This window comes from Seriola dumerili, unplaced genomic scaffold (genome assembly GCF_002260705.1).
Source record: "Seriola dumerili isolate Sdu_G_001 unplaced genomic scaffold, Sdu_1.0 BDQW01000362.1, whole genome shotgun sequence".
Classification (NCBI taxonomy): Eukaryota; Metazoa; Chordata; class Actinopteri; order Carangiformes; family Carangidae; genus Seriola; species Seriola dumerili.
The window spans coordinates 365,138-502,828 of NW_019174617.1; the positions used below are offsets into that span (position 1 = coordinate 365,138).

Sequence of the window (137,691 nt, forward strand, 5' to 3'; positions counted from 1 at the left end):
CAAAAAGTTACTATCATGTTAAAAAATGCATATATTGTACTTTTTTAAAATATACTAACACTGCAACTACTGCAACTTTGCCCTTTTCAAGAACTATTAATATACATTTAATACATTTGAGACGCCTGTTTTATAGATTACAAACCTAAACATGTGCATATTAAATACAAAAAAATGTATTTAAAAACAATTCATTAGAACTTAATGGTGTGTCAAAAAGGTGTAGTCACATGCAGTCAGATTTCGCTGTCTAGCAGAGAGTTAGATGAGAGAATCGATACCGCTCTCACACAGGTATGGTTAATATGAAGGTTTCCCAGCTAGCAGTGGATCAGCTTTGCTAGCTAGGAAACCACTGCACCCAGCCAAAAAATAGTGCTGCACAAAATGCCACATAAAACCCCAATTTAGGGATTAACCAAACAATATTTAATTAGTGATCTTTAGAGGTGGGTGTTACCTTTGGAGAGACTACCGGCTAGCTGTTTCCCCAAATTAAGCTAACTAACTGTAGCTTCATATTATTGTACAGGCATGAGAATCATATAAGTTTGTCATCTAACTCTCAGAAAGAACACAAATAAGTGTGTTTCCCAACTTATATATTTTAATACACTAAGTAAATACGCATCATTTTTTAATGACATCTGAAAATGTGATTTTAGTAAACTTGTGCCAACACAAATTACACCGGCATCCACTTAACTTATCTAAACCTGATGCTGATATTAATCCTAAACTGGAGCCCAAACTGTAAACTAACCCTTGCCGAAGTGAGGGCCAACAAATAGTCCTCATTTTGGAGGATTCTCCTCAAGTTTACATCTTCAGGAGGACATTAGGTCCTGTATTGCAATAAGAGAACGCAGCCACACACCCAGGCAGAGGCCCCTAATCATGCCTGTCCCTGATAAAGGAGGTAATCAGTGCAGCCTATCTGGCCTCTGCCCCTGCTGACATGCTGCCAGCCTTGCCTTGGTTTATTTATACATGCCTGATCTATCAGCACTGGCTCTATGTTTGGTAAGCCTCAGCATCCCAAAATAGAAATAATTAGGACAGGGCGGGAAAAGAGGAAAAGTGAAAACGTGTCTGAACGGGCATATGCTGAGTGGATCCCCCCACTCCCCAGGCCCCGTCCTCTGCCAATCTCTCCATCCATCCCTGCTACACTGTCTCCTCTCTGTTTTGTTTTCTGAGGGGTGGAGAGAGTTGTGTGTGGTCTGAATTGGGTGGCTATCCGCCGGTGAAGTCAGGCGAAGCAGAGTGATCAAGTCCTCCAGTTTGCCACACACACTGGGGGCCTGATACAATCTCTGATCTCTCTGTACTTTCCTTTGTGTCTTTTAAACCCAGACACATTGAATAAATGCAGATATGAATACACGAGTCATTGATTGGTTAATCATCTCTAGTTGTCAATTACCTGTTTAAGTTTAGTAACCAAATAGTTGTTTGGTTTCCTTATTTCCTGGTTTTTATAGTTGCTGTTAAGTAGTTTAAATATGTCACTTTGGACTCTGATATTTTTTGTTGGAACTTGTCATTATTTCGGGCATTTTATAGATTAGCGACTACTTAAAAACAAAATACAACTAACTTATAGAGTTGGGCAATAATTCCAAAATCACTGTATATACTGTATATCACTGTTTTTTATATGGACTTGCAATGGATTTCTAATGTGTCAAGTAACATTTGGTTATTACTGAGCCCTTCAAGTCTTGTTTCTTGAGACAAGCTTTAAAAAATATGTGTGTGTGTGTGCTAATGTGTGTACTGCTTCCAATTTTAAACAAAATTAAATTTGTCTCAACAATTGATTGTCAGCATCTTACGCGGAGCCAGAGTAAAGTAATTCACTGCATGGAATAATGAAAAATGACATGAAAATTGAATTATCAAACAGCATTGAATGATTAAGTTCCTTGTTTTGATGCAACTGACTTTGAGGACTTATTAATAGACAAAAATTACTTGATAAGATATGTCATCTACTTTTAGTAGTCTGTTTTACAAAATTTAATTGTCTAAAGTAGCAAACAATTCCAAGCAAAATGTAATTAAAAACAAACAAAATGGGTTAAGGTTTTTGTTTCAAATGTATTCTCAGGCTTTGATGTAATGCATAACAGTGGAACAGAATCCGTTGAACTGAACAAAGATCTGATGATTAATGAGTAATTTTGGAGTTTGATCATATCATACAAAAAGTTTTAGCTTGTATTTATTTATTTGTTTCACATGCATCTAGAATTAGGCCCGGTGCAATTGTGGAACTGCAATAGACATAAATTGAGTATTTTTGCACATATTTACCATCTGGACATGTATCAGCATTAGGAAAAATTTTCTATTATCATAATATTGGTTTCAGCCATATCATCCAGATCAAATTACAGACCAATTGCTTCAATAACTCATATGACGGGATATTAAAGACCTGTTCAGGTGGTTGCGAAAATACAGGGAAACTAGCTGTCGCCAGCCTGAGGGTATAATGTATTACCCCAAGGCAAGTCAACATCCTCAACAATGGCCTTATCCTGCTCCAATCTCTCCTCATTTGGCTCCAAGGAAAGTGGACGAGGGCGTGGGCGTGGGACGGTGTGTATGTGCATATGTATGTTCGTGTGTCAAGGCATGTTGTCAGCACTTGAGATCTCTTCAGAGTGACTTTAGAGGTTTGAAAATAATGATGACAATAAATGCCAGGCAGCAAGGCGGCAGATGTAATTGGCATTTCTGAACTCACACAAACACACACACAGACACACACACACTTAGCCTAAACAGCTCTTGGTGCCAGTCCCATAATATAAACCCACCCTAGTAGCATGGCTACAAATACCCTCCAAACTGGTCAGCAGCTCAGAAGACGCAGCGCTGCAACCAAGAGCTTTTGAGGACAGAACTCCACAGAGAAATCAGAAGATTTAAGGTAAGCATACAGTCGCCTCTGTGTTACTGTTTCCCTCACAGGAATGACAGACATGACATTGACTGTTTGACTCTGCTCAGATGCTTTGCTGCAGGTGTTTCCTACCTATCCTGGCTCTTTACCTGTTGCTGGAGGAGCTATCTGCTGCTGTCTTGCCAAGCAGACTCAGAAACAAAAGGGTAAGCTTTTACACACAGAAACAAATCAAATAACTGCAGGGAAATAATCCTATTTTTCTTTTAATGATATGATTATTGTCTGCAGGAACTCAGCTGGCTAGACCAAGAGATCTTTTCCCGCCTGCCTGATCGCTCGGACCTCTCTGTGGGTGATGCAGGGGAGACGGGCAGGGATGTGGACGGTCGCCCTTTTCATTCAGAGACTTTCCTCGCCCCGACAGAGCACCTCTCTCTCCAACACCAGCGCCAAAACCAGTACCAGTACCAACGTAAAGCCAACGAAAAGAGGTGAGGACGAATGAAAGTGTGGAGTGACGGAAACCTTGTATCATACGGTTAGAAAGGGTTCAGACTTTGGGAGGAAGTTTTTTAGTCACACATAATGAAATTAACACATTAAAAAATGTGTATTGTATCTGTTGAATATGCCAGGGTAACTGGAAATGTAATTAACTCACAACTTAAGTCATGTAAATAACTCCACCTTTTTAATATTAACTATCATCTAAATCAATGTGATAGAATTGGATCTCAAATCTAAAATTCCTCTAATTTGTGACAAATCTTAGATTCTGTTTCCTGTAATACATTTCTTTTTTCTTCATTTAATGTAGGTAAGTACACAAAACTAAGATGATATAACTTTAAGATGCTTTGGCTGTTCTTCCTTTTCTGGGTTTTTCTTTTAAATAAAATAAGTATTTTTGTGTGGTAGAAAGTGAATGTTAGTTATACATTTTCAGTCACACAATACTTACATCACAGAAGTTCAGAGTTTTGGACTGAGTTTCTTTTTTCTGTCTTTGTTTGCTCTACAGGAGGAAGGTTGCTCCTCTGGACTCAATTGGCAGCTTTCAGATGTCCAGTTTCCGAAAACGGAAGGTGAGTACAGAGAGAAAAATGCACTGCAAACTCTCAATAAAGCCACTACACTAGAGGCTACGTTGAGACGAAGAGGCACCCAGACAAGTCGTCTAACATTGTGTTCAGTGCTATAAGGACACTTATGTCACTTGTTTCCAAAGCAAATAAGCTTGAGTTATAATGTCATTTAAATGCTGCATTGTCTATAAACACGTAGTCTGTATAAATAAAGGGCTGAAGCAGAAAAGAAGTTGGCACAGTTTTAATGAACACCGAATCTTTATCAGTATTCAAATCCTAGTTTCAATAGCAGACTTGAATGTCCGGGTCTATTTTCCTCTTCATTTCTTAGATGACTTCTATTTCACATCATTTGCATAAACAATTTTCAACTTGTACTGCCTGTCCATGATTTTCCATGACACTAGGAACCACTCATAAGGAGTACAACAATGGTTAATCATTAATAATTCATTAAGACCTTGTTCTTGTCTAATACTGTATGAAGAACTGAGCATAGTGATATTCTGTTACAGGATGAGCCCGACCTCGACTGGGAAGACTACCAGGACTGAGATGAAAATCCAACAGCTGGGCTCTTTCTCACACTTTCTCTCCATGCCAATTCATGTGTGATCTCTGTCATTTGTGCCATATTTATTCATTAACTCCTATTTAACTCACTGCCATGCTATCTAGTGAGATGCCTGTTGACCATCTCCCTCTACTGGTAGAAGACACAAACATGACAAACACTATGCTGTGTGCCAACATCTGAGAAAATACCTGTTTCATGTGTTATTGTTTTTTATGTTCTTTCAATAAAAATTATTAAAAATTCCACATCTATGTTCCCAAAGACTTTTATTTTTCAAGCTACAATTAAAGAAAACAATATCAGACTGCAGAAAATATAGATTTTGCTTGGGTATTTTCTCTCTTCACTTTCACATATGTACAGTTGTCAAAGAACAGGATATGTACACAGAATTGAAGTTGTAGAGAGAGTGCAACTGCTACTGGAGACTTACCAAGACTCTCCCACCAACGAAAGAAAAGCACATGGTAAAACCAAACAACATAAACAAATGCCACAACCTACGCGGCGTCAACTTATTTTCTGTACAACTACAACTTTGTTCTCGATGTGAGACAATCTTATGTCCATTCTCTGATGCGGGTGCATCTCTAAACCCGCTCCTCAGAAAGCTAAGAAATAAACAATTATGTGAAATAGAAAAACAAATATTTTACAACCATTCATAAACAAGCCTCGGAGCCACTTTGACATTGTAAAGCACTGCCAAACCATTCATCTTACAGCAACATTACCCCCTCAGACGATGAGTTTTTAAACAAGAAAAACAATAACCACACATGAAACAAAAACATCAAAATTTAACAGCTTTCAATGTAAATGTTGTTCATGGTAAATGGCTATCAACGATTGATTAACAGCCAGACAGGGAGAAACATTAAGCGCTCAATCATGAATGTACACAGCTACATGCCAAGTACAGATTTAATCAGCTGTAGCTCATCATGTTCCCAGTACCATCCACATACGCAGTGGAAATGGTAGCTGGGTCTATATTTAAAAAGTGCACTGCTGAAAGAATTGTCCGTGTGCAATTTGAAATTTAGCAATTTAGACGCAATTGCAGATGAAAAATAATACGTTAGCTGATTCTATAAATTCAAAGATCACTTATTCTAGAGTGAGATCTCTACGTTTTATCGTTCAGTGGTTGCCACTGACTACCAGAAAAAAAAAAAAAAAGCAAACTCAAAAATAAACTGCCAAAATACGATGGAAAATAAAATGAGCTGCCCACCTAGAATTGACATACCTCTAAACAAATAACAGGAGTGACATTTCCATTTCTTAAGCTATACATTTTGCCAATGCGTAAAACTTTCATTGATTTAAAGCCGAGAGGAAAAGGCTTTCAAACTGAAAATGGTACTCCTTGAGAGACTAAAGGAAATTTTCACTGATTTGTCAATATCATCAAGAAATAACTTACAAGTCAAAATGCACCTTCAGTGAATTTTAAAACAAATGTAAAAGTATATGTGCAGATCACCAGCACAGTATAACAATAAAGCCAATTAATGTAGGGATTAATTAGTAAAAAATAAATGATTCTCCACTGTCACTGTCGCCTTCTGTCCAGTTCTTCACAATAGCCAAAGAATAAAGACTAAGAGGGGGGGGAGTAAAAAAAAAAAAAAAAAAAAAAAAAAAAAAAAAACGGTGAGGGATAAATAAGAATGGTTGTGATTGTCAAAAGAAATCCTACAAACCGACAATACAGTTGCCATCCAGGTGATAATTTAGGCTGTTTTGGCTGTAGGCATCAAAGAAAATAAGTGTCAGAGGACAGCAAAAACAGGGAGGGTGCTCCTCGTCCCTCCCATCCTCTTCATCTCTAGGTGTCTTTTTTGTGTCCTGACCGCCGCAAGTCCCTGCACTTGTGGCAGTAAAAGATGTCGGGAACGTTGGACTTCTTGATCTTTGCGCATGACAAGTGCACCCATATGCCACACTGGTTGCACTCGATCATTGGCCGTCCTGCGAATGGCTTCCCACAGTAACAGGTGATCAAGTCCCATGAATCGTCTCCTGTGATGACACAGAGAACACAGTTAATATATCATCATAGCTGACAAAAGGCGATAATATGCATATATTAACTACTGAGAAAAAATGTTACCAGAGATTACACTCAAAGGTTTTGGAATTAAAGATTTCCTTATAAGATACAAAAAAAAAGAAAAAAAAGAAAGAAGACAATATTAAAAAAGATTAAGATAATTTCATAGAACAAAATCACAATTACATACCTGACTCCACCATGATGTCTTCATCTGCGATCCAAGTCTCACCCTCACTGGAGCTCATCTCTGCTTCCCTGATGGACTCGTCAGGCTGCATCTTTCCCAGGCCCTGCATGCTCGGGGTGGAGCTCCCATGCACTGTCAGCTCCTCTCTGATGGGTCGTACCTCTGTATGCGTGTGCCGTGCTTCTGAGTCTGTCTCACTTTGAGCAGCTGAACTCTTGAGCTTCTTCGCTTTTGGCTGTTTTGAGTTTTTGCTGCGTTTGATTCGTGCTCTTTTCTCACCTTCACTACTGCCACTATCTGCTGCCGTCATGGCAGAACCCAGTGACAGCTTTTTCAGTTTTTTGTCCTTCTTGCGCTCTGCCTTAGTGCTGGCCTGGCTCTCATACAGGGAGTCTTTAAGGCGCATCTTGTCCAGCAGAGTGCTATCAGAGTGCATGCGGCGAATATTTTTGCCCTTATTTGCTCGAGCTTTACGGACAAATGTATGGATGGTGTGGATGTCGGAGCTTCCATCTGCCCAAGTATTGCCCATGGAGCTGCTGCTGCCTCCACCACCTCCGTCTGCTGACAACCCTGAACTGTGTGCAGAGCTGGATGATGTCGGGGACCATGAGCTCTCCTACAAGAAAACACAGGAGAAACATTTTGGTATTTTCTCAAAACTTGAGCAAGGTAGGCAGTAACTTCCACAGTGATATTCATAACAGTTTACCTCTTTTGGACTCGGGATGTAACCAGCATATGCCAGGACAAAGCTGCAGAACTTGTTGAAGTCCTCAACAGTCCTCTTTTTCCTCTCTGGGGGCTACAGAAAGCAGACCTTTGTTTAAAAAAAGTGAGGCTAATCTAGACAAGCACCAACAACAGGAAGCTACTGAATTTACAACTAAAAGTAATCTAAATAATATTGAGTACTCACCAGAGGTTCCGTTTTGCACGTCAACAGTGAATCTGATGGAGGGAAAAACAATTCTGTAAGTCACAAGTGAACCCGTCTTATTTTTACAGCCAACACACAGGGTACCTAGGGGTACGATTACACACGAGTGGGCTAACGTTAGCATTAGCGTGCTAGCACGGCTCAATAACTAAACCAAGGTTGTTAGCACAGAAATGTTGAGCTTATTAAAAGACCCGCGTTAATTCTAACTGACCTACAGACTTTACTGATAACATTTTGAGGTGAAAATAGACAAGGCTGTCATCTGATGTTAACTCTAACTAGTTGCCAATAACCGCAACCGGTGTCACTTGATCACTGCCTGAACTTTACACAAAGTCTGGATATTTCGTCATCAGCTATGAATAACTGTTGATCAATTTCAGACCAAGATAAAACAAACAATTGAATTTTTAAAAGAGTTACTACGGTGGCTACGTCTGTTGGCTGCCAAGCTTTTAACTTGACATTTTCTGCTGTCTGGATGCTACCTGCTAACGTTAGCTGACATTTCAAGTGGAAGCTAACAACACGTTATCCCGTCTGCAGCGACGAGGGCAAATATGGTTCGGACTGGTTTAATGGTTTCCTCAATTATCTATACATTTAACGAATTGCATCCAAGCACGACAATGATAATTGTGCATTGCTAACTGCTAATTTCGATTCTTAAGAGAGTTAACGTATGATAACCTAGCTTATCACGCTGGCTTTCTTGAAATGGAAGTGGGAGGCTCGGTAGCTATGCTAGTTTGGTGCTAGCAAGGTGTAACGTTTAACCAGCCGTGTTGTTTCAGCTAATGTTAAAAAATATTTTTTTTCGTGTCTGACAAGAAAGCTACGTTAACTTAAAACGGATAAACTAGGGAGTGTTTCAGAGAGGTGGTTGGGTAACGTTAGCTATCCAGCTATTAACGTTAAGCTAGGTGGATCGGCGCCTTAACTAACTAGCAAGCTAATTTAACTGTGCAGTAAAGATTAACATTAGGTTAGCCAACTACCACCAATCTTAACAAAACACTACAGAATCAACATTGACTTTAACGCAACTTTCATGGAATTTTGACGACAAAACATAAGTTGGTCAAGAGCAATGCATGTTATTAATACAGCATACGCAACCGAACGCAACATTAACGTTAGCCATAACTTACATTAGGTAATCAGTTTTAATGTCCGTAAAAATATGACAGACAGATTTCAACAGTGAACAGATTAACACCACAAGCAAACAGTTCGTTTAATGTCTCGGTCCTCATACTGGTAAAACATACCTTGGTGCTCAGACATTATGTCAAGCATTGTCGCCTCACCGACAAGGCCTCGATCCAACAAACAGAAGCAGCAGGCGAGCTAGCCGGAGAATAGCGGCCGTCGCTCTGTGCTTTCCCCCCGGCGTGGCTGCACCTTACCGCCGGCCAACTTTAGCAGCAGCAAGCCAAGGGCGCGTAAGACTAAAGATACCCTTCTTCAAAAAGCCGTCCACTGTGGGGTAGAAGTTGTTGTACCCCTTCGCTGGGGATCCGTTACAACAGCTACCGTTAACGTATCAAAAGCAAACCGCCTCTGGCCACACTAACGTTATTAGCCCGACAAAATACTAATTCCTCTGTCGTTTAACGTGCTGTACTTAAAGCTCCGTTTTCTTCGTCACTGCATTTATATAACCATCGGCACTGAAATATGGCAGAACTGTAAAATGCCCTGAATAAACGCGAGTACTAGCTAATGTAGGTCCATAATGGGAACTTCTCGGATGAAGTTTTTTGTATCTTCGCTGTCCGCATACAAAACGACTGGAGTTTTGACTTTATTCCGCACGGTCTTCTCCGTGCGCGGCAGAAGCCTCTTGGTGCTGCCAGCGTTGTGTTTCTTGTGAGGTATATTGGGTAACGTAGTTTCTTGCGCTATTCGCCCCAACCCAACCGTGGCTTGTGGATGTTGCCGAACTGCATTTCCCATATGTGATCACTACTACGTTTACAGGAATTCTGGGATGTGAAGTTTTTGAGTCTTTCTTCGTCAAACATGCTACCCAGCGAAAAATGTTGGACTCGTGAAAGCTATATTTCCTGTGAAATATAACTTGCTGCGACTTTCAGTGCTTGTCATCCTAAACTTTGAGAGATGCCGTTTTTCTGACGTTAAATTACAGTGTTCTCCGATTTTTGTTAAGGTACTCACGTTTCAATGGGCGGTGAATCAACAGCATGCTAACTAGCTAAAGCTACCTGGACTTTATATAGTTTATTTATACAGTACCATGTTGCCCGAATTATTGCTAGGCACTGATGCTGGAGGGTTTCTCATAATACGAGGTAAATGCCGTTGTAAAATGAAGAATTTAAGTCTAAATTGTGAACAATAACTGTTACCTATGTGAATCGAAGGAATAGCATAAAGTCATGTAATTTATACTTGCATTGGCAGATTCTGCGAGTTATTCTGGTCGACACCTCCTGAAGAGCTTCATCAATGCTGCACTGAACAGGTATTTAAATGTTTATGGTGACAGGTTAGTTATGTCTGTCCTATTGCTTGTCAAATTAGTTCATTTCCTTAAATCAACGTTGATATGTGTTATGTATATAGGGAGGAATATGTCCATGTCCTTGGCTTTGAGGGCAGTGAGGAAGAGCTGAGAGATGGATTAAAAGGATCACCCACTCAGAGGTAACTAACATCAGTGTAGAAACGATTAATCGATCAACGGCCACCTACTCTGATATTGGTGAATAGTTCATTTACCAAGCAAAATGCAAAAGATTCACAGGTTCCAACTTCTCCAATTTGTTCCTCTCCTCTGTTTTATATCTTTGTTAAATGAATTTCTTCGGGTTTTAAAGTGTTGATCAAACAAAACAAGCAAGATATTCAAATGCATCATCTTGAATTGTTGAAACTTTTAACTTCTGTGACAATTTATAGACTAAATGATTAATCAGTTGATCAATAATAATGGAAATTATAGTTTGCTGTCCTTTTTACTTCAAGTGTATTTAACCTATAACCAAACTGACCATTAATCAGCTGTTTCTGTCTCTTCAGGCTACACTTTCACAATGCTTTTACAGACCCCCTTGGCTGGACCGATCACCCAGCTTTCACAGTTTACCAGTTCAATTTTGAGGAACTTACACATCTGGTCAAGCAAACATCACATCCCAAACCAGCTATCTTGATAATCGACTCTCTTTCGTGGATTTTGAGGCATGTTAGTCCTCCTGCTGTTTGTAAGACTCTTCAGCAACTTAAAAAAGGTGATGAATTATCGTCTAAATGTCTGTATGTCAGTGTGATGTCCAGATTTTATGTAATTTTACTGAATAAAAGAAGGTATAGCATCCAGGTTTTAAGAATGACTGTGAAGCACTTAGCTTTGATTATCTTTCAAGAAAAATTGAGCAAAATACACCTGTGCAAATATTTATTAAAAATGTTTCTAACTGTACCATCCTATTGTCAAATTATCTTGGTTGAGTGATTTTGAGTAAAGTGGAACTGTAAGACTATCCAGTAATTACACTATTGAAGTTTGTCTTTCCTGTGTTTTCATTAGGGGGAGCTGTGAGAGCTATTATTGGTCTGCTCCATGCAGATATGCATCAGAGAGGTACTGTGGGAAGTGTATGCCATTTGGCTTCTTCAATCATCACTGTGGCACCTGGAATGAAGGGAGATGAAGCAGTGGCAAAGATAACAAAGCGCTCAAAATCTGGGAAGGTTATACAAGATGTAAGCAGTGTTTCCTTTGGGATGACTATTTTGTGTTACCACACTGTTTAAAATGATCAATAACTTTATTTTTTGTGGTTAGGAGGAGATTTTCAACATCAAAGAGGATTTTACAGTCACAGTACAAAGCAAGCTCAGCCATATCGGACCCAAACAGCCAGACCCAGAGGAAAAGGAGGTGCAATATAACACTTTTCTTTGTGTCAGATCAATAGAATATAGAAAGAGTTCAGATGTGGCAGGGCTGAAAATGTTTTTATTCTTTGTGTTTTTGTAGATGGACCCAACAGCTAACTTGACCTTCAACCTTCGCTTATCTGACACAGAGCGTGAAGCCAAGGGGAAACTTGCACTTCCCTTTGTCTTCAGTAAAGAGAAGTGAGAGACTTTTCCACAATTATCGTATTTTTTTTAACAGTTTTTTCATGTTATTTTTCCAAACGATCTAAAAATACTGTCTTCTTTTCATCTTAAGGAAAACAGCTCTGCTCCACTCAGGCCCAGGTTCAGGACGAATTCTCTATGAGCCTGATGCCAACGACGACTATGACCAGGAGGATCCAGATGATGATCTCGATGTGTAGAGTTAGGGGATGAAACCTAGGCCTAAGCCTGAAGCCCTAGAAGATTGAAGTTTCATGTACTCTTTGTCATTGAAGACACTGGGTTGTTTTCAGCAGTGCAGTTTCACAGCCTTAAAGACCATCACGTACAGCTTTGAAGATATAATTTAATACCTAAAATTCCTGTATGAAATTTGTATTATGTTTATAAAATGTTTTTCCTCCAATTCTTATTGATCACCTTCATTTCAAATGTTTTTTTTCTTATTGAATAAAATTATATTATTATAATATTACTCTATATCACAGTTTGCTTTTTCATAAAATTGATTGTTGTAAATGTAATGTATGATCTCATGTCCTAACCATTGTACCCTGGTGAGTTACTTTTAACACAATCTTGTTTCATAGTATTTATTGCAGTAGTCCTCAACTTGTGGGGTTGTAAGGGGACACAACATGATTAAGGTGAAAAGAAAGAAAAACATACTTCTCTGTTACACAAAATCATTTTTGTTTTAGACTTTTCTCTTAAGGTCTTTTTCCTTTTTCAGAGCCTCTAAAAATCTTACAGTACAATTGAAACATTCTGAGAAGGATGAAATATTGCTCACAGCTGTTCATACCACGGCCATAAAATGTGATGAGGATCACAAGTAGCCATTGTCTCTTTGCCAAACATTATCACTTCAGTAAATTCCTCTTTATACTATGGATGTACTCATGAGATTAATTTGTATAGTTACAGGTATTACATAATCTTTCATTTTATTGTAAATTATGTTAAAACTTTAGTTTTCTTAATGGTTGATTTTTAACAGAGATTGATCAATGCCCTAGGTCTATTTGCACCAGTTAGTTTGTGTGATTTGCATGGCAGTGTCGAGAGATTGCTTACGAGTTTCCTAATAGTTTGAAGTAATTATTTAAGTGTGGTAAACTTTTTTGCATTACCTGGTCGCTAGCAAGCCTTTGAGTCTTCTGACAGCTGTGAAAGCTGTCCCTGCCAAATACTGTAAAATATACAGTGGCTGTAAAAAGTATTTACCCGCGCCCAGGGATTTTTTTCATGTTTTATTGTTTTACAAGTTTGAATCAGAAGGATAATGAGGTTTATTGACACCAATTAAGCCACTGAAATGAAAGCAAAACTTTAAGTAAACACATAAGTGCATACCAGAAATAAAGTTGAATTCCAGGAGGGCTGCCAGAGTAGCTCCAAATTGCGGAATGAAGTAAGAAAAAAAAAAGACAAAATAGTTGGTTGCTTTTGCAGACTTGAATGGACTGCCATCTTCGCTCGTCCACGTCTGTTTATTTTCTTTCCACGTGGGCGTGCTGCGCGCAACCACTGGGTTCCTCGCGGAAGTGACGGCAAGGCGGCGATGGCGGCTCGCAGTTTCATTCCGGATTTCTACTGGACTACAAACTGATTTTAACCGGCCCGGTTAGACTTTGGGGAACTTTTGTAGAGCTGTCTCTCATCGGACGCCGCACAGAGAGAAGTCGCGTTGAACCGGTGCTTGACAACGAGCGGCCCCACAGCTTTTTTTGGGGTATTTTTGTCCAAGGTTCAAGGTGGTCACCCTGTCGAGCTAGCGGTAGCTCGGCGGCTACTAGCTAACGTTAGTTGGTACACAGCTAGCTCCTGAGCTAGCTTGTCAACTAGCTGCGTGCTAAAGGTCCATACAGCAGCAGTCGTCGTGCAGCAGCTTCTCTTTTGACCACGTCCACGTTTGTCTTTCACAGTGACGATGCGAATGCACTCTATTTAATGCTAATTGAGCCACAAGTGTGCAGAGCGAGGTACTCACACGTTTGCTTGGCCTCTTGTTAATTTGAATCGCTAGTTTGGCGGCTGTGGCTAAAGACGGATTTTGACTCACTAGCAAGCAGGTTCCTTCAGTAATTGCCCCAACAACTTCGGGGAAAAGCGTGCTATCAACTGAGAATTGAAGTTGAGTTGCTCTGGGGTCTTTGCGTGCTCATCAACATGCTGAAGACCCGGCAGTGTTTACTTGGCATCCGCACTTTTCTCGGCGTAACGTCCAGAATATGGGGCGTCATCATGTACATCCTCAGGAAGCACCTACGAACGGTGAGAAGGTGTTTGAAGATAATTGGTAGTTGTTGTGTTTCTGTGACAAGTGAGCAAAGTCATGGCTTACGTTGCCATTACTCCCACCATAATTTTTTCAGATCACATCCATCTTTCCAGGGATGCTCAGTTGGCTCTGGGGAGAGCAAGGTTACCGGTGTTTTCTGTCTCATTTTGTGCGTCCATCATGAGGATTTTGCCATATAATCCTTTAAATTAGTACTGTCTGAGTAGTTCAAACCTCCCACTTAAGCTCAATAACATCAGTGTCAAATTTATTGCTATATAAAGAGTATATTGAGTAAGAGTATATTGAACAGTTTACACACACTGTCAACACAAGAGGTACGTAATCTGCCACATGGGAAGTACAACTGCAACTATATTACTTTCATTTTCGATTAATCTATCCATTATTTTTTATTATTAGTTGATAAACCGTTTACTCCATAAAATGAAAATGTCTGTCACGTTTTCCTAGAGCTCAAGAGGAGGTGTTTAGATAGTTCATTTTATCTCACTAATAATCCAAACCAAGAGATATTCAGTTATCAGTGACATAAAACAGAAACCCAGCAAATCTTCATATTTGTAGAGCTACAGCTGTGGCACTTTCATCACTTTTTTTCTTGATAAATTATTTAAACATTCAATTATCAAAATTGTTGGAGATAAATTTTTGGATAGTTAACTAATCGATAAATAGAGGAATATCGGTGTCTGTTTTTATGTGACAAGACAGTGTGAGTCAATGGCTCAACCAGCTACAATGCAAAGGGAAACCTCCTACATCCAGTCACTAAATTTGAGGAGCAGCCAGCACAAGCCTGCAGGTCACCTTCATTTGTTCACAAATGCCTCCACAATAAACATGGCATTTAGGGTGACAGAAGTCGCCTGTTTGTAACTTAGACACACACACAGGTGTTGTTGAGTTGTTAATAGACATGCATATGTGGTGTAATATGAGTGGACTTCAACTCTAGCTCCATATCAAGCCAACAAAGCTTGGAGGAGTGCCCTGTGTGTTGTAATCATCTTTCTGTTCGAGGTTTGTCTGCAGTTTATTGTGTGGCAGTAACACTTGCGGGTTGTCAACAGGCCCTGAGAGTGAGTAGTCCAGTCCATGTTATGGCTGAAGTGAGAGGGATTATGTCAGCACAGGGAGCGTACTGTTCTCTTTCTCTCCCTCTGTTTCTCTCATTCTCACTCACAGTTTAGCTCTGTTGTTTACAATCTGTGATGCACTGGAACAATGTCACGACCCAGGGAAGCGCTTATGTACTGGGCATTGTAATGTAGGTGATCCTATACATAGCAATCAAGTAAACCATGACAGATGATTTGATGAACAGTAGTTGTGGTCAGCATTTTATGACCGAGCCATTTCATTACTTCTTAAACAAAGGTATTAATATAGATTTTAAGTCTGTTCCTACCTCAGTTTTTTTCTATAGCTTTAATAGCCTTGTGTGCACCAGGTAGATCGCAACATGTTTTTTGTTTGAGTAAGGCCACACTGCACTAAGTGGCTTGATCCAAAAATTTGGATCAATAAAAGCTGTATTGGATTACGAATATTAGGACCAGGTCATAATCCCAAACACGCTACTATGTGTAAACGGATGACGAGAAGGTTTATTAATCTTACCAACAACAATGTTGCGTAATGGATCTGGTTATTATCTCCTGCATGATACAGTAACAGTATGTGACGCAAGTGCTGAAACAATCAGCTAATCAACACAAAACTCCCAACGTTTGTAGTTTATAGTAGAACTGAAATGAGAAGCTAGCTCAACAATTCAACAATTTCTGTAATCACTTAATAATTATAGTCTTTTTTTTTTTTTTTTTTTTTTTTTTTCCAAAAATGACAACTGTGAAAATCTGCTGGTGTTCTTGTTCTTCTATTGCAGTAAACCTAATATCTTTGTTTTGGAATATTGGTTTGAAGAAGCTGCCTCACTACATCCACTTGGGCTCTGAAATCACATGAGTAATCAAGAAAACAATTGACATGTTAATTGATAACAAAAGTTTATTTCTAGTCATGCATTAAGTGCACTTGCCAGTATCCTGGATGCAGCTGTACAAATGGAAGGGCTAACTGTTCTAGCTGCTTTTCTCAATTACACATTATTATAAATTGAATTTTTTTGGCTTTTGGTCAAGAGGGCATAAATAATTGAAATAAGAGGTGTTACTTGTAGCAGTAGTCTGGAGGCAGAGAACTCAGTTTGAGTTGCAGGCCTGAGGTCCAGATGGACGCACTTGGAGGTGCAAGGACCTCAGTTGAGGGTGAGGTACCCCTGTGGTGCCCAGCAGCTGCTGCCACCAATAGGCTTCCCCCAGGCTCACTCTGCCAGGCAGCAGTGGGAGGGGGCACAGAGGGAGGCCCTGTCCAAGGCTTAGGTACCAAGCAGCCCAGGCTCAGTCAAAGTCACCCTGCAAGTCTTCCTTTCTATGTCTGTCCCCATGCTCCGGTGACACCCACCGACAGCTGGGGGGATAAAAATAGCCCTGTGAAGAAAAGTGCAGAGCCCCTGGGCAAGAGTGGCACTGGAAAGGATCCTCTCTGTCGTCAATTTGACCAGTGCACAGCAAGGAAGTTAGAGAGGAGGAGCTGCAGGGTGGACACAAGAAAGTTAATTTCTGAATGTTGTCCTCTGCTTAATCTCTGATGGCCAAAAAAAGAGCTGCTGCCCCAGGGATGTATTGTCTTAAAACACTAAAATTAAGTTTTAAGATTTCACTATTTAAAGGTTTTTAAGACCATCATGGAAATATGAGCCTTTTGTCTGGTTCAAATCATCCATAGCACAGTTAGGTTTCTTTATTAAATTGGATTATGTTTTGCAGTAGTTACACTGATGTAAAGCCACTCTTCTTTAATGCCCCAAAGGATTCCTAAAACACTAATACTGGCCTTCTGTGTGAAATCACACAAGATGCCGTTGCCCTAGAAATGAACACAAACAGTTTGACAAACAGTAGGAAATAAAAAGATTGGAGGTTTCACTGCACTTGGTAACAAAAATGTAGCTCACATTTGTCACATATAATCAGAGTAAAAAACTAGATGAAATCTGTCAATGTAATTATGGCCCACCATGTGTGCAGTTTGTTGTTTTAACAGCGTGATTGTCTGATTGTCTGCCTCATTTACTTTGCAGATAATTCAGTATCAGACGGTGCGATATGACACTTTGCCTCTGTCACCCATCTCCAGAAACAGACTGAGTGAGTACACAATTGTTGATATGTCATGATATTACTCTATGGCAGATGCTGTTCTGGTTTAATGCATGCTTTTACCACATTTGGGTTATCTATTAGATAGTATGGAGGGAAGACACTATCCCAACGTATTTGGAAGGTAGAAATTTAATTAGGTTAAACTGGTTTGTCAAGGAAGAAGAAATCGTGCAGAAAAGAAAAATTATCAGCATCATAAAAACACACACTTGTGACCCACACAGTGTGACCCCTTTCTCAGGGCTGTCCTCACCTCACATGAGCATTACAAGCTCAGACAGACTTGACAGGACTCTTATGATGTGCCTTTTTCCATATAGGGAAACTTAGACAACCTATTGACTGTTATTTGTGTGTCATGTCTTTGGGTTATCCTGTACTTGTGTATTTATTTAAGTGGATTACATGGCTAGATGCAAACCAAAGTTAGCCTGTATTTTCTTTCTATTTTTTCTTCTCAGTTGTTTCAGTAAACCTGTTGTGCTGCATTGGTCAGTTATTGTGTGTGCTCATGATGTTTTAATAGCATACAAAAAAGAATATGGTTTTGCATTTAAGGCATTTGGGTGAAGTTTGGTTCCATAATATAACAGCGAGATGTCATTCTTGCATCATTGCAGTTGAAAACCAAACGAGTACTAAGAACAACGGGGAATTTGTAGCGAGTGTAAGTGAATTTCACTCGGACAACGTCTGCATTTTAAGTCAAATATCAGTCTGTTGGGCAGCTATAAGTGTGCAAAGGCAGATACCTCCTGAACCACAGCTAATCAATAACATTCATGTTTGATATTGATGAGGAAGTGTAAAATACTAAGAATGTAGTATATGCATTTTTATAATGTAAACAATATTAGACATTATAAATAAGATTGCATACCAAACCTTTACTCATAAAGAAGCAGCATCAAGCATAGTCTTTGTCAAGACTCATCACCAGAATGCTAAAATCCAAAGGCTGCCTAATTTGGCTATAGACAGTAAGACAGTGTGCTGGGTGAACAGACAAAGAATTACACCAGCAGATAAATGTCAGATTGAACATAATGCGGTTCATTGACCAAAAGAACAATTCGTTCCTGCCATGATACTACCAATGACAAGACATGGAAGTGGAGAGGAAATGCAAATGTTAAAGGTAGCACTTAACACTATCATGGACTGGTGTGTGCATTCTGAATGAGATTCCTTTATGTCTGTAGAGAGCTCATTCAAAAGTACACTCTTGACTTACAGGAAGGATTGTTTTTCAGTTCTACTTTACTCGCCTCTTTAAACTAACTTTAGAGACCTCAGCTGGACACTCAGGTCAGGTCTCCACTGAATGAGTGATTCCTTTTATATTCATTCATTTGTACATGGCTGTGAAACTGAAACTGACATTAAGTAGTCTCTGTTAGTCTTAAAAAGTCATTTACACACCTAAATAGTTGACTATTTATGAAATCCTGACACAGACAAGCTGAAAGAAAAAATAATTCTTTCACTACAAAGCCTTTCTTCCCCTAAATGTTGTAAAAAAGAAAATCAAAGAGCAGTGTCTTACTTATACATGAAAAATAAGCAAGCTGTGGTTTCAAAGTGAAGTCAGAGGTAAGAGAGAAATCTGGTTACTGACATTCTGTGTGTATATGCAGATTTTAAAGTAACTAAGTTATTAAAGGTAATGTAAAGGTGTTGTGTAATTTCCTGTTTAGCTTAATTTCACCTGTTAACCCAGTTTGTTGCGTGTGTGTAAGTGTTCTGAATAAAGTACATAGTATCTGTATTGTCTGATAAACAGATGCAGTAAAGAGGAAGATTCTGGTTCTGGACCTGGACGAGACGCTGATCCACTCTCACCATGACGGGGTCCTTAGACCCACAGTGAGACCTGGCACGCCGCCAGACTTTATCCTCAAAGTATGGGCTTTAACACACGCATATGTTTGTGTTTTAACACAAATCCATCCAAGTTAAAATGCTGGTTTTGTCTAAATGAACTGTTTCCTTTCCCATGCAGGTCGTCATTGATAAGCACCCAGTCAGATTCTTCGTACATAAAAGGCCACATGTTGACTTCTTTTTAGAAGTGGTGAGTGTCAGTCAGTAATCAGTGTTACTGTCTGCGATGAATCCTAGCTTAATTAGTGAATAGTAAAGCACACTGTGAACATGAAGCATCACTGCTCGAGTCTTTCCCAGGTCACCTTTTGTCCCGTCTGTCATCTTCCCCAGCACTCTCCATTGTGCTGCACTCTCTCACTACCTGATGTCATATACCTATATTTGTTCTGGATTATGATCCTTCATGACTTACTAAGCACTGACTGTAACCTGTGTACTTATACTATTGTGTGCATTATACTCTGTGTGTGTGTACACAGGTGAGCCAGTGGTATGAGCTGGTGGTTTTCACAGCCAGTATGGAGATCTACGGCTCAGCGGTGGCAGACAAGCTGGACAACAACAGGAACATTCTGAAACGCAGATACTATAGACAGGTACTGCTCAACACTGTATTTATGTAGCATATATTATAGCTGGTACTGATGAGGCTCTTTCATCCCATTGAGCTTTTGAAATCTCTTCATTCTCTCTCCTTTTTGGTGGTGTCATTGACTCTGCTTTGTGTCTTTTGCCAGCATTGTACATTGGATCTAGGTAGTTATATTAAAGACCTGTCTGTAGTACATGATGACCTGTCCAGTATTGTCATCCTGGACAACTCGCCTGGTGCTTATCGTAGCCATCCAGGTAAGACTTAAAGCCTCATGGAGTCACTTGCACCCTCTGTAATCACTCTCTGTCCCTTGATATTTTACACTCCTGTACAAGAAAAATACTGGCATTCAAATATTGGGGTGCAGTACCACTGCAGGGGGGTCGAACGTGACTTGGTGGAAAAATGTGGAGTGAAACTGAAGTTGAAAATGCTATTTTTTGAAAGAAAGTTTAAAAAAAAAAAAAAACAGGTGTCACTAATTAGCTAATTAGTTGCTGAGTTCAGTAATTGCTAGAGAAAAGCCATCGTTAATGTAATTTGTTCCACCTGTGCTTTTTCTGCTATGACAAGTCAATATGCCTGCTTTGAAAAGGTCTATGAATTTGATTAACTATAATTATAAATATAATTATGCACTTAACTAGAGTTGGTCGAGTTCTGCCTTCATTATATCTTATGTTGTCTTCAAATAAGCAACAAGAACAGCTATGCATAGTTTATTTATTTTAGTGAGTCATTTTTTGGCTGGTATCAAAAGGTTAAAGCAAGAGTTTGTGGCCAAAGTGACATTTACAGGATGGTAATAAAGGCTAACACATGGTGTTACAGGGACACACATAGAGAAGAGACGTAAAATCAGGAAACTGCGTCAGAAATGTCAGTTACACAGCAATATCTATCTTAAGTTTGCTAACATCAGCTAAAGTTAGTCACCATAAGCTGCTGGTCATACTAGACCAAGTAAGAATGTAGCAACAAAACTCCTGTTTTTAGCAAGAATGTGGTTAGTTACTTATAGGTTCAACTTTTCACAAATTTTGTAAGATGACTAGTGTGTTACATCTTTCAAAAGCTACGCAGTCTCTCTTTAAACGTTTAGTGATGTGGTTAACTTCACAACTTAATAAGAATGGGAACAGGTTGAGGTGTATATTCCATTGTGTACATTCATCTTTAACAAAGAAAATTAAATGAGGCTTCGTCCTCTTCACATCAAACTTGTGATGAGCCAGAAACAGGACAAATAACAGCCATTTTTTTCTCACTACAAGGCTTGTATTGTAAATGCTGTAACAGTGCATTAAATCTGCCGCCCCTCTAACACTCAGTGACCTCTTTAACAGAGCAGCATAAAAGCACACCCATGTCTTTTTCTCTGACACGACTGACTGGCTGTCTTCTACCCTCCAGACAATGCAATACCCATCAAGTCCTGGTTCAGCGACCCTAGTGACACAGCACTTCTTAACTTGCTGCCTATGCTGGATGCACTAAGGTAAAAGGCATAATGAAGTTGGCATGAAAGCAAATAGACAGTGAAAGTGCAAACATTTAAACTCATGGCTTACTTTGTCCACCATTCTTTGTCCATCATCTAAAGTTTTAAGCATACTACCCAAGTTCAGTTCTTTCTCTGTGGTAATTAAAGAGGTGCAAGGTAATGGCTGCAACTAAGTGCACATTACTTTTCATTTACATGTTAACAGCTGCCAAAATGTAATTTGGTTACAGATACATTGACTGCATTCAACACCTCATTGACATTATGGCATTATTCTAAAGACAGTATTTCAGTGACACTTTTGACAAAAGTCGTTGCTTTTAACTTTTTCCATTAATTTTCCCATTTATATGGCATGGTCTACAGACTGATTAATGACTAAAAATACCCCATTTACTCTACCCTGCAGTTTGTCTCCATCAATCAAACTTTTCAACCTCAAAGCTGTAACCTCAATGCTCAAACCCTGTCTTTCTGTCATGTTGTAACCACAGTATACTTTGTAATCTGTCCTGGCCCAAATTTTGCAAAAGTGCTGTGCTTCAAGACATTCTTAGGAATAGTTCAGTATTTTGGGAAATACGCTTCCTTGCACTCTTCCCAAGAGTGAGGTGAGAAGATTGATACAGAAATGGAGTCAGATGGCTTAGCATAAAGACTGAAAGCAGGAGGAACCAGCTAACTAGCTAGTCTGACTACACATTGTATCTAATTTATTCAATTCATATAGACACAGAAATGTAAAAGCAATTTGTACTTGTATAGGGAGTTATGTGGTGTAACTATTTCTTGGTGAACAGCAGTGAGGTGCATTAACTGTACCATCACAGTCAGTGACTCTATCTGGGCCACACTATGGTCTGAAACGCTGCTACTTTGTGCAGCTAGACTGATTAACCGGTGTTTATCAAGTTATAGCACTTAATTTCCCCCAAAAAGCACAATTTTATGTATTTTGTTTTATGTAAGGGTTAAGTATGTGCAAAGGAGACGCAGTGTGTTCATTAGTGACCTTTAGAGCTATTAATAGGCATAGTTTTTCACTTTAAAGAGTCAGGCTAGCTGTTCCAGCCTTTTTCCAGTCTTAATGCGAGCTCAGCTAAACACCTCTTGCTCTTGTTCTGTACTCAAAGCACAGAGATGAAACTGATTCTCTATTTTCTCATCTCACTCCCAGAAAGAAAACAAATAAGCATATCTCCTGAAATGTTGACCTGCTCCTTTCAAGGCTTAGAACATAGAGCCAACTGTTTCAAGTAGCTGAATTGTGCTTCTCCCTTAGGTTCACTGCTGATGTCCGCTCCGTCCTCAGTCGAAACCTCCATCAGCACCGGCTTTGGTGATTGGCTGAATCAAGAGGGGCGGGACTTGTTGACCAGCCTCTTCCTCTCTGCCGGCTTCCTTCCTGCCCTCCATTCCCAAACAGTCGACCCACCAGCCCTCTCTGAGCCTCTCAGACGTGTCCTGAGTAGATGAGGGTTGGGGTGACCGCCTAACACGGGATGAACAGTATGGGATCACCAGAGCCCAAAAACTACTGGGGAGGGAGGGGGAGCCAGCTTGTTTCTTTTTTTTCTTCTTGATTCTTTATTTGTATTTTTTTTTTTCCAAAACAAAATGGAGCCTCTCTGCCTTATCGCTCCTGATACTGACTGTGTGCGTATGGAGGTGAGCTTGTGTACGTGAGTCGGAGTATGCTTGCTGAGTTCGTTAGTCCTTTTTAAACTTTTTTGAAGATTTGGAGGGGGGGGAAGAGAGGGATCAGCAAAGCAACAAAGACAATTCTACATTATTAATTCTTCTTCCTCTCCATCATCACAAGACGTTGCACTTCAGCAAACAACTCATCAATTTACTGTCTTAACCTCTCGGATCTACTGAGAGGGGGAAAATAGAAAACCGCCCCTTTTTACACAACCTCATGCCCCAACGGTGATTCATTGATTCCCCCCTAACATGAATGGATCAACTTACATGATGTAATTGATGGACCTTTGCTTGGAACATACCATCCACAGGCATTTTTCTGGACAAATAGCCGAGCAGTCTGAGATTTTTTTTTTTTTTTAATTTTTCAGCCATAACCATCATTCTTTCCACAAAGCTCCTCATGGGACTCAGTGATAAAGACTTGACTGAAAAGTTGTGAGAAAAAAAGAATGGCTTGTAATGATATGTGGACTGCCGTGCCGCCTTTCCATATCTGATTGTTTCTCTGTTACCATAATATATGATAATATGACTTCTGCATACCATGACATTTCACTCTTCCCCTTCACCATTTGATGCCATCCTGATTTCATCTAATAGGAATTGCACTTAATTTTTCCCCCTTCTGTTTTTGTTGCAGTTGGTTTTGTATTTGATTCAAATTTGCAGCCTTCCCCTTTCAGTTTTTACCTGCTCCCCTTAATGTATGGGTTCAACTATTAGACCCTCCGTCTTTAAATGCCTTCTGAACAATGTCGGTCTTGTTAAGGCTCACAGCGGCTTCTTATTGGCTCTGTCTCCAGGTCTGTGTTACTAATAAAACACTTGTCAGTATCGGCCAGTTACTATCCAGCTTGTTTTGTTTTCATATAACATTTTGCAGCTTGTCAGCTGACTAACTTCACTGAGGAGAGAAATTCAATCTCTGTGCGTCAAACTTTTGCCAATAATCTGCTGCCATCATGTGGTGCAACAGGAAACTGCATTGATCCACTCAGTATTCCTACACTGCTCAAGAGACACTATTTTGATTAAGTGTTTTCAAGAAGAGAAGACCCTTCACACCAAAGTTAGAGATTAAGGTATATTACCTCCTTACTCTCACTGAAGGAGTCTGCACGGGGTGCCACACACATGAATGTATCTGAAAAAAGTTGAACTTGGGTAAAAGCAGTGAGACTTCTGTGTCTGATATGGCACTTTGCAGCACCATTACAAAGCTGCATAGCTTAGCATTTTTGTGTGTGTATGTTGATATTTACACCTTTTGTTGTAAATGTAGGACTGTCACATTTTAAGGACACCTGTTTAACTTTAGTAGTTATATTTATTCCAGATAACTATATAGCTAGCTTTTTTTTTTTTTTTTTTTTTTTTTTTTTTAAATCAGTGCTAATTTGCAAAGTGTTAATTACGTTTTTAACTTTGTTTTGCTTGGCACTCGCCATGTGTACTCTCAGTAATAGCATACAAGTACGTTTAGGAACTCATCAGTGGCTGGTCAGTCACAGCTGTGACATGCATATGCACAGACATGTAGAAGCTGTTTTTTCTTCAACATTTAAATGTTGGGACATGTTCATTAATTTTAGTCATTCTAGTGCAGGCACTATGTTGGGCTAAGAGCACACTAGTATATATTAGCTGTTGTTTCCCAACACTTCTACCTCCACCTCATGATGGTTTTAAAGTGAATCCTAAAGCTTGAAACAGCACTCACCTTTCATTGCCTAAAGTAACTTTACTCCACCTTGTTAAATTTCACAACCTGTGATTGTTAACACTTCCTATGACTGCTTTTGCTTTTTTTTTTCTCCTTCACCTTCCTTTGCAGCTAAAGTTCATTACTCTGGAAGCTAACATGGGGAATGGAGTCTCTTCTAAACAAGAATGTTTCCTGTTGACATAGTGACATATATGAGGCAAACATGAATTCAGAGTAGTATAAAAACAAATGCTACATCATCAATCAAGACTTGAAGAGTAAAAGTACCCCTCCTATCATCAATATATCAATCCAGGTTTGCTCTGCTGGAGAAATGAGACAGGGCAGTTGAGTCTTTCTTCAGTTGTGAAAAGAGGCAGGTTGTCCTGTGTGCATGAGGTTGCAGTATGGGGTAACAACAGTGCTGAATTAGATCTAACAGCTAGTTAGGTGTGAGACAGGGAGTTACATCTGTGGAGAATTTTGGAGATGCTAAAGGAAAAAAAAAATCTGCATTTTGAATGCCTTGCTGCAACTACTACTGGTCAACACACCCAGTAGTAGTTGCAGCAAGGAGTTACTTGACATGGATTTGGAGATATGTGGAGATGACTAGGATTTTCCCAGACTTTAGGATTGAGCTGTAGCTGCTGAATACAGCTTGTAGGACACTTTGTTGTTGAGGACAACGTCAGTGGTTTGTGGAGGATGAGGTAGACATTACTTTTGTAGGAGAAATAATTTGACAGGAAGAAGGGCTCAGTCTAAAGCATAATGACCAGGTCACAGTTGACAGAGGAAGCAGGACATGGACACAGCAAAGGAAACTGGAGTCCATTTTTTATACTCAGTCATCAAATATTGACATCTAACATTCATGCCAAGTGACTCAGCACATTACATCCCGTGCTAAAGCAATCAGTCCCTGAAGAGAGATTAGTCCGTATGTTGACAACTTTACAGTGATCCAAAGAGTGCAAGTTTATCAAATAAAGGATGGACTGGGTCCAGTATATTTGAAAAAACAAATACTGTTGCCGAAAATGACCAGTAAACATTCTGGTTTCTCTTTCAGGGTTGTGTACTTTGTCAAAAAGGAGTGTCAACACAGGAGGGCCTTTTTAGATTGATCTCACTGAGAGGCCAATCATGAGACTGTGAAGCACATAGAGGAGAAGATGCAGCGATGTCACATGAACAAGTAGAGTGAGTCAGAGCTGGGGGTCTTGCACAACAATACACAAGTTATCAACTTTTCTATGATTCTTATATGGAAAGCGCAACCAGTGACTTCATTTTTTTTAGTAAACATATACTATGTGTGAAATAAAATATTTATTTTATTTTCTAATCTCTGAACAGATAAGTGCTTTTAAATTGAAATTCGATAACTGATTTGGTCAGTAATGGCTCTCTAAATTCCCCCAAACTAGTACAGTAGTTACTTTTAAAAACCAGTGTTATTAGAAACCAGTGAGGAAACCAAAAGTCAGTACCCCTCTAGACAAGATGCTTGTTATAAGTTATAATGGGAGGGTTTTCTTGGATGCAATAGTATGATTTTTCCACTAAGAAAGGGAGTCCACTCAACAGTTTAGAACAGAATTGCTTTGATTTGAAATGAGGATTACCAGGAGAGGATTCCAGTTTAATGACACTTCAAGGCACCGGATTTTTATTCCTTTTTTATTTTATTACTTAAAGGGGGTGAAGGGGTCTAGGAAACAATCATTAACCAAACGGAAGTTGCGATAACTTCAAGCCAAATTAGTTATTATTACGCATTGTCCTCGGGTCAATGAGTGAATACAGTAACTTGAACTGTCTCCCATTCTGCTAAGGACCTGCTGCATGTCTCTGGACTCAGAGTGTAGCCAGCGCGCAATTGCAAAACCACGATTACGCCAGATATCGCATGTTTTTGAGTTTCCCCTCTCTCGCTGCTAACTACTGGGCCTCGGTCATATGACAAGGACAGATGCCTCCTCACTGCCCTGCCCTACGTCTTTCCGCGCAGTGGTTGATCAAAATAAAATAGTTCCACAGAAGAAAAAATACAACATAGATTTGAAACCTGTTGAAAATGAGGAAATTCACAAAGGGAATTTTACATTAATAAACACCAATTAACACTATACAAACAATGTTAATGTGGTCTAGGACAGCGATAAATACACCCTGCGAACTAGACTCTCCTCTACGTCATGTTGTTATTGTATCCCTCCGCCACAGTCGCACTAGGAAAACAGCTGTGGTGAGCTAACGCTAGTTAGCATCGTTTGTTTTTGTCGTGTGTGTGTCAGCGATTTGGGCCGTTCCTTGCGCAAACCGCTATCGTACAACCCCGGAGTGACCGACTTGTTGTCTGTCATCTCTTTTAACGATGAAGTTCCAGTACAAAGAAGAGCACCCTTTTGAGAAAAGGCGGTCCGAAGGCGAGAAAATAAGGAAGAAGTATCCGGACAGGGTACCAGTAAGTAGCTAACATTAGCTTGGTCGCGCTATCTGTGTTGTTAGCAAGTTGACGGCTAGCTCTCAAGCTTTTGTAGCACTGGTCTTATTTAGATAATTTTTCGTGAAACGTAATGTTCGTACTTAAAATGTAACTATACGTATGTGGTTCAGTTTTAGTTTTAACATATTATTTTTCTTCGTAGTAGACGGCCACGTTAGTAGACGCTAGAGGTTACTCGGCCGCACTGAAGAGGCCAGCTAGTGAAAGCTTCGTGTAATCCTTCCGTATGTTTTAATTTTAGCGAACTACTACTAAATTGCAAACAAAGACCCCAGATAACAAAGTAAAATAACCCTTCTCTAGTTATAAAGTCTGTGATAGAAAGTGAAGGTGTGTACAGACTGATTCTGGTCTGATCGGGCGGTTGGGTGTAGTTTTAGGCTGTATGCTGAGACGATAACAGCAGTGCACCTTAAAATAGTTGGTGTCAACAAACAGGACACTTGTTTACGTCGCACTGGGTCTTGTAGATGGATTATTTACTCCATAACCTTTGGCCACTTGCCATTAAAACTAACCTAACAAGACCGTCTGGGTCAAAACTGTCAGCAAATAAATGTGCTTTGTGCTTTCCGTAATGTAAGTACAACCGCAGCCTAGTTTCACTGTCTGTCATTTTACAGCTGTCATTAGTCATGGTTTGTGTAAAACGTGATGTATGGCTTTAACTAACGATCTGTTTCCATTATCGATTGATCTACCTAATTATTAATTAATTAATTTGATCAATGTAATTACGTGGAATAAAAAAAAAAATTAATGTTTTGTGTGACCGACAGTCCAAAACCCAAAGATATTCATCTTACTGTCATGATGTAAGTAAACCAGGAAACGTTCACCTTTGAGAAGCTGGAACCATTCAATGTTTGCTTAAAAATAGTTTTAAAGTTATTGTATGTCCACTGACTAATTGTTCAAGCTGTACAATGACATGTTACTGCAAGATGTGTGTGAAACTAAAAAATAGTTTCATTTTTCATAATGTAAATGTGTGTACTACATAAGTTTCGTTCTGATTGACTTACTACAAAATACTGAGGAGTTTTTCAAAATATAGGCTACATCTGGGTTAAGTATAATTCAGTGCTCGCTTGAGTGACCATTTCTCAGATACTCTTTCTAAGAAAGGTGAAACATACTACTAAAGTACATCTGACAAATGCAGCCCTTGTTGAGAGGAAAATGCGCTACATTCATCTGCTGAGGACATGTTGTGCAGTAGTTGATGTATTTTCCTTTTTTAGGTAATCGTGGAGAAAGCCCCAAAAGCCAGAATAGGAGATCTGGACAAGAAGAAATACCTTGTCCCCTCCGACCTGACAGGTAAATACTGAAAATATATACATAAAATATATTAATGTTATAGTCACATTTAAAATTTCTACAATCTTGCATCTTCTTTTTTAGTGGGCCAGTTTTACTTCCTCATCCGGAAAAGAATCCACTTGCGAGCTGAGGATGCTCTCTTCTTCTTTGTAAACAACGTCATTCCACCCACCTCAGCTACCATGGGACTGTTGTACCAGGCAAGAGTCTTACTCATTTTCTACCTCACTGTCAAGCTTTTAGACTGTGTCTTCATCTGCATGATGCATTCCTGTTTCCTACCTGCAGTAAAGTGAGCTTCCTACTACATTTTTAATATGACACCAACATCTTTTTTTCTTCTCTCTTTCTCAGGAGCATCATGAAGAGGACTTTTTCCTCTACATTGCCTACAGTGATGAGAGTGTGTATGGGAACAGCCAAAGGGAAATCTGATCCCACTACCATCCCCCTCCAACCACTACCCACCTTTCTGAGACCTCCACCATTCATTCATTTGAATATTAAATCCAGCTCGGCAGCCTAGAGTTCCCAGAGTAAATATGTCAAATGCACTTTCACCACCCATTCATTACCCTTCTCCCATCCATTTATGTCTTTATTATTCTGCAGTCTGAATTGTATTTACCTCCACTTTTCTTTTCAGTAACAACTTGGGTTAAGTGGTCTTGTGGCCAGTTATTTTCTAGTCTCATAATTGATCATATTTAACTGAAAACCTGAGAGAGATTAATAAAATAACATTAGGTATAGGCCGTAATTATAGTTACTCCAGGGTTAAGGGAAGAAAGGCTTAGTATGTGAGTTCAAATCAGCTCTTACTGGCAATGAAGATAGTTGTAGGTCTACTTCTGTTGACTTGCAGGAAGATAAAGTGTGTTTTGAGTTTAGGTTAGTGTAGTAAATTAATAGCATCCACCAGCTAAAGACAGATAATGTTGTCTCTGGCAGAGTAAAGGATAACTGTTTTGCAGCAGTTCTTCTCCTAGAAAAAAAATAAAGTGGCTAGGTTATTATTATGTTTAACTTACCAGTCACTGAAGTCTGTGAATGACAGTTTAGTGTGCTGCCCTGCATCTGACCCCAGCAAGGAGTATAATAGAATTCAGACTAAACAATCATCTTCTGCTTTCAGTGGTAAGACTATTCTGTTGACTGCTACTATGATTATTGTTGTTATTATTGTTAATTTTAGATGGCTTAATTTCTAAAGGTATTGTAAAGCTGAGTGCAATTTTCTCTTTTTTTAAGTTTGTCTTCTTTTTTTTTAAGAAAAAAAATAAGATTTGAACTCTGTATACAGCTGCATTACTGGCTCTTTCTCTCCACTCATGACCATACATGATAAAATGTGATGAAAAGCTATCCGTGTTTCTTGTCTTTATTGAATATCTTGTAGCATTGAAAAATTCTTTTTTAGTTTTTCCTAGTGAGATACGCATTCTTAATGAAAAGTGGTAGCAATTGTAAACTGTCCTGGGAGATCATATATTCTCCATTTATTTCAGAAGTTAGCGACAAGTCAGTTTTATTTACATCTCCTAAAGCATTTGTCTTAGAGAGTGAAATTGTGTACAACATACAACCCCATGAAGTGGAGATTGGTTAAACCCTCCTAGCCTTTCTGACAGTATTTGCATGAATTTCCTTATCAGCTACTGTGGCTGCTCAAATGTGTCTTTCCAAGCTATGCAAGGCCACTTGTATTTTTTGTTTCTAGTGTGGGAGGCTCAGGATCTACTTTTTTTCTGTCAACTTATTTATAGTATTAAATAAACCATGTACAAACTTGGAAGAAAGCGAGCAACAATAAAGGTAGAGAAATCAGGCCTAAGATATAAACATACACTGTTTATATATATATAAAAAAAACTGTCAGATTGAATACTAACAAAATTTGAGGGAGAAGTACAGTTTTATAAAAGTCATCTCTGGTATGATTTTTAGATTTACCCAGTGATATGATCAATTTATAAGACCCAGCAAGTGAGTATCCAGGTGATTTTTATTTATTTTTAAAGATTGTGTCAGGATATGAAAATGGTGGCACATCTTCAGCATAAGATCAACTTTCACGTGTTTTGTCTGCCAACGTGCCCGTAGTTACTATAGGCGTCGTATAAAAGGGGAATTTGGACGTTTGTATTTGTTTATTTGGACAAGTGGTGACGTATCCGTCCAAATACGATATAAACTTCAATTCCCAGAATGCAATTCAGAGAAAAACAGACGTCTTTGACACCGGAAGCGAAACCAAATCACCCGGGTTGAGAACCTCTTAGTCTGTTTATATTTTGTTGAGAAGTTTTGATTTTATGTTGTTTAACGGCCCCAGACACAGTCCAGTGGCCTCAAATTGAAAACCGCAAGACGGTTAGGTTCTTATTAAACGACTCACAAAGCGACAAAAGTAAGATTTTTGGTACTTTATCACTCCACCACGCCAAAGTAACGTTAGAATAGATGCCATAAAATACGTAATGTTGGCGCTAAGCAGCTAGCTAACTTCAGTTAACGTTTGCTCTCGGGCATGTTTAAAAATAATTAAGTTGTTGCCGCTGATATTCATGTTAAAGCTTTGTACATCTTCATATTAAATGTATACAATTCTGATTGATGAATTATACTATAGTATGCTGTCAGTTAATGGTAGCTGAAGCTAACAATGCTAACTTAGCAGTTAGCGGAACAGCAGCTAGGCCTGTAGCATGTTACACCTGTGTTATTTCTACCGGCTATACTACCAGCGAAATATAGACAATACCTTAAATGTAATTTATATATATCTTGTAACCTTACACAAGTTTTAAACTGACATTTCGTCCTACACCAGCTGGCCCCTCCACTGCCTGTCACCATGCCCGCCCTGCTGGAGAGACCAAAGCTGTCCAATGCGATGGCCAGAGCCCTCCACAAACACATCATGAGGGAGAGGGAGCGCAAGAGACAAGGTGTGTGTGTGTGTGTGTGTGTGTATGTGTGTGTGTGTGTGTGTGTGTGGGTGTGTGTGTGTGTGTGTGTGTGTATGTGTGTGTGTGTGTGTGTGTGTGGGTGTGTGTGTGTGTGTGTGTGTGTATGTGTGTGTGTGTGTGTGTGTGTGGGTGTGTGTGTGTGTGTGTGTGTGTATGTGTGTGTGTGTGTGTGTGTGTGTGTGTTAAAGACTGCTTTGCAGTGGACTAAGTTGACAAAGTCAGAGGTAGAGGTGAACAGGTTTTGTACTTTACTGAACTGTACTGGGCATATAAAATGTAAATAAGGACTCTGAACTCTGCCGCCCAACTGCAGAATATGCCTCAGCATCTATTCATTGCTCTCCAAAAGATGCAGCCATCTGTACTGACAGAAATACTATGATTGTTGTGTATTGTGTAATATGTCATGTTGTTATCTGTGTGTGCGCAGTCAAATCGAATCTTTCAGTATTTCACTGTAGTGCAATACAGTATTTAAAGGTGTAATATTTTTTCACATCGAGAATTATCTTAATAGCTTTTTTTAAGTAAGGGACTTGAATACATTTTTCCACCACTGAACAACATGAATATCATTGTTCAGAGGAGGAGGAGGTGGACAAAATGATGGAGCAGAAGATGAAGGAGGAGGAAGAGAGGAAGAGGACAAAAGAAATAGAGGAGAGGATGTCCTTGGAGGAAACCAAAGAACAGGTTGGAAAAAAGATGAAAACTATGTAGAAGTTTAATGTTTATTTGCGGTCTGTGCTTCCAATTCCACTCTATGCCATTTTACCCTGAGTTTAGACATTATATATGGTAACAATATATGACAATCCCAACCCCAATCTAAACTTCAGGTAATGAAGATGGGTGAGAAACTTCAGGGACTCCAAGAAGAGAAACACCAGCTCTTCTTACAGCTCAAGAAAGTTCTTCATGAAGAGGAAAAGAGACGCAGAAAGGAGCAGAGGTAGTGTAATTTATTTAAAATTCAGTCATTAATCTCAGGGTTTTACTGAGGTATTCCTAGTATTCAGCTTCATTTCTGTGACTCCTGTCTTCTTTAGTGATATCACAACACTGACATCGGCCAGCTACCAACCCAGTTTGCCCATGCATGCAGGGCAGCACCTCCTCAGCATTCAAGGTGAGATACATTTCAGGTTCTATGCATCGCCAGATCTTATCTGGGGTTATATGGGAAATTATCATTGTCTTCCATCATTAAGATCAGTCAGCTGATCCTTCTCTTTCCCTCTCTCAGGCAGTCCAGTCAGCCACAGTCGACCTGGTGCGCTGCTTGGTGAACGGAGCAAACAGCTGTTCCCAGCTACTGTGATTCCAGTAAGTAAAGGAGTGTTTTAGTAAAGAGAGAAATTTAGACACCAGTCATTCTTATCTCCTTGTCCTCCTCCTCTTTCAGACACGTCACTATCAGACGCCTGGCTTCAGCTCGGGCTCAGCAGAACACGGGCAGTTCAGTGGGGGCCAAGGGGTCCATGAGCCCTATGGGGTGGCCCAGGCCCAGCATCCCTCCACCTATGCCCCTGGACCATCTGTACCTGTCAGTTTTGCAAGCAGCTCTCAGATCAGAGGTAGAGGACATGTGTCTGTTTAAGCGTGAGGGATCACAAACCATCTGTAATAGTAGAAAACATGCAGTTACATGTTCACTTGTGCTTGCTGTGGTATATTTAGAGATCAAAAATTTGAACAACAGCAAAATGAGGTGTAGTGATTGTAGTGAGACTCATTTGCTCTTGTTCTCCCTCAGGTGCGTCTGCGTTTCAGGCCATGCAGTATCTCCCCCACCAGCAGCCCGGCTACCCCGTCCACAGTCACTTCACCTCTCAGCCTGGTCAGTACCCCGTGTTCCATGTGCTGTGTTGTTCTTTCTATGTATTTAATTCTCTTGCTACAAACCTCTCAGAGCTATGACTTGCAGTCTAAAATAAATTGCAGCGTATTTGTGAAGTAACCTACATGCAGGCTGTGCAGATGCTGCAGACGCTTTAGAGGATAAATAGTTACTTGTGTGTCTCCTACAGGATACATCCCTGGAGCAGGAATACCCCTTCAGAAGCAGCTGGAACATGCCAACCAACAGTCAGGCTTTACTGACGCTGTAAGACCATTTCACATTCAGATGCTTTAATGAAGTCTTGCTGAAGGTCTATAAACATTACCAAACAGAGTTTTATATTGTGGAAAATTGTTATTTGCATTCCAAAATACAGTGATTGTGTGCACATCTCTGTCTGTATCTATCCAAACATGTCACAGTCTAAATAATTGAGTTGCAGTTAGATTGAAGTACAACTTGTGCTTGAAGTTGTACGTCCTTATCTGATTACAAATGTCTTTGTTCTGTGTCTTGCCTCACAGGGTGCTTTGAGGCCTATGCATCCACCAGCCATGCATCCTTCTGCTCCCGGACTGCTGCCCACACCCTCAATGGCGGTCCAGATTCCCACTGCTAAGGTGAACTCCTAAAACACACTCAGCTGATGATGGCGAATTTTGCCGCACTTCTGTCAGTGTTGCTCGCAGCAGAATTTTGGAAATGAGTGTATTTTAAAAGTTTATCACGCAGTCCTTTCAAAGTGCAACCAATTAGATTAGAGTGAACCAAAAATCTTAAAGATATTAAAAGCATCTAAGAATTATCCATGAGATAATAGTAAAAACGTAGTGTGTTTTTGGCAGTATGTCCATGCCAGCAGTTTGTGTTGTGTTCATTATGAAAGAAAGTCTTTGCTTGGTAAACTGAATTTTTACCTAGAAATCGTTTGCTATGTTTCAAGTTCAGAGAACTTGATCTTCCAACCTTCATGTCTGCACCAATTCCCTTTTCACAATACACTGTCTATACTGCCACCATGTGTTTCTAATCACGAGGTGCGCTGCATTTACTGAAAAAAAAAAAAACCCTGCAAAAATGCTTCTCAAGGCTTCTGCCTCAGTTGTCTTGTCCTCATGTTGCTCCATGTTTCCATCTCCAGGCCCCGTTCCAGAGCTCTCCCCAGGGTGCTCCTCGCCACAGCTTCCTCCCCCACAGCCAGAGCGGGCAGAGGTTCTACCACCATGGCAAGTAACTCAGTCACGTTCACCTTCACTGTCGCCAAGGTTTCCCAGCTTCCCTCTAGACTCTGGAGAACCTGTTGGATGAGTAATGGATCGGCCTCGTCAACAGATGTCATTGGGTTGGATTATGCCATATGGTTTGATGGGTTTTTTTTTTTTTTTTTCCTGTACAGTATTTGGTTTTTAAGTTGTGTTTTGACTTTGTTCATGAGTGATCAGCAGTCCTCATGTTTCTGTGCTTCTGTTGACATCCAGTTTTGATTTTTGTATAACTTCAAATGATGTTAAGTTGTAAAATAGCTTAATATTTTACTTATACTGTAAAGCCATTCTGGAGGTGCTTTAGTGCACTAAAATGTTAATATCTTGTATAAAGCCAGACTGCATGAACCAGAGCTTATTCTTTGTATACTAACATCTCATCATGACAACATCAGTGGAGGGTTGAGTGTCACTGCAAAGACTTTGCTCACTAAAAATAGCAAAAACCAGAATAGAGGAAAAAAAATTCAGCAACACTTGAACTGTGGTTGAATTTAGAGTTTGTGGATTAAATCAACCTGTTTCTGCTAAGGTCACAAAAACACTGATGAACACTACTGTAACAGAAACACATTGGTTTAACCGAAACTCTATTTCAGTGTGTTGCTCATTTCTGGTTGATCACATTAGACCCATTAGGGTTGGTTACCAAAAATTAAATCAAGATGACCGTGGTCGTGACACAGTTATGGAGGATTTCCAGTGTTTTGCGTTGTCCTCTCAAGCATAAATCAGGTTTAAGTCAGTTCTGTTTTCAAACTTTTATGTTGCAAAATAAAACAATAAGCAAACGCCACATCCAACAGTTTGTGTCATCTTTATTTTTTTTGGCCATGGAGACATTCTGCACAGTTCGGACTTGCTGTTATGAACACAAAGTAAGGATACCAAACTGCCACAACTTGTCTGCCTCTTGAATCATTGCTCAAAGTTTGACAGCACGCCAAATAATACTCTAGTCATTTCTCCAAACAGCTCTGTGTGAAGGCCCGGTCTGAGCTCTCTGCAAAGGGGGTTTTTTAAGAAGCGAATGAAGTTAGATTGAGGTTTGGCTGTAGGACTTCAAACAAATGAGAATTTGTGTTGTCGGAGCAGGGTTTTGTTTCTCTTTGACGCTTCACACCTTGAGACAAAAAGAAACTGAACCTGGCTGTGCCATGTTGGTAACCTTTGTTTAACAGACAAGTTTGAGGTGATGAAATAAACAGCAAAAGGACAGGCTTGTTCAGATCAACTGCCAAAAGAAAAGTGCCACACAGAAAAAGACAGAACCTAGTCGCCTATTCAGTCCTGTACGGCACACACTCTGAACAAGCCTCAACAGAACAACGCAGATCTAGAGTTGAAGCCCTTGATAAAACAGGGGAACATATAAAAAAACAAAACAGACATTATCACCACTTTTCTTTCCCCTGATGGTAGGTAGCTACTGAATATTTGTAGACCTACTCAGTTATGAGTGAGAGACCTTCCTCTCGTCTTTTTACATCTGTACGCCTGGCCTTAGATGTGGTTTCATTACGTGTGAATGTACATATAGATTTTTTTCCAATTATTTATTAAAATTCATCTCTAATTGAACCCAAAAGGAAGGTCAGAAAACAGAGTGAGGGAGAGAGAGTATGAAAAACGAAGACAAAAAGAAAGAAAAAAGAGGGAGAATAGCATTGACGAGGCAATATCCCCTCCTTTTCCCCAGGTCCAGTGCATCTCGTTTTGCCCCTGAAACAGAATTACAAGGGGGGAGGAATGAGAAGAAAAAAAAGAAAGAAAAGTCAGAAACCAGAGAGGGAAGATACTTGAGAAAAACGAGAGAAACATATTTTAATGAGACAGTGAGTGTTTTAACTGTCCTCCACAGAGGACACATTGCACAAACAACAGCTTTAAGCATATTTTTTGTGGACACTTTAGTCTACAGCCCGCAGGTTGCAGGTGAGAAAGTGCAGGAAAGAAAGTGCATAAAACAGTTTGACCCAACAGTTACAACAACGCTACAAGCCGTTTCTTAGAGGGAAATACAGGAAGCAACTGGCTATATCAGGCTGTAAATTGAAGTGCAACCCACAGGAAAAAAAAAAAAAAAATACAACATAGCTCAAAAATACATTATGAACTTTAAGCTTTTGTTTATATTCGATAGTGCTACGTAAAAATGATACACATGCTCGTAATAGTGTTAACATGAAAGAAGACCGTTAAGGGGCAGGCAAATCCGGAGTACACACTGCTCAGTAACCGTCATTTCATACAAGCCTCAAATTTTCATGGAATTAGTTACATTTCCTCAATTATAAATCTTTAAATTTCCGCTGACCACTAATGTCCAGTTCAAACAAATATATACACGTAAAACATAATTATGCAATGCAAGATTATGGGAAAACATGGATATTTCCAGTATAGTCGATACACTTAATTGTAAGATTTTAAGGTGGCATGTCCTCTTTCTTCTATAATACCGAAGGTAAAATCTAAACATCACGACTCGGCAGCAGCCTTGGATCTCGCTGACTGGAGTTGCCTCCCCCTTGCTCCACTGATGAACAATAAACTATACATGACATCACACACACTTGCACTGGCATGGCACATGCTGGTGGCTTGTGGTGTAACATCCAAACACACACACACACACATACAAACATTATTTTACATCACACACACACACACACACACACACACACACACACACACACACGCGCGCGCACACACACTCTCCTCTTCAGGCAGGCTTGGGTCAGGCTGTAGTTGGGGGAGGGTGAGAGGACAGCTGCGTGTCGAAGCAGCTGTAGCTCTGTATTTACCTGCAGTGGCTTATTTACCGAAGGCTTTGATGCCAATTGCAGCTTCTTCATCCATTGCATTTAGAACGGTGATCTGAAAGAGCAGAGAGGAGTCGGGACAGAGCGGCTTTGTTAATGTGTGTGACGTTTGGTGAAGACGTTTTCCTCACACTTCCTTACACAGTTGATCACATCAGAGACAATTTCATAGCCCACAGATTGATTCCTTTTTTTGTCAGTAAATTTGTTTTATAGTAATCATTTCATTCTCTACAGCATTAAAGGGACTATTTGTAAGTTTTCTCTGCTGCCGGACATGGTTTCTTGCCGGGTGTTGGTGGTGGTGATTGTCGCTTGACAAGAGCTTCACCAATCTTTGTCTTTATAATACAAGATGGTTATAATACGCCTCCTGAGCAGCAGTGTTGCTTTCCACCGCTGGAGACAGCTGTTGGTGAGTAAAGGAATGAAGTTTGATGCTGAACTTGCAATGTTTCTTCTAGACTGGTAAGTAAACAGCTGCTAATGCTAACGTGGGCAATGTAGCAATAGTGAAACTTAAAAATATCTCCTTTCAAGTTTGTTCTTTCCTACATTTAACATTTCACATGCCACACCTAACTGCACACTGAAGACTTTAGTTATGATGAATGCTATTCTGATTGACCTGACACCAAACTGTCTCTTTGTAAACCTAAAACAATGGTTGACATGCAGGACAGACTTTTCTAGAAGGGTGAACGTTTTTTGGGGATTTTTTTTGTGGCGTTTAATGTGACTGCTTCTTACCTGTTACCTGTAGCAGGCAGCACGCTTGTTTTCATGTATTAAGAGTCCAAATATCAATATTAATCCTGGATTTTGAAATCATTTCAGCTTCAACATCCCAGATCAGAGTAAATATCAGTCTGCTGAAGTGCAAGCGTGACGATTCTTAATGTTACAAGATACCCTGTCGCTCTATGCACCAGTGCAACATAGAACCAAGAGCACAGAGCAGAGAAGAGCATCAAGGTGAGGTGACAGTACTGACCAGGATCTCCTCTCCGGCATCGTGCTTGCTCTCTATCTCTTTGCCCAGGTCTCCCTCAGGAATCTTGAGGTCCTCTCTCACCTCCCCGCTGTCCTGGAGCAGGGAGAGGTAGCCATCTTGGATCCCAATGAGCTGTACAGAACACAGGGACAGGAGCATGAGAGAGAGGAAAAGTCGAGAGGAGTCATACACCAACAATACCATTACCCAGACTATTGAAGTTAGTCTTGCTTGTTCCCCCTGTGCTGTGACTGTGTGGACTCGTAGGGGATACACTTTCTAATCTGAATGACTGCAGACATGAACTTCCTGTCATCAGGTTATGGAAGCACTGGGACTGTGTGGATTCACTTCTATTGGAAAATCCTGCACCATTTGCTTTTCATTTTGGCGAGCTGTGACAACTCCACTGCACACAACATGTTCCAATCGGTTTGATCAGTTACCTCCGCCTGAGTTGAATATCAGGTTCTCTTCATAAACAGAGTGTAATGAAGATGAGGCAGGCCTACACTGAAATTTCCAAAATCATCAAGTATCATTTTCAATGAAGCACATGATGAATTTGAGATAAGATGAAATGACAATATGAGCTTTGGTAGTTAAACTGTCATTACAGTTACAATATGTAACTTTTAATGTCTAAACGCTGAACAGCGTCGGTGAAACACAGATTTTTAACGAGACCTCTGCGGATAATTCAGCTCCTGAGTGACTGACACTGAAGGAATCCAAACCGGGGGAAGCTGACAGCAATGGTGGTGATGTCAACAACTCCCATGACCCCACACTAATTCACAATGTCACCCAACACTGTCTTTTGTTATTGTTTTGATTGAGAGAGCAGTAGCGGCAGAAGTTACATACTGTGCGTTTAACTGACTTTTTGACAACCTGGGCTTCAGTGGAAACGATCTGTAAGTAAACACACCGCTGACATATTATCACCTTTTAACTTGATTTGCACCTGACAAATGTTACGTCAGATATCCACTTTCCACCTCTCCCCTCAACAGCTGAAGGAAATATCTGGGTCTTTAGCTGCTAAATGCTCCACTGTGTTCACCAGCTAGCCGCTAACTCTGTCTGTCTGATGCTTGGTGCAGGGCAGGTGGTGCGCAGTGCACTTTTGAGCGCTCTGAAAAACAGCTGCATACTGGATCTGAAAACAACACTGATGACAGCTGTGAGACCGAACCATAAGAGTAAAGCCAGAGACCGTAAAACCAAAACAATGAGCTGAAAGACACTAACCGGCAACACAACACTGAGGAGAACTGCGGCGATGAGGGAGAATTCTCTGTCACTCTGTCACTATGAGCGACTCCTTCCGCATACGAGAGGTATTTCATTTAGACGTGGTCATTTGTGGTCAATTAAAACAGTATCATTTCCAAAAGATGACCAGCATTTTTCCCTGCACCAGTGTTAGTACCAGTTGCCAGCTGCTTCTGTTTCGCTCTTTGTGTGTTTTCACACCCGTAAAGCTCTTCTCACCAAAGAAACTCTTTGTCATCTAATAACCATGGGGCTTTTCTCAAATAAGCATCCAACTGCCAATTGTCTCCCAGCAGCCACGTAGAGTTATCTCTTGCTCTTATTAAAGACCAGATCTTATTTGTGAATATTACAGTGATAAAGGCATCACTATAATTTCCCATTTATGACAAATAACGCATTCCTCATAATTGAGTCCCACTTTTCCGTCACATGAACGCTCACATAGCACAACAAATGTGTTATTGTGGGTAATTAGTGTATTAGTTGTCTGTGGTTTGTATATCTGTTGATCTAGAGCCTCGTGTGGCTCCAGACCAAGCTTTGAGAATTGTAATGTTACATAATCTGACTTCATGCTGGAATGCTGGAATGATCTGAATGTGTAATAGTATGAAGAAAACTTATGTAACACTGTATTTTAACTATATACTAGGTAACAAGTCAGTGTAACACCAGTCAAGACCTCCAAAAGATCTCGTCTGTCCTCACGCTGTCTCACCTGGTAATCCATTCTCTTGATGTTGGGGACGTCCATGTTGTGGGTGGAGGGACAAATATCTTCATACTTCTTACCAGAGAAGATGTCGATACCAACCAAGTGCACCTGCACGAGCAAAAGACAAATATTGAGAGGATGAAGCAAATCCCAAAACAAAGTTTACACTTTAGAGAAAAAATAACATATTTGTAATTTGCTATCAACCATTTTTCCAAGTGTATCATCATGTACAATTCTATATTACATTTTTTTCAAATAGTGAATATCTTTTTAAAGAGGAAAACTGTAACCCATCAGGGACACATTAATGCTATTGCACAGACTGAGAGTGGCCATTAATGTGCATTAATATTAATGAGTGTTTATTGCAGAGATAAGTGGATAGATAGTAATCCCTCACAGGTTGATAGGTAGGTCTTTATTTTATGATAAACCATGATATAAAAAACATTTTTTTTTACATTTCAGTTATTTGTCTGAGTCAGGCCATAAAGCGCTGAAAAAAAACTGTCCATTAGCTTCATTAGTTTCAAAAAGTTTTTCAACTACAGTTTGAACTGTCTCAGCACTCCAGTAATTTACTGACCTTAGCGTGGCCGTGCTTGCCAGTCTTGGAGGTGGACATCTCAACGATCTTGCAGGGTCGACCTTTCAGCACAACAAAGCCATTTTTGCGCAGGGCCGAGCACTGCATTGGGTAGGTGGCGGATGCCCCGGCATCACCTGTCTGGAAGTCCAGCTCTGCATCTGCCATACCTGCTGTGGAGGCCAAGACACAGGGTGCAGATATTAATATATGTTCGTAACTGATTCGGGGAAATGGCACGGTTTTGGAGATGTATTGATTTAGTATAATGATAGAAGACCAATTTCTCAGTTTCTCTATGATACCAACAATACTTTTTCAATACCTTGGATAATATCTGTATTTTTTTTCTACAAAACCCCTTTTTTATTGAACAAAATAACCAACTTTGTGAAATGTTTAAGTGGTCGTCACACCATAAAACAGTATAAAACTTGCAAAATTGTGACTTAGTAAATATATGATTAAAGAATAAGAAAATGAGCCTGCAAATCTGACCAGGTGTTCATACCAGCTTTAGATACTGGACAGTTTTTGATACTTGCTCTGCTATTGTATCCACATTAATGTCTTTTTAGATGACATCTTATTAAAACCACAGATTTACATTAAATAACTAAATAGCCACAGTAAATATTGTCAAACATATTGTAATGTTTCATTTTTATCATTACCTTCTTACTCTATGAGTGGTGTTTACCAGGGCTGATATAACTTTATACTTTCAGGTCTATTGTGGTAACACACACTGGATGTGTAATAGGATTTATAGATCACAGAGTAAGTAGTATTTATGCAAGTTAGTCCATGATGAAGCAGCCAGTGCTGCCTGGTGAATATCTGTCACGTATGTAAGGAGGAGAATATGGAAATGTGAGAGTTGGCTGCTTATGTGAATTAAAGGTAAACACTTTGATCCAATGCTGCTCAGCACCGGGCAGAGGAAAAACACAGACCAGACAGGGCTAAATAAAGCAACAGAAACATGGCACCTGTTAGCCCAACAATAGTCCAACTGTAAAAGATAAACATAACAACAAATATAACTGGAGTTGAATGTGTAGCTGTGGTTTTAACTATCAGTGTTTGTGCCAAACTATGCCTCACTTAACCACCAAACTTTTGTCACGGGGATGCAGCTCAGCTACCTGCCACGAGTACAATGTAACTAACAGCAGCTAACTCACAATATCCAAAGACAAACACTAGATATAGAGGAATAGCAAAGTTATGGGCTTTACTGCTCAGTTGGGCGGATGGTCACCGGGTAAAACGTCAAACCAGGGGCCGCTAATCCACACTAAAGTCCCATAAATAAAATTTCAAACCAGGCGTGACTCCTCTCTCCACCTCTCATGTTGTTAATTGGACGAGAAACGTTAAATGTGGGAGCCAAATGTTACAGTTTAGGTGACACCCCGGGGGCAGTGTGTTGAACAGTATGTCCGCAGTGGTGAAAAGAAGGGGCAGACTGCGGCCTAGTGCGTACACTACGTGCCACGGCCCGTCGTCGGTAACGTGTACGGTCGGTGTCCCCGCATCCATGCGCACTGACTGCGCTCAGGCCGAGGCCCTGCTGATAAAGAGATTCAAGTTCACAACCCAGAATGACAACCTCTGAGGCACTGAAACCCTCCATCATGTCAACATGGACCTCCGTGTGAACGACCCTGGCTATTTTAATCCTGCGCTGGCCGATAACACGCCCACACATGATTGATATAACTATGGAAAATGACTTGAATTTTGGCCCGCTGGTGTACAGTAATGACTAAGCTAATACTCGCGATGGCTACGACGTGCACCAGCGCATTGAGGAAACAATATCAGTTAGTTTAATCATGTTTTGTGTGTTGAGGTTAGAGCCGGTGGCATGTATGTGAAAGCAATGGAAGTCGTGCTAAACGTCACATGCAGCCAGGTCTTGCAGGATTTGCAAACTTAATATAACGACAGAGGCGAACGAGTCGGCGGGTATTTTTTTTCCATTTTAGCCACCAAGTGAGAATGAAGCTCCGGTTAGGATGTGATAAGTTAGCTAGAGCTGCCAGTGGTCCTCTAGCAAAACAGACCGCTGTTGTTACTTCATGGGGGCGTTTAAAGGGGATATATCATAATACAGCTTCAGACAGACATGTGCATAGGATAACTCGTCTGCTCAGGCGCAAACACGCCCCGTCTATTGGATGTTTTGATAAGGAACTTACCCTAGTGATAATAGCTCTCTTGTCTTGTGTTACTTATCAGCCTTTCTCCCTTTAATTCCACCTCCTCCTCTGTGTCCGTGCTAACGGGTTTTCTGGCCGGGGTCTGTTTCCTCCTCTGTGGCTCGTTTGTGATGTCGCGCTCCCTTTTTCTTTTTTGTATTAGCTATCAGCTATATCTTTATTCCTCTTTCATCCCGGGCGTTTCCACTCTGCTCTCTTCTCCCCCCGGTTTGTTGTAATCCAGACTGCAGTTTACCTCGTCCAGAGGTACACTACCGTTAAAGTCAGCCGCCGGGCCGAAAAGAATCAGAGCCCTGGACCCCGCTGTGTTTGTACTGTCTGTTGCCTGCACTCCACCTTCTCGGTCTCTCCCTCATCCAGCTCCTCACCACTGTCACAACATTAAAACAATCTAAACATTGCACTTCCGTTGGATCTGTCACAATAAAATCCCATCCTTAATTGATGACGTTACTACAATGTTATTTTAGAGTCAGTACGACAGACCTCCCCGAACTTCTAGTTTATTTTAGGCCTTTATTATCATTATTATTATTTTTATTAAAAGGATAGTTTGGCAAAATGAATGAATAAATCAAGGTCAACTTACCATATTTTCATGGGCTTTCAACTGCATCTAATGGTTTTCATCGGAGTACTGTGTTGTTGCAGTTGTCATGGAGATAGCTGTTGCCATCACGTGATGTAGTTTGCAAAGTCAATTAGTAACATTCTTGAGTGTGGATGTTCAACTATATTCCAGAATGTATAATTGTATAATACTACTACTAATACTACTAATAGCCTACTGCATGTATTCTAGTGTGTAGATGTTACATTCTATTCCAGAATGTGTAATACAATGTAACTACAGTGCAATGTGTTCTAGAATGTAGAAACGAAAGTAAAAGAGTCTATACCAATATAAGAGTTTTTTTTTTTTTTAAATGTAGGCCTGTATATATGGATTAAAAGTTTTTTTAAACTTAATCACACAATATATATATATACACAATTCTTGCCATTGATCTCTTATATTAAAGCAATCTGACATATACGTGTACCTTTTCTACTTATCACAAACTGAAAGAGAGTTAAAGTATATTTTGCCTGTTACCCAGGTGTACTTATAAGTAAGTAAAGGATTTGAGTGCTTAAGAAACATAGCTGTTTATGCATGTTGTCTTTAATTCAGAAGCTATATTGCCATTTTAATTTAGATACACCCTTTTAGGCATTTGCATTCAAAAGTGGACGTGGATTGAAAGACTTTTTGAAAGAAACAATATATTTAGGAAACATTACTACAGGATAGAATGGGTGTTTTGTCATTATTCTTTCAAAAATATAAACATCTGTTCCATTAATTGTCATTATAATACTAAAATGTAAAAAATAGGCAAGGTCTTTTTTTTCCATAACTGATATAAAATTACATACTTTTACACTGAAAGTGAAGTTGCAATTTTTCCGGTCACCGTGTGGCTAACTTGAAAGATCTTGATGTTTCTTTCATCCAAATGCCAATGAAACAAACCTCGCAAATTGGTACGTTCTGCGCATGCGTAGCTGTTTCACTCTTGAGTAGCATGGATCACTGACTTATTTACGAACTGTTCATAAACGTTATGGCACGTGTGTGTTGATCTACTCAGGAACCTTTACAGATATTTTCACAGGTTTCTAATATAGCCTACAACTGTGGAAACAGTAAAAGACTTAAATTGCACATAGGCTATTCCTCACCATGACCCATGACCACTAGGCTACTATAAACAAAAAAAAAATTACATTTTCAAATTATTAAAAGCTTTAACATGTTCATGTTATTTATATTAGTTTGAAGAATAAAGAAGTGTTAAAATTAGTTTTGCTGTCATAAGTCACACATGGCACAGTTTTTGTGCACCATGTGTGGTAAATACAGACTCCAGTGCTTTACTTGCATATCATAGTAGAACATTTCTCATCCAGGTGCAGTGTACTGAAAGTATAAGGCAAGGATCAGAGTATGGACAGGACTTTCCATTCACTAAACAAAAGTTTAATAAACAAGATCGAAGTATCTCTTCTTATGATTTACCGTTTGAAAACCTTCTTAATCCACAGTGTTGGTGCTGTCATCCTGTCAGTGTGCTCCTCTGCTAGCTGTAATTCCCTCTGTTGCTGATCATTTCTACCTTCCAATTAGTCTTTTTTTCTGTCCAGAGACCTATGGCTTCCGTGCTCAGCAAATGGTTTCATTGAATTTGGCAGTTCTTAGAGCGGCAAGGTTAAATTTAGTGCTGTGAAACTGGAGTCCTATGACCTATGTGCTGAGGGCTGCAGTTAAAGCCATAGTTAACCCCAAAATGAAAATTCAGTCATCGCTTTCTTAATCTTATGTCACCTTAAACCTTCATGTAAGGCCTTCAAACCCACAGTGAGCTTGTCCCCAGAACATTATAACAGCCTTCAAAAGCTGAAGGAGCTATTTATTTGCAGGACAAAATAATCATAAAATGTCCCCAGACAGCAATCACATTCAATATGGAAGTTAATTTTAGAATGAGCTATTTCTTCACTGCATAGCAGCAGAAAACCAGAGGCTGGGGTGAGGAAATTAGTTCCTGATCAATACTGTCTGTAATTACTCAGCAAAGCAACAGAGCACTGTTATATAAACTGATTACCTTGTAAATTACATTCAGTCTGTTTCTCACCAGTATAAGTTAGCCCATCACATATTATCGTAAAATTAAATGTAGTCACATTCCCTGACTGATTTTTGTCAAAAATTAAAGTCCTACTCATAATTACTATGGATCCAGTCACCATGTGTTTTCCTCTACTGGTTGAAAACAGTATTGGTCTCATTAACCTGTTCAAAAGGAGGAGGCAAAATTACATAGATCAGTTACTTCTCTGTGATGGTCTAAACACACTGATTTAGCTAAAAGAATTAGTTATAGTATGTCAGGGGCAAAATGCTTACACCTTTGCTTGGGGTAGAAGAAACTATGTTGTTGACAGTTTTGTACTAATTTAGCCCCCAATTTATACGAATAAACTGAGTCAAATATGTAACTGAGGGAACAAAAATCTAGAGTCCCCATTAACTTGAATATTATGAAATGCTTTGACAACTAGATAACAAAAATTCATGCAACACTTCACCAGCAGAGGTAGGTGTCAAATTATTCAAGACTGTATGCTGTCATATGATTATTATGATGGGTATGTTTAAATATGTATGTTTATTATGGCATGTGCTAACTGGGATCCTCATAGTAATAAACATTAATGAACTTTAAATCTAGGATTGATTTGTTTGACAGGTTTACAGTGAAGTTACTCATCCATTTGAACCAAAGTCAAGTCATAGCATCATATTTTATCATATCATAAACAGTAATCCTGTAACACAGCACATTCACACTCATAAATGGTCCATAAACTAAGAGCAATATAAAGAAAACACCTCCCGTTATAAAATCAGGCTCCTCTCATTCTTACCTGTTCTCCACCTGTCAATTTTTCCCTCCCAATTTCCAACCGCGCCCAGCCAATCAAACTCCAGCTCGGGGTCTCGTGAAACCAATGAGGGCGCGGCTTCTGTACGACAACCCGAGGGGATGTCGGGATAAAAACTTAGCCGTGCTCGGTAGAAAAGTTTCGGGAAGAGCAGGAGGGAGGGGACAGAGGAGTAAAAGTGTAATAATCCGACAGCGAGCATGACCGACGCCGAGGCGCAGAGCGCTCCACCATCGGCACCGGTGGAAGACAAGCCACAGCCGGAGAGGAAAGTCATAGGTGGGTACAGAAGAAGGTGCTCCTGGTTCAAACTTGAGTCTTTATCCGTCAGGGAAAGTTTTAAACCACTAACTTTTGTCTGAATTCATGTGCGTCTTATCATATGAGTGAGATGAACAGATTATGCTGTCGCCGCAACAAGTTTTAGGCATTTTTGTCTCACTTATGTAAAAATGAGCTGTTTTATGTGTGAAACTTGATTATCTATTGTGTCAACAACGGCAAGGTACCGTTAAGATATGTCGACAAATAACTGTCAATCACTCCTTCCTTTGACACCATGTTGTGTTTCATTTCAGGAGGAACACGTGTCCTCAGTTTTACGCATGGGTTTTGTGTGGCGCAGCTATATCTATCAGTGAAGTAAAACCTGTGCTGTGAACATCAACATGGAAGCAATTAATCTGGCCAACTGAAAAATTAAATTGTTTGATTTGTCACTCATAAATGCGTCACTAGGACATGACTACTTTTCTTTACGTGTTTTCGTGCGTTGACGTTAAATTCTTTAAGTTAATGACAGTTTCTTCTGTAAGTGAGAAGAAGAAGAAGAAAGCCATAGCCCATTGTGCTGTAGCTGTCTGTTAACAGTGTGAACACTTGACCTAAATTTCCTCTTTATCAGCTGTCGCGCGCTCCAAGTTGCACACGCGCGCCCCCTCACAGGTGCAAATCATTATAGTGAGAAGCAAACGTGCCAATTAAATGCCTTTTTAGATGGTTTTCAAAGAGAACCGCTTGACTCAGCGATGCAGCCGTGTTGTTTTTCGGTGACTTGTTTTTGTGACCCTTTTCTTTCGAGGTGACAAACCGTGTATCTTTGATAGCAGCCCTCCCTCGTGACCTAGTGCAGACCTGGTTTCAAAGTTTTTACTGTTAATGATTGACGCACATTGCTCTCATTTCTTGTTAGCGAGGCTGCCATTGATACAAGTAAGATAACGGTATAGTCTGTGACTGGCTGTATAGCAATATGTGAAATGTTATAGGGTATCTATTTAATCATGTGCTACCTGCTGTTGCAGCCACCTTGGTCCAAGGCACAGTGAAATGGTTCAATGTGCGGAATGGATACGGCTTCATAAACAGGTACTGCCTCCTTTCAGTTACTTTAGGTTATCTACATATTTACATTACTTAAGTTTACTAATAGAATAATTAAATATTTTTAATTTAGGCCCCATGTGTCAAGCTTACTAATAATGATTTATTTCTCTTAGGAACGATACTAAAGAAGATGTATTTGTTCATCAGGTAAGATGAGAGAATTGTGTGTATTTATGTTATATAGCTGTATGCCATCCTTTTGATGTTTACTGTATCTCTGCAGACTGCTATCAAGAAGAACAACCCTAGGAAATTCCTCCGCAGTGTGGGAGACGGAGAGGTCGTAGAATTTGATGTGATTGAAGCAGCCAAGGTAAGAATCGTGGAATCCATGTGATAATATGGTGTTAATGCAACAAATTTAAATATCTGCTGATGTTAAATTTCTCCATATTTTCCCTGTCATTGATGTTCCCTCAGGGCTCAGAAGCAGCCAATGTGACCGGCCCAGGTGGTGTTCCAGTCAAAGGGAGCCGCTATGCACCCAACAAACGCCGCTTCCGTCGACGGTTCTTCCCCCGCAGCCCTCGGCCTGGTGACCAGAGCAAACCAGCAGATAGCCAAGCCACTGTTGAGGGTGAGGGATCAGGGGAGAGTGATGGAACAAGACCTCAGCAGCGCCGTCGTAGGCCCCACAGACCACGGCAGGATGCACAAGATGTAAGCAGAGGGATGTGTACAACGGAAACAACAACCTGTAGAGCTTGCTGAAGGACATGGCTGTGGGGTGGATACTTTTTTATTTTTTTATTTTATTTTATTTTTTTTTATTCTTTATCAACCTTGAAAAGAAGTGTATGGGATGGTGGGGACAGGATATGAATACAACCTTTGGTAAAAATGAGTATAAATCATGTTTTCTAATAAAGATAGTAGAATCACAGCAGAATACAATTAATGAACAACTGTGGAAAGATCGTTTAAATGTTGCAATAATTACTTTAAAGGGAGGGATACAGCTGAAATCCACTGAGGAATTGTTATGTGGCAGACCAGTCTGAGGTTTTGTTACTTGATCTCTGTCAGGGTGAGTCTGGAGAGCAAAAGAATGAAGTAGCAGAGGGTGACCAAACGCAGCGACCGCAACGGCGTAGATTCTGGCGTCCGTACCGCAGGTGACTTGACAGCACTTCCTAAACTTCTATAGGTTTTAAATCATTTCCACTTCTGGATTCCAGGAATTCAGAACCGATTGAATATTGTCTCTGTCCTGGGATTCGCAGACCGTTCCGGCCTCGCCCACATTTTGATCAGGGTGCAGATGGCGAGCAGGCAGCTGCTCCAGAGGAGAGCCAGGAGCAGGGTGAGATGAAGCAGACGGAGGCCTCTGAGGGCCCACAGACCAATGGAGAAGCAGCTGAGGGCCAGAAACAACGGCGCCAGACTAGACGCCGCAGGCAAAGGAACTCGGAGTCATCTGCCTCAAAAGTGAGTATGATTGTTAATGGATGGTAAACTGCATCCAGTGCTCTGTGATTGACGCTTGAGCTATTTGGACCCAAAAGAATCCAAGTGACAAAAATTCATGGAATAAATGAGAACTTGCCATTAGAAATAATTTTGCTGTTGTTAGGAGACAAAGTTTCCCTGCATTCAGCCTTGAAACAGAATGTGATGTCAAGGAATATTGACCAGAGGTGTTTGTGGATGAAAGTAGTTTAGCGACATGTATTTTTAGTATGGCCCAAAACGGTCAGTCATTGACAGTATAAGGTACAAACCATATATTTGTAGTGTCACTGTTTCAGTTCGGGCTGTGGAACACTTATTGCATGTTATCCCTTTTTTCTATCAATGTGTCCTGTCTCAGTACGGTCAAATACCAAAGGCAAATCTACTTTGTTCCTACACCAAATCCTAAAATACATGAAAAATTATCTCAAAACTGTTACTGTTGCATGCTTGAGACAATCTTTCTGCTTGCACACATTGCAGAATGATACAGAGAAGTCTGCATCAGAGCCTGGTACCCCCCCTCAGAATTCAAAACCAGCTGACTTGAAATCTGCATCAAAATCACCAAAGGTTTCCCCTAAAGCCTCTGCAAAAACACCCAAATCACCTGAGGTAAGGTGTTAAACCTCTGATTTTTCCCTCTTTTGTATTCTATTATAGTATTTGTGTGTTGTGATGACACAAATATCTTAACTGTCTGTCCCCACAGCAGGCAGCTGCCACAACAGTCCCAGCCCCAACAGAGTGACGTCAATGAGAGGACAGTCACGTGACCCTTGGCAAGAGGTGGGACCAACTTTAATGTGGTGCAACCCTGGGTCAGGCGGGGTGGGAGACATGAGGGTGTAGAGTTGCACTTCTTGTGCTACACGTCCCACATTGGCTATCTTTTACAGAGAGCAGGATGACGGACATTAACGGGCTGTTGAGTCAAGATAATGGATTTAAAGTGGAAAGGACTTTATGTCGAGTCTCTAAAGACTGCGTACATTTGGACTGAATCTTTAATGCAGGGAACGTTTTTGCTCAAACTCTGGAAACCTGGATTTAGATTAATATAATCCTTGTTTCAGAGTTAGACGTGTCTTTTTGTGTCTGTCTTTCTTTCAATCCCTGTGTCTCCCTTGTGTTTTTTTTTATTTTTTTTATTTTCATTTTTTGTTTTGTTTCTCATAGGTCCTAGGGTTGGAGGACTGGACCTATTTCAGAACACATGCACTGCTCTCCCCTCCCTGCACTCCCCCATCCTCCAACCCACCTCATCTCGCTGTCATCCCCTCAGGCCCCTTCCCCCCTCATCTTGTGTTGTCCTGTCTAGACGCTGTGTGGAGAGGAATGGGATAGGGAAGAAATGGGATATAGGTGGGTGGTGGGTGCATGTTTAGAAATTAAAAATACATCTTGAAAAAGAAAAATGGGAAAGAATGGACAATCTGCTTGGTAGCCCAGTTATTCCAACCCCACTTTAAAAACTATTTTCCTTTAATTGACCAGATGGGGCACATCAAGTAGTTTAGAGGAACCAGCCTTGATTTTTATTTTAACTTCTTAATTTGGTTGAAGAGGGGAAAACCAAGCAGGTGTGAGGTTGGAGGTGCATTATGGGAGTCAGTTTAGTTCTGTGACCACCTCAATCGATTCTTAAAACATACTACTCCCTTCATCCTCCTCAGTTGAGGATAGATTGAAAAGAAACTTTATTTCTCTTGTTTTACTTATTTGTGCATGCTTTTCTTTGGAGGGGATTATGTGCAATGTCAATACTTAAAATGTTAATGAATAAACCATGTTTGCAAATCTCAGGATTTAGTCCTTATTTCTTGTCTAGGTTGCAGATACAGAAACTGCTTTGCAGTTTTTGCCTTTGCATGTTTTTAAGAAAATTCGATTACTTAAAGAATATTAATGGTCACTCATTAATGGAAGTGTTTTCAGTAACATTATTTACAGTACTTGCATCCTTTAGTCACAACATGACCACAGCATCAATATTCTCTCTGTACAAATTACAGGTCCTCTCTGAACAATCTCATTACAAATTTTCTTCAGAAGGTAGTGATACACACCATTAAAAGAAGACGGCAAACAGCACACATGACAGATGCAGGAAAAATACAAACATGATGCTTGTGTGATACAAAATGAATCTACAAGAAGATCTCTTTACAGAACCTTTAAATTGCACATCTTGCTCTAGTCTGAGGCTTCTGTTTACAAAACTAAACACCAACTGGAGTGCATAAAGAATTGAAACTTTTAGACCCTCACACCCTTAAAACTGTATCAACAATCAAACGACACACTATATGTACAGATGAAGTACTAAAATAGATAAATATTGTTTCTTTTTAAAAGTAGCATTTCTACATGTGCAACAAGTTTCACAAGATCAGAAAAATACTTTGTGTTGGCACTTTGCCTTAGCGTAAGCTGGGAATGCACCTCACGATTGAAACCCCAGTTAGACAATGAAGACTTTGAGCCTGTGTTTTTTTTTTTTGTTTTTTTTATCCAAAAGATCGTCAGGGGGAATTAGTGGGTCACATTGGACAGTTGGCATAATATTGGAGTTAGGGCTGTGTATCAGAAGTTTGTCTAGTCATGTTCAAAACCTTGAGCTTATAGGTACTGAAATTGTATTTTTCAGATACTTAAAGGAATATAAAAATGCTTTTCCACAAACCTTTTTTTTCATTTACAAAAGAAGCCACACAACTAAAATAATCCCGCACACTTAGGGTTTAAACCTTGTTCCTTCCAGATGAGTTTCAAACCATTGACAGCCACTAACATCTCATTTATAAATCAGAACATGATCTTGTAGTTGAATTTTACTAATGACAGAAATCTGAAACCAATGTCTCACACACTCCAGTGTGTTCCCAGCTTTCGTACAACATATGCAAGTATACTCAACGCTGTGGCTGTATATTCTGCTTTTTTAACCTAGCTCTGAAAACTTTGGATGTCTTTGTAGATAAAGTGCAGGAAATCCTCCCCTCTCTCCACCTCTGACAATATTGCAACTGAGTGCATTGCATAAAATCCTACCACACTGGCAGTCAATGCCTCAACAGTCCAGACACCTTCTCCTTATGTGCATCATATTCCTTGAAATTACATCTTCAGCTTTTACTCTGTAGGTTTTCAGACTCTGTCAAGGCAGAATTCTTAACTATTTACCTTGGATTGCAGTGGCACCAGCATAGGACAAGTCCAAAACACCCAAATTGTCACACACCTTTAACACTGCTTTGGCACCACAATCTATGAATATAACAATAGACCTCAATATACATGTCAATAAGATTTTGGCATCAGGCCCATATACACAGTTCATCCCAGGCTGTTCTCAGTTCAATCTCTCATCAAGCAGGGACTTTTCAATTGATACTTTCTTCCCCCAAGTAATCCAGCTCAGTGCTGGGCTTGTCCATGTCCATGTCCATGTCCATGCCCATATCCATCATTCCTCCCGCCGAGTGCTCGTGGAAGTTTGCTGCAATCTGGTCGAAGGTCTTTCCCCGTGTCTCTGGCACTCGGAAGAATGTGAAGATGATGAAGAAGAGGAGGAGTGCTGCGAAGATCAGGAAGCTGTATGCCCCACAAAGTTTCTAGGTAAGAACGGGAGGAAATCCAGATTAAATTACATGAGGAGGAGTAAACCTTGGACATCATCAGTAGTTTTTGAGGAAATCCATATCATCTGTTTAAAGTAAAAGATACTCACATTAACATATGGGAAACACATGCCGATGATGAAGTTGGCAGTCCAGTTGGAAAAGCCGGCCACAGCCATTGCAGCCGGCCTCGGACCCTGAGAGAACAACTCGGCTACAAAGAACCAGGGGATGGGACCTGGACCCACCTCGAAGAAGGCAACAAACCCAAAGATTGACAGCATGCTGACGTAGCTCATCGAAGGAACACTGTCCTGTCAGGTGGAAGAAGACGAGGTTCAGAGGTTTGTGGAGATCCGCAACAGTACAGTACAAGACACCTGCATCTTTGGGAGACTGACCAGTAAAACAAGAGCAATCGTCATGATGATGGCACAGACGCACATTCCTCCCAGTCCTAGCATGTGGAGTGTCCGTCGACCCATCCTCTCTACTAGGAAGAGCTGTTAATAAGAAGAAATGGTGGAACAGAGCCACCAAAGTATTGGACAAATTAACCGTTTGACCTGATGATGGTGCTGGATGAAGAATCAGGGCATCATCAAAGTTGTTACAGCAGATTACAGTTGAGGAGGACATGAACGTTTGTACCAAATTTCATAATAATCCATCCACTAGCTGTTGAGGTATTCAACTATTCAAATTCATTGACCCATTTAATGACATTGAAACATCTTGAATTGCCAAACCAAACTTGTCCTGTTTGGAGTCAGGAATGTTTGAGAGGCGGGCACGGGAAAAAACGGTGGCCAGCCTCCTCTGTTATCTTATTTACTCTTTGATAACAATGTTAAACAGTAAGAGAGACCCACTTTGGTACATGGCAGGATTGTAATGTTTATCGTACTAAATTGAAAATAGATCTAATGCTTAAAATTGAATTCTTGTGTATCAAGAAAGAGGGAGCACATCAAAAAGGCAAAGGTGAAGGCACGGTGGTGTGATTACTCACTGAGACCACAGTGAAGGCACAGTTTACCAAACCAGCTCCTATGGTGGCATAGTCCGCACTCTGCACTCCTGCTTTTCTGAAGATATCAGTGGAGTAGTAGAAAATCTGCCAGAGGGTAAACAAGATTAGATCAATTAAGTCAATATTATACTGCACTGATTCCTGTTTTTTTAAGTGACTTTCCTTTTGGGGACCTTAAATTGTAACTAATAAAGTAATTGTCTAGCTGTGGATCACTCACAATAACTAAATCAGTGTTTAAAGCAACCCCAACTCACTGCGTTGATCCCAGACAGCTGCTGGGAGAGCTGCAGCAGGATGGAGATGATGGTGGGCTGGCGGTAGAGTGGAGAGCGAAAGAGCTCCAGGATGGACACCTTCCTCTCCATGTCCATTCTCCTCTTCTCCTCCTTCATCTCTGCCAGCATGTCGCCCACCTCCTGCCTGCCCGTTAACCTCCTCAGGCCTGCACAAAGGAGGCATGTAAGGAGTGAGAGTCGAGAAGTGTGAATGGTCGGCTAATATGTTCTTACGAGAACCCGTTTGAGTTTTAGGCCTCCTGTGAGAGGACCTTTTGGCCACCACGTCTTCAAGGAAAATTCAACTTGGAACCCGCAGAGTCTCTAATTCGTTATGGAGGGCGGACTTAAAATCCTACATATACAGACAGTATATACATTTAGCCCCATAAACGTTATATAAGGTGACCCAACAGTGCTTAAGTAGGTCAACAGATAGCTGGGTAATGTACTGTAAGTGATTAGCTAGGTGAGGTCCAACCATTGTTGTAAATGTAAAGCTCATTCAAAGACAAGATCAAGACCTTAAAGATGTCTCGGGCCCGCTCACCGCTCTTGGCGTGGTGCTCCTGGCAGCGGACGATGTAGAGGAATCGGGGGCTCTCGGGGCAGAAGGGAAGAAGTGCCATCTGAAGTACAGTTGGTACGACGGTTAAACCCATCAGGACAGGCCACAAGTCCTCACTGCCCATTAACGACTCCAGACTGAGAATCTGCACAGGGAGAGGAACAGGATGTGAGAGCTTAAGACTTTAAAAGGTACCATAAAAATATTTAAACTCAGATTTACACTTATCCTTGTTGACACAATGGAACGTGGAGGGACAGAAAATAGGACAGTTCAGAAAGATCTGTAAACCATCAACATCACAGTGTGCTGTCGTACCTGTGCAATGAGAATGCCAGTGACTATGGCCAGTTGGTGCAGCGTGCCCAGAGCCCCTCTCAGACTCGTGGGAGCAATTTCACCCACATACATTGGTGTCAAGCCTGACGCCAACCCTGCAGAGAAGAAAAGTCAGACGACAGACGAGTTTATCAGAGTCAGATAAACTCTCTATTAAACAGGAGCATGGTCTAACTTTGAAATACTTTCCTGTGATTTTAAATTTGTCAGACAAATACACAAAGAACGGAGAAGCAGACTGCTCACCACAGAAGGCACCAATGATAAAACGTCCGAAGATCATCATTTCAAAGGAGCGACAGAGCTTGGACAAACCCATCATACTTCCACCAATGAAGGCCAGCAGATTGTTTATGAGCATGGCTTTCCTCCTGGAGAAACACAGATACATATATTTGGAATTATGCTTCTCAATCCTGACTCTGAATCCCATCAAATATGATTTAAATCTGACCTCTGTCATTACCATTATCAGTGAGGGCCTTTTTAATGACATCCATGAGTCAGAGTGGGTGTTACATTTGAAACAAAAGTCTTAATGTGTCATCCAGAAGATTAACATTAACTCAACCACTGTTAATAGTAAATTAACTTCTTTGAGTATTTGACAAATTTTGCTATCAAAAATTAAAATACGTTCTTATAAAAACTATTATTGTCATTTAACAAATGATTGTTGATAACTTATGTTGGTACATTTACAGACTGGAACCTAAACCTTCCAGGTCTCGATGTTTGTCCAAAAAAATTTATATAGAACAATTAAAACAGACATTTTTCCATCAGGATGATGAACATTATGCATAGGGCAGCTTGGTTGATAGTCTGTAATTGCATATAAAGATACAGTGTAGTGGTGGGTGAAGAAGTAGACATTGAATACAATGTATGAACACCACGAGAAAAAGATTTTACTTGTTTCATAGATTCAACAGGACATTCCTCTTTTGTCCATGTAATCGCTGTGTCCTTCTGCCTGCACATGGAAAGCTAGTGATACTTTACTTCAGCCTCTAGGGGGCAGTGTCACACAAAAACACTGAAGGCTTCAGTTAGTCACCTGATGCCTGACTGAATCTACAAGTAGTTTCTGTAAAAAAAAAAAAGCCAGATGATGTCAAAGGTGCAGGCGGCTTTGACAAGTGGATGCAGAGAGAAGTCAGTCAGGGCTCCCACCGAGGTTAATCTGAACATGACAGTGAAACAGGACTCGCTGTTTTGTCATCAATCCATTTTTTGAAGATATTTTTAGATCCTTATCATCTCAGTCATGACAAAGACTTGTGCAGAACAATGGCTAGAGCAGCAGTGACAGAGGGACCTTTACTAAAAGACTAAACAATCAACATCGAGGTAGTAAAGACCCCCCCACCCCCCAAGACATGTTTTAAGACATTAAATCCAGAACGTGTTAATATACACTGATCATTTCAAAGGTTTAACTGCTGGACACAAGATGTCTCCTCTTGCCTTTTCCATTCTCAGCGTATGTGCACTGGAGGCGTCAAGTTTCCACATCACTCTTATGTAAGTTACAAACTGGACCATGATTGGTTTCTAGTTGTGATGTGACATCATTCTACACAGGCAAGCTCAAACATTCAAGTGAAGTAACAGGCGAGAAAACAAGTTTTCACTATAAATGGTAAACGCTCAGCGCTCCTCCTGTTCTCATCTCATTCACCAAACAATAAGACCTAGTGTTAAAGGAGACGTCCGTGTTCACAAGAGATACAGTTACATCTAAAGCACTTTGACCTCGGAGGTCAGAGCAGTTGCCATCGTCGTGCCACCGGGTGACCCCTGCTGCTGCTTCTTCTGTTTTTATTAAGGAAGACCTTGTCCTGAGTGCGCTCAAGCTGAATGGGTTAGGGTTCTCACACACACACACACACACACACACACACACACACACACCCCTCCTGACCCAGGACTGTCAGCTCTGTTAAGATCCCCTTTCAGTCAGTGGAAGATGTAGGCTCCAGTCCAGTTTGCATCCCAGCTCCGGTTACAGCGGGAAACTGGGTCGAGGTGGAACATCCTGAATGACGAAACTGGACGTTGGGATCCATTTTGGATCTACGCAGAGGTGTATGATACTCATAGAGTTACCCCCTGAAATGTTTTACTTTATTTTATTGTCCAACACAAACTGTACTCAGGATGAATTCAGCATTCAGGAAATATGGTCCAGTGTCAGTGGCAATTTTTTTGTTTTGTTTTTGTTTTTGTTTTTTAGCTATCATGCATTTCATTGTGCAAGTATAACGTACATTTTTGATGAATCCCAACGTAATTTGACATGGTTGACTGTCAGGACTATATGAAATATTTTCAGTGGTTTTCATGAGTTTGGGTTCATGTAACAAGACACAGGAAAAACTTTCACTTCTACAAGAAAGACCGAAATTAGAGAGATGTGACATCCTGTTTCCCTACCTGCCCAACCACTCAGAGACGAAACCCACGCAGAAGGAAGAGAGCATGCCCCCAATGGGGAAGATGGCCACAGACAGGGACCAGAGGGAGGTGAGGGTCCCTGTGGGGATGGGCTCTCCATACCGGTGCACCCATGTAGCGTTATAGTCCTCCTCAATGATCTGTACAGGGACGCAAAGGTGGAAAATTAATTAATTAATTAATACTGAGAATTTTCCAACAGCAGGTCGTCCCGGTAAAGGATCTGTTGCAGGAACAAAACAATTTCCGTAAAAACAAGGTAAGCTGGGGTTTGGAGTTTGAAGCATGTCGTCTGTTTGAATATCTAGGGTGCCCTGCAGGGTTTGTTACAGTCCTTTATCCCCTCTGCTGTTTCTTTCCTAAATATATTACATTACATTACTGTGTGTATCCAATTACATGATTTATGTTATAGATAAAGTTTTTTATTCATGTATTTAAAAAAATTCCACATAAAAGCTCATAGCCTTCAAATGTTTGAAGCTTTGAGTTGATCCGGGTGTCGAGCTGCTGCGTACACAAATGAAGTTGTATTGAATTGAATTGAGCTGAACTGAAGTGAAAATCATTTAGTAAATATATTTTGTTTAAGCACACTAAATATATAATAAAAAATAACTTAATTAACCTTTCTTTTTTTTTCTATGAGAGGAAGATTTACTTACACACTCTTATGCACACACATAGAAACTGACCGGGCTTTTGGTATGTGAGCAGGAGCTACATTCATAAAAATGTAAGTGCTTTATTAACACAGCAAAGTGGATACTAACACAGAAAAATCCATATGGAGGATGCACAATGCATAATGCAAAATCTATCAGTAACAGGCATTAAATCAAGAATTTCCTGTACAATTTATTCTGTATATTAAAATCATCTAATAAAAGCTTGTCGAAATGCAGCACACACATTAAAACATGGCAGCTCCACGTCTATTCTGGTTTTGGTGTCTCTGCGGATACGTCAGATGAGTGGAGTTTGCAGTTGAGGGTCAAGGGAAGACATCAGCAGATGCCTGAATACCAGCGGCCAAGTCACCTGGACTTGGCTCAAGTACATTCATCTCATTTGAACGTGACTTCATACTTCAAATACACAGACAGTGACACCGTGTGTGTGCATACAGCAACACCCGGCAGGGAACGAATCACTTAAGACCCCTCTCTTCATGAGCCGGACAGACGGACATCTCCTTTCTTTGCTTTACTCGGACACACCACCCGGCTTTTACAGTCCTCCACTCTTAAAGATTAAACGTTCATCTTACTCCTCCTGCATTTATCTCAGTCACAGTTTGCCTCGAGGCAGCGTGGTGGGGACGTTGTTAGCATCAAACACACGCTGTTGTAAAATGAGGGAATATTGAGAAACAGAAATTATCTTGGGATGTTATTTGTTAGTTTTGAACGTCAGTGCTCGGTTTGAACCTTCTGAGGTGAATTGATGACGCCGATGTTGTATCCAAACTCCAGAGATCCCAGCACAGCAGTGAAGACTGAGAGAGCGAGGGTTCCTGTCACTGTCTGGAATAGAAACACACACGCAAACAAACACATTTAAAGACGTAAACAAAACATTTCAACCTATTTATTTTCAGAATGGTGAGTAATGCTGAGAGGAAAAGTTAGTAATGTCAAATAATAAGAGAGCTTAGAGCTTAAGTGGACAACTGGGATTGGTTTCAGTGCACACACACACTCATAGCCCTGCTCCACTAACATCAACTATATATAACTGTGATGCTGATGAGAGACAATCTCTCCAGCGCTGTCCATGACTTCACAGGCTACTTTACTGTTGATGCCTGAACTTTAGCTTCCCCCCAGTTTCCCATCACGCCCCGGGCACCTGTCTCCACGGTGACAGACGAGACGACCTTGGAGAGAGGAAGTCTTTCCCTCCTGCAAAGCGTTTTAAAATCTCAAAAAGCCATTTCATAAGCAGCAGATGAGACTTTTGTCTACGACAGAAAAGCCTGGTGATTTTTTTATGGTGATTTTATCAACTTTTGGAGGACTTCAGTTCCAAAAAATACATCCCCATCACGGTAACAGCAATGCTTTCTGAAAGGCTGACATTTTGATGGAGTCACCTGACAACAACAATATGACATGGCTTCAAACGAACATTTTTAAAGTTTGGTCCTGGGTTTGAGTGGCCAAAATTCACCTTCCCATTCTACTGTGTTCTTTTCTATTCTATTCTGTGGATCATTTTTGCAAAGCTGGTGTGAGCTAGTGTGTGTCAGTAACACTCTTCCTTGACCTTGCTGTGTTGAGTCTGTAGATAAATGCTGTTTAGTATTCATGAACCAAAACAAAAGGGTGTGTGTTTGCCTGTGTGCACGTGTCCTTGCAGAAAGGTAAAAAAAAAACAAAACATTAGAAGCAGCCAGTTATGCTCAGATTAACACTTCATGCCAACTGTGTTTCATCAAACCTCCCTCACAGCTAAATGTGCAGTTACTCATTTATTTTTCACGTATCAGGTATGAATCTGTGTTTGCATTTAAGAGCCTGGTTAATAAATATAACAACTCTAATAGAAGGACAACGCCAAAACACAAGTAGCATTTTATCATTAACTTATCCTCTCGTACAGTTTAGTACCCTTTTTTCCTCTATTTGAGTTTCCATGCTTAAGGGATTCATTTTCCATTAAAACCTCTGAGCTAATAGAAGTTCCCACTGGAACGTCAACCTGCCCGGACACAGACTCTGTGACCATTTTATCAGCAGTGGAGCAGCTTGAGAAACTGTTGTCTTGATGGCATCACAGATAACCGTCCAAAGAGAGATTAAGCCATCATGAATCAGAAGAACATCACCCTTAATAAAAAATGACACCTGCATCCATCTAACCAAGAATTGATTCTTCAAAGAGAGCTGGATGGGAGCATACAACACAGGCATTGTTTATGAGGGCGGTGAAGGAACCAGTCAAACTGGGTGGCCTTACAAACCCACAATACTGAGCTCCGACCTGTAAACTGAGATATTTTCCTGGTCAAGGTCATACTCAGAACTAAATAAGGGCAAGAGCCCGGTCAGACCAGGGCTGATGTTAGTTCTTCCTGTTGAGACTGACTCATACTGTATTAGTTGTTGCAAGGAGCCTATATTTATAGATTCATAATGTTCTTAATTTTTCATTATCTTAGACTCTAGGTAAATTACAATAGAGGCCATTGCTTTACATGTTTTCAACGCAGAGGCCCATATTACACCAGCTATTTTAAAGCTGGGAGAAATAAGAAAGACTCGTGTCAATTAATGTCATATTATATAATTTTTATTTTAAGATTACTTTTTGCCAGAACAGTCAGTTAGATCTTGCTTATTTATTGGATTGTACGAGACACACTGCAATTTGGCACAACGAAGCCTACAAGTTCACGCACAGTTTTTGCGCAAATACGGAGATAAACCCGTGCGTAAAACCTCTCCAAATGAAAATACGCAAAATTTCGTACAACTAATCACGTCACTTTTGTGAGTCAAAAAGAAGCGTAACCGCATTTATGAACTCTGGGAAGCTCACTAGAAAAACTTACCTCCCCTCCGAGTTGATGAAACCCGGCCGGCATGACTTCAGCAGCTCCAGACACCAAGTAGCGGTCGGAGACAGACGCGTCTGGTGCCAAATGGAGACACGTGAAACTCCGCCAGCAGGACAACAACCCCCGACTTTAACCTAGAGCCCTTTATCGCCAGAAACGCGTGGAAAAGTAAAATCCAAAAGGGAAGCCCACACTTGTCAACCTGGTGCGTCCTGTCCTGCGGGGTGTCCTCCTTTCTTGTGTTGTGTCCGTCCAGCTGGGATAGAGTGACACCCGCACACCCACGTGCACACCTCTCTCAGTATTCAGAGGGAAGGGTGGGGACAGGAGGTGAGGAGGAAGGGCGGGGTGGGGGTGGGGGTGGGGGGTGTATGGGTAAGGTTGCTACTCAAGAGAGGCCCCGTGGGCCCGTGAGCGACAGAGGACGCTCTCCTGACCTTAACTACCATTGGCTGAAGATGCAGAGCATGTGGACAGGAAGAAGACCAAGAGAAGACTGGTGGGATCTAACAGACATGGTGTTCTGGCTGTTCTTATGGTGCTCAAGAGATGAAGGATAGAAGTGAGATGAGGGATGTGATTACATTTTAAGAGTCCTGGTTAAATCAACAATTATTCATCAAGGGCTGGAGCTCATGGGCTTTGCTGAAGGCCAAATTTGGTCTCAGGGCCCAGTTTTATAAACCATGTTACATAAGGTGGACTGGCCTTTTAAATAATTATAAACTGTAGGATAGATACACAACAGAGGCAGACTGACAAACCAGAACTCAAAAAGAACCTCATGTACAAAGACGAGATGCATTCAACTCTTTTTTTCCTCCCTCATGGAGTGCAGGATTTACAATTATAGTTTAATAATCAGATTTTTGGACCCACAAATCTCTGAAGCATCACCTGTTAAAGTAAAATATGTGCTGGACCTCAGACGAACCCAAGTCAGAGTCCAACCAGCCGTGACTCAACATTTCTCAGGGGCGGCAAAGAGGGGCTCGTCTTTGACGTCCTGGTTGCCATTGTCTGTCTTCCCAACAACCATAAATCCCTTTCTATTTCAGATCACATGCCAAAGAGGTCACACACCACAGCTCACCCTGTTCCACAAACCCCCCTCCCCCCTCTGTTGCACACAACAAAGCTAAATCCTCTTCCAGCAGGCAACAGGTGGACCCTAAATTTGAGCTGTGCCACCTGAGTTGGCGGTGTAGGCGTGGTTAGGGAAAGTTTGGGGCCGTCCGAGGCGGAGATTAGGGGGTGTGTTGTGGGAGGGTTGAACTGGGCGGGAAAAGTACATATCTGCCAAAGAGCTCAGTGGAAAAATATCTGCTCTAGATCTCTCAATAAAAAGATGTAAGCCCAGCCCTTGCAGACACACCCCCCCCCTCCCACCTCACACCACTCGCTCCTCAGCCCCTTTGCCTTTTCCTTTTGCTGCCCTCATTCGCACATTGAGAAAGAGTGGGAGAACCTGACACCCCTCATCCAAAGCCAGGGGCCTCAAGCGCAGTCATGTGTGTGTGTGTGACTCTGACTAAATGCAGAGAAACATTACTCCATCAGAACAGTGGTGTAGAGCCCCAACCAGCATAGTTTAAGGGTTCATGTACGCAACGAGGAACAGACAGAGATAATATTACATTTCCAAAAGGTATCACATCGATTCACACAGAGGGAGCCAAGAGCAATGATAGAACCACAAGACAGAGATGGTATAAATACGCTCACACTCACAACCATGCAAAACATTTTTAACCAGAAACCCCTGTTGAGCCGTTTCACAGAGCAAAAAGTCACCTGTGTTGTCACCAAAGTGGAAACTAGTGCATGTTTTACTGTTATCTGAAACAAAAAGTCACACCACCACACACACATACACACACACACACGCACACACCATGTGACTGCCCTTTATTGCTCACCCAAGTGATGTAGCAAAAGAGCCTGTGCAAATACTATTCCTCCTTGTCATGACCTGCCTATGTATGTGTGTGTGTGTTTGCACATGTGTGCGCGCGCGTGAGGTAGGTGAGGTCAGCTGGTTCAAAATCATGTTACAGTAAATGGAGTTGCGTGATGGACAGCAGGTGTTGCACTGTAAGGTCAACGTCGGCGCGTGCGAGGCGACATTTGTACCAAAAAGCCACATGACTTCAGTTGTTTGCTGAGAGAAAAATGATGAATTCTTATGTTCACAAACCTTTGAAACAAACATCAATGATGAGGGTTTTAGATGCTATGTACATATACTTTATTAAGTTATACGTTTTTTTTATGTGGTGGGAAAAGTTTCAACATTATGTGACCTGACACAGTAGAGAGGTGGAATAAACTGTTATATCACTACGTTCAAAGAGAGTAGGAGAAGCACATTTAGTCCATAGGGGAAACATTTTATTATTACTGCCAAATAATAAATGAAAGTGTCTTTCTTACATTAATTAAAACTGTAATATATACAGTATATACAAGACTTTAAAAAATGTTGAACAATTGTCTGTGCTGGCCTGACAATATATAAATTATTCTTCAAATAATACAGGCCCACTGAGACCAAGTTCCCATTTCACATGGACTGGCACTAAATCCAGCATGTAGCTCAGGCTATATGTTTCAGCCTTCTCACGGCTCCTTGGGAAAATCGTGTGCGCAGCATACGACTCAGTCTGGCTCCACACAGCAAAACACCTTATGACTGAATTACGATGAACAGAGGAAACCATGCAGAAAGACTACCAGGCTCAAACAAAAAGAAGGGCAACTAAATGGATCTGTGGACTGGCTTCGAAATATAATGATCAGCCAACAAAATCACAGATAGACAGGAAAAAAGTTCAGTCTTATGTATGTAGATCTTTGCCATATGCCTGCAGGCAAGTGTATCCAAAAGACACAAAAAACACACGCACACATGCAGCCTCTTGCACACTACGAGAAAATATTAAATTTCTCACAGCATCAGATTCACTAAACCATTTGCACCAATGTTCTAATTATGCAAGTGCTCTTTTCTCTGTCTGGCCTGCTCCTCTTCTGTCAGATCTCACTATTGTATCTATATGTAGTGCCACTCAGGATCAAGTTCACAGTGGACTCGTTGGCACCACACATGCACATTCACTCAAAGGTCAAACGGCCACGAAGCCCCAAAGTGGCACCGATAACCGCCATGCACCCCAAGAGATGGACGAGAACCAACATTCAGCACGTAGTCTTTGGATGTGACTCCAGGTGCCAGCTCAGGACAAGAAACCAGCAGCGTGGTGGCATAACCGGAGTCGTGTCAGTGAAGTCCTCCTCTGCGTTTCTCTGCAGCTTTCAACCCAGTGGCATAGAAGTGTATCTTACCAGCAGAGGGGCATTTGAAGGGTGAGAGGTGACATCATCCAGCCTGTTGGAGCAGATTATGAAATCAGGTCACAGTGTTGAAAATGTGAAATCAGATGATTTCAACTGAAACTGTGTTTTTTTAAACACAATCCGAGCGCAATGTAAAGGAAGGGAGGGAGATGTCCAGACCCATGCAGGGGGAGACCATCTCTCACATTCTTCAAGTGAGATACTGACCCTGCCCGCTCCAGGGATGAGGATTCAGGGTTGACCTTTGACTTCACTGGAAGGAGACAGAAGCAGAGACATAATGCCGGTTCATCAGCCAAAGATGGACTTGTCCCATATCACGATCGTCGGATGAAAAACTGTTAGAGGAACAAACTAAAATCGCCAAGTTCAAGTTACATTTGATTTTCACAAGTTGTATAACATGTTTTTGGAATTTAGTCATGATTAGACCAACGATTATACATGTTTGTGACTCTACAGAGGACCCCGTTTCAATTAAAAAGAAAAAACACCTAAGAAAATCTTTAAAATGTTTTTTTTAAACAATAAAATATACATCAACAAAATGTCCAGTTTTCCACAACTTCTCGTCCATCTTCAACCACTTCTTTTCATTCACACTTTCAGCTTGAAACTCCAGTAAAAACTCAAAATGCTAATAAACTTTCATTCATTTTTGGTTACATTCACTGCTTACAATACAGTTTGGATTCTTCAACCCTTTCCAGTTTTTCCCATCTCTTAATACTACTTCAGCTACTTCATACAAATTCAGGCCAGCGACGCAGTTTAGCTTCAGCATGCAGAAGCCAGTGATCCCACAGCAATTTGTTCAGAAAAATTGCATTTTCTATTTTTTTAAATTTTATTTAACATTTCCTTTTTGTCATTATGTCGTCATGTTGCCTTCGAGTGCTCATCGAAAAAAATATTTCCCCATGAAGAAAGGTATAACATAACCCTTTGAATATTAGAAAAACTGGAACAAAACAAAATTGGAAATAAGCTTGAATAAATTTTAAGTTTAGCTAACGTAAATCAGCATCCAACTGTTGCCAAGACAAAATACACCTAAGACATGAGAAAAGTCCATCCCCACCATAAAAGGTGGTTTAGAGACAAAACCAAAAACTCATATCCAACCTCTAAACCCCTTCATACAACATTAACACAGAATGGCAAATAATACAATATAATTTCATATCTTAGTTGTGTAATTATTTGTTTCAAATGTAACATAAACATGACCTAAAATCATTGTGGAACTCACTATCAGACATTAGTCACTATAATCAGTATTATAGTAGTATTATTATTATTATATATTGTGGTATTTCATCAATATATATTATTTTTTTATTTAGAAATGATCAGTTATGATAGGTAGCGCATCTACTCATGACTTATGGCAAGTTCACCAGCATTGTAACGGAAATATTTTAATATTATTGCCAAGAAGGATGTATATCATTGTATATATGCTTCGTATGTAGAATCATAAGAAGCCAAATTTTGTTCTGCGAGATGGGAAATCTTTTATTACGTTATTTATAAAAGATGAACTATGTAATTATCTGTTTGTTTTGTACAGTGGTTCTTAAGTTGTGTTATTTCCGAAAGTCATGAAAGCAACAGTAGTTATTTCGCAGTGTTGCTTTTGGGAGCGTCAGAGGAGCTCGTCTGTGATTGGACGCTAGGCGTTGTTAAAAAAACTGCTCCTCCTCCCCCCCGCCCCCCCGTCCTCTTCGTGGGAATCCCCGACAACAACGTGCTCAGTTGTAAGCCATAATATTTTGGCTTTTTTGATTGTTTCTGTTCGCGTCGTCTGCTTTCCAGTGACTCATCTCCATCGGACAGCGGCAGTGGGACCTACAAGGTAGCTGTGTGTTGGTACACTCCTCGCGTCAAAGCAAACAGCAGCGAGCCAGTAAATGCTTTGTCCGGTAAAGAAAGTTTGGCTGCAGTTAGCTAACATTAGACGGACGGATTCCGAAACGTAGTGCTAACGTAATTAGCTAAGGAAGCTAATCCAAAGTCCTAGCCAACACAGAAAAGACTGTGCGCTACACACTCGTTGCACAGCTGGTAGTTATTTGTTTATTAGCACATTTTTGACCACAATGAAGTTATTAGTTTATTAGTTTATTAAGTTATGGTTGTGTTAATTGCCGACTCGGTGGCCCAGTTTGTGTGGGCCTCCTGCTCGACAAAATGGACGGTGGCTAACGTTAGCAGTTTGAATGGTTTTTCGTGTTGTTTGTTTTTAGGGCTGCTGAAGTCGGTTCACTGGGTTCCCTTCAAATTTCATATTTATGAGATATGCCTGTGGGAATATTTGTGTGATTCATTAACTTGTAGTTAAACATCTGAAGGTTAGTTGTCAGCCCACAGAGCAGAAGGCCTACTCTATTTTCATGAGAGGGACCTTGCATTTCCTGTGTGGCAGTAACCATTAATTCCTCTGTAAGACTGAAGTATTAAAATATTGTCGTTACACCGCCTAATCATCGTTTTTTTTCCCATTTTTGGAGTAAAAATAATTTTGTCCTTAATGTTTGTTGTTTGTATATTACAGTGTTGAAAAGACAGACTATTGTTTTGGTATTTGAATCATTTAAAATAATGTATAAAGTAAAAAGCCAGACATCTTCATGTCCATCTTCTCAAATATGGGGATTTACAGCTTTTTTTCTAAATTAAATATTTCTGTCTGTTGGTCTGACAATTAAAACAAATTGAAGTAATTACTTTGTTGGCCTCTTGGAAATGCTTAGTCACAATTTCCTGTCATTTTACAGACTAATCGAGTAATCTAAAAGGTGGACATTAGATGATAATAAAAAGTAATTGTCTCTCAAAATATTTGATTAACTTGGTGCAACTTGTCACATGGGGAGTTAGATAGAGATCGAGTTGTTACATACCTCACCAGTCCAGCACAAGTTCTTACTTCCTGTTTATCCCCACATGTCTCCTGCATAGCTCTTCCCTCATTTTTTTGCGGCTGGGAAAGGAGGGAAATAACGACAGCATAATGGAAGAGCAGAGCCTTGACAGTCTCCACCTGAGCCAGAACCTGCCTCTGAGCCAGGATTCATTTCGTGAGCTGTGGGAGAGTGTGTAAGTAATGTTTTGACAGTGGATAATATTTTTAAATTGTCAGTTTACTCAAGAAAAATTGACAGGATTGCTTGTTTGTTTGTGCAGCGTTACTCCCTCCATTTCCACCATCCCAGCGGCAACAAGCGTGTCTGAGTGGAGGCCTGATGGACAAATGTACATGCTGGTAAGCATGCCTACCCATGCACTTGTTCTGTAAAGTTAAACTGAACTGCTGCAGAGGAAAGCTTTCTGTTGTGAATATTCAGATGATGGTAACACTAATCTGAACTTAATTTATTTATTTATAACTTTTGTGCTTTTGCAGCAGTTACCTGAAGTGCTGACTGAAGGGTTTGATGAGAATCTGTTTGAGCTACCCCCAGAGACATTAACTAAAGATGGTGTTACTCCCCCGGCCTCCACCGTCCCAGTTACAACTGACTATCCTGGGGAATATGGCTTTCAGCTTCGCTTTCAGAAGTCTGGCACAGCCAAATCTGTCACTTCCACTGTAAGTAACTCCAGGGCTGAGTGTTCAAAATTTAGAAATTCTACTTACTTGTTGATTTATTTATTTATTTATTTTAAACTGACTGGTAAATCTTCTGCACATTACTTGAAAGGGTACCAGAATACTTGTCATAGGCCTATATCCGTTCTGATCAATGTCTGACAAATAACCAACAACATCAGCAGCAGAAATCTGTACTTGCTGCGTGTAGTGCATAATTTTATCAGAATTACACTCGATCTAAATACTATATCAAAAATGGTACGCACTCAAAGCAGATTATCCTGCAACCAAACACAAGTCTGCTGTTTGAGTCCCTCGCCTGAGACAAAAGAGATTCCAACAGCTGCTCAACATTGAGGCGCCATTCACTGTTAAACTCCGAGTTTCCTCCGTCCATAGTTTAATTTTATATGAAAGAAACTCTGCTCCTTTTGAGTATTGTTTTAATTAAGCAAATTAAAATGAACTTATCTAATTTTCAAATTTTGACTTTTGTGACTTTTGAAAAGTTTAAGTAACTCGCTGGCTGGTCTCTGAAGTTGTCATCACCCATAAAGTTATTTAAAAGGTATAAAACATTGGAACCTGTTTTTGATTAACAGTAAAATAAAATATCTTACCCTGGCGACGCGTTAAAAATCCGTTCTTTCGTATCCCTCATGGTGACATTCATATGGAATCTTATTCATTGTGACAATTCGCTAAATTTTAAGGTCTGGAGTAAGTCACAGTACTTGAAGAGCCAATGGCATCAATTTCTCTGCGATGACTCACGCAGCAGCGCGCCCTGATTGGTTAGTTCAGTTTACGGTTAGGGTGGTCTGCACTGAAACTCCCGCCCCTGCAATTTGTGCTCTGGTCTGTGAGTGAAGTGCAGTCTGATGGTAAAGTACTGCCCTGACATGACGGGACATGTTCCTGCACTGTCTTGCTCCAGCATTGAAATGGTTAAAAATAGACAAAAGCAGGTAAAAAAATTTGTTTTTCTATGTGATTAATTTGGGCTGACTGATCAGGAGAGCTTAATATGTAGTTTGTGTTTGGTTTTTTAGAGTAGAAAGTGTAGTTTACGTGAATTTGATCAAACTTCAAGGATAGTGTTTTAGTCTCTGCCCGTTTTTACTGAAGCAGATTTTTTTTTAATCCTCATGTTCTCACAGCTCTGCTTCCCCACAAGTGTACAGACAATAAGGTGTCTGGCTTCTCTCCCTGTGTTCCTCTCAGTTTTCGGAGCTTCTCAACAAGCTCTACTGCCAGCTGGCCAAAACCACCCCTGTGGAAGTGCTGGTGAGCAAGGAGCTTCCTCAGGGTGCTGTCCTCAGGGCCACAGCAGTTTATAAGAAGACGGAGCATGTGGCAGATGTGGTTCGCAGATGTCCACATCACCAGAATGAAGATAGTAAGGAGAAACTTTTCAGTGAAAAATTTGCTTGTGTATGCAGTGGAAGTATCTGATTGTGAGCATAATAAAGCTGAGGTGATTTTAATTAAAACATTTTTTTTCCTGTTCAGCTGCAGAGCATCGCAGCCATCTGATCAGAGTGGAAGGCAGCCAGAGGGCTCAGTATTTTGAAGATCCACACACAAAGAGGCAGAGTGTGACGGTCCCTTATGAGCCCCCCCAGGTACTGCTGCCCCACTTGATCTGTCCGAAGGGGAACATGTCTACACTGTCTACAACTTTTTTCTTTTTACCCATTCGCATTTCCCATGATGTGACCTTTTAAGCATCATGTATGTGAGTATATGAACTTTGAAATGGCTCCGGTGCTTACAAAAACATAAGTACATTTTCTGCATGAAAATGTTTTTCAACTTAATACAACCTTTACATTTTTTTTTTTTATTGAGAGGCCCGGGACGGTTTCTTTAGGTTAAGTTATCATTTCACCCTAATTGTATAGACCTCAGCCAGCAGTGAATAAAAATTGTTATGATTTTCCTGTTTCAGTTGGGTTCAGAGATGACAACCATCCTGCTGAGCTTCATGTGCAACAGCTCCTGCATGGGCGGCATGAACCGCAGGCCTATCCTCACCATCCTGACCCTTGAGTCTCCAGAGTAAGTGTTGCTTCTCTTTCTCCACATGTGTTGAGGGTGGAGGGAGTGCTGATGTATCTTTTCGGTAGGGAGAAGTTGAAAGGGGGGATGGGAGACGCAGTGTGAATGGATGTTTGTTCGCATTTTTTTTTAAACTGCTGTTAGTTTATTTTACTGCTCAGGATGTTGATTTTTGTTTATGCGGTCCAGGAAGTATTTTTGACCCTTTCTACTATGCATCTCCTTCCCAGGGGACTGGTGCTGGGCCGGAGATGCTTCGAGGTGCGTGTCTGCGCATGTCCAGGCAGGGACCGCAAAACAGAGGAGGACAACAGCACCAAGACGCAGAACGGCACCAAGCAAACCAAAAAACGAAGTATGTCTTTGTTGGATTACACTGGACTTCAGTTTCCATCCTTGCTCTCTGTTTCCTTGCTAACCTCACTTTGGTTTGTTTAGAGAGCACCCCTGCCCCTGACACGACTTCTGTGAAGAAGTCCAAGTCTGCCTCCAGTGCAGAGGAGGAAGACAAGGATTTCTATGTTCTGCGTGTAAGTAAAGATGCATACTGTTGCAAAGCTAGATTTCCTCACAAGGTTTTCCATGCTGTGAATAATTTTCCTATGATCTCTGCTGCAGGTTCATGGTCGTGAGCGTTATGAAATGCTAAAGAAAATCAACGATGGTCTGGAGCTGCTTGACAAAGAAAGGTAAGAAATGAATCCACTTCCTGGGCATCAGAACAAACTCAATTACTTTTAGTGGGCCAAACTTCTAGCTCGATTGTTCAAGACTGATCCACGCATGTAGCCTGTCATTATCTTGGCTGCAGTTGAGAGTTTGAGCTTTGGTTGCAGTGAACACGTTGTACAGTCTTCAGAATGATGCGTTGCCCAGAAGCTGCGGCTAAATGCTGAACCTTATTACTGTTATTTGTCGAGATCACCTGCCACTAGAGGTCACTGTGTGTAATGATTAAACATGACTTTAACACTGCAGCAGATCACTGTAATATTTCTGAACAGTAGTGTCTTTCACCATGTATGGTTTAAAAAACAACTAAAATAACCGAGCTAATAAACATTCACAAACACTTTGCAAACAGTTACAATGCTTTGATATTACGTTGCGGTTTATGCTGCAAACACTATCTGCCAGAATAATTGTGAAGGATTCTCCCAAGTTTGGTGTGGATGCACCCTCCAGTGTGTCCTAACTTCAGTATTGTCATTAAAACCATTTCACATGCGTCACACCTTTTTGTCCTGCTCTCTCTCCACAGCAAAACCAAGTCTAAGGTCTCTGTGAAACATGAGGTCCCTTTGCCCTCCAGCGGAAAGAGACTCCTGCAGAGAGGAGAGCGGAGCGACAGTGACTGAGAAGCTTGTAGCCGTGATCATGAGGGGAAAAAACGTCATCTCTTAATCCTTCCAAGCCATCACGTTTACTTCAGGTTTTTAACCGTTATTGGAACCCCAAGTCACCTCCTGCCTCACCTCATCACTTGAGCTGATAACTTAACTGCCTGACCATTTACTGTACTGTACTGTACTGTACAGTGTCTTGCTGTTTATGACATATGCAAATGAATAAAGGAGAGCAATTCATACTGTAGGCAGGCCTTGCCTCCTCCTCACTGCTCTCATTGCATTAGTAGGTCCTGTGAAATGGCTGTGAGACCTTAATCTTTCTGTGATTGCAAGAAACAGGATGTCGGGGTGGGACTTAAATTTGGGAAGGACTGGATTTAATCAGTGTTAATTTTGGCTGGGATTTTAATTTGAGTTTCATTGACTCCGTTTTTAAAATTTGTGTCAGTCTTGTCATTTATGATGCATTACATTTAGTCTATTTAGTTAGTAGATGAAAACCAAAGAGATTGTTTCTTGGTTTTTCAGTGACATCTATTTTTTTATGTTTGTCAGAATATTAATTATTATCTGAATTGAGCAGTTTTGTCAGTTGAGTCACGACTGAGGAAGACGTGTGACTGCAAAGGATCATAATTGTAACACAAGTCACTGCCATTTATTAGAAAAAGTGCAAAGTCACCCTTGTGAAACTTGAATCGGTGTTTACCTCCAATAATGTTGCTGTATTACTGCACCACAGCCCAACACACATTTACTGCAACAGATCCCAACACACAATTACTGCAGCACAGCATAACAATTTTACACATTTTTATGTACCTGTATGAGGAAATTCAGTCCATGTGTTGCTGTCCAGCTGTGATTTAATGTGCTGTGCAAGCATACAAGACATTTATAGATTTAAAAAAAAAAAAAAAAAGTTAATAAATACACAGGTATGACTGGATGGTATTAACAGTAATCATATCTGTTCACATGTTAGTGGGGCTGTTTATTTTTTGCAAATTCTTTTTTTTACATTATTTTTAATCAGAAAGTTGTACATAGATTTTAGCCCCTTTTTTTTTTTTTTTTTTTTTTTTTTTTTCAAAGATCCATACATTCTCCTCAGTGACACTTCCTCTTGGTGACGTTGCACATGGGGAAATTTTTGCTAGAATTAACACTAGATTTGTAAGCTGAGGGGCTGGCTGGATCACCCCAAAAGCTCTTCACCATTTACTACCTGTGTGTTTTGGGTTTTTTTTTATACACACTGGATGTTTGTGGGGAAAAAATTACGCCTCTGAGGAAGGAGAAGAGGAATTTTGCAAAACATACAGGAAAATCTCTCGGATATTTTGTTACAACACATAGGGACATAGTACGACAAAACTTTTTTCATGGGATCTTAATGAGATTTATGAGGATGTTTATTCAGATATCAAAACAGGATTTTAGTTTTTAGTAACTATTGCTCACATAAACTGATAAAATGTGATGTTTTTGTTTTGGGCCTTCATTCACAGACCATGCAATTTGTCATTGATCAGTACTTCAGTTGATGTGACCAATCACTGTTAATTAATTAACCACTTTGTTTTTCACTGCCATGAAAGTATACTTAAGGCATTTGTTTTATTTCTGTATCTTTATAGATTATTTTGGGAAGTTAGTTTTTATATAAGAGGTTTATCTTTCTATATTTGTCATCGTTTCATTGTTATTTTTTCATGGCTTTTTTTTGTACTAATTTGCATTTTGTTACTCAAAGCTTTAAGCCTAAATAAATGCTCAATTTCATACAGTTCTCCTTGTATTCTATTCTGTTCTATTATAAATGTCTTGTCTTTGCCCCTCCCTCCCCTCCCACCTTGCCAGTACATCACCTTTTTGAATTAGTACTTTGCATGTTGGATGCAAAACCAGCTGCATCTAATGGCGTTAATCTAGCAGGAGCTGAATGGAGCTTTGTGTTGCAAGTCAAATGTGCTGTTTATTACCTGTTGATCTTCCATGTAGGTGGAACGGGTGTGTTTGTGTTCATATGACCACATTTTATACTGAGAGATTATATCCTTCCCTGTTCAGACAGTGGATGCATCTGTAGCTTGGTGAGAACGCAACCATTCCACCTTCAATTTTTAAAATTCATGTTTGTTTTGGATTTATACTGTGAGGTTCTTACTGTTTTCTTGATTATTTTACAGTAGCTGTTCTTTGGTGAAATTATCTAAGGATCCGCTGGAAGCCAACATGACGTTATCTCTACAGGATAGTGTCTGTATTTTCCTATCATGGGGTGAGTCTAATTATTCTATTTCCAGCACTTTCTCAAGGCACAGTATTAGTTTATAGTAGAGTTTAAAGCTGCAAATAATGATCGACGTTATCGATTAATCTGCTAGTTCACTTTTTGCGTTGACTATGACACTTCCCAGAGTCCAATGTTTCGTATTCAATTTTTTAAAACCCAAACATATTTGGTTTATAACCACATGAAAGAGACAAGAGCAGCCAATCATTCATTTGAGCAGCTGATAGCAGTAAACAATGCATAAAATAATTGACTATCAAAATTGATTAATTTTCTGTCCAACTGTTTGTTACAGCTCTATAGGAGTTTCAGAGTTGAGGGGAAAGCAAACATGGAAAAAACATTAAGAGAAACTATTCATAAAATGTAACTGACTGTCCATATGGGTGTGGTCTGATGATCAGGCTGATGTGGTTGTGTGTAGTGTAGAATTGTTAGGGTAGTTATCCTTAAAAGCTTAAAAATAGAATTAAAGAATATTGTGATGTGAATTTATTTTAAGATGGGTGCTGGATCCATTTTTTTGCGACTAAATTTAGAATCTGACCACCAGTCCTGAAAACAAAACAAGTGCAGTTCAGTCAAGTTAGTACTTTTGAGGTACATATTAAGAATCTGTATATAATGTATATGTTCTGTTTGTGGAATAATGGTAGAAATGTGTTCAGATATTCATTAATTAGAGGAGAAAATAACATGGCTGGCTGATTATGGTTCCAAAAATGTGCACATACTCAACTTTTTCTTGTGGTTTGGATATTAACTTGAACTGTGACCTTTGTCTATTGTGTCTGTATGTTTCTGTCCAGCTCTAATGTTGATGTACAGCGCGGCAGAGCATGACTACTTCATCCAGCCAGGAAATCTCAACTGGAGCGAAGCCAGGAATCACTGCCAGGTACAGCATGAACCTGATGTACAGAAAAAGGGTGAAACATTAGGCCAGAATGTGTGAAAATACTTTAACGCTTAACGGTATATTTCCCTTAACAACTTAAAGAAACAGTTAGGCATTTTGTGAAATATTCTTTCATTGCTTTCTTGCCGAGACTGACGAGTTGATACCACTCTCATGTCTGTCATGTCGGCTAAATATAAAGCTACAGAGACTACAAAGACTGGAAACTGGGGGAAACAGCAAGTCTAGCTCTGTCCAAAGGTAGCATTTGTCTGCTCCAAATGTCAAGGCAATGTATCCTGTAGCTGACCGGATATTTCACTTTGGGAAGTCACTACAGTCTTAAGGATACAACCTCTGGGAACCATGAATTTCTTGTATGAAATTTTATACCAATCCATGTACCAGATGTGAAGGTTATTCACTGGATGAGTGGAATTTTTGATGTGCTGGTTGCACTAGAGGAAAAGCCAGGGAATAACCAAAATCTTCAGGTTTCATCCGTTAGGGACCATGAATCTCTGTCTGTACCTGTGAGCAATTTAACACTGGATTAAGATTCAATAAAATGCTAAAGCAGACAGGATCTCCATATAATTCTGACTGTAACCTTTCACGTCCCGTCAGGTCTGTTTCAAAGACCTGGTCACTCTGACCCCTGGCAACACCCAGGGCATCGCCAATAATCTCACTTCAGACTCCTGGATTGGCCTTCGCAAGAACTTCTACCCCAGCAGCAACTCCACCAGTAACTCCAATATGTCCTGGACCAGCTGGGCCAACGGGGATCCCCTCGCCTTCCAGAACTGGTACCCTGGTTGGCCTGTGTTCAAATCCCCCTACCCAAAAAGAGACTGCTGCAGCTGCTCCTGCACCTGCCCAGCAGTTACAACCCCAAGGACGACAAGCTTCACCAGATACACAGAATTTACGACCCCGGATGTGACGAGCTTCAGCGGGTTTCAGGACGAAACAACTGAAAATACAGTGAACGTAATGAACTCCACCGATGTCACCGGACACAGTACCGATGTCACCGGACACAGGACCGATGTCACCGGACACAGGACCGATGTCACTGGACACAGGACCAATGTCACTGAGCAACCTGTGACAGCAGTTACTGGACACGGGGAAACCATTAGTAAATGTGTCCGATCGCCTATGCTGGTGCCTGATGTCCCGGATCCTGATGAAAACTACATAGAAGACTCTTGTGTGGCCATGCTGAGCTTTGGGGCTTGGATTGAAAAGAACTGCTCAGAGCTTCTGCCTTTTATTTGTTATGAAGGTAGGACTCATTTAAAGTCCCTTTGTTGTAGTTTTAGTTCTCACACAGCCCTACACAGAACTACTACAGGACATAGCACATGTGCAGGGCAACTTTAGGAGTGCAGCTGTCTCTGCACTTCATCCATACAGTGGCTTTCTCATAAAATTATTATATTCTATTATTATTATTATTTAATTATTTCTCTAGATAAAGAGTCCGTTGTTCTGCTGGTCTTTCTACTATATAAATAAATTTTACATTGATTTGCATGTGACCTCATAAACACATTTTATTTCCCCCTTGTCACTTGTTTTTTTGGTGATATGACATATTTCATCCTCCACATGTCAACAGATACAGAATCAAAAGGGGATTACAGCATCTGTACATCAGTCCCATCAATACATATCCAAAGAACCCCGAAAAACAAAACAAAAGTCAGGTTTGAGACAAACAGAAGCCTACAAACATCTAGCCAACATCTCCTCCAAGTTCCTGATTATTTCCTGATTATCCTGAAATTATTATTTTTTTAAACCCACACACAATAACAATCATTCATTCATCATTCATTTATGCCAAAAAGGTGCAGAAATGTTCATTCAAGTATTTTTATTGCAAATTGGATCAGATGACACATCAGTCAACATGTACGTTGTCAAACCTTTTTTTGACACATACAAGAAATGTTCATTCTTTTCTTCAACATTCGCGACAACATGAGGAATTATTATGTGTTATCTTCTGCATCCTTCCTCAATTTGTCCATACTGTTAATGTAAAAACAAGAAGACAAGTGTAACACTTACTATAACACTGTATTTTTATTTCCCTGGATATCTGAGTCTCTCTGCCAATTAACAATCATCGTCTCATGTCCGACCACAGATCATTTCGTTTGCAAAGCCGTCGTGGATAACGTGACGTCCAGCACTGCTGATCTCACATGGCCGGCTGGGCCGGGCGCCATCAGCCATTACCGTATGGAGGTCAGAGGAGTCGGCAAAAACCAGACGGAAATTTTTTTTAATTTTACTTACAACCTTTCCGGTCTGACGCCAGGCACCCGCTACTCAGTCCAGGTGTTCCCTGTCAAATGTGGGCGAGACCTCAACTCACAGGAGGTCTTCTTCCACACCAGTGAGTAACATCTGACTTTATTAAAATGACAGTGTTACTTTAGATTAATTTACACCGGTCAGCTTCAAATTACAGATCTGCTGAATTACAGGAAGCTAGAATGAGAGGTGGTATGGGTCATAGCCACAGAGCTTCACTGATAATAATAATAATGCTGGAACAACGTGTTTTAGCACAGAGGAGCTGAGTGCCACACACCTTTTATAACAAGCAGTAATCATAAATTATCTTTGCCCCCTATTTGATGAAGTCTATACCCATATTTGTGTCTGATGTCTTTGCTTCAGTTTTGTTTTACTTTCATTTTGATGTCAGACATTTTTTTATTTCATTCTTACTTACCAATTACAAAATACTGTATGTTAGATTTTGGCTCACTTAAAATTTTATTTGCTCCAGGAGATATTGAGGATTTCCCAACTACAAAAAAAGTGACCACTTGGGAGCTGGTTACTCCTTCTCTCTGACTAATCTCTCATTTTTCTTTTCAGTACCTCACAAGGTCGAAAACCTCACTGTAAGCAAAGTGACAGAAACATCTGTCTTTCTGAGCTGGAACAAACCGCCTGGAAATGCAGAGTTCTATCTTATTTCTGAGGTTCAAGGTGAGGAGGATAAAAGTGACACGGAGGGCAAAGAGGTCAGTGGTTTGACACCTGGAAGCCCTTACACGTTCATCGTGCTCTCAGGAATCGGCTCCAGACGGAGTGAGGCGTCTAACATCACAGTGTACACAAGTGAGTTCATATCACATGAAACTTTTATTTAAAAGGGTTATAATGGTATATAAGCTACATGTTACACCTGGTGGAGGATTTTAACAGGACAGTTAACAACTCTGTGGGACTGAGACAAGTGAAAGCTCTTAAAAAGAGGAAGAGGTTTATGGTTAGTTGTTTCTTGCTGCTCACATAAAATGAAATTCAAATCAGGGAAGGCAAATTAGAGCTGCATCTGACCTGAACAGTGACACCTGTGAGCTTGTGTTCGGCGTTGTTGTCTTCGCTGTGGTGTTTATCTGTTTGTTCTCTTCGTCAGAGCCCGGTAAAGTGACCAGCCTGAGTGTGTCTAATAACACCAATAGTTCACTGATGCTTTCCTGGGTCTCACCTGAGGGAAATGCCACAGGTTTCTACGTGCAGGCTATGAATGACAATAATGAGTATGTATTCGTAGATATATATATACAATTTGAGTCTTATTTTGATATTTGATGCCCAGTGATAACATTGCACTTACAGTTCCTAAGCAACATTGACGTGTAGCGTGTAGAGCGTGAGGCACAAGGAGCAAGACAGACTCTAATTAAACCAAGACTCTAACCAAAATGTTAAACTGCATGAACAAGTACGACAGCATCATTGAACCAAGGAGTCATTATGCAAACAGTGATGATAATTTTACCTTTTGCTCTTCTTGTCCAAACAAGTCCATCTAACCTGGGGTTTGTTTGATCATGTCACTGCTCCAATTTCTTGAACCTTCACACTTAATTACAGTAATGTTGCTGCATTGGGAGATCTCTGATTGGAGCACAGGTTTATTACTACTGATCGTGCAGCAGCAGCAGTTTGAGTCAAGTGACTGTTTCTTCTCCCAATAGCGAATTGTTTACAGCAAATGTGACGCATAACCCATCTCAAACTCGGTATAAAGTGGACATACCAAAGCTGCCGGTGGGCACCAGGATAACCCTCACTGTGACAGCGTGGGTCAACAACACTCTGGGAGACAACGTGACCATCGTCAACTGCACCGGTAGCTCTTTGACGGTTTTGCTAGCTGTTGATTCACAGAAAAAAAACAAACAAAAACTCTCATCCTGCTGTGTTCAATGTCACTAATCTGACTCTGTGACTCTCACGTAGCTCCTGGGCCGATTTCAGGTCTGGAGTTGAAGGTAACATCTGACTCCATCAATGCCACCTGGAAACCTCCTGCTAGTAATTACACAAGCTTCACCGTCAAGCTCCTGCTGGATGGCCACGAAAACGGTACAAAGAACCCACAAGAACTCACTGCTGACTTTACAGGCCTGAAGAATGCAGCCAATTACACAGTGGTGGTCTATAGCATCATGTACCATCTCCAAGGTCCCCCGGTACAACACCACATATTCACCAGTGAGTCACCAATGTATTCCATCCATTTATGTGTTGAAAGTTATAATTATTAAGATTTGGTGACACCTGTGTCTTGGTACACCTGTGTCGAGATAATTACAGAATGTAAATATACCAAAAGAATGTTGCTGAAAAAATGCGCAATGAGTCGTATAAAAAACAGTGTTGTCTGAGTTCATGACAATGTTAAAGATTAATAAAGATTATCACTGATTGAAAACACTGAACATTTATAATGAAAATCCGACTGCAAGATACTCATATATCACTGCCTCAGTTTTTTCTCTCCTTCCTTTGTTCAGAGCCGTCCCCGCCTACTGACGCCAGTGCCACTTCCAATAAAACCCACATCACCTTTCAGTGGAAAGCCCCTGTAAACATAGGGAAGGCCAAGTACTTCGTCCAACTCATATCCAACTTCTGGGGCCAAAACCGTACGGATACCGTGGATAATAATACCAGCTACACGTTTGATAAGTTGAAATCAGGGAGCAAGTACGAGCTTCAAGTGCAAACAGTGGCTGGTGAAGAGCGGAGTATCCCATCAAACACGTCATGTTTTACGGGTGAGGTTGCTGAAAATAGAGACTTGACATAAATTCTGTTGGTGCATTCAAGGAAACGCAAACATCTGAGGTTTGAGAGTCAGCTGCTCAGAACCATTACAAACACAAGATGTGTAGTTAAGAGATAAAACCCAGAAGACGGTTGTTATCGAAAAAGAAGAAGTTGATGGTTATTCAGTAAAAAAAACTCTCAAACCCAGAGTTTTTCAGCTTCCTTTCTTCCCTTAAATTTGGTTATTAAAGAAAGTGGCAATGGTAGTTGTAAAGAAAGATATTTGTACGGAGGCATTTCTATACTGTAATTTCTTCTTACTTATCTGCTGACATATACAAACCAAAACTGATGTATCTGTGAAAAGCCACTTTCAGTGTATCTGTCGGGCTGTAATTGTAGACGACACAAAGATGAAGAGATGTACTGAAGAACACTAAACTTCAGCTGTTTAATACTTGAGTCAGCACCTTCAGACCCGCTGCACAAAAGACTCTTGCTACTATATGCCACAGCAAGCTCATCAAATCTGCCACTTATCTGGGTTAAGGTTAATTGATTAATTACATTACAAGGATTTATTGTTATATACAACTAGAAAGTACTGACAAACAGGCCTTTCTGTCTCTACTGGTTTTCTGTCATTCTTCGAACAGTACGACACTGAAAAAGGTATTAAATTCTATTCTGTGTTGTACTGAAAAGGTTTTTAGAAAGCGTTAAATTTCAGTTTCAAAAAGAGTCAACTTTAGTCTGCACAAGTGCAGACTTGATAGCTTTTGCACCAGCCTAAATTAACCAAACCAAACTGGCAAATTGCACCAGTTTGTTTGAACCAAACCAAACAGATTGGGTGTGAAAGCAGAAATCAGTCTAAATATTTAGATTATGTGTGCAATATTTGATTTGAATTCAATGGGCTGAAACTGCAAGATAAATGAAAGGAAGTTCTTTGAAAGTCCGAATATAACCGATAACATAGGCGACAAAACAAACTGCTTTTTTTGCTGATAGCATCTGAACACACTGCACATTATTTCTTCTGCCACATGCAAATTTTACAGCTTGAATGAGAGACTTCTTGGTCTAACTTCCTCTTTACCCATCTGTTTGTTCCCCAGAGCCGGAGCTAAGGGAGATCAGTCTGTCCATGTTATGCTCCTCCTCAAAGCTCCTCTTATGTGATAAGGACAACGCGACGCAAGATGTATTCGATGAGGTACGTCACTCACCATGTGGACAAAACTAACACAGCATCTGGGGGGTAAATGTACAAGACAAAAAGTGATGTTTTTTGATTTTTGTAGACGGGACGTGCAGTAATTATTTGTGTGTGAAGGAATCGCTCAGTTTTGTTTTATAGATACAGGTTGGTTTACAGATTTATGTCCATTGTCAGCTTTCTTTATTTTTATTTGTTGTGTTGCAGCTGCAAAAACGTCTTGAGGAGAAGTTGGGGGACAATGTTCGGTGGATCCTCACGAAGCAAAAAAGTGAAAACACTGCTGAATAATTTTTTTTATCGCATTTTTATTGGTGAAGGTATTTTGGATGTGAGTGTTTTTGGCAAAAATTGAATTTTGAAATATAAGGCCTCTGTGTGTGTGTGTGTGGTGTGTGTGGTGTGGTGTGTGTGTGTGTGTGTGTTGTGTGTAGTGTGTGTGGTGTGTGGTGTGTGGGTGTGGTGGTGTGTGTGTGTGTGTGTGTGTGTGATGTTGCGTGTGGTGCTTTTTTAGTCAGAAGAATTAAGAATATATACTGTGTGTTCATATAATTTTGTCAATTTTAAATCCAGGTACAGTTGATAAAATGTGCTGATTCGCAGTCTTTTATATTGACAATTTGAATGATCAAAAAATATAACAAAAAGAAAATAAAAAAAGCCTACTACTCCTCTTGTTTTTATTTCTTTCATTTTCTTTTGATTTTTTTTTTTGCATGTATGGAAGCCCATGTGTACATATTTGCCCACATATGAAAAAAAGTCATTCAATCCACCTTTTTCCAAATTACAACTCTTGAGCAGATTCATATATCAGTAAACATACATTTATTTGCAACTTTTATCAACAGCAAACAAACCTGATTGCACCTCAAAGTGAGAATCACCTTTGATAATGAGAAGATGATCAATAGATAAGTAACATATAGATCGGGTCAGGTCGGCAGATAAATGCACACTGTAGAGGAGCGTCTAGAATTCACATTCACACAGAAATGGGAAGTTCAGGTTTGGGCCAGCTGAATATACACACATATAACACCTCCAGGGTCTGAGATGATGCTGTTAATAATAGTTATATATATATATATGTATAGCATATGTAAGCTGTTAAGCGCTCTGTGCACCCTGCCAGCTTCCTCTGCTAGTGTTTTTAGGGCTCAATACTTTTTTTTTGTGTTGCAGAGCGGCTACAATATGAGGAAGGGGCGGAGTGGTCACATTTAGTTCAGTTATATGTGTGAAAATGAGAAGATGTTATAATTATGAGTCAACAAGCACATGAAACAGTTGAAGTAAAAGGAGTAAGAGCATCAAATACCAACATGGATTCATCCCCAAGACACCCAGACGATGATGTCAAGAGGGAAACACCAGCAGGTTAGTTATTAACAGCATCTCCTTACACAGTGGTGTAAATGAAGTGTACTTTTATTTCACAAGTTTTTACAAAAGTCAAGATAGAACTTCACTTTCTCAAAAAGCAAGCCTGATAACAAAAATGCTTTTTTATGCTGGTTTGCGATAGGACCTGTCAGTTGATATTCAGTCTTGTCTTTATATGTTTGTCACAGTATCACAGTCTTTTTAGTACTTTGTGTGCCGCCCCTCAAACGCATCACCTGATGTTGCGTTTATGTGGTGAACAGAATCAAGCAAAGCTACAGTTTTCCTGGTGTCAAAGTCCAAGTTTACTTTTCCTACTCTTAGAAAGTGTCTCGGCTTCATCTTTATCAGAGTCACGGGTCAAAAGGTGAAATGGTGTATGCATGGGCAAGTAAACATATGAGAAGCACTTATAGCTAGATGAAGTGAATTATCTTGTCTTTGGTTATCGTTTCATCACAGATTAAATCTCTACATTCAAAAAAATTAAGTAATAAACTTAATGTAACAATGTATTTTTAGTGCTTGTACAGCGTTTTTGAAAACTGGAATCATTTCCACCACGATAACTTGACGGTTCAAAAACATCATTGATGACTCTGTAAATGATCACTTCACTACTGATGGCCAGGTTTTCAACCAAAGACACGTCAAGTTGAAATCTGTGTTTTTCAAAACCCAGAAAAACTACGAAAAGATTCTGCTGTAATGACGGATACTATTTCATGATTGGTTTTTTTTGTTGTTTTTTTCTAACAGTCACAGATGCAGGATCCTGTCCAGTTTGTCATCTGATAGCTGGAGTGGCTGTTGGCATGGCAACAATAATCATCTTGACTGGACTCCTTTTATATTTGGGGTTATTTGGTGAGTATAAATATTAAATAATGAGCATACATGCCTATAAATATTACGTTTGATTTATTCTACAAATTATTTATTTCCATGTTGGTGAACATTCAAATTTAAGTGGTGCAAAATGTTAATCTCCTTTTCCTTCTACCAAATCTGCTATCCTGCACCTGATATAAACCGGACCTTCAGTCTGAAAGTTCTTCAAACTCACATCAACTTATTTAATTACTGGATCAACTTGTGTTAAATTGTGAAAATTCACTTGTCAGCGGCGCAAGAGGCGGAGCAGACTTCCAAAACTTCAGCAAAGGAGCTGATGCAGCGGCTGCAGCAGTGTCAAAAAGAGCGCCATGATCTGAACCTCATGCTCCATATTGTCACTCAAGGTGATTTACATTTTCCTCTTTGGTACAAACATCTAACATCCTGCAAATGTGACGTCTCCAAAAGGTGTGTGCGCAGTCTCGGAAACTTATAGTTTCCTAAATACAGGATATATGGTTTGGCCTGTCAGGACTGTGTTGACGCATATGTCTGGGATTTCACTGAAATTTAGTCTCATGAAATCATGAATCTTACAGCGTTGCATTACATCAACCAGTGACCCCCCCAACACCTCCAGGATTTTTTACCCTAGACTTGCATCAGTGTTCCTCTCCTGTTGTGTGTAGACTCCAGATGCAGTGTGTGTCCAGTCAGCTGGCTTTGGTGGAAGGGTCACTGCTACTTCTTCTCGGTGGGACTTCAGGAGAATCGTCAGTGGAATGAGAGCGCTGAGTTTTGTCGGGGACACAACAGCAGTCTGGCTGTAATCAAGGACTCTGCAGAGATGGTAACTGTGCAAAGTGGGAGGAGATGTACTTTTCTGTAGTAAACAGCACCTTAGTAGAATCTGAATCCATAACTATATCTATACAATATACAACAGGGTAAAATCTCAGAGGACAGATGGATAGATAATAGAAGTCGTATATACAGAAATAACAATGGTAAAATTAAGCTTTGGGAAAGTTAAAAACTTAAGTTTCAGAGTAACCGAACAGGAAACGCCAGGATGCATTTTTTTTTCCCCAAAAGCATTTTGGATATAAAATCCACAAAATGTTTAATCCTCAGGAATTTATCCAAGGTGTGATGAGGAAGTTCCCTCAGCTCCCCTTCCTGTGGGTGGGACTGACAGATTCCAAGCAGGAGGGTCAGTGGCTGTGGTGGGACGGGACGGACATCCAGCACTACATGCAGTAAGTCCAGATCCACGGCCCGTTAACTGGACCAATATTTTTCAAACATGTTGAACACCTGAGGACAAAGGTGACCTGAGAGGCAGAGTATTCTGTAGATCAGCATCTATGGGAAAAAAAAATCTCCCACACACTGTCACCTGAACAAAGAACAATCCTCATAAATATGATTTTACAATGCCCGATGATGCTTTTGAGTTCTTTGTGCATAATAACGTCCTCCTCATACTGTACAGTAATTCATTTCTACACATGTGCCAGTATTTTACCTAAATTAGTATTAATTTACATAACTCTTCTGAAATGATGAAGAAATGACACACCTGTAAAATATAGAGTATAAGAGGAGAAAATAGAAACTCAGAGGAGAACCATAATCTTTAACTCTAATATGTATTAAATATTCACCCCATAGTGATTGTGCTTTATGTTGAAAGTGCAAGTCTAGTGATAGAAAACAGATGTATTTTTCTTTTTAACACACAAACTTCATAATATTTTCATTCAATTTGTTTTTATTACGACATTCCATACTATACACATATAAATATATTGACGTACTGAAACATGCAGCTTTAATCTAAAATTAAATAAATTATTACATCTAAGTAATTCATACATGAATCACCACTTGCTATAAATTAATACTGATAAGTTTTATTTGGGTTTGAATGCTGAATTGCTGTCAGGTCATGTGGACTTTCCCGCTTTTATTCCCTCTTTTTGTGTGTGTGTGTGTGTGTGTGTGTGTGTGTGTGTGTGTGTGTGTGTGTGTGTGGGTGTGGTAGTGTGTCGTGTAGTGTGTGTGGTTAGTGTGTGTGTGTGTGGATGTGGTGTGGTGTGTGTGTGTGTGATGTTGTGTATGTGTGTGTGTGTGTAGGGTGACGGTGGAATGGGATGCTGGTCACAGAGACTGTGCAGACCTGAGGGGAGATGGGAGTCTCTTCGCTGCTGAGTGTGAAGCTTACGGACCCTGGGTCTGTAAGAGAGCGTCCTGAGAGGCTACACACAGATCCACACACATTTTATATTTCTTTATTTACAATGATCTGGCAGAGGACTGATGTTTTTCACCTTTTTTATGCCAAAAACTTAATCATTGTTAAAGAATTTGTGCACACGTGGTCAGTCTTTAAAAGGCCAAAGTAAAGGAACTGTGTGTTGTTTTTGTTTTGTTTTTAGAGCTTCATATTTGTAAATCTACCTGTTCTGTAGATAATTATAATTTTCCTCGGTAATATGTTTATGAGAAAAAATATCAAAAGTCAGAGAAAAGTATATATGCAATATGCAGAGTATAAGAAACATTTATTGTGTGCATTTGTGAAAGTGCATGTCTGTGTGTAGATGCAGGACGTGTTTATACTTTCATGTCTACATGTAAACATAAATTTAGGAATCAGCCGAGCTGATTCTTTTAAAATTCTGTTACATATTTTTGTATGTACCAAAATTTAGTTTTTGGTACATTTTTTTTTTACATTTCATGTTTTTCAGGGTTTTCTTTTTTAGAGTGCTTTGATCAGATCTGGACCCTTTTTCTGCCAGTAATGTAATATCATTAGCACTTTGATATCGTTCAGTTTTTAACTGAAGGTTAACAGATTTTAAATTCAATTTAAGGAACAATAAGAGAAGTCAAGTTCTGAATATTTAGTTTTGAAAGTTGCAGCCTGTGAATTTTCAATCTAACTGGTGACTCTGCTTTAAAAAAAAAAGAATCATATCTTGCCTGTTTTGTGTTTTTGTACTTTTTGGTCAAGACAGTTTTAACTTCATTTCCTTAAGGTCAAATTGAATTCTTTCAAGGGGCGAATAAAAGTTATTAAGGTCCATGTCTCTCAGTTTACAGAGATGTTATCGGGTGGGATGATTCTCATGAGTGTGCGGCCATCCAGCGGGGCGAACAGAGGGTACAGCTTCCCCCTGAAGGTCCCAGTGAAGGTGTAGATGTGGGACTTTGTTTCTGCGTTGTAGAAGGAGATCTGGCCTTCTTCATAGTCTAAGTAGATCCCCATGCGTCGAGGCACAAGGCCGATCGGCAGCGGCACTTCTGGTTTGGCGCAGGCGTAGAACTGGTGTGTGCTGCGCCACAGGGCCCAGTAGCCATGCTTTGGGGTCATGGGGAAGCGCCCCTGCCGTTTGGAGTCGGCGGTGGCCAGTCCCAGGCGCCAGTAGCCATTGTTGGCTATGTCCACCTCCCAGTAGTGGCGGCCGCTGCTGTAGCCCTCCCATCCCAGCACGCATGGCCAGCTGTCGAAGCGCTGGGAGCTGTAGGAAAGGTCGGATGGTGTGAGGCCCTCCTGGACCTTACGCTGGTCTTCTGACAGCAGCAGCCACGGGTGGTTGGTCATGGGGTCAAGAATCACATCAGCTGTTAGGAAAAAAAAAGATAAATTAGCTCATTATACTGTGAATAGGTTGTTTGCTGTTTTTCTAGCAGTCATGTGAGATGAAAGAAGAATAAAGTGTTGGGTGATCTCACCTGCTGCACTGCAAATCCAACTCCAAACTGAGAATAGAGAAACAGACATTATATTAGAGCTGCAGTGGATAAACAGGGTTTGATTTTTATGGTACATGGTCTAAACTAGTGGCAGCATGAATCAAAATGAATGACAGGGTCATGAGATGATAACCAGGTTGGGAAAAATAAATAACTGTGCTACTCAAAAATCTTTCTTTTAAAACTTTTATCTGATCTTTGCCTTTTTATCTTCTGAAATACTCAAAGAAATCAGGAGATTTATCATGCCGGAAGATATTGCTTTCTATTATGGGATCACAAGCAAAAAAAGAAGTGTGAACAACAATAAATCATCCTCTTATAAGCTATAATTGTACCTCTTCTCCTTTGGGCAAATCTGTCATTTTGAAAGCTAAGATTCAGTGGTCAGATGCAGCATAAAAAAACTAAAGATTTTAAAAATGCACACCTGAGTTGGGGATGTATCTTGGAGTTCCTGCTTTCCAGGTCCTCTGCTTTGCCAGTAACCATAACTGTGGAACCATGCTCTAAAAAAAAAAAAAGAAAGATCGAATGAAAACATGTTTGACATGAACAGTATTTCTGTACAGTATATAGTATATATTTTATTTACTTCCCTTATTCATTCTCCCTTTGTCTCTATTTCCTTATGACCATGTGCTTTGCAACCATAACCACGAGTCTTAACAGTAAATCACTGACCCATGTGTGAATGTTCAAGAAAACACTCCTTCCTTTACAGTTAGAGCACAGTTAACCTGCTGGCTGGTTACGGTCAGTTGTAAAACACAACACAATTATCAATGCACCATTTTTGGAGGCCAGTTAACAGGTGATGGTTGCTGCACAAACGGCACAAAGTCTCACTAAACTCAAATGAAATGAAATAAAAACCAAGCACAACTACAGAATATTCCTTCAATCTTACATCAAAAACTTTGCAACATATACTACACCATCATCTGCAAATATGGTGATATGTTATCTGCAGTCTTCACTATCAGTTACTGAGGGCATTGGTTGTTGGTGGTTATCGTGGCAGAGGCAGATCAGTGTCATATAATCTGAATCACTCAGTTCATTTATTAGGCATTTGCACGCATTCAAAGAGCAGGGTTCACTTAAATGACATGTTACGTAAAGTAATTTCATAACCTGGTCATGTCAGGACTGCGTGATATCGAGCAACTGTTCGGTTTCGATTTTCAAGTTTAAAGAGGTCAAAACTCCAGCAACATTTGTAGTAAACAGAAGTACTTTATTTTCAAGTTTAAGCTGCTTCTGTGTTTTACGGCTTTAACGTCTGTTTATCCCACAGTGTCTTTTTCATTTCAGCCTTCTGAGGAACCCAGTTGTTAAACTGTTTTGTCGTCACACCTATTTCTTTTTAGATGCGAAGTAAGACATCTGGAAGAAATGTTGATTTGTGGGACTGGTTGCTCACCATGCTGTCTTCCTTGAGCAGAGACCAAGTGATGAACTCCATCAGAGCCAGCAGGTTGACCAGGCGTTTCTTCTTCAGTCCCAGCAGACGCAACACTTTACCCAGCTCGTCACTCTGCACGCCACAACTCTGCAAACATAAATACTTATTTTAGGTGCAAAAAATGACAACACTGATAACTCTGACAAATTATTTTCTGGCATGAGACTATCATCATTATTTTCCTTCATGTACCCTCTTCGAGTAGGTGTTCATTTCGGCTGACAGTAATGACACTGAATGAAATGTAATGAAAGTAATGAAACACTAAAACCCTTCCACAAGTTTGTTGGACTTTAGTTTTAGTTCTAGGACTCCTCACCTCACCCGCCGTCTGCAGCTCTTTTGCCCACTCCATGATCCTCTGCTGTGCTTCCTCATTGGCATCCTTATCTTCATGGTCTTGACTCTCAGATGCCCACGGTGTTTCCTTCAGGAGCTGAGGGCACAAAATCAGTAGGTTAAGATTGATATTTTTGCTACTTGTTCACACAGAGCACATCCATCACACACAGAGTGGCGTGTGTACTGACCTTGTCGACATGATGGAGTTCGTCAGCCCACTCCAGGATCAGTTTCCTGCTCTCCTCAAGACTGCGCTCAATCCACCGGTCTGAGCTCTGGGCCTCTTTCGTACTGGTGCCTTCCTCTGGATCACTTCCACCCTGTTAAAACACAAGACCACAAAATGTCAGACAAAGTCATACACTCTCTAAAACATAATTGTGTGTTACTATGACGATGAAATGACATAAAGACAAATGACAGCCAGCTCATGTTGACAGAAATGTGAGCTTCAAGGCCAAATCTCAGGAAAATGTGGCACAGGCTGTTTGCGTTTACGCCACCTGATGGTTAAAACAGCTTAAGCTAATTTGCAGGTCAACTCTGCTTTACATGAGACACATGTGGGACATTTTACATTTACAGATGTTAAAAGGTTAAAGTCATATGAAAAGTCATACTGTATATATAATCATATACAGTACATAAGATCTTACAGTAAATGTTGATGCCCAGCCTACATGTTCCAGCCCTGTGTTACAGTGCAGCAGGGCAGAGGGTCATGTAGTCAGGTTGTAAAAGAGTCACTAAATGTGTCTTATCAGCATCCACCCATCCAATTCACCCTGCATGAACAAGCAAAGTAATCGTGTCCCATGGCAACGCTTATCCAATCTGTGCAATCATAAATTATGGTTCATACAAACTCATACGCCTAAAAGAAATGAAGCAGTGTATTTTGGAAAAAAACCAATGAACCATATGAGTGTGGGAAACCCAGCTATGAGTTTGTAACAGGCTGAGCAATAAGCTCTTATCTGATTTTGTTTTACTTGACTTGTCTCCTGAGCTGGAAAACAACCTACAGTAGCCTCTATATTATTGTGAAACATGGATTAAAAATGGGGCAAGCAAACCTTTAGTATCAGTACTTCCTCTTTTAGCTGCCCATGTTCAAATTTCACGTGATAGAGGTGCAGGTGTGCACATGTCTGTACAGGCTTTTTGTTCTTTTCCCTCTGAATTTATATCATAATACTCCTATTAATGAGTAATAAAATTAATAGGTGTCTCACTTCTCCTTCCTTCACTCAGGTCCTACCTTGCAGACTTGGTCCACTTGCTCTTTCCAGAGTTGGATGAACTGCACACACTCCTGCAGGCTGCGCAGATCCTTCAGGCTGTTCTGACGAGGATATTGCTGCAGGAAACACGTAAATTTAAATATTTACTCAGATAGAAATTTAAACTTCATCAAATTCATACAGCCCAGTTTTTTTTTTAGAATTTTTTGGGCTTTTTGTGCCTTTAATGGACAGGACAGTAGAGAGACAGGAAATGGGGAGGCAGAGAGAGGGGGAATGACACACAGGAAAGGGGGCTGCCCTATGTGGGAGTCGAACCGGGGGCCAGCTGCAGCGAGGACTGTAGCCCCTATATATATGGGGCGCCTGCGTAACCCACTGAGCTACGCGATGCCCCCCAGATGTGAAGTTTAACGAACTCATACAGGTTTAAAATCAAGGTAAAACAAAAGAGAAGCTACTGGCAAAAAGTGAATTACAAAAGAGAAATAAATTAAGAATATGTGACGTACCTGTGTGTGTTTGTTTATGTTGGGGTTGGCAGGTCTGCTGGGGGCCGAGCTGTGGGCCTGGAGATTCTCCTCAGGCAATGTCCAGCGTACAGCCCCGATGGAGCTGCTCTGGGTGGTAATGCTGACCTCCAACGCCGGCAGCAAGCTAACCTCTGCAGGAGGGAGAAAACAGCATCTTTAAATTGATTCACACAGCTGATTTCCAACAGATACTTCCAGTAGAAAATGAGGAAATTAATTGGTGTAATAGAGTATCAATGTTTCCAAATAGCAATTAAATCTGATATATATATATATATCATATATATAATAAAAACTCACTTTTTTTAGCTTTCAGGATGCTCTTCACCTCCATGGTGGCGTCCTCACTCCTGTAAAGAAGAGATCACATTTAAAAATGTTTGGTGACCAGTGGTGGAAGAAGAGTTTAGATCCTTTAGTTACTGTAATAATGCAGGATAAAAAGCCCTGCACTGAAAATGTCATTTAAGTAAAAGTGTAAGAAATATATAAAAAAAAAAATGTAATTCATATATCAAAAGTAAAAGAAAGAAAATGGCTCCTGTGAGTTAGTTATGCTATTAATTATGCTATTAATAGATTGTTTTTACTGACATATAAATGTTTAAAGAAACATTTACTTTTGTAGTTGGTCATGGTGGAGTTAATTTGAATTGTTTTATATATGTTTTAATCTGTAGAAATATGTCATATTTTATAAATATTTAAAGATTTACCTTCTCTTTGTTAAGAAAATTGTGTTAACATGAAACAACTGTTGAGGAACATAATATTGCTACAAAGTGAGGTTTAACATTCACATGTGATTCACTTGTAAAGATATAAATAATGCTATACATCAGTTTATAAAATAAGTTGGGTTTTTTTCTAATTTAGAAAAAAGTGTATTTTCTTTAGGTTGGTGTCCACATCCAAAAACAAACAAAAAACAACTATAGTATTGAATATTCACGACATACATACACTTGAACCTACAAAGCAAAATAATAATTCTAAAATTGTGTAAAACGTCTTAAAGTCAAAGGAAATCTTCAGTCATATCACACACAGACCTGTAGCATAGACATACACAGTTTATCATAACCTATGCTGATGTCCCCAGAGTTCATCATGTCTTACCTTTTGTCTGAGAGAGCAGTGGTGCAGCTCTTCTGGCTGAGAAGACTGGACAGCTACTGCAGTTTGTTCAGGGTATTTGTTCGTGCTTGCATCTGCCTGATCTTTGGACTTTTTTATGGCCTCTGAGATGGCGAGGGCAACTTTCTTCGGAGCTCACAGACATGAAAAACCCAGGGCTTCCTGGCAGCAGCTGGCATGTTCACCATCAGGGCAGAAAGGCATGATTCTTTATGGCAGTAATAAGTGTCTGCATATCACTGAGAGTGACGCACATGCTGGGATTCAGCAGTGTTACAGTAACTACAAATACATTTATAAACAGGATTGTTACAGTAAATATCTATAGTGGGAGTTGAGATATAAGGGTTTTAAAAATAGATGGAATTGTAATGAAGTTCAAAAAGAAGCTAAAAGGTTAAAAATAATAATAAAATAAACAAATTCAACAGCAAAAACAACAGGTTTTTGATGTGAACATGAACCAGTAGTATTTACTACATTCAATATTTTGCTGAATCAACCTTTAATGCTAGTAAAATATATTAATCTCTGCCTTGACAGAGATTTCAATCAAAAATGACTCAGCTGAAACTAAATTTAAAACATTTGCACGCCTGCAGTTGCACAATGATTTCCTTGTTAGCAACAGGAAGAAACATCAAAGAAAAACTCATTACATTTTTCTTCCACCCAACATGCATCACTCCGCCCTCCTTAACCTGCCACCATCACTCTAGTACACACAAATACATCACACTGGACCAGGCAGTATTTATTGCCTATGGCGGTCATATAAACAGCAGTAACATGAATGTATGTCTGGATGCACGCGTGGCTGCAGCTCCTGCACAAGGCAAGGTGATTTTCTTATGTAACACCTTTACGCAACAAGGCAATTCAGACCGCTTTACATAGAACATGAAAGAATAAAGGGTGCAAACCTGGTCCCCAATTGTGATGGGACCCTTTGACTGCGTGGTTATCTTCAAAGTCAAAGTGTCAATTCAGTGATCCAGAGTAACCTGTGAACTAGTATAACCGAACCTGGAGTAGAGAACAGCATTTTAATTTATTTGTGTATGTATTTATTTTTTTGTGTTTTGTGTGTGTGTGTTTCAGATATGCATCTATTTGTCTCATTTTTCTTGTTACTCGAATTACGGCTTGATAGCCTTGAAAGCCTATCCTGAGACGTTTGGGGGGAGTTCTAAAAAAATGTTCACTTTTGTGTTACAGATTATATTTTATTTTTCCATTCATTAAGGTTCCTGAAATAAAAAATAATAATATAAATATGTCAATGTTGTGTGTTTATTCGCTCATTACATTCCATTTTCCAATCATCTGTCTCCATTAATTAACACAATTCTGTGTCTACGCCTGCTATGGCCATCCATGCGTAACAGGGCTGCACTCAAATCGCTAGATTTACGTAGCTAACTAAATTCCTCATCACTGAATCGGCACGGTTTTTGAAATGACTCTAAAATGTCAAAAAAACATCAAAGTATATTAAGACATAGAAGGTCATAAAAAAATTATAGTATGGTATGGAATAAAACGACATAGTATAGTAAGGCATAAAACGTCAAAAAAACATCATAGTATATTAAGGCATAAAAGGTCATAAAAATGTCACAGCATGGTAAGGAATTAAACGTCATAGTATATTATGGCATGAAAATGTCAAAAAACGTCATAGTATAGTAAGGAATAAAACGAAATAGTAAAGTAAGGCATAAAATTGGCAAAAAACGACATAGTATAGTAAGGCATAAAACGTCAAAAAAACATCATAGTATATTAAGGCATAAAAGGTCATAAAAACGTCACAGTATGGTAAGGAATTAAACGACATAGTAAAATAATGCATAGAAATACCAAAAAACCTCAAAGTATAATATGGCATAAAAAGGTGAAAAAACGTCATAGTATAGTATGGCATAAAATGTCAAAAAAACATCATAGTATATTAAAGCATAAAAGGTCATAAAAATGTCATTGTATGGTAAGGAATTAAACGACATAGTAAAATAAGGCATAAAAATGCCAAAAAAACATCATAGTATATTAAAGCATAAAAGGTCATAAAAATGTCATTGTATGGTAAGGAATTAAACGACATAGTAAAATAAGGCATAAAAATGCCAAAAAAACATCATAGTATATTAAAGCATAAAAGGTCATAAAAATGTCATAGTATGGTAAGGAATTAAACGACATAGTAAAATAAGGCATAAAAATGCCAAAAAAAGACATAGTAAAGTAAGGTATAAAAATGTCAAAAAGCGTCATAGTATAGTATGGCATAAAATGTCAAAAAAACATCATAGTATATCAAAGCATAAAAGGTCATAAAAATGTCATAGTATGGTAAGGCATTAAACGACATAGTAAAGTAATGCATAAAATTGCCAAAAAACGTCATAGTATAGTATGGCATAAAATGTCAAAAAAAACATCATAGTATATTAAAGCATAAAAGGTCATAAAAATGTCATAGTATGGTAAGGCATTAAACGACATAGTAAAGTAATGCATAAAATTGCCAAAAAACGTCATAGTATAGTATGGCATAAAATGTAAAAAAAAAATCATAGTATATTAAAGCATAAAATGTCATAAAAATGTCATCGTATGGTAAGGAATTAAACGACATAGTATAGTCAGGCATACAAATACCAATAAACGTCATAGTATAGTTTGGCATAAAAAGGTGAAAAAACGTCATAGTATAGTATGGCATAAAATGTCAAAAAAACATCATAGTATATTAAAGCATAAAAGGTCATAAAAATGTCATTGTATGGTAAGGAATTAAACGAAATAGTATAGTAAGGCATAAAATTGCCAAAAAACGTCATAGTATAGTATGGCATAAAATGTCAAAAAGACATCATAGTATATTAAAGCATAAAAGGTCATAAAAACGTCATAGTATGGTAAGGAATTAAACAACATAGTAAAGTAAGACATAAAATGTCAAAAACCATCATAGTATATTAGACCTTAAAAATGTTAGAAAAACATCATGTCAAAAAACGTCATAGTATAGTATGGCATAAAATGTCAAAAAAACATCATAGTATATTAAAGCATAAAAGGTCATAAAAATGTCATTGTATGGTAAGGAATAAAACGACAGAGTATAGTAAGGCATAAAAATACCAAAAGACCTCATAGTATAATATGGCATAAAAAAGTGAAAAAACGTCATAGTATAGTATGGCATAAAATGTCAAAAAAACATCATAGTATATTAAGGCATAAAAGGTCATAAAAACGTCATAGTATGGTAAGGAATTAAATGGCATAGTAAAGTAAGGCATAAAATTGGCAAAAAAACTTATAGTATAGTATGGCATAAAACGTCAAAGAAATCATAGTATAGTATGGCCTTAAAAGGGTATAAAAACATCATAATATGATAAGGCATCAAATGACATAGTATAGTAAGGCATAAAAACGTCAAAAAACGTCATAGTATAGTATGGCATACAAAGGTCATATTAAAGTAAGTTATCAAAACATCATAGTATTGTAAGGCGTAAAAAGTCATAGATTAGATTAGTATGATTAATCTTTATTGCTATTTTTCAGAGTACAGGTACAAAGCCAATGAAATTTAATTAGAATCAAACCAGAAGTTAAAAAATAATATAATTTACAGATACTTGCAGGTTAAAAGTAAGTTCTACAGCATAAGTCATGCTATATCTTACAATATGTACATTGATGGATAGTAGAGTTACAGGATACAAAAATTATGAATGTAAATATTTTAAATACGTATGTAGAGAAGTGGACAGAGTTAGAGAATAGCAAGTGTTGATGTAAGGGTACAGTATGAACAGAATATATACATTTATGTATTTATTCAGAGTATAAATGGCATTACAGTTAGTTTTATGTACAGTAACATTATTTGACCATTGTTTGAACAGTGTAGGTGGTTCAGTCCGTGAAAATCTGGAAAATATGAATAGTCAAAATAACATTAACATAAAAGTACTGTAACCAGTGCAGTAATGAGTGAAAAGATGCTATTGGAGTAGTGGTGTGGACTTCAGCAGGGTCACTGCCTCAGCGAAGAAGGTCTTGGAACCTGCTGGTGCAGGAGTGGAGGCTCCTGTAAAGCCTCCCAGGTGGGAGGTTGGTGGGAGGTTGGTGAAAAATATATGGTTAGAGTGGGACGCATTCCTGGTAATGTTTCTCGCTCTGCCCAGGCATCTGGTAAATATTCTGGTAAAAAAAGTAAAAAAGTAAAGCTGGAGTGCTTTATGGTCTGCTGCGGAGGAGTTGCCATACCACACTGAGATGCAGGTCAGGACTATGCTCTCAATGGTACAGGGATAGAAGTCCACCAGTATGCTGGGACACAGTTGAGCTTTCCTAAGGCTCCATAGGAATAAAGGCAATGTTGCACCTTTTTGAGCAAGATGGAGGAGTTAAGAGAACAGGTGAGATCATCGGAGAGGTGGATGCCAAGGAACTTGAAACTTGCCTAAATGTCAGTATGTCATAAGGCAAAAAAAGTCATAGTATAGAAAGGCATAAAAATGTCAAAAAACGTCATAGTATAATAAGATATACTGTATAACGTCAAGAAATGTCATGGTATATTAAGGCATAAAATTGCCATAAAAACGTCATAGTATAATAGGCTTTAAAAGGTTATTAAAACGTCACAATATGATAAGGCATCAAATGACATAGTATAGTAAGGCATAAAAATACAAAAAAATGTCATGGTATAATATGGCATAAAACTGTCGAAAAACGCCATAGTATAATAAGATATACTGTATAACGTCAAGAAATGTCATGGTATATTAAGGCATAAAAGGTCATAAAAATGTCATAGTATAGTAAGGCATAAAAATGGCAAGACGTCTCTCTGAGTGTTTACCTGAAACCTGCTATATTTTATTTGATCACTCAGAGGTCACTGACTTGTTGTTAGTAGACCTCCATAGAGAAGCCTGAAAGAGGAATATATCTTCTTATGGATCAACACTTTAAATAAAACTCCAAAACAATGTACAATATGGTACCTTTAAATCAAATGTCCATGTCAATAACATGAACAGGATACATGCAAAACATCTGAACAATGCAATAAAATAAAAAAACAGACAGTAATGTTGATGTTAATGTATAATTTTAAAATTCGTATCCTTTATCAATAATTTTCTTCCTTCTTTAGTACTCAATATGTAGTTGGGTTGTTTTATTTATATAAGAGCAAATTTCATAAGTCATAGTCACTATACCAGTCAGATAAATGTTTTGGAGTAGCAATGACAATATTTCCCTGTAAAATATAATCGGGAGCACTAAATGGTCAAGTAGGTCAAAAGCACCTGGGTGAATTCCAGCACCATGACTGTGACATTACATCATACTGGGTTATCTTGTGCAGGTAATATCCAGGGAGCCAAGACAATAGAGAGGGCATAGTACAACAACGTCATTCAAACACTATTGGCAGGGGCGGGAGGTGTGCCCGAAAGTCTCGGCAGATCTGAAAGCAAACTTGAAACCCCCTGGCACCCTGTATTGACAGGAAGAATTCAAACCACTTCCTCTTCAAGTAGCAAGCAGTTTCAGATTTATTTCTCAAAGGCAGGTAAATCTGTGACACCAGAACAAATGTAAAAAAAAAAATCAAACTCATTTATTTAAGGTTCTTTTTGTATCTCTATACTCTTAGCAGAAGAAACTTGTTTGCATTTATAAAAGTGGCATCACATCTCTGATTCTGGTCCAAAAGAAGCTCCAGTGTGCTCTGTCAGGACATTACCTTACAAATATATACAGAAAAGTCAATGCATATAAAAAAAAATGAAATATATTTTGTATGAGATGCTGGTCTGTTTTCAGATATGCAGCTTTTTCTCCAGTGCAGGGTTTGTCCAACGTTCCCCTGAAATGTTTAATTCCAGTTCTTGAAGAACTGCTTGAAGATGATGGTCTCCTTCCCCTGGGGCAGAATCTCCACCTACAACACACACACACACACACACACACACACACACACACACACACACACACACACACACACACACACACACACACACACACACACACACACACACACACACCTTCAGCTTAATGTACAAAATCATAACAACCTGCTGTAACAGGCTGCAGGAGCCGGTAATAGGTGCACTGAGATATAACAACTGTAAAGCATTTTACAGTAAGTAAGAGAACGTGTCAGCTTTTCCTGTCTATAGTATGGAACAAGACCTTATACATTAGTAACGTTTAATTTTAGTAAGACTTAGGGAACTGACCTGTGTTTTCATCCTGGGGTACTTCATTTGTTCGATGAAGTTATCCGCCATCTGTAAGGCCACCCTCTTCTCCTCAGCGTTTGCTCCATTACCTGACAGTGAATCCATGAATCACATTAGTGCTAGAGATATGAAATAAATCAACCTCACTGCTAGGTTCCCAAAACAGGGTCACATACATGTATATATATATATTTACTTTTAGGCTTGTGCTGATTTCTCGGGTTTGCACTCTTTCAGTGAAGTTGATATCTACGCTGCCACCATGAACGGATTATGAAACTGTAGGCCCATGGGCAAAGACACTAAAAAGGCTACTCCATTTATGTAGCAGCAAACCACCACTGCACCATTTTGAGCACCGTTTTTCAGGTTAACTGTAACTGTAAAGTGCTGCTGGTGGTTAAAAACTGCACCTTGATCTCTTAAACCCCTGACATTGGTCTCGACAAATATTAGACAACCAGATAGAAAAAAGTGGAGAGCATATAAAGTTAACTGAACCTGATTTGTAAAGAAACAATGATTTTTTTTTCCCCAACAGAATGACAAGATTGACAGATATTTGACAGGGAAGAAAAACACAGCTGAATCTATACAGCAGGTACTGCACCATGAATAGTGACATTATGGAGCTGTACATTAACTCTAAATGATGCTTGTACACCTCTCTGTTGAACCATCAATCATTATTTTTCAATTGCTCATTAAAATTTCATCTAATAAGATACTGTATATCACTGGCACCAGACTATCACTATCCCCAGTTTGCATTTCAGGCAGCAGAAGTTTGCTGGTTCGGGGTCAAGTAGTATTTCTCACCTTTCCAGACGAAGATCTTTCCGTTGGCGCCGTTGTCCAGAATGAAGCAGTCGTCACGAACCAGCAGCTCCTTAGCGAACGGGCTCTTCTCCGACGCTTTGGTCATAGTCATGGAACCTGTCGCGTCGGAAACCTGTGAAGTAAATGTGCACAGGTTTATGGTTTACTTAATAAAACAAATGTGAATGTTAGTTTGATGCATCAGTGCAGGTGAAGTCACCTTGTAGAGTGAGGCGGAGTTGGAAGCGTCTGCTTTGCTGTCTTCCTCTGGCGTGCTCTCTGCCAGCGCTGGCATCTGTCCCAGTACCTGCTCATCAACACAGGAAACATTAAAGACCACAAAACGGATTCTACTCTGTTTTTGGTATTTCTGTAACTTATTTTAAATCATTTTTGGTAGGAAGTGTTGACCTAGAAAGTGCTGTGATCATATGAATGATTCTTCTTTCAGGTCTTCCTTAAGAAGAAACACTTTGATGATGAAATTACATAACAGAATGAAAAAGTCTGTATTTGCCTTGAGCATCTCTTCAGGCTCTTCCCCCTCGTTGGCGTCCACAATCCGAGCTTTACCGTGTCTGTCCGTGTCGCGAATCAGCGAGGCGATCTCACGCACTTTCTGCTTCTCGAAGATGTTGGCTTGTGATCCGATCCACGACACAATCGTCTGGAAAGCGGCGAGGCAGCAGCAGATAAAACAAGGTGTGAGAAACTTTAGACACTTTATTTTTTTGCAGTTGTAAATGTGCTTCACTTCCACGAACTGTATTTTTTGTCATGCACACATCAACGTCATCACATTTAGATGAATTTTGTGTCTGCACTCGCCCTAGATATTACGCATATCCGTCTTTATTTGGGTCAACAATGAGAGTTCTCACCTCTCCAAGGTCGAGGATGAAGCAGTCTCCTTTGTTGAAGCTGTTCCAGGACAGCTCTACCTCCTTGGCACGGATGTTGCGTTTCCCTTTGATCTGGTACAATCTTTGCACCGTCCCCGAGCCCTGAGGCCTCCTGAAGCCCGACTCCACACCACCCTCCTGAGACAAGAAGAGGAACAGTCATTTAAAAATCTTGTTGTTTTTATGTTTATTTTTTGAATGTTTCAGAGATTTTAGGTTTAACATGATTGTTTGTTTTAAACAGATAGACGGCTCCTGTGCAAACTGAATGACATACATGCACTTTGGCACAGAGGCCATAATATATAGGGTGCTGTAAAATGATGACTTTATCTAGCAGTAAAAAGATGCTAGATAAAATGAAATAGGAAGGAAGACAACGTTTGCATTGAGTTTCTCACTTATGATTGATTTTTATTTGACAAGCGATTATAGAAATATTTATACTGTGCATTTTCGTGCCATTTCAGTTTTTCAGAACATCCAGAATCTTGGCCATCCCTGCTCCTCACCTTGTAGCTGACCCCTCTGGGGAAGAGGGTCATGAACTCCGGGGACTCGTAGCCCTGAACCTGCCTGTGCTGAACGGGGTCGCCACCAAGAAAGTTGTCCAGCTGGGTGGCCAGCATGGCACACGCCACCTGCTCGTCCCGAGACGACTTCTCACCTGCAGCACAACAGAATGAGTCAGAGAGGAAAGAACAAGATATGAAGTACAATAAGTGTTTCCACACATTCCTGCAAAAAAATATATTTTAGTAAACTTTGACCAAGCCTGAGGTTTGCTTTTTGTACGCAAAACAACAAAATGATGGAGATTGTGTGATGCAGTTCACAGTTGTGAAATAGCTCCTGAAAAAGGTAGTTTGTGTTGTGAAAAACAAAACAGTTAAAGTCAAGATAACATCTGTGGCTTATCTTTGACACCCTGCAATAGTTACCAAGGTAGAGCTGAAGGATAGAGGGAGACCACAGGGAGAGAGAAAGGAAAGGAAAGCGAAAATAGAAATAGAGTAAAGAAGAAGAAGAGAGAAGGGAGAAAACATAAGGAAACGAGGCCAGAAAGGTTAAAATGTCAAAAATGAGGGGAACAAAGAGCCACTGACAGAGGTGACGGGTCATGGAGACATGAGATGAGAAACAAACAGCGGACGCACAAAGACAGCACAGGGGTCATCAACTGTAAACAAGTGGAGGAGGGTTCACAGAGACGCACGCTTGAGCAAAGAGAGCCCTCTCCAAGCTGTGACAATCAGCTTAGTGTTACCTAAGCACCGGATACATGTTGGAAACAACAGCCACATTTGAGTACTGTAACAGTCCTCCTGCATTTTTAACGAGGCCTGCTCAAAAACCATCCGACGTTTCCCTCGGGACTTCTTTCTCTCTTTCTCTCTCTCTCATCATCCGTCCATCCCTCTCCATCCTGCCTCTCTCCTCACACAATGATGCAGCAGGTCAGCGCCGTGTCTCATGTGTCATCACCATTAGTGGGAGGGTTATTAGCTTTTCAACCGCAGCGCTAGGCCAGGGTTAGGCGTGTAGTAAGCACTGGACAATGGTTACTGCCTTTACTGCATGGAGTAAAATAGAAACATGAGAGGCCTCCTCCTCTTCTCTCTAAGTTATTTCAAGATGGAACAGTTAAAAAAAGAGTAATCCACCAATTTAGCAATGGACTCCTATTACATTGTAAAGTTTTATTTAAATCTTTTTTTTTTTTTTAAAGGATAAAAAAATTATGCGGCTAATCAGAGATAGCATCCTTTTTATTGCATGTATTCTATGCCTACATTACCCAGAATGCAACCTGGCTGCTGGCAGTTCCAATGGAAATATGCTAGTAGCAGCTAATAGCCTCGAGCAGGTCTGGTAAGCTTCTTCTTCTTTCTAACTCCACGCCACCAGATTTTTTTTTTCATTTTCAAACGTGTAGTCTTCAGACACCAACCGATGCCGACTCAAGTGACATCACTTCGGGCAGTTTATCAGACCTAACACAGCCCCCTATTGAGTCATAAAAGGCTTTATACAACTTTCTTCTCTCCCTAAGACCTGTGAACAGACTGTGATATGGGTCTCGACTCGTGTCTCTCCTGGCTCCCTGAAGGACCTTCATGCTCCAATGAGCTGTGAAGATGTCATCCATCTCCTGTCGAAGGCTGGAAACTCAGAAAACACTGTACAGAACGTAGCACACAGTACAGTATGTGCTACAGTATGTTGCTTTGCATATTGTAGTTGCATTTCTGCCCGCATGTTGGCCTTGCACTGTTTTGTTTTAATCCCTGTGTTATTCTTGTGGATGCTGCACAATGTTGAACTGGTCGCCTATTTTTTTTTTACTTTATACGGATTTATTTGAACTGGTTTGGATTTAGCTGCATAATAACTAATAAATACTTTATTGGAATTTTTTTTTTTAAACTACATTATTCATTGTTAGCTTCTGGAAGTCATTTTGTGTTGTTTTTTTTTTCCCTAACCAATAAATAGCAAGTAAACTATGAGTGCAGACCTCCATCAAGTTCGATGGCAAACAAGGTAAACCAGACTTCAGAGTAAAAAAACATAATTCATAGTAAATGATTCGGATCTGCCCCAAAATGAAATGGATTCTTCCCTGTCCCATGACACATCCCTCCACCAAGTTCGGTGCAAATTGGTTCAGTACTTTTTGGTTAATCCTGCTGACAAAAAACAAACAAACAAACAAACAGACACAGGTGAAAGTATAACCTCCCCCAGAGGAGCAGTGAACAGTTTTCATGTTGATTAAAGTGTCATTACCGATTGATTTTGTCCTGAAATTAGATGGTATCACTGTAAAGGTGACACACACTCAGACACACTGGAGGCCTGTTGAGTACAAAGACCTTTAGTCTTGAGTCAGATTGCATGGCTGCATGCTACATAATCCTATTGTGTTGTCCCTCGCTAAGGTGATACCTGTGCTGTGACACATTTTATGCAACTCCTCAATGATCTCTTTCAATGATCCCTTTGATGCATGTCCGGCTGTATTTTTTTCTAATATTATATATACAGTATATCTTTTTTTTTTTTCATAACAGGTACACATCACGTAATCCAGATGTGTCTCCAGTCTCTCACCTATCCACATGTGGAGGTCGGTTCCCTGCTCGCCGCGGTTCTCCAGCACCAGATAGGAGTCCCCGTTAAAAAAGGCTCCCACCTCGGAGGGATCCAGCAGCACCGCCTTCATCTTCTCCACCCTCCAGACTCGGAGGCCCGGCTGCCGGACCTCTGGACTGAACTGACCTGGTGCTGCCTTGAATGGGAGCATACTGCAAGAAAAGAAAAGAAGACTGGTAAGACAAATGGAAAGAAGTAGCTGGCTGAAACAGGAAATGTAGACACATTGCATCACTGTCTCCATTTGGGAATAGGTGCGTAGTTTTTGGTTGGAGTAAAAGCAGAAGTCAAACCCACAGTGTCATGACAAATGAGGAAGTGCGTAACATGTCACAATCACAAGATGAGTGTCTATTTTTCTTACTTATACCTAGGTAAATTCGTTTTTTAAACTTCCCTCAAGAATGGACTTGAGCTCCTCTCCATACTGACGCAATGCAGATGGAGGGAAACTTGTTTGCCTCTTAAGACCAGAACTAATCTAACTAAAACCTCTAAACCACAGTCCCTCTAAAAGTGGAGGATGTGGTCGATGTGATGACACCATTTCAGCTACGAGTTGACACAAAATGAGGGCTTGTGTTGCTGCCTAAAGACCACGGCCTACATTACATTACTTCTATGCAACACAACACCAAGCAGGCCGCGCTAACGCAACACCAGTGTCATTGCACAAAAAACAGGTGTGGCTTCAGCACATGCACGCTGGATCATGTCACAGGTGAGAATGAGCCAGGTGTGGACTCATATACTTTTCCCACCCTTTCACACAGGCAGAAAAAAATAACACAGCAGTGTGGATGTTAATGTAGTCAGTATGTCACCCGACCACACCTCTGTCTGCTCTGGCTGAGCTTTATTTTACCAAACTGAAACACAGCGAGGTTTACAGACAGATGAGTTACTGACATGTTCAAACAGTTTGTTTTGTCCAAACAACAGTCGACAGCCGGGGAAGATTCAATTTACATGGACATGAAATGTAAAGTTAGCAAACACACACATTTAATAAGCGGGAACCAGTGACTGTATTGGATAAATTCATTAAAACAATCAAAATTCTTGTCAGTTGACCAAAAACTAAATCTTTACTCAAGGTCCACTTAGTAGCATTTTCCTGAGCTTTCAACCACATCTTATGGTCTTCCTTAAAACATGGAGATATCTCATGACCCAAGTTGCATCATGAACTGGAGATTAAGCAGTTTTTAAGTAATGTGATCAACTCAGCTATCCCTATCCAGTGAGGAAGACCATGAGATGAGGTTGAAAACTCTCAATAGCTACTAAGTGGAGTTTGTTTTTTTTCTGTGATCAAACATCAATAATTCAACTCAAAAAAAATCTTAACTCAAGATCGACTTACTCCTTTCTGGAGTTAGGGTTAGGGGTTAGGTCTTCATGGTCTTCCTCAGTGGATAGCTGAGAGATAGCCCCGTTCTTTATATGACTCTTCAAGGTATGTGATGAGCTGGAGTTTTCTCAGTTGTTAGTTGACTTAGGTTGAAAGCTCAAGCAAATCCGAGTAAGGGTAAGATTTTTTTTGTATGAGTAATGTTTTAAAGTCAAGACTGAACTCTTTTCTCTAGTTTTCAGTTTGATTAATTGAGTTCAGCAGTAGATGATGGAAGAAAAAATATGTAACGACTTCAGTATCCAGTATTTATTTAATTCTAAGATATCTGATGTAATATGATAAAGTTATATATTTGGAGTTTTGTGCTTCTACAGATAATCAAAAGGCTTTTCCGGGATAACACACAAACATCTGAAACCTTACCACAACCATGTTGCTCCTACATTATCTTAATCTGTGGAGGTTTCCTGTCTTTCACTTTGTGGGGGTTGTGATATTTTTAAAGTAAACTTGAGCAGTGTTACACATTCATATAAATATTATGGTGTTTAAATAAACCTCCACATAATATAGGTTGGAGTATTTATAACACTTTCTGATAAAACTATCATTATATAACATTATGTAACATTTTGCTGCTAGACGGGCGCCATTAGGAAGCACAACTGATAAAGGAAGACTAGAAAACACACAATTAGCATGATTATAGTGATTAGAGTCAAGTGAGAACACCAACCTGACATGCAAAACACTGCTGCACACTCTTATAGTAAGTGTTAAAAAATGACTCATTAGGCAGCAGAAAAAAAAACTATTAGCACTAATTGTCAGCAATGCAGTCAGTCACACAGGATGTCAGCAGCTGCTCTTCCCGTTTCTGTTTGTTTTTTCTTTTTCAGTTTTACAGCTGTTAGTAGGCTGTGATCAATAAGGAGATGCCGTTCACTGCCCAAAGCGGCAGATAGAGAGGGCGACAGTGCATCAGAGTGAATATCTGAACACATAAAATGGTAGGGTAGAGGAGGAGACGAGCTACGGCAGCGAGGAAACAGAGAGAGAGAGCCTGAGGCGGCACATGCAGGGGCCCTCGGGTTAAGGTTACAATGCTTTGACAGCCGCTCCAAGAGTAAGTAAGGGGGCAGAGAAAAAGGCCCTGGTCCACTTAACTGTATGATCTCCTCTGGTACCTCTGGCATGCTGTCTGACTCCGGCTCCATTCTGCGTGTCCACTGGAGTGTGTGTGAACCAGTGTTTGTGTGTGTGTGTGAGAACCGGTGTGTGTGTGTGTGTGTGTGTGTGTGTGTGTGTGTGTGTGTGCGCATGTGGGGTTGTAAGGGATCGAGAGGTCTGGCGAGGAGGAGTGTTTGCGCTCACCTGGCCTGGTTAGCTTATATGTGGGAGGTAACTGGAGCCGGTGTGATGAAAGCCTACCTGCGGCCTGCGGATAGGACGCTGCGTGGGGAGGGAGGGGTGGGGGAGTAGAGTCAGGTTCCTGGTTCCTGGCTAAAGCTAAACACCAAGGGGATAATTACTGGAGAGCAAGCCGCTGGCTCCTCCATCTTTCCACTCTTCCCTCCTCTGACTCCAGCTCTCCCTCCTCCTCCTCCTTTACGCCGTCCCCGTGTGCTCAAGCAGGGCCGTTATGAGGAATTATCAGCCCCCGACCGGGACACAGGGGACTCTGGGCCCCTCTTTTCTTTCCTATCATCCCCACACCATCATAATTCCTCATTCATCTATGAACTCCCAAATACAAAACACTAGGCCAGTCTCATTGCTACTGCAAAGTGGGAAGAGAGATTGAGCGTCCCTGCTGTTACCAGAAGTAAAAGTCCTGCTCATTTTCTCCACAGACAGTGGTACATGGCTCACAGCTGAAACACCTCCACTGCTTGGATGGACATTAAAACTCTCCCAGTCATATCATGAGTATAAAAAGATTTTTTTTTTTTTTAAAAACTGCATTAGAAAATATCTGATCATTTCATAAAAAAGTCAAAACCCTGTGTAAATAAATACTTTGAGATGAGAAGTAAACTACAACTCCCAAGGTGCATTTCAGTTCTGTTAAGAGAAACTGCATCTTAAAAGAATGGATTCTGGGTCAATTTCGGAGGATTTCAGCAATGATGGTGCAGTGTCTTGGGGATCATGGACGTTGTATATTTAGAGCCATATAAAACAAAACAAATGGCCGGAACATAAACCTATAGCATGGTTACACTATCCAGGAGACTCCTGTGTTACTATATTTGGGAAACATTAAGGACACTATCAAAGCTGCATTCATCAAGTTGATCTTAGGAGCCACAAACTCCAGACAGCCGGAGGATGCAGGACGCTCAATTTGCAATTTCTACAGCAGTGTTCTCGCTAACACCCCCTGCTCTTGCACTCCAACACAACTGTAAACCGCTTGCATGACAAATTCATTTCAACCCAAAAGGTTCACTTTGTCACTTTCACAGAGCTGCTAACCACATTGAGCGTGAGGTGTGGTCTGTGTGTCTGTGTTTTAGCAGCTGTCGTGAAGGAGTTCTACATTTTGGGCTTCGCGGTGACACAGACTCATGTGATGGTGAATGGCAGCCAACATGCTGCTGTGCCTACACTGCTGATATGCATCTATATTAATATGCAGTATGAGTGGTTGTTCATTTTAGCTACACATAATGACGAGTTTGCCATAGTTTCTCAAATTTCAGGTGTATGCATTCAGGTTTTATCAACCAGTCAAATAAACAGTCATATAAAATATTTATATACTTGACCCTATAAAATGTGTGTTTTGTATTTTTTTTTAATTCATTTAAAGCTCCACCCTCAATTTGGAGGTTCCTGGTAGTCAGTATTAATCCTAAAATGATTTGAACATTAGTGAATCAATAGAAAATTTATAAAATACTATTTTAACTACTATTAATAAATTATTATTATCTGAGTATAGCTTTTTATCTATGAGATCTGCTGTTTTTGCTGGTATCAATATTCTGACCCGAATACGTCTAGGTGCATTTTCTGCTATAGAGACAGATTTTTACTGACCGTGAGACTGTAACAAAGAAAGTGCGATGCATAAAGTCAGAGTTGAGTCCTGCTAATGTCCCTAAAGAGAAATGACGGCAGCAGGAGAGGTTAGTCGATAGAAACGTCTACGTCTTTTGGCCTTGGCTACTGGAGCGGTCGGTGGCGCCTGGGGTTTAGATGGAGACACAAGGTCACAGATTGGCTACAGGGGTCACTGAGTCAATCGGTCATTCATGCATTGATAAGCAGACAGAAATATGAGAGCAGACAATAAGCAGAGCAGCAGGCGAAGAGAGATCTGAGAGCAATCTGGCAATTGATGATTGGTGTATACACTGTGTGCGTGTGTGTGTGTGTGCGTGCGTGCGTGTGTGGGTGTGTGTACTGTATGATTATGAGATTAGGAGACTGAAATCAAGACAGACTGATGCAGGCAGGGAGAATTTGAGAGGCAGAGAGAACAAAGAGGACTGAGAAAAGACATATTTAATCATATGAAAGATGAATTACACTTTTACAGTTGTAGTGAACGGTTAATTTACATTACACCAAACTTCTACTTCTATTCTCACAAGATCTCCGAGGCTGTTGCCTCTTTAACACCCCACCCTAACGTTGAGGAAGTGGTGAAACAGCTGGAAATAAGAGCAGGATTATGTGTAGGAAGTGAGGCAGGGACGGAGTAGGAAAGGAAATTAGAGGTTGAGTTTTCCCCACTTATAACAGAAAAGTGCAGCAGGGGAGAAGCGCAAACTTTGAGTCGAAAGATGGATATCAGACAAACTAAAGATTCATTGTCCCGCTGTGAGATCCTCCTCAGGAATGTGATGAGCAAACGGATAAAGGAGTCCGTGGGAGAGAAAACAGGAAAAAGAACACAGAGAAGGAAAATTAAGAAAAAAGACAAATGCAAATGGATAAAAAAAGTGGGTTAACTTTAAGAGAGTGGAGCAGAAAGTGCAAAACAAAAACAAGTTTTCATATGAAGACTTACCTTGGAGAGTGAGTTAGCAGTGGGACACAACACGTCTGAGCAGAGAGGGGAGAGAAAGGCAGTCACGCAAGGAGAAACACGTCCCTAAACACACAAATTCTTTCTCTCTCTCTCTCTCTCTCTCTCATACACACGATATTTCCTGCCTCCGTCTGCAGCAAGCTTAGCCCGGCCCTCTGACTCAAACCACAAGAGAGCGGAAACTTGACTGAATCAGAGCTTCAAGTGGAGGGAGAATTCAAATGCATCTTCCTAGTACCACTAAGTTTTTGTTTTTTTCTTTTCCTAAAAACATGAACTAACCCTTTACCCATCACCCTCTCATTAGTGAATCACTCTCAGGTCTCCACATGTTGGCAAACATCACCACAGCAACTGACCCAAACACACTTATTAGTCATATATGGATTTCCCAGTCAAACACGCCTATATGTGTCAGTGTAAGAAGCTGAGTGCAGACGGGCATCATTACACGATGTGCCCTCTTGCACAGTTTGAGCTGCGTCAAACCTGTGATTCATCAGTTCTACAGGTGAAGATTACAAGGCTGGAGGATTCTTAGGAAAGCCCACTCATATCTCCATACGGGTGTGTACCAACAAGAGATGCACTTTAACATCAGCCACACTAATAATTTTACTTATCTAAGGTGCAGATGTCACGCCTTCAAACAAGTATCCTTGCCTTCAAAGTTTGTGACGTCATGTTGTTTACGCATGCAAGAAAACACTTTACTTAGTTACCATTAAATTGTATTCATATTTAGAGAGTTACTAACTTAAAAAAAACGCCACAGTCAGTCTTGTTCACTCATTCATTCAATTGTTTGGTGCAGGTTTCTGAAAGCGCCAATTAATTGAGTTAAGGATTTGTGACTGGAATTTAAAGTCAACAAACTAAAATTTTAAGTTAACTACATTTTTAATTAATATTTATGCAACAAAATTATTTTGGAAACTACAGTAAATTACTTTTAGTTCATCAGTTTCCCATTACATTTAATCCATTACATTTCAGACAGTCAGTTATCACAATCTCATGCTATTCAAACAAGCCCAAAGAACTTAATTTGAAATTTTTGTAGAGATCCCAAAGTTCCCAAAGATGGTACATAGCTGCATGTCACATAGGGTTTAGTGGAAATGTGTATAAAATGACGCACAAGACATTGGAAATATACAAGTATATGGTTCTCAGTACTGTGCATGATACTGTCACACACATTTAAAATAGGGAAATCAAATGAAAACATGTGTGTTACATGTGTCAAGTGGAAAGGCCTTACCCAGGGTAGGTCTATATTTTTCTGTCTCTCTCATGGGAATTCCCTGTCTCCATCTGGTGGCCAGGAAGTGCAATGAAAAGATGGTTCTCAGCCTGCAGGAGAGAGGAAATGATAGAAACAGTTTGAGCTCAAATAAAACAGCCTTCCGTGAATGTTAAGACACTTATGCTCATGGTGTTTCGGTCAGTAAATGGCTGTAAGCCTGTAATGAGTTAATGACAAAGTGCTTGTCAACTTGTGGTCCCTCTTACTTGCACAAGCCAGTTCAGAGGTTTGCAATAGATAAACATTGAACAGCTGATTAGCTTGAGCTAATGTTAGCTGTTGTTTGGCTGACTTTAAGGTCAAGTCATGTAGCACAATAACTGGCAATTAAATGCCAAAACACATCAACCACTTCGCATATTTTACCTGTAAATCTCCCAGACAGGTGGCTGAACTCTGTCAGGTGACTCAACAGACAAACTCGTGCCCCGTGGTCAAAATTCTGGTGCCATTATGTTATTAGCTCTGCACCTGAAACGTCTCGTGGCTGTGACTGTGTCAGTGCCACTTTGTGTATGAGCCTGATTTTCAGTCTAACTTCCTGTCAGCGAGCAGGTGAGTTCACAGCAAGGTGGCGAGCGCCCCCCACAGGAAGGAGCGTGTCAGCTTTTCACTGACGTCCGTTTGCTCTCGTCAATGGTCTTATGACGCAGGTGTTGTGCATCAGGACTCATGAGGTGTGTCCTTATCGTTACCTCAGCAAATACAGGCGGTGTTGTTGCGGATAATTTCCCTCTCATTATATAAGACACAGAAGTGCAATTACTTTACTTGACTATTTCCTTTTTCTGCTAAAATATATTGTACTCCACAACATTTATTTGACAACTACAGTTACAAGTTACTTTGCAGATTTATGTTATAAATACAGATAGTTTAGAGTAGTTCTTTAATTATTATGACTAATTCATTGTTATATAAGGAGCATTGTTCTAGCTGTAGCTGCTCACTTTAGATGCTGTTTAATAGTAGAAATCTATGATAATGCATCATATTTTTATTTCAAGATGTTATATTTTATACATAAAATCTGAACCTGCAGAGTAACTAGTAACTACACATCAAATAAATGAAAATGAAAACTACCAATTCCCCTGACATGTCATGAAATAGGGAGTATTAAGTATCTTAAAATAGTATGACTCAAAACTGCACTTTAAATATTTACATAAATGTACCTAATTTCTACCATTGTTCTCATGATTTAACTGATGTATTTGCCCCTATATACATATAACATATAGAAACAAACCAGAGACTGTTGCTGACTGATGCTGTCAAACGTAGCATTTGCTGCCGCACAAAATGTAGACTTTCAGTGTATCACCTCACAGCTGCAGTTGGGTGATAAAACAGACAGAGACGTGTAGTAAAACTTTTATTCATTTTTTTCCAAGTCAAAAAACAAACAGAACAAAGATACAGAGAATGAGATAATGAATCGATTTCTATACAGTGGCAATTTTAAGTTAAACCTTCCTTTGCCCAGACATGAAGTCGTTCCTCTGCTTGAAACCCTGTCTCGCCTCTGGACTCACACTAACCGCGCACACATACACACTTTCCATTCATTCAACCTGGGAGTCCCGGCGTCCTGAATTGACTGGACGGCACACAGTTAAGACAACAGGATTGGATGCAAGCATAGTGGACAAAATATGACAATTAAGGGGTTTTATGGAAAGCAACAAGCTCCACCACAATATTTACTAAGTGCAATGACCAAACCTGCTTTATCTCAAAGGCCAGAGGATGCAGTCCATTCAATTCAAGACAACCTTGGAGGCAATGTTTCACAAAATTAGACAAATCATTTAAACATTTTCAGAACATAACCCCAAAAAATCACTGGTTGTATTTGTATCTCCTCAGGACTCCCAGTCAGATCTGATACATCCCCTACCCTCCCCTTGATTTCCCCTCGTCACAGGTACATACACTGGTAGAAAAAAGAAACACTGATTTTCAGAACTGAGGATCATTTGTGGATGAAGAGGGAAGAGGGAGGAGACCCAGCTAATCCATGAAATTCAGAAACCGCGCCGAATGATCAAATGGAACGAGGAGGGAAAAGGAAAACATTTCCATTGTCATCGGGGCGCACAGATGGTTCCCTAACGCAGTCGAACTGGGTCAAGTCATGTGAGAAAGCACCCATATTCAAATGAAAGTTCACACTAATGTAGTGGGTAAGGTTTTTTTTTTTAATAGAGAGGCCAAAAGTGCTGTTTCTTTGGACAATCTCTGCTTCACATAAAATAAACTGTTCCACTTTGTTGTGAACAAAAAGGCCAACAGGACAAATGTTGCCCTTTGGCGTCCCGAGAAGTGAAAACACCAAACTCTTCCTTTAACTGAAGCGACGCCACAGCCTGGTGACAGCATGCAACATTTCCTACAACTGTTAGTGAAAAGAGCATTTGCCATAATGGCAAAAACTTGGACTGTTGGGGAGAACAGGGGGAGGAGAAAAAAAATAAACGCACTCCCCTCCGTCCCCTGCCCCTTCATCCACAGTATATGAACATGAGCCTCCTGCAAACATGTTTACAAAGTCACCAAAAGCAAACAAGAGAAAAGCCAAAAAAAAAAAAAAAAATTAAAATTATTAATTTTCCTCTATTCATATTCACACAGAATAGTAGTTAACTTTCTTTCTTAAATAAACTGAACAGTCCAAATAAACCTGTGTACACGTCAGCTATCAGAAATGGGACGAAGATTAGCAAGAAGTGGGAGGGATTCGAAAGAAATTTCAACCTAAAGCTTGATTAAAATGTATTAACATGTGCTACTCATGCAAACAATGACAAAAGCAGCAACGCCAAACTAGTATCCCTCATCCACATGTGCCCCATTTCCTCCTAGAATCAAAATGAAAGACAATAATCATTCTGACTATTAATTTTTTTTCATATAAATCTTTAAATTCCCAGTGTCAAGGGAAGAAGAGTATCTGGAAAAGTTTTTTTTTTTTTTTTTTTTTTTTTGCTTTTGATGCACAAGTCTCCAAAATGGTAGAGGACAAGAGGATGCTGGTGGGTGTTTTTCATGACATCTTTCAGGTTTTGTCTTTGGGGTGTGAAGGAGGAAGAGGGGAGGGCGATGGGTACACACACCTATGTAGTTAATGATGTTCAGAGTGAAATTTCCCTTCCCTGCAAGCCAGTTTCTCTCTCCTATAATGTATGTATTTATGCTGATCATCCAACTCTTCATTTGAATATAATCAAACACCTAAAGCTCCATCTTCTTTCATCCACATCGCCCCCAAAACTGGCAGCAACTGTACTTTTACAAAAGCAGCAACAGGTCTAACAAGATACACCTTGGTGAAATGAGCAGTAAACAAAGTCTAAACCTTACCTCCTTGATTTTTCTTTAGAGCTTACGCTTTAGTGATGAATACAATCCACTTAGCTTTTTGAAAAAGGCTTTTGGCAAAATGTACGTTTTCCAGGAACAACTATACACCCAACATTTAGAGAACGAGAGAGAGACTGGATGTAATACACTATAAAGTTAAAAAGGGACATTTTCTCCCCCTCATGTGTTCACCACATCTTCCTCTCCTTTTCATTCCCTCTTGGGATTTGCAGTTTTGCTTCAACACCCCATGTGGAAATTAAAAAACTATTTCAAAAGGCAGCCTTTTTTCCTTCAGGCAAAGCAGTTCAAGTCTTTCACATAATAGTTTTAACTATTTTTGGGGGGATGGGGGGTGGGGGGTGGGGGGGTAAAGGTGGGGCAACTCCCTCAGATGGTCAAGACAGAGGTCTCAAAGTGGAGATTTCCCCAAAGAAAACTGATCACAATTGGGACCCCTGTGGCTAAAAACACCGCCACCTCCAGCTGGTCAAAGATACTGTCCTTCAGGTGTCCACCACGAGGTGACGGAGTTTCTTCAGGTGCCTCCCCTTCTCAGCCGCCGCTCATCAGTTGTTCTCCTCGTCGCTGTCATCGGGGCTGATTGCCGGGCTGTAGGTGGGTGAGGTGGGGCTGTATCCAGGGGAGGTGGGGCTGTACGTGGAGCCTTTAGGACTAGTTGGTGAGTACGTAGGAGATGTGGGTGAGTACTTGGGGGAGGTCGGGGAGTAAGTTGGGGAAGTAGGGGAGTATTTGGGGCTGGTGGGGGTGTAGGTTGGGGAGGTGGGGGAGTAGGTCGGGGAGGTGGGGCTGTATTTTGGTGTTGTTGGGGAATAGGTGGGAGAAGTGGGCGAGTACTTCGGTGATGTAGGGGAGTACTTTGGCGAGGTAGGGGAGTACTTGGGAGAGGTGGGAGTGTACTCTGGGGAGCTTGGGCTGTATGAGGGGGAAGTCGGGGTGTATTTGGGGGAGGTCGGGGAGTAGGAGGGTGAGCTGGGGCTGTATGAGGGTGAGCTGGGTGTGTAGGTGGGTGACTGCGGGGTGTAGCGTGGACTGGAAGGGGAGTAGGATGGAGAGGTCGGGGAGTACGAGGGAGAGGTGGGAGAGTAGTTGGGACTGGTCGGGGTGTAGTTGGGGGAGGTTGGGGAGTAAGAGGGCGATGTTGGGGAGTAGGAGGGGGAGGTGGGGGAGTAACTGGGTGAGGTCGGGGTGTAGTTCGGTGACGTGGGGCTGTAGCTCGGGCTGGTCGGCGAGTAGGAAGGAGAAGTGGGGGAGTATGAGGGGGAGGTGGGAGAGTAAGATGGAGACGTGGGAGAATAAGAAGGTGAGGTGGGTGAGTAAGAAGGAGAGGTGGGAGAGTAGCTGGGTGACGTCGGGCTGTAGCTCGGCGATGTTGGGCTGTAGCTCGGCGAGGTGGGAGAGTAGGAGGGGGAGGTGGGGGAGTAAGACGGGGAGGTGGGGGAGTAAGACGGGGACGTTGGGGAATAAGAAGGAGATGTGGGCGAATAGGAAGGAGAAGTCGGGGAGTAACTGGGAGAAGTGGGAGAGTAGGAAGGAGATGTCGGACTGTAGTTCGGGCTGGTGGGAGAGTAAGAGGGAGAGGTGGGGGAGTAGGAGGGTGATGTTGGGGAGTAGCCCGGGCTCTGAGGGGTATAGCCTCCAGGGGAGCGAGGCTCGTAGGCCGGGGAGGTGGGTGAGTAGTTGGGTGACATGGCTCCACCTAAAGAAGAAAACAGACAAATGTTAAGAGTGGAGAAAACACTTGTTCCCCAGGCCTCCATCCCTGAGCCACTATTATTCATCATGTATATGAATGTGTGTGTGCTTCCAATATATTTTGTCCCATATATGAGATGATAATAAATCTAATCATTCTGCATGTGCAAATAAACAGACTGTCATTGATTAATATTAACTTCACATAACTAATTTTTGTGCTGTTCAATTTCAGTTTGTATAAAGTCAAAATCAATATCACCACAGTTGTTATTGAAAAAAAACAAAAACTGAAGTAATTGAGAGATTTCTGCAGTGTCTGACCTGGAGATGGGATGTATGGGCTGGCAGGTCCTGGAGAACCTGGAGACCCAGGAGTGGGGGACCAGGCCGGGGAGTAGCCAGGAGAGAAGCCACTTGCATCTGATGCTGCGCTGGGAGAGAAACCTGCTGCTCCAGGGGTCATGCCGCTTCCTGGAGAGGGGAAAAAAAACAAAAAACAAACAAATAAACTCAGCGTATGAAAATCAACAAAAAAGGAGAAGAGCCACAGAAACCTGGGCATACACTCACCGACACTGGGGGACCAGGCGCCGTAGGCTGGCGTAGCTCCGGTGTTCCACGGCGTCATGGCAGGTGACATACCGCTCATGGGACTCGGGACCGTGCCAAAGAACATACCAGTGGCTGCAAATAGGACACAAACAGAACATAAATATCACAGCTCCAACACTGTATCTACTATAAGAACACAATAATTCATTATATCCAACAAAGATTTCTCCACTTACGTCCGGCCACGCTGATGCCAGGTATGTTAGTAGGGATCTCCATGCCGTATTTACACTTCTCAGCATCCAAGAGCAAATCAAAGCAGCCTGTACCAGCCGGGGCGAGCTGGCCGAGCATGATGTTCTCAGACACACCCTTCATGGGGTCACTTTCACCGTGGGACGATGCCTCCATCAACACATCCACCTTGACAAGGGAATGGAAAAGAAAGAGGTATAATCCAGTTATTAAAAGTCCATTTTTAATCAGCAACTAAAAACAGCAACTAAAAACAACCATAAGGTCAAAGCAGTTTCTTCTGAAATGATTCGGTTATTGATTATCTTCTCACCGTCTCCTCAAAGGAACACTTCATGAGTGGTCCCGTGTCTTGACGGTTGATGCCGTGACGTGTGATGGCCATCAAGTGACCGCGGCAGGTCATGGTGTCACAGAGCAGAGCCAAGTGACGGTAGTTGACATAGGAACCGTCGAAGGAGATGACGTGGTACAACTCTCTCTCCAGAGCCTTTCGCACAGCCTCGATTCCCAAGACCTGTGTAAGAGAGAGAGCAGCGGAGGAGACAAAATGAATGTCAAAGAAAAACTTACTGTGATTCTGCTGTTGAGACGAAACCGCTTTTAATGCTTTTGTACCGTGAAGATCTCCACAATGTCGTTGGAGGTGGTCCTGACGGGGTCCACGTCCTTCTCGCTGAGCACTCTCATGAGACTCACTCCGTCCGTCTCAAGGATCCACTCCTGCAGGGCCTTGAACTCACCGTCCTCTGTGATGATGATCTTCTTCTTATTGTCAGTTTGCGGCAAGTGCATGTACACCTGGAAGAGTGGAGGAGTTTGAACTTAGAGCTAGGGGCAGGTATGAGCTTTTGTTACTGATATCATGATGATCCTGCAGGGGAAGCTACTGTAGCAATGCAACATGCTCTTATTGTGTTTACCTTGCTGATCTGCTCAATGCCTTGTAGGGTCATGTCTGTCAGCATGTTGGACTCGATGCACCTCAGGAACACATCGTCATCCATTTTGTCGACCACCTCCTCGTCCTAGACAAGGAAAATACGGTTATTACAGAAATTACACTACAGTGTTATTGTACTATCATTGAATACGTTATCATTACCCACCTCTTGGAACTTGTTCTCATCGCTGTTCATGATTCTGATTCGCAGAACGAGCTTCTCAGCATTGTCATCATTGAAGATACAGTTCAGATCATCTCCAAAACCTTTTGGGAAGAGAGAACCGTGATGACATTAGAGGAAGAGCAGCTCACTTCTCTCAAAAGTACAAAACAAGAGCATGTGTAAGCAACCCACCGGCGTTGATCTTCTCTGCAATCTGCTCCATAGTCAGCTTGCGATCGGTCATGTGCTTGCGGTCGAGCTCGATGCGCAGCAGCCACGGCGAAATGCGCGTCACATCAAAGTCGGGCATCTCGTAGTAGACATTCACCCACTCCTGGTCCTCAGCCACCACTGTGTTCTGAGGGTTGGGGTCATAGTAGATGGCGGTGTTGGCTGTCACCTGGGAAAAGAGGCAAACTTTTAGTCACAGCTATTAAATTAGATGAAGTCTACCTGATAACACCTGTAGCTTCTCTAACTGTGATAAAAAAAAAAAACTACATAAGGAGAAACTGTCCGGTCATTTTCTCTCTCTTACTTTTCTCAGTGTGGTGTGCTCCAGTCGACAGAGGATGTCCTTGGCCCTCTCAGCGTCACGTGCCGCCTGACCCAGTAGGAAAACAGTCAGCGAGGGCGTCTTGGGCCTCTTAGAGATGTTGATCAACTCCTTTAGACGAGGCACACCGAGTGTGACGTTCTTGGCTGACACACCGGCGTAATGGAAAGTGTTCAGGGTCATCTGGGTGGCTGGCTCTCCCAGCGACTGAGCAGCCAGAGCACCAACCATTTCACCTGGGTGGGCCTGATGAAGCAAAAGGTAAATACGGGATTAAAGTTAAACCGTCTCACAGAGATCTGACAGCTCTTAAACAACTCTTCAACCGTACATGTCAGACCGCTAAACTTACAATGGACTGGTTGAACTTGGTCTCAATCTCTCCCAGCAGCCAGTCGAAAGCCTCGGTGGTAAGGCGGAACTCCTCCGTCATGCGTCTGGAGCAGAGCGTAGAGCGCAGGTGGATGTTGAAGAGCAGGGTGGCGTTCTGCTGGGCCTGTCTGCTTAGCGGGTCGTCGCCATTCACAATCACCAGCTTCTTGCTCAAATCCTGAACACCTGAGGATCCAAATACACACCAAAAGTTTGAGTTTCATGTAATCAAATAATTTAAAGCCGACAACTTTTTCTCCCTTGCCATGTTATATTTTGAAAACGATCATTTCCACACTCTATAGGACTTGAGCTGTTCTACGTGTTATGTAACTGGTGTGGATTCCCCAGGTGGCTTTACGTGGCTTTAAGACGCACTTGAAGCCGGGCCATGACCTCTTGGCTCTAATTCTACAGCCAGTCGTTTGTCCACGTGTTCCACAAAATCCTGTCACTAAAAATATGACGTGGCAACTTTGCTGAATGCATTAAGTGTAAGAGAATTAAAAGTGGCTGATTAAATATAGAATATATTTGACTAATGAGGTTTGTCTTTTTTTTTTTTTTTTTTTTTTTTTATCTTACCGTCGACCACTCTTAGAGGATTCAGGTCTGTTGGGGTCCGAGTGTTGATGCGGAAGATCTTCTGAGCGTTCCAGATCATTCTGGCCAGGTTGCACGGCAGCACCACCTGCGGGCGAGATGAAACATTGCAGCATTGTATCTTTGAGTTCACGTGGCAGAGCAAGAGATTCTTAAAGAGCAGAGGTGTGCACGGACGGGACCACACACCTTACTATCCCCCGTGGGGAAAATGGCTCGAAGGATCTCCCTGTCCTCCTTCATCTTCTCGAACTCCCTCTCCAAGGAGCCCTGCACGTGGGCGTTGGTCAGCACGTCTTTCACCACGTCTTCTTGCAGCATCCGCCTCAGGGCTCGCTCATTAGTGCAATCAAACTTGAACCTAGACAGATAAGACAAGATGAGACCAAAGTTAAATTGCTGATCATAGACATAAAGGTTCTAAACTCTGAGTAATAGGCTAAAATGAATGTGCGCACACAGCCAAAATTCACTGACCTCAAAAACCAACTGCCCGCTGTCATTAAATACATTTTAACAAAATACAATACTTCAATTTTCTGATTGAGTATATACACAAAGTATTTGAGTGTGGGACTCACTTCTTTTCAAAGGCCTTGTGTGAGGGTTTGACTGTTGCCAGATTTTGGAACTCGACGTTCTCTCCTGCCAGGCCGTCCTCACCGTAGCGCAGCTGGACCACCTGGTTGATGGAGTTACGCACCGTGCCGTCGTACTTCACCATCACAGACTCCATAGACTTGATCAGACGACGCTGGATGTACCCTGGTGAGGCAGAGCAGATTTTCCACATTAGAAAACACCTTTTGCTGGCACACCCCATGTTTCTAAAAAAAAAAAAAAAAAAAAAAAAATCCCGGTTCCTGGGCTCACCAGTCTCAGCGGTCTTGACAGCTGTGTCAATCAGACCCTCTCTGCCTCCCATGGCGTGGAAGAAGAACTCTGTTGGCGTCAGGCCAGCCAGGTAGGAGTTCTCCACAAAGCCCCTACTCTCAGGGCCGTAGTCATCTTTGATGAAGTGAGGCAGCGTGCGGTGTTTGAAGCCAAAGGGAATTCGTTTACCCTCCACGTTCTGTTGCCCCACCACAGCAATAACCTAAATAAAGAGAGAAGAGTAGTGGTCAAGTGACTGGCAAGATACGTACACTACAATTGTATTCTGGTAAATCAAAACTAATTGATCTACTGTGAGGGACTGATAGTTAGATTGACTCTCATACCTGTGAGATGTTAATCTTTGAACCCTTAGAACCAGCCACCACCATGGACTTGAAGTTGTTGTACTCAGACAGAGACTTCTGGGCAGAGGATCCTGTTTTGTCACGAGCGTCGTTCAGGATACGATTCACCTGGTTCTCAAAGGTCTGCCTCAGTGTGTTACCGGGGGTCGGCTCCAGCTCGTTGTTGTGGGCTTTCTCAATGACCTGGGAGGGTGAAAGGCAAAGGAAAACTTTAACTTTTCTGTCCTATAGTTCCCCTGGAAGGTTGTTAAAAACTGTGTTGAAATACTTTGTGCTTACTTCTATCACATCCTGTTTGGCTTTCTTGATGGTGTTCTGGATGTCAAGGTACGTCTTGGCATCAGCAATGGAGTCACCAATACCAATGGAATGACCTGAAGAAGAGATGAAGAGAAAATATAATTGGTGCCTAAAGTTTATCAATCAATACCACTAGAATACAGCAATGGTTATATTAGTTTTACTGTTTTCTTACCCTCGATGAGCAGCCAGTTGTTGACCACAGTCTGAATGTTGGAGTAGAAGAGTCTGGTGATGTCGTGGCCCATCTCCAGGTAAGAGATGTGGACGAGGGAGCCAGCTGAGGTTCCCAGAGACTTCTTACACAGGATGCCCATGATCAACTCACCGTTCTCCACAATGACCTATGTGAATAAGTTGAAGGAAGAGTTACTTTGCATTGTAAAACCAATCTTCATTCAGTGAGCTATACTTAAATTGATCAGCGCTTTGTACCTTGGTGTCCCCAGGTGAGATGTGCTTGTAAGGGCCGCTGTCCTCATCGTCGGGGTGGGTGCTGTGTGTGCGGATGACGTTGATGTGTCCCGGAATGATGAGACTGAAGATCTGCTTGCCTGTCCACAGAGGACGGGGCTTGAGGATGGCCGGTTGAGGCATCTTCCCGTCCCAGGTGGAGAGGAACATGAGGAGGTTCATGACTTCTCCCTGTGGTGGCAAAAACGCGCAGTGAGTGGAAGGATGATGAAATTGAAGACCGTGATAGAACACATGAAACCGACACCATGTCTGAGATGCCAACTGTCTCCTTACCCTCTCTAAGAAGACATCTCTCTTGGTGAATTTGCGCACAGCCGTGAGGGTGTCCTGCACAATACCCATGACGGGCCTGTTGGACTGGGGTGTAACAATCATACGCGGCACCATGGCCAGCTCCTGAATCTCTGCCCTTGTCTCGAGGGACTGCGGGAGGTGGAGGTTCATCTCATCCCCGTCAAAGTCAGCGTTGTATGGGGTGGTGACACTGGAGGGAGAAGAAAGGGTGGGATGTTTTAGCGGTAACTCTTATTACAGCCAAGAATTTGCATTAAGACGGAAGTATGGTCCAGAAATTGCTATAAAAACATACACATATAACATAATTACATGACTACTATGCAAAATTCTCAAGAGTGTGTTCGGGTATTTGACAAATTATTTCTATAAAAAAGGTCGCAACTTGTGACAAAGGAAACACATTTATAAAAGTCAGTGAGGTCTGGTCTTCATTTGGTACCTGAGGTTGAGTCGAAATGTGGACCATGGCAGAATCCGAACCCTGTGCCCCATCATGGACATTTTATGTAGTGTAGGCTGTCGGTTGAAGATGACGATGTCGCCATCACACATGTGTCTTTCCACCTAAAAAGAAAAAGGAAAAAAAAACTGTTTTAGTCAGAATTAAATAAAATATTTTAAAACATCATGTAACTAAAGATATTCCTTGTAATAAACATGGCTGTTAAACGGCTTGTATTTTTTTTTTTTTTTTAATCTTGCCTTGTAGCCAATCTGCAGATGTAGGTCACTTGGTTTAGGGTGGAATCGCAGGTCAATTCTGTCTCCATTGTCACGGATGATGTATTTGGCTCCTGGGTACTGGCTGTTGCCTCTTCGCACCAGCTCTTGCAATCTAATAAAAGTCATCAGAATAAATTATCTGGCATCAAATGAAATTTAAAAAAATTACATGACATTTAATTAGGTAACTACTCTGGTGCACCTGTCAATGTTAAAGGGTGTGACAATTTCTGGGAATGTCATATTGGCTGCGATGGATCGTGGTACGCCCACTTGGTCGATTTGCAGGTTGGGGTCCGGGGTGATGACAGTTCGGGCGGAGAAGTCCACACGCTTGCCCATCAGGTTACCTCTGACTCGCCCCTCCTTTCCCTTTAGACGTTGTTTTATGGATTTGAGAGGGCGGCCAGATTTTTGCATTGCCTGAGAAAAGAAAACATGAATTATAATTTAACCACCATAAAAAATATTGTGCAAAACTGAACTACAGAAAATTGCAACCGCCAGTGTGACTGAGCACACATTGGCATATTTGGGTCAGTATCTAACTGCATATTTATGGTACCGTGAAGTGCTCACATACCCTTGGAAGGCCTGGCAATTCATTGTCCACCATAGTGGCTACATGAAACTGAAGCAGCTTCACATCCTCAGCTATGACGTGGGCTGCTGCTCCACTCTGCTCGTTTCTTCTCAGTTGGTTGTTGATCTTAACAATATCAGCCAGCTTGTGGGTCAAGTCATCCTTTAAAGCAGAAGTTACTTGTTACTCTCAAAGCCCAAAAACATGCAGAAACAAAAAATGCAGTTTGACAGCACAACAAAACATTCTGTCTGTTGTCATACTGTCTTACCTGGTTGCGAGCAGATCCCTGCATGACTACAGCAGGCCTCACAGCCAGCGGAGGCACAGGCAACACAGTTACAATCATCCATTCAGGCCGGGCAAACTTGGGGTCCATGCCCAAGATGATGTCCTCTTCATCTGAGATGCGCTTGAAGATCTCGTGTACACGCTCGGGACTCAGCAGGATTTTCTTCTCTTGCGAATCCTCATTAACGTGCTTCCACTCAGCATACAGCTCCAAGCCAGAGCGTCTGATACGTGGCTGGTAGCGCCCGCAGCCACCATGACCCTGCGTAGGTTACAAAACAAGGAGTGAATCTAAGAGTTTCAGTAAGAAAATAGGTTGAGCAAGAGTCATGTATGTTGAGATCAGAAAAGCACATTAACTATGTCAAAAAGACTCCACCCAAATACCTTCTCCTTGGAAATGTCCTCCTCTGTCTCCTGCTGTTCCATTCCAAATTTGTTATCCATTTCCTCCCCTCCTTCACATATATTTTTTCCTTTGCACAGCTCGTACACATGTGTCAAACGCTTTCTGGGCTGCCCTTTAGATTTTACCAGGATGTCTTTGATCTTTGGATTGTTCTAGAGGTAACAGCAATGGGAACAAATTATTAACAAAACTGTAAAAACTGGAATGATAAATTCATGATAAAATATCAGTGGATTTTTTTACATTATGCACTATATTATTCTGAATATACTTACCGAATCCACTAATAACTTTGAGCAAAAGAAGCAGACACATCGGAGAACCTTCATTATCTTTGTAATGAAGCCGACGTGGAACACTGGCTTTGCCAGTTCGATGTGCCCAAAATGGCCTGGACATTCTGTCATGTTGCCTGAGGGAACAAAAGCCAGGTAAATACATTAAGTCAGGACATTCACTGGTAACAGCAGTCAACTGATCAATAACATATTTAAGCATGAAATTCTAACATCGCACCATACCTGCACATGTCTGACATCTTCCAGTTCTTTCTATGACACCTTGTCTTGGGTCCATAAGGCCACCAAGTTTAGGGCGTCCTCCTTCTGTTGTTTCGGGGTATTTGATTCCCCCTTCAGTAACTGACATCCGTTTCTGGGGAGAAAAACAGAATATATATAAGTTGGTGCTAAAGTGACAAGCAGTTGATTGTGTACAATCAGTGCAAGAATATAAGTTTCCATACCTAATATAAGTCAGTCATAAAAATGTGTTTTCTATAACATTTTATCATAAGTGATGAAATCAAAATTTCCATTAACCAAGTGTTACCAGTGTTTTTTTTTTTTTGTTTTTTTTTTAAATCACTTAAATTAACAGACGAGATCAAAACGTACATATTCAAGTTTGTGTAATGATTGCCTCGTGTGAATAAACATTAAATTCTGTAAACACTGACTTTTACTATGGTATGAAACTTCTAACTCAACAGTTAAAAATACAGAAGAAAATAAAAACAACTATTCCTGTTCACATTATATCTACTAAAGACGCGATCCTGCGTTAAAGAAAACATGCATATCTGAATTTGTTTAAGTTACCTTTTATTCATTTATTGTGAGAGAAAACAGACCAATGCGTACAATGCGGTCAGTGGTAAAAACCAAACACGTTGTGTCCATGACAAAAAGCGAAAAGTAACCAAAATCTTCACTTACTGGTGGGCCTTAAGGTTACATTGCATGAATAAAAGGGGGTTTAATTCATGTGATAGCATGGATCCTTTTTGATAATGTTGTGCTTTAAGTTTTTTTTTTCAAACTTCCTGCTACATGCTAGTTAGCACAAGCTCCACTAGCCTGACACAGCTAGCTAGGCTAGGCTAACAGCAACAGCAAGCATTTCCGTTGTAAACAGAACCATGTCTTTTACATATATGTTAAACTACAAGATTAGTCAAGAAACTGTAAGCGTAGTGTGTGATCTGTCAGAGAATTAATTAAAAAATCCCCACTCCCCAGAAAGAAAACCTACAAGCTCATCTGGGCTGATGATGCCGAATTGAACTCTCTTGATCGTGCGCAATGGGCATGCGCTGTCGCCGGAGGGCGGTCCGTGCATCCTGTCTATTCAAAGAGACGCGTCCTTCCTCGGCACGCCGCTTTGTGAGCAGGAACAGCCTTTAAATTGTCACCACGGCTCTGGTCAGGCCGCCAACGGTGACCGGAAAGTCTCCGAAGGCGATATCCCAGGTACCTCTGCTGTCGGTTGCCTCTATGGCCGAATTATTTATGTTTTGGTCCTAAGTAAGCCGGCCACCGACTGTTCCCCTCCCTTTTCCTGATCTACACTCTGGAGCGCTCTAAGCGCTTCTGAGCATGAAGTGAACCAACGCTTGGTTATATAGACTGGGCGCTTACTACGGGGTTGCACACTCAAAAAAACAGGGACTGACTCTTCGGAAGGTGGGACATGGATCTCTGTAGTAAAACGCTCATTGGCCATTCAGGACAGTGACATGAATAATTAATTTTATAACACGTACAGCCAATGAGAGAGCACGTTTATTTTTTTAACAAATCAAAAATAAAGGCGGGTGTTGGTTTAATCTGAACTCATCCCTATTGGCTTTATTATAACAGAGTAGGCGGTGCACAGTATATTTTGCATCCTGAACATGAATATTCAATTGAATTGCTCTCGATTCGCCCGTCTTGTCATTATTATTGAATAGTAGAAAAGAGAGCACCAATGGCTGCGAAGAAATGATCCTTTTTAGAATAATTTTAACAAAATCCGCCCCGTTTCCGATATTTGCCGAATGTGGCCGATGTGAATTTCTTCCCTCAGAGCAAAAATAAAAAAAATCTCTGTTGTCCCGTTCGTCTCGCTCTGGATCAGCCTGGGCTCTAAGAAAAGAGGCTCAGGGCTGAGGCCTGTCAAGACCTATAATGAAACGGGAAAATTGTCGAAATACATGATATTTTCATGTTGAAACACTGTAGATTGGATTATTTTTCGAGCTATTTTAGAAACATATCGAAGTAACAGTTCTTCGTCCAGTGAATTTTTGGATCTTTGGGACTTTGTTGCAAGCCTCGGACTCGCCCGCGAACGATGGCCGGCCAGTGGACTGGATTTTCCGTACAGCCCGTAGGAAAGACTGGGGGAAGCCTTAAGTGTTCATTTAACGTTTGTTTTTCGGATGTTTTTGATTATTTTTACATATACATGTTCTGTATTTGATTTATATCAAATTGTATTGTTCAGTTATTATTACATTTTTAATATTTTTGTTAAAATTCGTAAGTTTGTCGTAGGCCGCTTTTCGAAAGCATTCCGAAATGCCGTGGTTTTGGCGGTTAAGTAACATTACTGCGCTATTTATTAAATTGACTATTGAACTAATTTACTAAAACCTGCGATTATTACAATTTATGTACAAGCCAGTCAATTATATCTTTATTTTCCAACGCTCAAATTTTAATTTCTTAGCAATGCGGCTGGTGATCTGGTTAGCTTAATTTAAGACTACTTCGCCAACAACGACGGTATGTTCCCTGCTGTTTGTCTGCTATTTAACACATCCTCAGATTTAGTTGTGTGTAAGTAATGTGCTTTGATGGGAATATATAAAGTGAGTAAGTACTCTTATGTCCAGAATATGTCTTTTGTGTAAGGTAAAGTAGCCTGATGGTTTAGGCTTAGACGCTATGGGACAAAACGTTCAGTTAGCTGCTTACCAGTTAATTACAAGCTAATTCAATCCCTGGTTTTTCGAGACAGCTTCTTTCGTAATGTTAGCTTTATTATTTACTGTAGTATTGTGGGTATTTCTTGTATCATAATGTCCAAAAGACAGGCTAGTACAGCTAGCACGTTACTCCATTAGCGATCAACATGGCGGTGTTTGACGATATGCTTCTTGTTGTGAACGAGAAAAATGGAGTCTGGAATATTCTTGTTGGCCAACAAGACCAGCCAAGGAGCTACGCATTTTCAAAAAACGTTGAGCTCCGTGTCTAAATGAGAAACGGCAGTGTGAGTGTTTTATCTAATAATGTGGAAGCGTATAAAGGGTCGAAGCTGCCTGGAAGTTCGCTAGCCAGTATTTCTTTAGTCTTGACTCTTCGGTGGTGTCGAAAGTTGAAGCCATTTTGCTAGCTAACTACGTGCATAGTGGTCTGTTATTGGACGATTATGTTTGCTGTGTAGTCAGTAAGCGGTTATAAAGAGTAGTGTAAGTAACAGTAGTTGAATTATTAATCTTGCTTTCAGGGACTAGGAAATGCCATTAGCTTGTTACACAATAGATTTATCCGGTTAGCTCTTGCTAGTTGTACCCAAGGGAAGAGAAGAAGTAACGTTTGGCTACTGCTGAGGGCTAACTGATTGTCCAAAAGCGATACAGTACACTGTGTTAATGTTAAATCCTTTGAGAGCCATAAATCTTCATTGTCCCATTCAACCAGTGATAAGGTGTGTGTGTGTTTAAAGTGCTGGAATATGTTTGTGTCGACCATTTATGTATTTTGCCTTCATACAGTAAAAAGGAAGTGGAAGTATAATCGAAATAGTGGTTGAACCACCTTTCATTATCTCCGTGCTATGATTTCATAATCTCAATCTGGTGTAGTGCTTATTACATGTATTAACTCTGTAATAGTGCTCAAAAGAACATTTTGTCAGTTTATGTTTTATTTCTTACTGCCTTTTGTTTAAATAAAGACACTGAACCAACATGATGGACTGGGTTTATTTTATTGTTTGGGGATTATTCCAGGTAAATTTTTACATCCTTGAATTCATGTTAAATCGTAACATTCATGTAAAAGTTGGTGAGTGGGATTGCTTAGTGTCTATGTGCTGCTGCCAGCGTGAACATCCCTCTTTGCCATCGTCTCTTTTTGGCAGGTCCAGCAGAGGACAGTATCATTCAAGCCCAGAAGCAAGGATAGATGCCACATCTGCAGTATCCTTAAACCATCCTCAAACCATGTTCTGTTTCGAGTTATTTTAAATAACTGAAAAGGGTAGCATGCATGCCAGGTTTAAAATGCATAGAGGAATGTGACAGTAAATCACTTTGTTCACCATGTGCCATGCAATACCATGACTATACAAAGGATTCATTATTGACCAGTTGGCTCCCTCCTCTGGCTCATACTGAGAACGATCAGCATTGCAAAGATATTGCACAACCACGTTTTCAATGCGGAAGCGGGTCCCACAAGGCTGTCAAACGTGCTCCCTCTGCTGCTCCAAGGAGGTTAGTGCATAGAGCCTTAACGTTGTCAGGCATGTCGTTTAGTAAGAATTTAACCAAATGTCATAGATAGTTTTGAAATCTAATTATTACAGCACTGTCCTGAAGATATTTTTAAAAATTAAGAACTTATCCACTCTTGGCCATGTAAGCATTACAAGTAAAACGGATGCAGATCAGTATGGGGAGTGCTTGTGATAAGTATAAGTAACACAAACAGCACAAATGCCCAGAGAAAAAACACAGTACTCAAAGCTGGGTTGAGTCTGATGTCCATATTCATTGTAGTGTAAATTAACTACAAATACACACACTCAAGTACTGTGTTGTGGTACTTGCATTTTACTAGAGTATTTTCATATTTATGCTCCTTTATACTTTGGCTCCACTACATTTCAGAGGGAAGTATAATTTATAGTCACCTACATTTATGTGTTATTTGTATTTCACATGCAAACTATAGATCATTCTCTATACTGTGAGTGACATACTTAAAATTATTTTAAAAAAAAGTTACTAAAAAGCTTACATATTATTATATCCACAATAATCATCTAATGATATGTAGTTTGTCATAATATAACACAAAAAGTATATTTTGCTGATAATACATGTGTGCTTAGGCTTGAGTGAAAATTTGAATGCAGTACTTTTTGAATTGGTATACTTTTTTTTTCATTCTAATTGATTTGAATTGCATTTAAAAAGTCTTAAATCTGAGTCAACTTCTCTTAACATTAGGTCTTACTGAAAAGTGGTGCATGGTTTTGGAAGTTGGACATTTACTCCATGATCTGGGTGGGTTCCTCTTTTCGTGCAGCCGTCACAGTAATATAGTGTTTGTAAAAAGAAAAAGACAAATATAACTTTTGATTACTACCTCGGCAGTTCATATATGCACATATACATATGTATTGTACAGCGAGTGCACGTGTTTGTTTTCCAGAAGCATAAATTCCTGGAAAGGGTGAGGATTCATGTATCTAGGGGGAGCTCTTGTCTGATGATGTCAGAGCCTGACTGTGTGTGTGTGTGTGGGTTGGTGGGGAAGCTTTGTAACACAATAAAGTAGGTGAACAAGAATGGAGGAAGAAACAGACAGGCAGATGCAAAGCATGTTGGGAGGAGCAGACTATTTATTTGTTGAATCAGATTTACAATCAAAAAGCATAAACTATTCTCGACTCTAGTTACTTTAGACAAACAGCAACCTCATTAGATGTATTCAGCCAGTCAGCCGTTGCACCTGAAGCACAATCCAAAAAAAAGAGAAAAAAAACGTGCTTTTTCTGAAACAATTCAGTCACTGTTTGTGAGCAAAAACTTCTCCAAAAACTGAAATCAAAGCAACATGTCCTTAAGGCTTTGTTGCAGTTTTTTTTTTTTTTTTTTAATACAACTTCCCTACTGACTAGAAAATGGAGATTTTGTGGGTCTTAAAGTTTTTTAATCAGATTCTGAACATTTCACGGTGTTAAAACAACCAGTCCCAGTCTACAGCAGCAGCTTCATTCTCAAAACCAAAAAATAGTCAAAAACGCAGAGGAAATGCGCAGAGTCATGGCGGTTTTGTTTCTATTTGTGGTGCACAAAATAAGAGTGAATCGCCCATTATTGTATGAACAAGAAAAAAAAAATCTATCTTAGGTTGTATTTCCTCTTAAGTTATGCACCAGGATGTTGTTTTGTAATAAAAATGGGTGACGCAGGGTTGGAGGCATGCTCTCTCTGAGAGCCCATTGGAACAGGCCGGCCCATTTCTGTCCGCAAGAGAATGTCCTGTTCTTTGGGTGTTTGTTTTGGCTGATGTCAGCCTCTGCCAAGCGTCTTCATCTTTCTTTTATCCTTCCTTTTATCATCCGCACACTCTTTCAAGCCTTCCAAGTTCTCATCTACCGTCTTTTACACAGGATTCTTTTCAGGCGGCTCATTTGCAGAAAATAGTAGACAGACGTAGGAATGTTAAGTCACCTAGTATTTGACTCAGAGGACACACCAGAGTTTTGCAGGAGATCTACGTTTTGTTAAGGTTCTTTCAGCCTCTTCCTGGAACTATCTGGGTGCTAAATTAATTGCTCTTGATCCCACCTCGCGTTGCAATCGGCTTAGTGCTAATCTGGGGTTCTCACAGTGCAGCCAAGTCTCGTCTGGGCAACGCTGCCGCACCGAGCTGTCCACTGCTCTCTTCTCCCAAGGTCTTGACCTCTGGCACCATCTCTCAGGCGTTCCTTTGCCATACATCCTATTTTTTCACTATCATTCCCCTCTCACTTATTGTTAAGCTTTCAGGAAGCTCCATTTATTTATTGTGAATCAGCTCGGCCTTCCTATTTTTTGTACACTTCACCCTTCTACTCACATGATTGCTTTTCCTCCCTCACAGAACTGTCTCCCTAGTTGATCCTCCCTCTTATGCTCGAACCTTTTTCATAATTTCTCTCACGCCCTCTTCTACTGTCTCTTGTTCTCTCCCTCGCTCCATTCCCTTCATCCCTCTCTCTTGCACACTAAGCCTCAGAGATGGCCACATGCTGCCTGCAGTGGCTGTCTCCTGACCGTGCCACTCGCTTTGCCTCTTTTCTCACTTTTTTGTGTTTAGTTTCTCTGCTCTGCTGCTGTTTTGTTTCCCCTGGCGTGATGCCATTGCCTCTGACCATCTGCCTCACTTTCTTTTTTCCCTGTTCCCTCTTTACTGCTTTCCTTTTCCTTTTCTTCTGATGTCAGTGTAGTTAATAGTGATTTATTATTTTATTTTTGATCACAGGATAAGTTTACTTCATGTTTCCGCTGCTCAAAAACCCTTTGTATCTTTCTTTGTCTTTGCAAGACTTTCTCAGCTCCCCGTGTTTCCGGGAGGTTCTGATTGAAGTGTCTGTGTGCTATTTAAAGAGCCGTGCAGAGAAGCAGGGTTGTTTACAGTGCCCTTTAAAATACAGGCTGTCTAGAAACAGGAAGTACCGTCGCCCCGAAGCGCAGCAGCACACAGCGTCAGCCAACATGCATCCACTTCCTCCTCCTCTTCATGGCTGAACAGAGGCTCCAGCAAAACAACCCTCACGCTTATCAGAGAATTATGCACCCCTCCCCTCTGCTGCCCGTCCTCCTGAATGGCGCACATACACAGCAGGCTTTTCACCCCTCCACCATGTCCTATCTCGCTCTCTTCCATTCTCTTATGCCTACAGCCCCCCCCCCCCGCGCTTCTCCCTCCGAATCTCTGTCTTCACCAGTACAGCATGCCTGAGTAGCTGCCTGGAGATGAAGGAGCTAATTAATTTGATTTAGCCGTTCTCTCTCTCTGGCAGTGGAAAAAACAGCCGTCCGTCCCCCCTCCCTCCTCCACGCCGTATCAGGCACCCCTCCCTGATGATTTTCCACCTATCCTTTCCAGTCTCCTTTGGCAACGTCCACAATACAAACCTTCTCTTCCTCCTCTCCTTTGCGTTTCATTCCTGTTACACAACCATATTTTGCGAGCGGTTTGTTGCATATCAAACTGATTGTAAATTTCATGCCAACTGTAACTCTCTTGTGTGGCCTACACCCCTCTCATTCCTTTTTTTAGCATTTTATCTCCTGTGTGTTCCCAGGGACAGTTTGTGTGACTCAGCAGTGCTTCGATGCTCACACAAACATGCTTGTTATAGCTCAGCGCGTCTGCTACAGGGACCTGAAGCAGGCCTGTCAGACTTTGCGTGATGAAACAACATATCTGTCATCTGATACTCTGACGGATCCACCCATTGAGTTATATATTAAACTAGTCTAGCACAATATAACTGTCTAACATCAGTTGTCAACATAACTGTGAATACTTCCTGTGCTTTCATCCTCTGTTTGAGACATACTCTGAAATTTGCAGCGTGCAGGTTGTGCACATCTGCTGAGGATATTCCTCTGAGGGGTGTGTGTGCGTTTTAGTCCTTCAGTGTTGTCTTGCAGGCGAGGGGTGGTGCAGTGTTGAACTCACCAATTCCTCTACTGAAACTTGAAAAGTTTGAGGCACCTCCAGCTTTTTAAGTTTCTTCTCTGCTGAGGCGTATAAAGTTCAGTATCCCTGAACATTGTTTCAGATGACACTCAGCTGCTGTCAAATGCAGTTTTTGTTTGCTGCAGTGCTTTGTGCAGAAGGTAGGGGAGGACAACATGGTAAAGATTTTTCTCTTCCATTTTTTATGTTGTCACAGGAAAATTGTTTCTTGATGTCAGCATAATGGACTTGTTTTCTCGAGGTTACACAATATACTTTTGTGATACCAGCATTTTTGTAATTTTGTGTTTCCCAATAGTTATGGCTTATGACTCCTTAAATCGACACTCAACCTCAAATCAAGCTACACCTTGTCACCCTTTGCACAAATCTACTAATCTGTTCAACCCAAAATTATCCAGTAATTCACAAGCAGAAAAGATTGTGGTAAGTCTGGAATAACTTAACCTTATGTAGCAGAAATGTTTTTTTTCTGTGTTTCTAGTCTATTAATCATCTCGCATGCACTCAGATTTGTCTTTTCATCCCTTGACGGGGTCCCCAAACCCCAGGTTGGGTACCATTGAATTGTGATAATGAGAGTACAAAACATTGCCTTTGTAAGTTACGTACGGTACATGCATGTGATTATGAAAAAGAGTTTATACCTTGAAAAGTCCTGGCTAATAAACACAAACCTTTGCAGTTTGTCATTATACCAGAAGACATTTGGTTTTACTAAATCATTGAAGTGATTTAGCTCATCTAGCTTTAAAAAGTAATTGCACACAAAATATTTTGTGACAGAAAGGTATTGTGGCAGTGACCACTGGATTGAATCAATTGCTTCAACTCAGCTGCAACTTTAACCATGTTTCCATATTAGAAAGGATGTTGGGGCAGAACTCTAATATTTAAATTTTTATTAAATTTTTATTGGCCCGGTTGAAATCCTATTCACCGGGGCCAAGTTAAAGCCTGGTTGCCTCAAGATCCCTTATAACATTTTATTAGATGAGTTTTCTACACCCTGTGGTTTGTCAAGAAAAGATTTTGAGACTTTGTAAAGAAAAATAAACAGAAATGAATGTTTGACATGTATCTGGCACATAACTATACACAGTGGAGTAACACAGCAATACACCCAGGGACCCAAGATAACAACATAGAAAAATATCTCGTCCAACCTTTAAAGGCAGCATACTTAATACATTCACTTAGAACAGATGAAAACGCATTACACAGTGGCAGGAAAAAAGTAGGTGAACCTTTTGAAATGATCTGCATTTATGTGTAAATTAGTTTTTATATAGTCAGATCTTCATCTAAGTTACAGTCATGAATAAACACAATCTGTCTTAACCAGTGACACACAAATAGTTGTATCGTTCTTGTCTAACAAATGTCTGAAATGTCTCTTTTGCAATGCAATGAAAGTTCATCTCATGGGAGCCGTTTATTGAGTGGATTTTCTCCTCCATATCGTCGAGTCGCTGCCCTGAGATTTATTTTTGCAAACATCAGAGAAGTGTTAGCTAAGGACATGCTCCAACACGCTCACCTCTGCTTGTTTGTAGGGAGGTTTTATCAAGTTATTCATTGTACCGCCCCTGTGTCTGTAAGACACTGCTGAGGGCTTACAGACCCAAACCGTCTGTGTTCGTGTCTGGCGACAAATGTAAACATTTGTCATGCTTATCTCTACATGTACTTGCAAAAAATGTATGTGCTGTGGTTTCAATCTACCTCTCTGTCCTCACATTTCTGCATGCAGGCCACAGAAACAGGAATTGCTCCGTCGTTCTTGTGAAGCCACGACTTCCTCTTTAAGAAACCACTGACATTTGAACTCCTTGAACGTCGTTTGACTTCCCACTTTGATCTGTGTCCAAGTCAGCTGGAGAGCAGGTTAGTCATCCCTTCTCTGAGATCACTGAGGATGTTTACTAACGCTTGAGCATGCCTCAGGATATATTCACACATGTATTAGTAGGAATGCTGCTTGAGTTTTATGAAGATAACAAACATGTACAGTAAAACTTAAGCGCTGTTACTGACAATGTAACAATTGTCTTTATGCCAACTGGAACCACAAAGCACATGTGGTCTCATATGGGGCTGTTGAAATATGAATTGTGAAATTATTAAAGTTACCCTGTGGAGTTTTCATTGTAAGCAAACTAAGTTCAGTTTACATACAAAGTCTCTGACTAAAATGCATGGTGTCTCCTAAAAGCGACTTTAATGAGTATTTTTATTACAATGGTTAAAATGACTGTGTAATGTGAAAGTGGTCGCTCGCAGTGATGAACCAACAGATAATTATGACCTGACTCAGCAGCTCCCCTCAGCTCTACAGATTTCAACGGAGTTTCACTGTAATGCTCTTCACTACCTTCTAACCGCATCAGCCAGCTGTTTTTAGCAGAACGTCTCTAAAAAAACCCCCAGTACGCTTCATGCTCAGGCACCAAAGTTTGCAACTAGCTGAACATAGTGGAGCATTTAGCAACTAAATAGCCACATATTTCACTTTCAGGAGTTAGTGAAGGCCAGCTAAACCCAGCTCAAACAAGAGTGATTATTGGACTTGGGTCCATCAGGTGGACAGAGACACATGAATGCTAATGTTGCTCCATACTTGCGATCTCGAAAGAAAAAAATCAATTTTTTTGGACCACATTTTATATATATGGAATAAGATGCATATTAATGGGCCCAAAGAAATTTATTTGTGCCACAGTGTTGATTAACCCCTTATAAAGGCCCTGTGCTGGGTTAAACTTTTTTTTTTTCTGTCTTTAAATATCAAAGTCTTCATGAGCTAATGGGGTGAATTTTTCACCAAGATGGCTTCCTTAGTTCTTCATCTTTGTGTGTTCAGATGTGTGTGTGTGTCGCTTGGTAGCACAGCGTGAAAAGCTATGATCACGTTTCGCCAAACATCCATGAATAGGGACGGCTGGACAACGGGGGTTACTCTGAATACAGAGTTGGTGGCTGGCTGCAGCCACGGGACAATGCCAGCACACATGTGTGGACCGAGCGGCCGCACTCCTGGAACACACACACACACACACACACACACACACACACACTATTGTCTTTGCCAACGGGTAATCTGCTTCACACACAGCCTCTCTTTCGTTCCTCCATCTTTTCACACAGACTTAATTTTACTTCAGGTTATATTTCTACTGTCCCATCCTGAAGCCACTCTCAACTGATGTCATGTTATCCCGTCCACACACACCCAGCATGCTTCAAAAACGTGCGGGAGTGCATGAGTGAGGACGGGGGGGGGGGGGGGGGGGGGGGAGAAAAAGTTCGTCCAACTCCGAGAGCCAAAGAGGTCACAGGAACAACACCCAATCCCAGAGCGGTTCCCATGGAGACAAGTGTGGCAGCATACAATGAGGGTGAGAGAGTGATGAAAGAGAGGGAGAGAGGGAAAGGGCAGGGGAAGAGTAGGAGGAGGGTGGGTTGTTGGCGTCAAGGTTCAGTTGGTGGGTACTGGTGGGGGGGGGGGGGGGGGGGGGGGGGGAGTGGCAGCTCCACTCAAAAGGACAGTGGGAAGTATGATGGTGTTGTAGCATAACAGTACTAGAACATTCTTCCACCCCTCCTCTCATTTTTCTGCCTTCTTGTTCCAGCTGAGAGAATACCTCCTGATCTAAGGCCGCCAAGTGTTTCATGGCCGACAGAGGGAGAACAAAGATATGTGGAATTTCCACTGACCATGACGTGCGTGGCCGCGAGCAAGCGGAACGAAGAGAGTTGTTGTTGTGAGACACTTTTGCATGGATACGGATGAATCAGAGGTGATACCCAGCTGTAGGCCTTGGTGGTGCCGTGGCGCCATTGTTTTGGTGAGAGCAGGGCGGCGTTCTGCCAGACAGAACGGAAGCTGGTCACTAGTAGTTTTAGTTTAGTCACACGTGTCAGACACAGACACACACACTGACCTAAAAGCAGTTAATTGACATGTCCGGCATCATGGCTGATAGCACTTGAACTCTTTTAGCTGAGGGCATAAACAATCGAAGAGTGTCCCTGCCCCAGTTTCTGTCCCTGTCTGTCCACCTTTAGCCTCTTTTCTCTTTTAAGGAGGCACTCCGCTGATTTTACACATGAAGATCACTTTACTTGTCATGGGGAATACTACTCAGCCTCTGAAAGCAGTTGTATATAATGGCTGGAGGGTGCTGACAACCGTTTGGGGTTCACCATGTCGGCAGAAAAGCGAAAGGGTCTGACGAAAAACTTGAACCTAGGGCCCGTTACACCAAATTTGCAACTTGTAAAGATGTGTTTTGCGACGTGAGATAATTTCCTCCCCTGAAAATGTTGACTCATATCAAACGCCATACACCATACTCATAAATTAGCATGCAACTGTATGGGGTTGCAAATTTATCTGCAATTTGCAAGCAACAGAGATTTGTGTTATGTGACGCCACCACCATTTGCGTTACGTGTGTAAACAGACAGCCAGTCAAGATGGAGGATGGATTATTGTCATGGTGACAACTTTCCAAAGTTGTAAAGTCCTTTCTTATAGTGCTGCAAACCACTGTGCAGTGTTTTGGCCTTCAAATCCAAATGATTAATTTGTCAGACCATCCTTCCTGGATCGTATTTAATTGTTTCGCCAGTACTTGAAGGAGCCCGCCCCCACCAACACAGCCTGTTACGCTGATTTCACACAGGGCTATTTTGGATGATGCCCTTCAGAGTTAGAAACTAAGGACATGGAGTTTGAAAGATGTGGACATTTGCCAGGCAGGGAGAGTCTAATGAAAGATGTTATGGAGTTGCATCATGGGAAATGTAGGATCCAGTGTTTTTGGAGCTTGGCCCACACGAAGGACTTTAAGTCAGGATATCTCGGCCTCTGCTGCGTCGATTTTGACGATTCTTTTTTTAATCAGGCTCTCGTTAAGTCCCCAAACTTTATCAAAGTACAGTGCTAAATCGCTGGAGTACCCCTTTAATGCCTCCATTTTTCCCTCAACTTCACTTGTTTCACAGAGTGCTCCCATCCGCCATTTGACTGCCGCCAGTTTGTCCTCTCTCTGTCTGACTTTCTCGCTGTCTCCCTCGCTCACACTCCTCTCACTGTCTGTCTGTCTGTCTGTCTGTCCGTCCTTGTGCCCAGGTTTTTTGAGTTGGCGTGGTTCCTGTTTGTTTTCAGCCATTTTGGGGACTTGCAGTGCTCGTAACAAACTGCTTAAATGGCGTCCTCTTGCTTGCTTGCTCTCCCACTCTGTCTCCCTCTGCCTCTCCCTCCCTCTCCCTATCGCTGGGCTTTGTGTATATAAAGTAGTGTGTATGTGCGTGTGTGTGTGTGTGTGTGTGTGTGTGTGTGTGTGTGTGGAGAGAGAGAGAGAGAGAGGGAACAACACTTCCAAATAAAAAGAAGATTGGATTCAGTGGGGAGGGAGGGGGGGGGGGGTGGGGTGGGAGGGGGTCACTTGCTGGAAAAAAAAAAAAGAGCAAAAACAGTAAGAATCGTGTGTCAGAGGCAAAAACTGGAGTGAGAGAAGAGGGAGAGAGAGAGAGAGAGAGCAAGAAAAGGGGGAGTGAGTGAGGGAGAGCAAGCAAGTTCGAGTGTGAGAATCGCTCCTGCCCTCTGTCTTCACACACTGCTGCCTGTATGTGTGTGTGTGTGTGTGTGTGTGTGTGTGCACCGCCTCTCCCTGCGCTCACTCTCTCTCTCCCTCTCTCTCGCTCTCTCTCTCTCTCTCTCTCTCTCTCACACACACTCAGACGTGCGCATACACAGACCAAGGGGGAGAGAGAGAGAGAGAGAGAGGGAGAGGGAGAGGGAGTGTGAGGGGAGAGAACACATCGCAGCAGAGATGCAGCAGGAGGTTTTCCGAGGTACGTTTTCTTGTATGCTTGCCTTCCTGAGAGACAGACAGAGAGAATTAGAGGAAGAGAGGCTGAATTCTGTTGTTTTCCTGCTTGTTTTTCTGCTTCACTCTGCTGCTGTGGCGGTGGTTGCTTCGCGCGTGAAGAGGAGGAAAAGGTTTTTAATTTACCGTGCGTGTGTTGGGGCGTGAGTGTTGG

The 137,691-nt window shown here is 40.8% G+C and overlaps 14 protein-coding genes and 1 long non-coding RNA gene across 22 annotated transcripts; 8 read left to right on the forward strand and 7 right to left on the reverse strand.

Moving 5' to 3' along the window:
- Nucleotides 1–6,248: 6,248 nt before the first annotated feature.
- phf23 (PHD finger protein 23) lies at nucleotides 6,249–9,607 on the reverse strand. Its single transcript, XM_022760771.1, has 5 exons — nucleotides 9,046–9,607; nucleotides 7,751–7,782; nucleotides 7,544–7,636; nucleotides 6,832–7,450; nucleotides 6,249–6,610 (listed from the first exon to the last, which is right to left on the reverse strand). The coding sequence occupies exons 1-5, from the start codon at nucleotides 9,071–9,073 to the stop codon at nucleotides 6,417–6,419; spliced, it is 966 nt and encodes a 321-aa protein (XP_022616492.1). The 5' UTR covers nucleotides 9,074–9,607; the 3' UTR covers nucleotides 6,249–6,416.
- A 173-nt stretch (nucleotides 9,608–9,780) lies between these two features.
- elp5 (elongator acetyltransferase complex subunit 5) lies at nucleotides 9,781–12,306 on the forward strand. The gene is made up of 8 exons (XM_022760772.1): nucleotides 9,781–10,089; nucleotides 10,202–10,262; nucleotides 10,364–10,444; nucleotides 10,820–11,031; nucleotides 11,331–11,506; nucleotides 11,589–11,684; nucleotides 11,784–11,884; nucleotides 11,982–12,306. Exons 1-8 carry the CDS (start codon nucleotides 10,035–10,037, stop codon nucleotides 12,088–12,090), a joined length of 891 nt encoding a protein of 296 aa, XP_022616493.1. The 5' UTR covers nucleotides 9,781–10,034; the 3' UTR covers nucleotides 12,091–12,306.
- A 1,097-nt stretch (nucleotides 12,307–13,403) lies between these two features.
- ctdnep1 (CTD nuclear envelope phosphatase 1) lies at nucleotides 13,404–23,955 on the forward strand. 2 transcript variants are annotated; one of them, XM_022760809.1, is made up of 8 exons: nucleotides 13,412–14,167; nucleotides 17,344–17,410; nucleotides 19,209–19,327; nucleotides 19,428–19,499; nucleotides 19,792–19,908; nucleotides 20,050–20,161; nucleotides 21,321–21,405; nucleotides 22,694–22,856. In XM_022760809.1, the coding sequence occupies exons 1-8, from the start codon at nucleotides 14,063–14,065 to the stop codon at nucleotides 22,752–22,754; spliced, it is 738 nt and encodes a 245-aa protein (XP_022616530.1). In that variant the 5' UTR covers nucleotides 13,412–14,062; the 3' UTR covers nucleotides 22,755–22,856. The 2 variants fall into 2 exon arrangements, with proteins under 2 accessions (XP_022616528.1, XP_022616530.1); XM_022760807.1 differs by lacking the exon at nucleotides 21,321–21,405 and having other exon boundaries at nucleotides 13,404–14,167; nucleotides 22,694–23,955.
- Nucleotides 23,956–27,063: 3,108 nt separating this feature from the next.
- Nucleotides 27,064–30,032, forward strand: gabarap (GABA type A receptor-associated protein). The gene is made up of 4 exons (XM_022760754.1): nucleotides 27,064–27,299; nucleotides 28,586–28,664; nucleotides 28,749–28,867; nucleotides 29,022–30,032. Exons 1-4 carry the CDS (start codon nucleotides 27,210–27,212, stop codon nucleotides 29,100–29,102), a joined length of 369 nt encoding a protein of 122 aa, XP_022616475.1. The 5' UTR covers nucleotides 27,064–27,209; the 3' UTR covers nucleotides 29,103–30,032.
- A 727-nt stretch (nucleotides 30,033–30,759) lies between these two features.
- On the forward strand, nucleotides 30,760–36,834 carry gps2 (G protein pathway suppressor 2). The gene is made up of 11 exons (XM_022760742.1): nucleotides 30,760–31,077; nucleotides 31,501–31,618; nucleotides 32,223–32,332; nucleotides 32,479–32,591; nucleotides 32,689–32,768; nucleotides 32,886–32,965; nucleotides 33,045–33,216; nucleotides 33,396–33,479; nucleotides 33,670–33,746; nucleotides 34,007–34,102; nucleotides 34,624–36,834. The coding sequence occupies exons 2-11, from the start codon at nucleotides 31,525–31,527 to the stop codon at nucleotides 34,714–34,716; spliced, it is 999 nt and encodes a 332-aa protein (XP_022616463.1). The 5' UTR covers nucleotides 30,760–31,077; nucleotides 31,501–31,524; the 3' UTR covers nucleotides 34,717–36,834.
- On the reverse strand, nucleotides 35,549–43,736 carry eif5a (eukaryotic translation initiation factor 5A). Of its 2 annotated transcripts, XM_022760744.1 has the most exons (6): nucleotides 43,359–43,736; nucleotides 41,152–41,324; nucleotides 40,566–40,670; nucleotides 38,567–38,698; nucleotides 37,555–37,627; nucleotides 35,549–36,469 (listed from the first exon to the last, which is right to left on the reverse strand). In XM_022760744.1, the coding sequence occupies exons 2-5, from the start codon at nucleotides 41,317–41,319 to the stop codon at nucleotides 37,565–37,567; spliced, it is 468 nt and encodes a 155-aa protein (XP_022616465.1). In that variant the 5' UTR covers nucleotides 41,320–41,324; nucleotides 43,359–43,736; the 3' UTR covers nucleotides 35,549–36,469; nucleotides 37,555–37,564. The 2 variants fall into 2 exon arrangements, with proteins under 2 accessions (XP_022616465.1, XP_022616464.1); XM_022760743.1 differs by having other exon boundaries at nucleotides 35,549–37,627.
- Nucleotides 43,737–47,005: 3,269 nt separating this feature from the next.
- On the forward strand, nucleotides 47,006–52,109 carry ybx2 (Y-box binding protein 2). 4 transcript variants are annotated; one of them, XM_022760721.1, is made up of 10 exons: nucleotides 47,006–47,150; nucleotides 48,176–48,239; nucleotides 48,371–48,404; nucleotides 48,481–48,570; nucleotides 48,678–48,917; nucleotides 49,284–49,372; nucleotides 49,481–49,685; nucleotides 50,193–50,324; nucleotides 50,422–50,498; nucleotides 50,889–52,109. In XM_022760721.1, exons 1-9 carry the CDS (start codon nucleotides 47,072–47,074, stop codon nucleotides 50,458–50,460), a joined length of 972 nt encoding a protein of 323 aa, XP_022616442.1. In that variant the 5' UTR covers nucleotides 47,006–47,071; the 3' UTR covers nucleotides 50,461–50,498; nucleotides 50,889–52,109. The 4 variants fall into 4 exon arrangements, with proteins under 4 accessions (XP_022616442.1, XP_022616444.1, XP_022616441.1 ...); XM_022760723.1 differs by having other exon boundaries at nucleotides 50,425–50,498; XM_022760720.1 differs by having other exon boundaries at nucleotides 50,422–52,109.
- A 104-nt stretch (nucleotides 52,110–52,213) lies between these two features.
- On the reverse strand, nucleotides 52,214–61,796 carry slc2a4 (solute carrier family 2 member 4). The gene is made up of 11 exons (XM_022760718.1): nucleotides 61,567–61,796; nucleotides 59,441–59,536; nucleotides 57,990–58,150; nucleotides 55,797–55,921; nucleotides 55,530–55,645; nucleotides 55,194–55,356; nucleotides 54,623–54,810; nucleotides 54,345–54,449; nucleotides 53,734–53,835; nucleotides 53,443–53,646; nucleotides 52,214–53,326 (listed from the first exon to the last, which is right to left on the reverse strand). Exons 1-11 carry the CDS (start codon nucleotides 61,597–61,599, stop codon nucleotides 53,096–53,098), a joined length of 1,524 nt encoding a protein of 507 aa, XP_022616439.1. The 5' UTR covers nucleotides 61,600–61,796; the 3' UTR covers nucleotides 52,214–53,095.
- A 3,133-nt stretch (nucleotides 61,797–64,929) lies between these two features.
- Nucleotides 64,930–67,867, reverse strand: LOC111233016. Its single transcript, XR_002665578.1, has 3 exons — nucleotides 67,836–67,867; nucleotides 65,137–65,182; nucleotides 64,930–64,960 (listed from the first exon to the last, which is right to left on the reverse strand). It is a non-coding gene; the product is annotated as an uncharacterized LOC111233016 (long non-coding RNA).
- On the forward strand, nucleotides 66,664–73,722 carry LOC111233015 (cellular tumor antigen p53-like). 2 transcript variants are annotated; one of them, XM_022760740.1, is made up of 11 exons: nucleotides 66,664–66,787; nucleotides 67,894–68,031; nucleotides 68,119–68,197; nucleotides 68,339–68,524; nucleotides 69,752–69,926; nucleotides 70,040–70,152; nucleotides 70,479–70,588; nucleotides 70,819–70,943; nucleotides 71,027–71,118; nucleotides 71,207–71,277; nucleotides 71,850–73,722. In XM_022760740.1, the coding sequence occupies exons 2-11, from the start codon at nucleotides 67,946–67,948 to the stop codon at nucleotides 71,944–71,946; spliced, it is 1,134 nt and encodes a 377-aa protein (XP_022616461.1). In that variant the 5' UTR covers nucleotides 66,664–66,787; nucleotides 67,894–67,945; the 3' UTR covers nucleotides 71,947–73,722. The 2 variants fall into 2 exon arrangements, with proteins under 2 accessions (XP_022616461.1, XP_022616462.1); XM_022760741.1 differs by having other exon boundaries at nucleotides 68,342–68,524.
- Nucleotides 73,723–77,338: 3,616 nt separating this feature from the next.
- LOC111233052 (receptor-type tyrosine-protein phosphatase eta-like) lies at nucleotides 77,339–81,800 on the forward strand. Its single transcript, XM_022760788.1, has 8 exons — nucleotides 77,339–77,547; nucleotides 78,039–78,284; nucleotides 78,586–78,709; nucleotides 79,151–79,305; nucleotides 79,416–79,670; nucleotides 79,973–80,236; nucleotides 81,350–81,447; nucleotides 81,658–81,800. The coding sequence occupies exons 1-8, from the start codon at nucleotides 77,391–77,393 to the stop codon at nucleotides 81,739–81,741; spliced, it is 1,383 nt and encodes a 460-aa protein (XP_022616509.1). The 5' UTR covers nucleotides 77,339–77,390; the 3' UTR covers nucleotides 81,742–81,800.
- Nucleotides 81,801–82,731: 931 nt separating this feature from the next.
- LOC111233030 (CD209 antigen-like protein C) lies at nucleotides 82,732–86,688 on the forward strand. Its single transcript, XM_022760762.1, has 6 exons — nucleotides 82,732–82,830; nucleotides 83,596–83,703; nucleotides 83,961–84,077; nucleotides 84,363–84,523; nucleotides 84,808–84,932; nucleotides 85,813–86,688. The coding sequence occupies exons 1-6, from the start codon at nucleotides 82,776–82,778 to the stop codon at nucleotides 85,928–85,930; spliced, it is 684 nt and encodes a 227-aa protein (XP_022616483.1). The 5' UTR covers nucleotides 82,732–82,775; the 3' UTR covers nucleotides 85,931–86,688.
- Nucleotides 86,689–86,756: 68 nt separating this feature from the next.
- LOC111233029 (E3 ubiquitin-protein ligase TRIM39-like) lies at nucleotides 86,757–92,175 on the reverse strand. Its single transcript, XM_022760761.1, has 10 exons — nucleotides 92,145–92,175; nucleotides 91,326–91,375; nucleotides 91,005–91,156; nucleotides 90,510–90,608; nucleotides 89,437–89,568; nucleotides 89,226–89,342; nucleotides 88,865–88,993; nucleotides 87,869–87,947; nucleotides 87,418–87,444; nucleotides 86,757–87,306 (listed from the first exon to the last, which is right to left on the reverse strand). Exons 2-10 carry the CDS (start codon nucleotides 91,357–91,359, stop codon nucleotides 86,774–86,776), a joined length of 1,302 nt encoding a protein of 433 aa, XP_022616482.1. The 5' UTR covers nucleotides 91,360–91,375; nucleotides 92,145–92,175; the 3' UTR covers nucleotides 86,757–86,773.
- Nucleotides 92,176–97,796: 5,621 nt separating this feature from the next.
- capg (capping actin protein, gelsolin like) lies at nucleotides 97,797–108,816 on the reverse strand. The gene is made up of 9 exons (XM_022760747.1): nucleotides 108,702–108,816; nucleotides 103,282–103,475; nucleotides 100,680–100,834; nucleotides 100,147–100,305; nucleotides 99,783–99,932; nucleotides 99,486–99,572; nucleotides 99,266–99,398; nucleotides 98,444–98,535; nucleotides 97,797–98,145 (listed from the first exon to the last, which is right to left on the reverse strand). Exons 2-9 carry the CDS (start codon nucleotides 103,472–103,474, stop codon nucleotides 98,080–98,082), a joined length of 1,035 nt encoding a protein of 344 aa, XP_022616468.1. The 5' UTR covers nucleotide 103,475; nucleotides 108,702–108,816; the 3' UTR covers nucleotides 97,797–98,079.
- Nucleotides 108,817–113,766: 4,950 nt separating this feature from the next.
- polr2a (RNA polymerase II subunit A) lies at nucleotides 113,767–124,738 on the reverse strand. Of its 2 annotated transcripts, none has more exons than XM_022760705.1 (29): nucleotides 124,418–124,738; nucleotides 123,406–123,538; nucleotides 123,160–123,296; nucleotides 122,863–123,036; nucleotides 122,456–122,737; nucleotides 122,185–122,346; nucleotides 121,804–122,024; nucleotides 121,581–121,713; nucleotides 121,318–121,442; nucleotides 120,855–121,065; nucleotides 120,540–120,749; nucleotides 120,280–120,448; nucleotides 120,084–120,178; nucleotides 119,784–119,987; nucleotides 119,437–119,659; nucleotides 119,145–119,328; nucleotides 118,753–118,924; nucleotides 118,546–118,651; nucleotides 117,941–118,146; nucleotides 117,571–117,834; nucleotides 117,225–117,432; nucleotides 117,033–117,133; nucleotides 116,847–116,951; nucleotides 116,542–116,724; nucleotides 116,237–116,440; nucleotides 115,905–116,091; nucleotides 115,687–115,800; nucleotides 115,438–115,587; nucleotides 113,767–115,117 (listed from the first exon to the last, which is right to left on the reverse strand). In XM_022760705.1, exons 1-29 carry the CDS (start codon nucleotides 124,502–124,504, stop codon nucleotides 113,967–113,969), a joined length of 5,901 nt encoding a protein of 1,966 aa, XP_022616426.1. In that variant the 5' UTR covers nucleotides 124,505–124,738; the 3' UTR covers nucleotides 113,767–113,966. The 2 variants fall into 2 exon arrangements, with proteins under 2 accessions (XP_022616426.1, XP_022616427.1); XM_022760706.1 differs by having other exon boundaries at nucleotides 123,985–124,499.
- Between the last annotated feature and the right edge of the window lie 12,953 nt (nucleotides 124,739–137,691).

Coding starts and splice junctions, on each gene's coding strand:
- phf23 (XM_022760771.1), bottom strand. CDS start 9,073: ATGCTTGACATAATGTCTGAGCACCAAG. Junction 7,783..9,045: donor CATAATGTCTGAGCACCAAG/GTATGTTTTACC, acceptor TCCCTCCATCAG/ATTCACTGTTGACGTGCAAA. Junction 7,637..7,750: donor CGTGCAAAACGGAACCTCTG/GTGAGTACTCAA, acceptor TGCTTTCTGTAG/CCCCCAGAGAGGAAAAAGAG.
- elp5 (XM_022760772.1), top strand. CDS start 10,035: ATGTTGCCCGAATTATTGCTAGGCACTGATGCTGGAGGGTTTCTCATA. Junction 10,263..10,363: donor ATCAATGCTGCACTGAACAG/GTATTTAAATGT, acceptor TTATGTATATAG/GGAGGAATATGTCCATGTCC. Junction 11,032..11,330: donor TCTTCAGCAACTTAAAAAAG/GTGATGAATTAT, acceptor TGTTTTCATTAG/GGGGAGCTGTGAGAGCTATT.
- ctdnep1 (XM_022760807.1), top strand. CDS start 14,063: ATGCTGAAGACCCGGCAGTGTTTACTTGGCATCCGCACTTTTCTCGGC. Junction 14,168..17,343: donor TCAGGAAGCACCTACGAACG/GTGAGAAGGTGT, acceptor TTTACTTTGCAG/ATAATTCAGTATCAGACGGT. Junction 20,162..22,693: donor TGCTTATCGTAGCCATCCAG/GTAAGACTTAAA, acceptor CTTCTCCCTTAG/GTTCACTGCTGATGTCCGCT.
- gabarap (XM_022760754.1), top strand. CDS start 27,210: ATGAAGTTCCAGTACAAAGAAGAGCACCCTTTTGAGAAAAGGCGGTCC. Junction 28,665..28,748: donor TGTCCCCTCCGACCTGACAG/GTAAATACTGAA, acceptor CTTCTTTTTTAG/TGGGCCAGTTTTACTTCCTC. Junction 28,868..29,021: donor CCATGGGACTGTTGTACCAG/GCAAGAGTCTTA, acceptor TCTCTTTCTCAG/GAGCATCATGAAGAGGACTT.
- gps2 (XM_022760742.1), top strand. CDS start 31,525: ATGCCCGCCCTGCTGGAGAGACCAAAGCTGTCCAATGCGATGGCCAGA. Junction 32,592..32,688: donor AGACGCAGAAAGGAGCAGAG/GTAGTGTAATTT, acceptor TGTCTTCTTTAG/TGATATCACAACACTGACAT. Junction 34,103..34,623: donor TCCAGATTCCCACTGCTAAG/GTGAACTCCTAA, acceptor TTCCATCTCCAG/GCCCCGTTCCAGAGCTCTCC.
- eif5a (XM_022760744.1), bottom strand. CDS start 41,319: ATGGCAGATGCAGAGCTGGACTTCCAGACAGGTGATGCCGGGGCATCC. Junction 38,699..40,565: donor TCAAGAGAATGGATTACCAG/GTGAGACAGCGT, acceptor TGTTCTGTACAG/CTCATTGGGATCCAAGATGG. Junction 37,628..38,566: donor ATGCCGGAGAGGAGATCCTG/GTCAGTACTGTC, acceptor CTGCTCTTTCAG/ATCACCGTTCTAAATGCAAT.
- ybx2 (XM_022760720.1), top strand. CDS start 47,072: ATGACCGACGCCGAGGCGCAGAGCGCTCCACCATCGGCACCGGTGGAA. Junction 48,571..48,677: donor ATGTGATTGAAGCAGCCAAG/GTAAGAATCGTG, acceptor ATGTTCCCTCAG/GGCTCAGAAGCAGCCAATGT. Junction 49,686..50,192: donor CGGAGTCATCTGCCTCAAAA/GTGAGTATGATT, acceptor CACACATTGCAG/AATGATACAGAGAAGTCTGC.
- slc2a4 (XM_022760718.1), bottom strand. CDS start 61,599: ATGCCGGCCGGGTTTCATCAACTCGGAGGGGAG. Junction 59,537..61,566: donor TTCATCAACTCGGAGGGGAG/GTAAGTTTTTCT, acceptor TTTCTATTCCAG/ACAGTGACAGGAACCCTCGC. Junction 53,836..54,344: donor GTGCCTTCACTGTGGTCTCA/GTGAGTAATCAC, acceptor TCTTATTAACAG/CTCTTCCTAGTAGAGAGGAT.
- LOC111233015 (XM_022760740.1), top strand. CDS start 67,946: ATGGAAGAGCAGAGCCTTGACAGTCTCCACCTGAGCCAGAACCTGCCT. Junction 70,153..70,478: donor TCCCTTATGAGCCCCCCCAG/GTACTGCTGCCC, acceptor TTCCTGTTTCAG/TTGGGTTCAGAGATGACAAC. Junction 71,119..71,206: donor AGGATTTCTATGTTCTGCGT/GTAAGTAAAGAT, acceptor TCTCTGCTGCAG/GTTCATGGTCGTGAGCGTTA.
- LOC111233052 (XM_022760788.1), top strand. CDS start 77,391: ATGGAGGTCAGAGGAGTCGGCAAAAACCAGACGGAAATTTTTTTTAAT. Junction 78,285..78,585: donor TAACATCACAGTGTACACAA/GTGAGTTCATAT, acceptor TCTCTTCGTCAG/AGCCCGGTAAAGTGACCAGC. Junction 79,306..79,415: donor GACCATCGTCAACTGCACCG/GTAGCTCTTTGA, acceptor ACTCTCACGTAG/CTCCTGGGCCGATTTCAGGT.
- LOC111233030 (XM_022760762.1), top strand. CDS start 82,776: ATGGATTCATCCCCAAGACACCCAGACGATGATGTCAAGAGGGAAACA. Junction 83,704..83,960: donor TTTATATTTGGGGTTATTTG/GTGAGTATAAAT, acceptor TTCACTTGTCAG/CGGCGCAAGAGGCGGAGCAG. Junction 84,524..84,807: donor TCAAGGACTCTGCAGAGATG/GTAACTGTGCAA, acceptor TTTAATCCTCAG/GAATTTATCCAAGGTGTGAT.
- LOC111233029 (XM_022760761.1), bottom strand. CDS start 91,359: ATGGAGGTGAAGAGCATCCTGAAAGCTAAAAAAA. Junction 89,343..89,436: donor AACTCCATCATGTCGACAAG/GTCAGTACACAC, acceptor TTGTGCCCTCAG/CTCCTGAAGGAAACACCGTG. Junction 87,307..87,417: donor TTGGATTTGCAGTGCAGCAG/GTGAGATCACCC, acceptor TTTTCCTAACAG/CTGATGTGATTCTTGACCCC.
- capg (XM_022760747.1), bottom strand. CDS start 103,474: ATGCTCCCATTCAAGGCAGCACCAGGTCAGTTCAGTCCAGAGGTCCGG. Junction 100,835..103,281: donor CGACCTCCACATGTGGATAG/GTGAGAGACTGG, acceptor GTTGTGCTGCAG/GTGAGAAGTCGTCTCGGGAC. Junction 99,573..99,782: donor AGCCTGAAGAGATGCTCAAG/GCAAATACAGAC, acceptor GTTGATGAGCAG/GTACTGGGACAGATGCCAGC.
- polr2a (XM_022760705.1), bottom strand. CDS start 124,504: ATGCACGGACCGCCCTCCGGCGACAGCGCATGCCCATTGCGCACGATC. Junction 116,952..117,032: donor ATGAGAACAAGTTCCAAGAG/GTGGGTAATGAT, acceptor TTCCTTGTCTAG/GACGAGGAGGTGGTCGACAA. Junction 116,725..116,846: donor GCATTGAGCAGATCAGCAAG/GTAAACACAATA, acceptor CCACTCTTCCAG/GTGTACATGCACTTGCCGCA.